The sequence below is a fragment of the Pan troglodytes genome, chromosome 8 (assembly GCF_028858775.2).
Source record: "Pan troglodytes isolate AG18354 chromosome 8, NHGRI_mPanTro3-v2.0_pri, whole genome shotgun sequence".
In the NCBI taxonomy this organism is placed as follows: Eukaryota; Metazoa; Chordata; class Mammalia; order Primates; family Hominidae; genus Pan; species Pan troglodytes.
Window position 1 is genome coordinate 61,303,164 of NC_072406.2, and position 144,179 is coordinate 61,447,342.

The 144,179-nt window shown below is 45.2% G+C and overlaps 2 protein-coding genes and 1 long non-coding RNA gene across 10 annotated transcripts; all 3 read right to left on the reverse strand.

Moving 5' to 3' along the window:
- Positions 1-4,587: 4,587 nt before the first annotated feature.
- VSTM4 (V-set and transmembrane domain containing 4) lies at positions 4,588-116,978 on the reverse strand. Of its 8 annotated transcripts, none has more exons than XM_054659551.2 (9): positions 116,886-116,978; positions 109,049-109,450; positions 86,208-86,276; positions 77,476-77,583; positions 65,015-65,048; positions 48,782-48,888; positions 47,294-47,355; positions 5,680-5,783; positions 5,147-5,394 (listed from the first exon to the last, which is right to left on the reverse strand). In XM_054659551.2, exons 1-8 carry the CDS (start codon positions 116,938-116,940, stop codon positions 5,721-5,723), a joined length of 900 nt encoding a protein of 299 aa, XP_054515526.1. In that variant the 5' UTR covers positions 116,941-116,978; the 3' UTR covers positions 5,147-5,394; positions 5,680-5,720. The 8 variants fall into 8 exon arrangements, 7 of the variants coding, with proteins under 7 accessions (XP_054515525.1, XP_054515526.1, XP_016773742.1 ...); XR_008537385.2 differs by lacking the exons at positions 5,147-5,394; positions 5,680-5,783 and adding exons at positions 14,618-18,294; positions 19,004-20,085; XM_016918253.4 differs by lacking the exons at positions 5,147-5,394; positions 5,680-5,783 and adding exons at positions 14,618-20,085; positions 36,452-36,596.
- Positions 116,979-121,573: 4,595 nt separating this feature from the next.
- On the reverse strand, positions 121,574-123,661 carry LOC134807166 (uncharacterized). The gene is made up of 2 exons (XR_010146872.1): positions 122,647-123,661; positions 121,574-122,552 (listed from the first exon to the last, which is right to left on the reverse strand). It is a non-coding gene; the product is annotated as an uncharacterized LOC134807166 (long non-coding RNA).
- An 8,934-nt stretch (positions 123,662-132,595) lies between these two features.
- FAM170B (family with sequence similarity 170 member B) lies at positions 132,596-135,838 on the reverse strand. Its single transcript, XM_016918250.3, has 2 exons — positions 135,324-135,838; positions 132,596-133,871 (listed from the first exon to the last, which is right to left on the reverse strand). The coding sequence occupies exons 1-2, from the start codon at positions 135,583-135,585 to the stop codon at positions 133,060-133,062; spliced, it is 1,074 nt and encodes a 357-aa protein (XP_016773739.1). The 5' UTR covers positions 135,586-135,838; the 3' UTR covers positions 132,596-133,059.
- Between the last annotated feature and the right edge of the window lie 8,341 nt (positions 135,839-144,179).

Below are 144,179 nucleotides of genomic sequence, written 5' to 3' on the forward strand. Positions count from 1 at the left end.
AGCTAGTGCCCCGTGAAATGGGACATGTGGGACACACCAGGAAGGCGGTGAGGGGTGCCTGTCAGAGGACTGGGAGCTGCAGGGCAGAAGGGCATAGATGCATGCTATCTCATCTCATCTTCATGCATTGCAGCCAGTGAAACTGATGCTCAGAGATGCTGAGTGCCAAGTCCAAGCTGAGAGGGCCTGGATTCAGGGAGTCTATCTCCCCAGCTGACACCATATTGCCGCAAAGAGCTCCAAGTCCTGGTCAGGAATTCCAACAGTGCTGAGCCTCCAGGTGGGACTCTTAGCTCCAGGGTCCTTTCCTTGGCTCTGAGACATGACCCTCCCTCTTCCCTCCCTGTCCCTCTCTCACCTGTGCTCCCACTGCCCTCACACAGGCCACCTGAATAAGACATGGCCTAGTGGGGGGTGAGGAGTGGGGTGGTACTTTGTGTTTGCTTCCCCGTGGACAGTCCGATCACCAACATGGGGGACCCTGCCTGAATCCTGCTGCAGTGCCAGTGCCAGGCCCAGCCCACTGCAGTGGCAGAGGGGCCATGGACCAGTAGAGGGGCCCAGTTCCCTCAGTAGGGTCCTGGGTATGGGGAGGTGGCATCCTCTCCACATGGGGCATAAGAACTTGCCCCGCCTCTTCCCATAAGCTGCCCAAGGAAGGCTCCTCATCCCACCTGAGTGGCGGGGGAAGAGGATTCAGGGAGAGGAGGTTCTGCACCACGGCATTAACCGACCATGTCTGTACGCTCTCTGACTCCCCAATGCATCTGTGAGAGCCTCAAGATCAGAAATCACGTCCTGTTTATGTCTCCCTGCCTGTTCTGCCTAGTGAGGCTTGGCCCCATGGGGGTGCTCCATAAGGCAGATCGAATGAATGAATGAAGAATGAATGAATGACAAACTGAAAGGAGGCCTCCACATCACTACAAAGCACCTTGCCAAGGGCAGGCTAATGGTCATTGCAGGCAGCGCTGCTGTGGCTGATCTCAGCAGGGGCGTCTCCAGCCCTGTGCCGTGCCACATGCCAGGGGACAGCAGGCATGAGAGCTGGGCAAGGGTGAGCAAGCAGAGAAGGACAGAGATGCCAAGAGACAGAGTGGGTAGTGTGCTGGGAGCAGGGGGCTGCTGCCTGGTCCCCCTGGGGAGGGGGGGCCCTTTTGAGACAGGGCCTGGGCAGGGCACACGAGGCCTGGAAGTCAGCAGGCCCAGTGGAGGCCTTGCCAAGATGGGCAGACTCATAGCAGCCACACCAGCCAGGAGCACCCAGCATGGCTAAGGTGCAGCTTTTGCGTATCTCTAGCTGAGGAACTCGTGGAACCCTGTGTGACCTCTCCAAGCCTCAGTTTCTGTGTCTGTAAAATGTCAATGAGCATACCCAATCCCGTTGGAAGATGAAAATGTGTAGAGTGCAATGCGTGCATTCCCCTAGCTGGGTGCCTGGCCCAGCCAGTAAGTGGTGAAGATGGCCTTGCAGAGCATGCTTGTCACCCAGCCACCCACCATGGCCAGGCTGGAGCCCTGGGTTGCCCACCCCCTTCACAGATATCACAACCTGGAGTGGTGGCCTCTTTCCTTCCCTCCCTCCCTTAACACATACACCATATACTCAACATGTATTCATTAAGTGGTTACTATGCCTTGGCACTGGAGATACAGAAGTGAATAATAAGCAAAAGCCCCAGCCTGCAATCTGCTTGCATTCTTCTTAGAGAGACAGACAAAAAATACGGAAGCATCAAACCGCGTATGTGAGGCACCACTCTAAGGAAGAAAAACAAAATGCTAAACTAGCAGGCAAGGGCGAGGCAGCACTGGGGAGAGAAAATGTGATAAGGTGGTCAGGGACGGCCTCCCCAACAGGTGGCATCTGGGAGCTGGAGAAATGAGGGTGTGGCCATGTGGGAGTCCTGGGAGAAGATTCCAGGCGCCGGAGTAAGCAGTGCCATTCCTGGGGCAGGGGCCATTCTGAGAAGCAGCAGGGAGGCGCTTGCAATTCGGGGCAGTGATGGAGAGTGGCAGGAACTGGGTTGGTCTCTGGTGCAGACATGGAGAAGGGCAGGCAGAAGTGGGAAGCGGGAGCAGAAGATGCTGCCGGCCACACCAGGTGATCCTGGCCTCGCTCCATCTCACATCCTGGGAAGGTGGCTCCTGGCTTTGCCCAACAAGGCAGAAGTGCCCCCACCCACCCCATCTCAGCTTACCCTGGCCCCCTCCCTGGCCATTCCTCCAGTCCCAGGGGCCCTCGCACACCACACAAGTGAGAGCCATCCCGAGTCAGGGCACAGTGCTGTTGACATTCACTGAACTGGGAGGGCCTCTTTTAACCTCCTCTCCCCTTGTAGCTGGAGGTCATGCCCCTGGCAGAGCCCCAACCATGCCTCTTCCCAGAGCAGCAGCACTCTCGGCCGGGGAGAAATTCTCCTGGCCGACTCCAGGCAGAGCCCAGGGCCATGCGTGGGGATCACTGTGAAAAATAACACAGATGGTGAGCTTCACCATTTCCTGTACAACACATAATTAGGTTAGATAAGAAACTAGCTGTGTCTAAGTGCTATAAATGTCTATATTAAGCTATTTTGAAAGTGCCGAGCACTTTGACATTTGAGAGTTCAGAGTAATTGAGGTATTGAAATAAAATTGCTTCTGTTATTTAAAAGGTCATTATCGTCTTCAGCTAGATATATGAGGACTATTTTCCACTCTAGTGAGCCGTTCTTTCAGGCACAATTAGCATCGCTTGAGCAGAGGTCTGCTGGGGAGGCTCCCACCCGGCAGCCCCCGCCAGAGGCCCCAGGCAGCCATTAAGACCCACGGAGCACAGGGAAGCAGAGGAAAGCCTCCGACACCCAGAATCCCGGCTGCCTAGGGAGAGCCACCACTGCCCAGCCCACACCGGCTGTGGACCGGTCCCTGAGCAGGGGCTTACTGTGCGGTTCTGCCTCATCCTCAGAAAAGTCTTCAAGGATGCCATCATTGTCAGAGCATTGTGGGTGAGGAACTGAGGCCCCAGGTTGGCCACATGCAGTGAAGCAGCAGGGGGTGCGGCCAGCAGGCCCAGGAAGGGAGATCTGCACTGAAGGCCATGCACTGAGTACGGAGCAGGCCCAGACAGGGGCCTGACATGTGCTGGTCACTTTCACCAGACCCCTGAGCCCTTCCCCGCTCAGGGCTCACATAGCATTGCTTCAAGGATCCAAATCAGGTACAAACCTCAAACACCTACTAGGATGTTCTACTATAAAAACCAAATATTGCAGCTTTTCTCATTCAAGCCACTTCAATCCCACCTTATCATTGAGTTAGATAAATAGAATGGTCTTAATTACAAATTAGATACCTAATTTAGTGATTAATTTAGTAACTAAATTTCATCCTTGGTTATCATTAATTTAATATATCACAATTTCTAAATGTCCCTCAAAGAGAACATTGACTTCCAAAGACATCTTCATTGCCACAGTGTGGGACCTCGTGCTCCTGAAAGGCGAGGAATGGCAATGACAGCAGCCCGGGCACATGAGGGGTTTTCACAAAGCTCGTGGAAAATGCTTATGATGAAAAAACTATGATGCATTTCAAATTTTTTGCATCATAATAAAGTCATAATAACTCATTATAACATTTTTGAACAGCATCTAGTTTGAGACACTAAGAAGGATCAGACATCAGTTTGAAAACCACTGCTCAATGAAATAAAAGAGGATATAAACAAATGGAAGAACATTCCATGCTCATGGTTAGGAAGAATCAATATTGTGAAAATGGCCACACTGCCCAAGGTAATTTATAGATTCAATGCCATCCCCATCAAGCTACCAATGACTTTCTTCACAGAATTGGAAAAAACTACTTTTAAGTTCATATGGCACCAAAAAAGAGCCCGCATTGCCAAGTCAATCCTAAGCCAAAAGAACAAAGCTGGAGGCATCACACTACCTAACTTCAAATTATACTACAAGGCTACAGTAACCAAAACAGCATGGTACTGGTACCAAAACAGAGATATAGATCAATGGAACAGAACAGAGCCCTCAGAAATAACGCCACATATCTACAACTATCTGATCTTTGACAAACCTGAGAAAAACAAGCAATGGGAAAAGGATTCCCTATTTAATAAATGGTGCTGGGAAAACTGGTTAGCCATATGCAGAAAGCTGAAACTGGATCCCTTCCTTACACCTTATGCAAAAATTAATTCAAGATGGATTAAAGACTTAAACGTTAGATCTAAAACCATAAAAACCCTAGAAGAAAACCTAGGCATTACCATTCAGGACATAGGCATGGGCAAGGACTTCATGTCTAAAACACCAAAGCAATGGCAACAAAAGCCAAAATTGACAAATGGGATCTAATTAAACTAAAGAGCTTCTGCACAGCAAAAGAAACTACCATCAGAGTGAACAGGCAACCTACAAAATGGGAGAAAATTTTTGCAACCTACTCATCTGACAAAGGGCTAATATCCAGAATCTACAATGAACTCAAACAAATTTACAAGAAAAAAACAAACAATCCCATCAAAAAGTGGGCAAAGGACATGAACAGACACTTCTCAAAAGAAGACATTTATGCAGTCAAAAAACACATGAAAAAATGCTCACCATCACTGGCCATCAGAGAAATGCAAATCAAAACCACAATGAGATACCATCTCACACCAATTAGAATGGCAATCATTAAAAAGTCAGGAAACAACAGGTGCTGGAGAGGATGTGGAGAAATTGGAACACTTTTACACTGTTGGTGGGACTGTAAACTAGTTCAACCATTGTGGAAGTCAGTGTGGCGATTCCTCAGGGATCTAGAACTAGAAATACCATTTGACCCAGCCATCCCATTACTGGGTATATACCCAAAGGACTATATAAATCATGCTGCTATAAAGACACATGCACACGTATGTTTATTGCGGCACTATTCACAATAGCAAAGACTTGGAACCAACCCAAATGTCCAACAATGATAGACTGGATTAATAAAATGTGGCACATATACACCATGGAATACTATGCAGCCATAAAAAATGATGTTTTTCTGTATGTTCTTTGATTGCTCCTTTGTGTGACAACAATTTTATTATACAACCTCAAATAGAAAGATAATTCAGTCTTTAAAAAAGAAAAAGAAAAAATCCCTTTGAGAACAATATGAATTTTGCTAAAATTGAAGTAAGAACAAACATCAAATTTATTGTGAAGTTTGGGTAAAAGAATGGTGATATTATCAATGCTTTAACAAAAGTTTATGAGGACAGTGTCCCAAGGAAATCAGCAGTTAACAAATGAATAACTCGTGTTGAGAAGGGATGAAACGATGTTGAGGATGAAGCCTGCAGCAGGAGACCATCCGCGTCAGTTTGTGAGGAAAAAAATTCATCTCGTTTGGGCCCTTGTTGAAGAGGACCAATGATTAGCAGCAGAAACAAGAGCCAACATCATAGACATCTCCACTGGCTCAGCTAATACAACTCTGAGAAAAATTAAAATTGAGCATACTCCACTCCATGGTGTCAAAACCATTGTGATCAGCAGACAAGAACAGAGTTTTCAATGAACATTTTAAACAAGTGCAATCAAGACCCTGAAGCATTTCTTTGAAGAATCGTAACAGGAGATGAAACATGACCTTACCAGTATGATCCTGAAGACAAAGCATGATCAAAACAACACCTACCAAGGGGTGGAAGTGGACCAGTCACAGCAACAGTGGAGGGGTCAAGAGGAAAGGTCATGGCAACAGTTCTGCGGGTTGCTCAAGGCATTTTGCTTGTTGACTTTCTAGAGGGCCAAAGAACAATAACATCTGCTGATTATGAGAGTGTTGAGAAAGTTAGACAAAACTTTGGCAGAAAAACACCCGGGAAAGCTTCCCAGAGAGTCCTTTGCCACCATGGCAGGGCTCCTGCTCATTCCTCTCATCAAACAAGAGCAATTTTGTGACAGCTTTGATGGAAATCATTAGGCATCCACCTTACAGCCACGATTGGGCTCCTTCTGACTACTTTTTCTTTCCTAATCTTAAAACATATGTAAAGAGCATCCATTTTTCTTCATTTAATAAGGTAAAAGACTGCACTGACATGGTTAAGCTCTTGGGATCTTCAGTCCTTTAGGCTGACTAAATGGCTGGTATCACCATTTACAAAAGTGTCTTGATGTTGATGGAGTTTATGTTGAAAAATAAAGTGTGTGTGTGTATATATATATATATATATATATATATATATATATATATATATATATATAAATTCAATTTTCTCATAAACTTATTGAAGTCCCCTTGCATTTATAGGGCACTGGGTCTATGAGAGGCCATGTGCTGTTTATGATGAAATGACTCTTAGGAAACATGCACCCTTTGAAAGCAGGGACTCAAACAGGTCCTTACACACCCATGTTCATAACCTCACTATTCACAACAGCCAAAAGCAGAAACAACCCAAATGTCCATCCACAAATAAATGGATGCACAAAATGTGGTTATACATCCAATGGAATATTATTCAGCCTTATACAGGAAGGAAATTCTGACACATGCTACAACATGGATGAACCTGGAGGACATTATCCTAAGTGAAATAATAAGCCAGGCACAAAAAGATAAATCCCATATTGATTTCGCTACAATGAGGCACTTAGAATAGGCAAATGTATAGAAATAAAACCATTCTATTATAAAGATACATACACGTGTATGTTCATTGCAGCACTATTCACAATAGCAAAGACATGGAATCAACCCAAATGCCTGTCAATGATAAACTGGATAAAGAAAATGTGGCACATATACACCATGGAATACTATGCAGCCATAAAAAGGAATGAGACCATGTCTTTTGCAGGGATATGGATGAAGCTGGAAGCCATTATCCTCAGCAAACTAACACAGGAACAGAAAACCAAACATCACATGTTCTCACTCATAAGTGGGAGTTGAACAATGAGAACACATGGACACAGGGAAGAGAACACATAACGAGGCCTATCAGTGGGGCACGGGAGGGAGAGCATCAGGATAAATAGCTAATGCATGCGGGGCCTAATACCTAGGTGACGGGTTGATAGGTGCAGCAAAGCACCATGGCACATGTTTACCTGTATAACGAACCTGCACATCCTGCACATGTATCCCAGAACTTAAAATAAAATATTTTTTTAAAAAAAGAAACAGAAAGCAGAGTGGTGGTTCCTAGAAGCTGGTGAGTAGAGGGGGATGAGGAGTTATTAATGGGGACAGTTTCAGTTTGGGATGATGGAGAAATTCTGGGATGGATGGCAGAGGTGGTTGAACAGCAATGTGATGCATTTAATGCCACTGAACTGTACACTTGAAAACAGTTAAAATGGTAAATGTTATGTAAGTTTTACCACAATCAAACAAACAAAAAATAAAAATAGGGAAACATGTATCCTAGTGGGGGCAACCCGGCAGGGGCACATGCAGTGTACTGGAGCGCTCAGAGGGTGGATGCAAGGTCATCCGTTCTGCATGGGTCTGACTTGGCCTTGTGCATGTTTAAAAGCTCCACTTCTCTCTGTTTCGAGATGTCAGTGTGTGAGCTGCAGAGTCACACAGTTACTCAGAAGAAAACACGGAGCCTGTCTGAACATCACAGATTGCAGGGCAGACAGTGATGTGGTGTCACTGGAGGATGAAAGGCAACTTGATATGGATGAAGAGCATGAGGGGGTAAGCCTGTCTGGGTATAAGGAGGCAGCAGGAGACGCCCCTGCCTTCGTTAAATAGCTAGGAAGTCCTAGAATGGGCTGAAATTAGACCAACTCCTGGTCCTTCCTCGGAGAGAGTACTTAAAATATGTATGTGTTGAATTCAGGGGAAAAATACAATATACCAGGAACACACTTTGCAAACTGTAAGCAGCTTACAAACATAAGTGACTCTCACAACCTTGCTCCAGAGCTGGGATGAAATAAAATTTTGTCTTTTGCTTTTTAAAAATCAGTTCAAGCCTGTACACAGTAGCCTGAAACTATCTAGATACTGAGGCCAGGCTTCTTCTTAGGAAGTTGAGGACATTTCCTCCAGACCCAAGATCTTAGCTGTGGTTTTCTGACTGTGGTGCCTCTATTTATTTATTCTTTTTTTTTTCTTTTCCTGAAACAGGGTGTCACTCTGTTGCCCAGGCTGGAGTGCAGTGGCGTGATCTTGGCCCACTGCAACCTCCGCCTCCTGGGTTCAAGCAATTCTCCTGCCTCAACCTCCCGAGTAGCTGGGACTACAGGAGGATGCCACCATGCCCGGCTAATTTTTGTATTTTTAGTAGAGATGGGGTTTCACCATATTGGTCAGGCTGGTCTTGAACTCCTGACCTCAGGTGATCCACCCACCTCGGCCTCCCAAAGTGCTGACATTACAGGCATGAGGCACCACGCCTGGCCTGGGGTGCCTTTAGATGCTGCTGGGGAAAGCTGAACTGAGTGTGTGGGACTAGCCCTGAGCTGGCTCCCTGGTCCACACTGGTCCAGTGTTTCTCTGTACAAATGTGCCAGCTCTTTCTTGTTTTACAGAGAAGGAGCCTCTGCAGGGCCCCAAGGTGTGAACACTCAGAATTCCCATCAAGGCCACCCTGGCCCCACCACAGCAGAGGGTGCCGCCAGCCACCTCAGCCATGTCCCCACCCCCAGACAAGCGTGTTATTTCAGGCTGGTCTTTGATGGAAACTGGCAGAGGGGGCTGCCAACAGGATAAACATAGCAGTGCTTTTTTTTTTTTTTTTTTTTTCCTGAGTTGTGGAAGCTCTGGACAATGTTGTGGTTTGGGGTAGAGAATTTGGATGCCTTTAGTTAGAAACAAAATCTATAGGAAAAAAAAGGAAATCCCTGCCTTGCGGGTTGTGGTTTTTGTTTTGTTTTTGTTTCTGTTTTTGTTTTTTAATTTTCAAAGCACCTTCCCAGTCCTTCTCCGCAGTTGGTTGTATTTCTAAGTATTGAGAAGCAGTGTGAGGTAGTAGCTCTGTGACAGGCAGCAGGGATAGTGTGGTGACCCAGCTGACAGGGCCTGCCCTCACTGTCCCCAGGAGAGAAGAAAGCCATCCTTTAATGACCTTGTTCCCCAAGGAAGAACAGTCTAAGGAAGGAAGACCCTGCCAGACAAGCCCTGCTAGAAGCTGGGGACTGATCGCCAGTGTCAGGGAAGGTCCCCAGCAATGACGGGAGCTGAAGCTTGTGGAACGGCCTCTGTGCCAGGCACAGTGCTCCATGTGTTCACACAGGTCATATGACATTAGCCGAGGGTTTTATCTCCAGGCCACACCGAGAGCAAGCTGATGAGGGAGCCAGCCCTGGGCTCTCTACCTCCCAGCACGACTATTCCCAGCTCCAGGACTGTGGGACAGCTTGGCCTTGGGGCACAGCCCCCCATGTCCCTGCAGCATCCTCACCCGCCCCTGCCCTCTGCCCTGGAGATGAATTTGTTCCAGATAGGAAGGTGACTGTTTAAGTCCTGTTGGCCCTAGCCACTTTGCAAATGAGGACGCTGCAGGTCAGAGAGCTCAAGTGGCTTCTCAAAGACACAGAGTCATGGAAAAGGACATTCGAGTTTTGGACCAGAGCTTCTGACCCTAAAGCCAATGCTCACCCTACAGTGAGAAGAGCCATAGCTGAAGCAAGAGAAAGCAAATGGCGTGGCGTGTGAGGAGAAACAACTCCAGACACCAAGCCCCTGCTGGGAAATCCAGTCCTGAGTCTGGTGCCAAAGCTAGACAGCACAGCTTGGAACGCTCTGTTAGTTTACAGCCTGCATGTGACACATATTATCGTTTTACTTGCAAATAGAATAACGAGACAGGGAGAGAGGGAGGGGCAGAGAATGAAATAAAAACAGAGAGAGATTTGGAGCAAGGTTGGATTAGGAAGAGAATGTGCAAGAATGCAGAGGAGATGAAAACAAAACAAAATAAAACAAAACTAAACAAAAAATAGCAACAACAACAAAAAACCCAGCTGAGCTATGATGGAGCTATGATGGAGGGCAGGTGCACGTGAAGGACAGGTGGAAGCCAAGGCTCTCTGCAGGTTTTCAGGAATTGCCCCCAGATGGTGGTGTCAGCCTCAAGTAGCGTGGTTGCTGTCCAGATTGAGATAAGACAGGAGAAGCCTCCAGGGTTGAGGGGTCAAGAAAACAGTGTCTCTGCATACCCATGTCTGTTAACTCAAGAAGTTCCAAACCCTGGGTGAATAACCTCACTCACATCTCTTCTAGCCAGTCACGTTCTGTCAATGGTCAGGTGGAAATAAACAGGTGATTGTACATTAGCAACTGTCTCCATCTTTACTGAGCTATCTGGAATCAACCATGGGGACAATAATTTTCATATAGATTCCCAATCTGTCCAAGAAAAACAAATAGAAGCTAGAAGTAACTGGGCCTTCCAGACCCCTTCACTGGGGATGAGAGTGTGAAGAATGCCTGGATTTAGAGAAGCCTTAAGGCACAGAACCTTTCTCTGCAATGAATCTTTTTGTTCTTTTGGCTACACCGTAGGCATACCAGAGTATCCTTTTCACTGTAGCATGTATTCTAACTTCTAAATGGCCTCAGTTTCCTCATCCTGGAACAAGACTATCTTGTGAGATGGTTTGGAGAGACAGTGTGAAGCCACCAGAGCCCACTTCACTTGTTCACTACTTGAAATCCCTTCAGCCCATCTCAGTTCCCAGGTAGCTTCTGGGTCCACTGTTTATTACAGTCCCCGAGGTGGGCTGGCCACCAAGGGGCCAAATGCTCCTGCTCTCTGGGACCTGGCAGAGAGCAATTCCCCAGAAGAGGCCCGCTTCCCCAGAAGAGTCCCACTCCCTGACCAGGGCTGGCCCTACTGGCTGGTCTTTATGGTCCAGGAAGGTCCCCGCCCTCTGCCTCCTGGCAGATTCTTGCCCCTCCTCCAGGGCTCAACTCAGACAGACACTTCCTCCAGAGAGTCTATCCTAACTCTTTCCTCCTTTTAGTTTCCTGGACACCTTGGGATTACTTCTCATTAGGTTCTTATACCAGAACGTCTTTTGGTTCTGATATAACTCATACTTCCTATGACATAATAGGAAGAGCACAGGATTGGTACTGGGAAACTCTGAGTTTGAATCCAGCTCTGCAACTAATAGTGTGGCCTTTGGCAAGTCTCTTATGATGACCCTGAACCTCATTTCTCAGAGCCATCCAGTAGCAATGATGCCACCTGCCTTTCAGGGCTGCCATGCAGTCCCTGGCACCATGTCTGGCAAGCAGAAGATACTCTGGCAACAGTAACCATCATAGGATGTTTTGCCTATTGGTGTGCTTCTATGTGAACACATGAATACCGTGTGAATTCAGTGTCTGACATAGTAGGAGCTCAGCAAAGATTTATGGAACTGACGCTGACCTCTGAAATGTCCCTTGAGCAAGCTAAGCTTATCTAGGGGAAGTTCCCACTCCCAGAATGGCTGACTGTGCTTCTTTCAGCGGGAGGTGCCCAGCTGCCACCTTCCAATGAATCCTCCCATCCAGCCCTGCTGGAGAAGGCTGGGCCTCAGCCGTCCTCCAGGGTTGGGCAGGGAGGCCACAGACAAGAGCCAGGGCATGAGGAGCTATGGAAGGGGCAGAGAAAGCCTGAGTCCAGATCCTGATGCCCACCCTGAATCTCTGTTACCTAAACTCTCCTTTAAATCGTGGTCTTTTGTATAAATGGTGGGGAACGAAAGGGGAGTTTAAGTAGACAACCTCTAGTATCTCTTTTAGTGAGGATATCCTATAGAGAGGTCATGTTCCTGGAAACCAAGTCACCATCTTCTGGCACCTGGGAAGGCCTGCACTGCTACCTGGGGGCGGAGATAAAATCTGCCACTGCACAGCGAGGGCCTCCTGAGTCCCACTCCCCGGCCAGGGCCTTTCTTTGATTGTCCTTCCATTAACGTGCCAAAGAACACCCAGAAGGCATCTTCCTAGGTATCCCTGGGGTCAGTCCTTATTATGCTCACCTGCTGCTTGCCTCCTGAGGGCTGAGGCACTTCCCATTGAACTTGCCAGCTCTGTGCTGCCACAGGGGCTGCCATCACAGCCAGCAGCCGTGTCAGTGGTGATCGGGGTTGGGAGAGCATGGGACCCCACCTGGGCTTCCTGCTCCTCCGGTTCCAGATGCTGCTGAAGACAGGGCTGGGTGGCTGGCTGCCTGTGGGGATCTCACCAGTCCCAAGGCCTGCCTGCAGCGCACCACGGGCTCTGATCATGGCCACTGCTGCCACTGCCATGGGACACGCCCATGCCCAGCACAGGCCTGCTCTTGCAACCGTGAAGCTCCAAACCATGCTGGGCTGGGCTTCCAAGGTGGCAGCTCACAGCCACCGAGGCCTGGGTCAACAGCACAGAGGGGAAACTGCAGAAAGGTAGGCGGGAGCCAGGTATGAAGGGCCTTGCTACTCCTCGAGGTGCTGGGCATCCTGAGGGCAGTCGGGGCAGGATGTCGGGCAGGGGTAACTCGGCCAGTCTGCATGTCGGAGCGTGGATTAAATGGCAGGGAACAGGTCAGGGGTCAGAGTGGCGGTCCATGACAGAGGTGATCAGAGCTGATGGGAAGCAGGAGCTATGTGAATGAAGACAATGGGGGAGGTGCCGGCATGCAGGGGAGATGGACAGGAGAGAGGAGGGCTCCAGCTCTGCCACCCTGGGCCAGCTAGCTGAGGTCTGCTTCTTCATCTGCAAATTGGCATAGAGTAGCACTGGCTTAATGAGATAAGACAGAAAACATACTTACCACAGTGCCAGGCACCTGGTATTTTCAATAAGTCAGCAGTGATTCCGCTGCTGCTGCCGGTGGCCCATATCTCCAATGCTAGATTTGCAGCTTTAGCCATGGGGTGAGCGGTGGAGCCCTAACCAGGATGGCTGGGTATCAAGGGATGCAGGGTGCTCTGATGCATTCAGTATTGGGTGTGTACTTCCAAGAGTCATGAGGGAGCTGCAAAGGGGGAGCTCGTGGGTGGACATGGAGCTCAGGAGAGGGCTCCACGGGGGCTGTGGAGGTGGGGTCCTTGGGATACAGCTGAACAGTGGTTGAAAATAAGACATTCTCTGCCAGAGAACACATGCTCAGCAGCGAACCCCAGAGGGCTTGGGCAGAGCTGAGTTCAGGGGAGGGGGAGCAAAGGCAGCCAGCAGAGGGTGAGAGACAGACAGCAGGGAGCAGGCAGTGTAGACTCCAGGCTGCAGAGAGAAGGAACCAGAGGAAAATAGTGGCTTGGGAGGGGTCTGTGCAGGTTGAGAAACACTTGTCATTTTGGAGATAGAAGGAGAAGTTGAATGTGCAAAAAAGATGAGGGGTTACATGGTGAAGGAGAACCCCAAGGAAACTAGAAATGAATCCTGATGAGGTGGAAGAATGAGGAAGCAGGAACAAGACATTGTAAGAATGAAAGAGCAAAAGAACTAACACAACTAACTCCATTTTCAATTAAGGGAGCCCTTATCCATTCCTGCACGTAGGCTAGGATAATTTTAGGGCACTGAGATAAAATGCAAAAACAGCAATCATGTAGTTTTTGAAACTAACTCTGGGATTAAAGGAGAAGTATGTAAACAACTATGTTTCATTGAAGGTTTATAGGAGCTTTGTGATCTGACCAAGGACAAAGGAGTTTCCAACTTCCTGGATCCTCGCTGGGGCCCAGATGTTAGCAGTTGTTGGTCATGTCTTTAACATAAAAAGAGCCTAGAATTTGTACTGACTTGAGATGGTCTCTGCAACACTAGTCTGCCATATCCTCAGGCTGCCAGCTCTTGAATAAGCCTGCTTTTCCTTCCACCAAATCTTGTCTCTCAAGTTTGGCTTCCAAGCAGTGAGCAGGAGAACCTGATTTCAGTTACAACATTTTAAGGAATTCCAAACTGACTATGAAATGGGCTGGGGTGCAGTCACAGGGCACTCAGAACTGGGGTACTGTGATAACCTGGGAACCCACACATGGGCTGAGGGAGAAAAGAGATGGAGGAGACCCCACAAAGGGGAGGATTGGGTAGCCCCAATCCTTAGCTGAGCCAAAGATCAGCCCTGCAAGAGGTCAGGGTTCCTCCAGCCAGCAGGAGTGAGGGTGGGAGCAGAGAGGCTTCCTGGAGTCAGAGCTTAGTGCAAGGGGCAGTTTTAGGTTTAGAATGCCTGGGAGGTCGCCAGGCTGGCAGGTACCTTTCCATCTCCTTAGTTTGCCCAGCTTCCTCATGATGTTCTCTGGGTCCATTGTGGCCAGGACACTGGCTTAGGACCCTCTCTAAAGTCTCCATCTTTTGTGGACCACAGACCCCTTTTAGAAAACTGAAGAGAACATCAGACCCTCACACACACAACACAAACGTCTGCATAAAAATTCCTGGGTGTTGTTGGCTTCCCTGAGATCCATCCGTAGACCCAGGAGTCTGAGGTACTAAGTGTACACATAAACAGGAAGTAATCACCCTGGCCACCCCCAGCATGTAGAAAGCTGTCATAAAGGAAAACAGAAGGCTGACTCCTTCAGCACAGCCAAGAACCCCATACAGACCACCTACTAATGAGCTTTCTCCTCGTTGTTGATGGAGGACGCTTGTAATAAAGTTTAATGTGGAAGAACAAGTTGCATTTAACCAAAGCTGTAAACATCTCTAATTATATTTAAAACTGTAGAGTGCAGTACATTAACATTTAACAATCAGACACTAAATTGGAGTGACACTAATAGCATTGTGTTTATTAGAAATTGGGCACCAAGTCGTCTTTCACCAGTGACAACAGAAGGAACAGAAAACCTCCATGGCCACTCTTCCCCACCACGCTGCATGTTCAGGAAGAGTCTTGTCCAAATCCCCACCCCCTGAGAAGATGAGGATTGCTCTGGGGAAAATACACTCAGCAGACCAGACACAGCTCAGCGCCCACGTCTGTTAGCCTTATGCACTGGGGAATTTTTTTTTCCCAGAGAAAGAAAGCACTTCTAAAAAGCAGTAATCAATTAATTCAGAATGAGCAAAGGCTCAACCTCTATTCTCCCTGCCCTCTGCAGAGTTCACACTGCAGAGCCCTTCTTCCTTTGAGACAACCCTAGGAGCAGCTTTCTCCTGGCTCTCCCCTGCTGCTGTGACTGTCACTGTCCTCTGATCTCCACCTGGATCTCCTCGCCTGCTGCATACCTGCCAGCATGGATGCTCCCCACTGCTCAGGCCCAGCCCTTCCCCTCCTCAATGTGCAGGCAGCCTCTCCCTGGGAATCTTGCCCACTGTCAGGGCTTTGGCTGTGACCTATGCCCTGAGGACACCCCCTTTCCCACAATGAGCACCAGATCCATGTTTCCAACAGTTTACATCCTTGCCACTCAAAGTGTGGTTCAGGGACCAGAAGCATGGACATCCCTGGGAGCTTGTTAGAAATTCAGAATCGCAGGTCCTATCCCAGACCTCCTGAGCCAGGACCTACATTTTTTTTTTTTTGAGACGGAATCTCACTCTGTTGCCCAGGCTGGAGTGCAGTGGCACGATCTCGGCTCACTGCAAGCTCCGCCTCCCGGGTTCATGCCATTCTCCTGCCTCAGCCTCCCAAGTAGCTGGGACTACAGGCACCCACCACCATGCCTGGCTAATTTTTTATATTTTTAGTAGAGACAGGGTTTCACCGTGTTAGCCAGGATGGTCTCGATCTCCTGACCTCATGATCTGCCCGCCTCAGCCTCCCAAAGTGCTGGGATTACAGGCGTGAGCCACCGTGCCCACCCAGGATCTACATTTTAACAAGATCCCGATGATTTGTGCATACATTAAAGGTTGAGAAAGCACTAGTCTACGTGCCCATCTATCTGGACACCCCACAGCCACTCCAGCCCAGCATGGCCATGCTGAATGCAGACCCCTCCCCTAGACCACGAATTTCTGTTTGGTTTTCCTTCCTGATGAACAGTTTCTATCCTATGTATGGAGATGGGAGTGTGGTCTGGAGTGGGGTCAATGTCCCCGCCATGTGGCTGCCTCACTTTTTAATGGGCTCCAAATGACACAGAGCTGGGTCACCTGGGTCTCACTGCAGTTTCCTGGATCAGGGATACTGGAAAGATGTCATGTTCCACATGGACACCAGCCTAAGCTTTAGGCTGACACAAAAAGACTCCCTCCAGCATGCAAGTGGCATGGCTCTTTTTTGTTACCACGCTGTTCCCTTCCACTTGTTGGTGCCAGTGCCCCTCAGTCCTCCTCTGGTCCTGTTGGTGTCCCTCTCCAAATCTGAGGCCTCCCTTCCTTAGGGAGAGCATCAGTCCTGGAGCCCTCCATCGGGAGCTCTCCATTAAGAAGGGCATCTTCAGAACCCAGGATGGGGCCCACTCAGGCAGCAGGACACACAGTGCAGCAGGAGCTCAGGGGCTGCAATGCAGCCACTGGGTGTGACCTAATTGGGCACCCTGGGTACTGATATCAGTATTTTGTTTGTTTGTTTGTTTGTTTGTTTTGCTTCCTGTTCTGGGAAGCAACTTTGATGCATACTGTATTCATATTCTTTATGCAACCTGACTGGCTTGACCAAAACCAGGATTTAAACAGCAGAGTAATTAGAGAGTTTATGGAAGAGAAGAGTCTGGGGATGTTAGGGACTTGGGTAGAGTCCTGCCCTTCCAGGACATTCTCCTCCCTGCTGCTTGCTCAGTGTCTGTTGCCTTCCAAGGCTTCTCCACTAGGCAGGAGATGTGGCAACAGATAGATATGTGCCATTCCAGCTTCACTGCCCAAGGCAAAGATGATTTCTTTCTCCCCAGGATTTTGATATTCCAGGGGGCCATGTGCATGCTTGGGACCATTTCTGGCATGAGCTCCATTCTTGGCTCAGCCTAGGTTACAGTCATGCATATCAGAGGCTGTGATGAGCAGGGCCATGAATAATCCCCAAAGCGAGGGGGTCTTTGGGCTCATTGCTGTGTGGGCCAGCCCACATTATCATACACTAAAAATGTATGTTCTAAATGCCCCATGTTGTCTTCACTCTCACAAGAGTCAGGAGGTGGGAGGCCTGGCTTTTCCTTATTTTCGCTGTGAGCTAACAGAGTGGCGGTACATTCGTAAAAAGGTGACTCTAAGGAATCCCAGGCCTCTCCTCCACTACAGCTGCTTCAGGGCAGGCCTCGGGGCTTTGGCTTGGCAAGACAGTTTCACCCAGGTGGATGCCCCTTCATACCTCCCGGCTTCCTGTGCTGACTCCATGCCAACCATGCCAAGGCCAAAACTCACCACCAAATCTGAGAGCATCTGCTGTCTGCCTGAAAGAAGCCACTGCACTCTAACCAATGGGTTCATACTTGTTTTAGCTTCATTTAAACATTTAAGCAATGGTCCATTTTGAAAATTACTCATATGTAGTTTCTGCCATTGATGTCTTATAGTGAAAACAAATTGACAAACTTTCCTTAATTTCTATTTCAATGATATGTGATATGTTTCCCCTTATCTTTGGAAATGACAATGCATGATTAGTGGTCCATGGACAAACAATGAATGAGTGGGCACATTTTTTTAAGCTTACTGTGGCAATAATGTCAATATATCCTCTCAGACAAGCACCTGATACAAGTCATCCATTGCTTCCAGTTCTGAGCACAGCTTGGGCATTTGCTTCTGGAGATAACAGTGGGACCAGCTCTGCCTGGATGCTGTCCATAGTTTCCAAGATTCCCCTGGGCAGCATTTTCAGTAGGAGGAGATAATCTGCAGGTTCCCATTCACACACCTTAGTGTGGATTCATGCAGTGATGACCACAGTTTGGGAGAAAGAGGCTGGATTCGATCTATAATATAACAATGACTGGTTTGACTCTAACTGGGAGCTACCAGCTCTTAAGAGCATGTGTTCTTGGTAGAATGTGTTCCTGTCCATGCATAATAACCCTAAGCTCTCTTTGGATTTAAGTGGGTGGGTTTGGGGGTGAATGAAGTTCATTTCCGTTCTGTAGAGGCCTAAGGGGCCTGGGAAGATATTACCCCCTGGCCTGTTGCCCTCTTCCCGCCATTTCCTTTTCATGTGCCCCCTCTCCTTCCCATTTGGCACCCCCAGAGCCCCACAAACCCATAAGGCTCCTTGGGCAAATTAGGAGATCATCCTCTGCCCTAAAAACACTATACATCTGTCAGAACACTGCCATGATAAAATTAAAAATCCCTGTGATAATTATTATATAAATGGTGTGCTAACCATATATCCTCCCCTCCCAAAGAGATGCTCAAAGAAGTTCTAGTGAGTTCTTCCAAATGGGTCTTTCTTCCTCAAAAGCTGCATGGTTTATTCAGTGCCTTCGAGATCTGGCAGAGAGGGAGGAATGAGACACAGGTGTTATCCAGAGAGGGTGAACTTCCACTTTGTAAAGGCAGACCGGTTTGCTCCCAGAAAATCAATATCTGCTTCCAATTTGGACCCTTTCCAATAAACCATAAACTCTCATGAGTCTTTGGGAACATTACTCTAGGGCTAAGTTGGTGGACAAATATTTGGTTTTTAAAGTTATTGCAATGAATGACTTAAATAGTGAAGAAATTTTCATTTTGAAAATGCAGACTGGCTTTAGCATGAATGTCAACACAGAGCATTTGTGTAGCAATTTACAGTTTCTAGAACTGGCAAGATTCATTATCCCATTTTACCCTCAAGATTTCTATGGGAAGTTAAGTCGTCTTTACACAAACATGGAGTCTGAGGTCATTAGGGGATAAGAAATTCAGCCAAGTTCACACAGCTATATAGAGGGCACAACTCATACCCCAGCTGTGTTTAAAATAGATAATTTATCATATATACATGGTCCACTACATAGTCAAACAATTTCTATAGTGGGCAGTAAATAGCCACCCAGACTATACTCACATCAAGAAATGTCCTCAACAACACAGTTGACAGGATGGTGCTTTCAGAATGGATCCCCTGCCAGTAAGTCCAAGATTCCTGTGTCCCAAAGGTCCACAGAGCAACTTCCCCATGCACCCTGAACCCCCCTTCAAACCCATTAGAACTCACACACAAGGTTGCAATGGGCAAGGCACTTGGCAAGAGGAGGGTCTTCAGAACACACTTTCCAGCTTGGCGTGTACTTCCCACTCTCCTACCCTGAGGGCATCTGGCAGCAGACACCCTCAGGGGCTGAATCAGAGGTGACTGAGCTTGGCACACAGTGAAGAGGCCCATGTGCTCCAGTGTGTCTTCTGATGGCCAACACCTGTGCTCCTTTGGAAAAGGGTGAGTAAGCACTTCTTAGAGAGTGTGTTTCTCTATCAGTACAGGTCCACCTTGTGAAAGGGCTGGAAGCCCTCTAGAATGGTGTTCTTCTTGTCCTGTGGCCTCAGGGTCTCATAGGTGGGCACCATGGCCTTCAGAGACAGACCTTATACTTCTAGTCAGTCTGCCCCTCTGGCCTTAATCTTCAGGGTTACTGCATCTATTTAAAACAAGAGATGCCATCTCAGGTGGTGCTGGCAATCAGCAGTTGGCTGTGGCCCTGGCAATGCCATCTGATCCTTGGAAAACCAACATATGTGCCATCTTACAGTTGGGTCCATAATGGCATTTCCTCTAGCTATATACTGTGAGCTTGTATCGTGGATACAGGAAGAGTAGAGAGTAAAATTAAGATTTAAAAACGATTTTAAAGAAAACCTGGGGAAAGAGGAGAAAAATGTGAAGGGGTTTGGCTCAGCAGAAAATCACCTTGGCTGCTCTCAGGATCAGAATCCTTACGCTCAGGGCTCAAACCCAGGCGCATCTTGTCCCGGGAGATCTGTCAAGAGCTGTGGCCCCGATTCTTTTGGGGAGAGCAGGCTTGTACCTCTTCAAAGGCACCCAGAATGCTGCTGAAAAGGGGCTCCCCACCACTCAGAAGGCATGAGTGAAAATACAGACATAAGGGCTTTGTCTCCAAGGCTTCATAAATCACTGGGTGGCAGGTATTAAATAGAACCTTGGAGGTGGACGCTGTACTACAGCTTGTTCTCCTCGAAGAGGATCTGGGCATAGACAGTGCTGGTGGGGGCGCCTTTGGCAGCCCGGTGGGGTTTGATCAGCTCCAGCTCGGCGTAGGTTAAGTTTTCCTCAGCAATCTTTGGCTATAAAAGAAAAAACAAAACAAAACACAATTCTAGCTGACCACAGGAGTTCTACATCACACATTCATTCATCAAGTATGCATGTTCATAGCATTTTGGGATTCAGAGAGGGATAAGTGGACAAGAAATTTAAGAGACTACATAATATCCAATAACATAATTAATAAGATAGATCTCATTGTCTTCTATAGAGCACTACGCCCTGCAGTGAGATCCTGTGATTTGCTTTCAAGTTGACATGAAACACTCACAAAAAAATGACTAAACACAAGGCTAAAATGAAACTTTAATGCTGAAGAGTAAAAATAATGTAACTAATGGTCTCTGATCAAAAGGGAAATATAAAAGTGGAGATGGAAACAAAAAAATTCTAAAAATTAATAACAACACTAGAACGCCACCACTTAGAAATTTTTGTAAATGACTTAGTATAAAACTATAATTTCAAAATATCTTGAAAATAATGCTAAGGAAAATATTCCTTGCCAAAACCTAAAGCCTATGTTTGAAGCAGTGCTGGGAGAAAACCATGGCCTGAAATACTTATGCTAAATAGCATGAATTAAGTAAGTCAGGCCTCCAACTCAAGCAGTTAGAAAAAGAGGAATAAAATAAAGAATAGCAGAAGGAAGAACTTCATAGAAATAAACCCAGACTGCATAAATCACCAGTAAAACAGATAAACTGAAAAATAAATTAATCAAGATAAAAAGGGAAAAAGCATAAGTGAATAAAATAAAAAATAAGATAAGAGACATAAACGAAATGAAGGAAGTTTAAAAATGCTTAAACAAGACAGTTTGCTGAATATACTGAAAAAACTTTTAAATACAGGATAAAATGCATTATGTTCCAGAAAAATAGAAATTATAAACATTAACTCCAGGAAATCTGAATGTACCATCAAAAAGAAGGAAGGAAAGAAGGAGGGAAGAAGGAAGGAAGGAAAGAAGAAGGAAGGAAGGAAGGAAGGAAGGGAGGGAGGGAGGGAGGGAGGGAGGGAGGCAGGGAGGGAGAGAGGGAGGGAGGGAGGAAGGGAGGATATCATTTATTAATACAAATTTTAAGTTAAATTTACTCAGAGAGAATGAAGTACATTAAAAGATAGATAATCATATTCAAGTTTATTCTATTCCAGAAATGCAAAGATGGTTTGATATTAAAAAGTCTATTAATATAATTCATAATAGTAATAGATCAAAAGAGAAAAGTCATATGATTATAGATGCTAGAAAGGTACTTAATACAATTAAAAACACATTTTTGTTTAAAACAATTTTTGAATGAAGTAGGTGTAGACATATATTTTCTTAATATGATTAAGGAATATTATTAAAATAAAGAATAATTGCTTATTCAAATCTAGTGATATTAACAATTAAACCTAAAAGTTATTTTTCAATAAATGCTGTTGGAATACTTGGACAGCCATTTGAGAAAAAAAAATCACATCCTTATATCATTCTTCACCCCAGGTTAATTCCAAATGAATTAAAAATTTTAATGTGGAAAATAAACCTATAAAAGTACTACAAAATAGGTGGGGAGTTTTTTAAAAATAGCCTCCAAGTATGGAAATAATTTTAACATATGACACAAAACCCAGGAGCAAAGGAAAAAAAGATGTGTGTACATTTTCATGCTACACATGGCAAAACAGTCTCTAAATAAAATTAAAAAAAACTGAAAAAATGAGGAAGATATTTATAGCTCATATTAAAGGGCTTTGCAATTCAACAAAGATAATAATCAAGTTTCCACTAGCAAATCCAGCAAAGGACAACAGACAGGACCAGCAGTTCATGGGAAAGAAAAATGCAAGCATCTCGGACACAGATGAAATGATACTCACCCTCTCATAATCAGAAAACCGACACTTAAAGTCACACTTAGACATCATTTATTTGTCTTTCAAGTTGCCAAACATTAAAAAAAAAAGGTTGACAAAACATAGAGGTCCTCTCCTATACTATGGGTGGGAGTCTTTCTTGGTACAAGCAAATAACTGTAAACACTTAAATAGGTATCAGTAGGAGATGGGGGCATTCGTATAACACAATATACGGTGCAGTCTTTAAGAATGAGGGAGGAGCTATATGTGTACTTTATATTTCACTATCATATCCTGTGTAAATATGCGTGTATGCGTGTATGTAAGTAAATATGTGGGTACATATTTTACATACTTAGAAAATCCTGGGAACTCTCGGCACTCGTTCAGAAAATGGAGAGCACATTAACCATGGCTCTTTCTAGGGAAGTAACCTGAACAGCTGCAGGGAGACTCAGCCTTCACTGTGTACATTTGTTGTTACCTTTTGGATTTTGTAGTAGGCACACATATTTAAACAATGCATTAATTAATTTTAACCCATAATTAAAAAAATAAAAGTTGGTCATGAATTTATAGTCACACAGTCATTTTCATTTAAGCACCTCTGCTCTTTATAAGGATGTCAGACTTACGGTTTTTTGGTTTTGGCTTTGGTTTTGTTGTTGTTTGATTGACTTTTTAAAAAAAGTTTGTATGCCTATTTCCTGGTTATCTGGTGGAAATTCCAAACAACTAAACCACCTTCATTCAATTTAAGTTTCTTAAAAAGAATTCCAAAAGCAAAACACTTCTTTTCTTTTGAGATGATGCACCCCAAAAAGGCACGGGAAGTAATGGACAAGGAGAGTTTCAAAGAATTCTTTAAGCCAGCACCTCTGCTGGGGGTGACTGCCAAGTGACCTAGACGAATTGTCTAGCAATTTTTCAATTTCAAAGTTAAGATCATTTATAGGGATGGGAGCCTTCTGCTTGCCTTTTGACACCAAAAGTCTTTACATTTCTTCTTAGTCATCCATATCTTACAGCAACAAAAACCCTGTTTACATTCTCGCTTTTCAGTTTAATTACATTTCCCATTATAATGATTCCATTTAGAAATGCCATGTGTCCTCAAATAAGCACACAAAACCCAACTCATGTAAATTTTAGCACCAAGATTTATGAAATCATATTGTCCAGGTGTGTTATTACATTACCTTGAAATTGCATTGTTTTCTAGTGTAGATTATCTGTTTATTCTTAAGTTATTCCATTACATTTGGATATGAAAAATAACACTAGCTCTTTCAATACAGGTCACCAGGCTGGCTTGGCTGATGTGTTGTTTTCATACATTTTTATGATGTTCCTATAGTAAACATAACTTAATAAAGCCAAAGCACACTAAATAAATAATTGCATCTAGAAAAGCAATAAAAACAAATAAAATTAGTACTTTCATAAGTGGAAAGGGTACTTCAATTACCGCTACAAGCAACAACCCACCATAAAATGTGTAGAATCATTTCCCTTATGCATATTTCTGGAATATAATAATTTGATTGAAGATACGAGGCAGCTCACAGGAGGCTCAGAACTGTGAAGTGTATAGTTTCCAAGATAAGATGCATAATATCAGTCCTTGGCATCTTTAAAGAACCTATTGTTTTTCTGGCATGCACACTTGGCTATCACGATCAGCCATGTGCCTAATTACATTTCCCAGCTTGTTTAACTGGAAATAAATTCCTAATGGCCAATGAAAGGGGCAAATGTATATTCCTCACTGGTTTTCACCAAACTACGTTTCTTTGCACTAATGTTTCAGTGGAAGGTTCAAGGTGTATTTGAGGAGAAGCTTAGAGAAAATTTTTGGCACATCACTAAGACTAGGTAAACTAAAAAACTGGTGGTAAAACCAAGAGCCAGGAGCTGAAAGCAGTGGTTAAAGCAGGTGGTTGCAATGGGGCACAGCCTGACGAGGAGCCTGTTGCAAAGCCTCACCTTTACTTCAGATGATACAAGTTTACTGCTATCTTCAGTAGACAAGCCCAAACTGGATTTAAGCTAGGGAATCACTCCCAGCATGTCTAAAAATGAATGAGGAAGCACTTCTGTTAATTTCCTGATAGACGCTGGCTTCAAAATGACTCTCTTCAAGCCCCCACCCTACTCTGGGGGATGCAGGAAGTACAGAAGGCTGCGGAGTGTTAGTACAAATTGTGGAACTCAGGATAGAAGCTTCAACAGTGTTGAACTGTCTATTCACAAACACTCTTAACGACTGTAAATTCCATTGAAAGCCTCAAGGAAACTGCTTGAAGGAGGAGTTCCAGGCCTCAGACCCGGACCGAGTTTTACATTTATATCCAGATGTTGCAATCACTGGAAAACAGGCAGCAAGAGTGAACCAACTGCTGCTGGGAAGTCCTGGCAGAATCCTTTAGAAAAAGCCCTAGAACTTTCTAAATATGTGAGAAGCAACTCGGCCATTTCCTCTCTCCCAGGGCTGTTTGGTTTTACTTTATTTTCCGTTTCACCTAACCTGCGGTGACTCCTGGTCAGATTCTCTTTCTATTCCTCAAATAAAGGCCTGGCATTTGTTGTATTCAGCTGCTTGGTATTTTGTGTGTCTCAAAACCCTTGTTTCATGGACCCTTAGTCTCACTTTTCATATTAGAAAACTACCAGCCAGGGAGAAAACTACCAGCCAGTGAGAATCCACAAGTAATTCTGGAGGAGGATTCTATGAGCAAGGGGGGATGGAGGGTCAGATACAGGCACGTATTGATGCGTCAAAGGAAGGCTGCAATAAAGGGAAATTCTTCTAACTCTCAGATCAATGAAAGTGTTCATGGAGAAGAGGTGAGGAGAGTGGCTGAGGCTATCGTCCTGGAGCTGACAGCAGATCATGGGTGCAGGAGGAATTTGGATCTTAGTTTAAAGGTCAGCTGTGTGACCTTGGGCCAGTTCCATCACTGGAGCTCAGAGATAATACCTACCTTGTTGGACTATTATGAGGATTGAAATGAGGTCTATGTAATGTTTTGGCCCAGCAGCTGCCCCATAAAAGGTGCTGAACATGTGTGTGCTGAACAAATCAGTGTTTCAGTGGCATCACCTCCTCTCTAGGGTCAGCTAAAATAGCACGCATATGTGCACGTTCTGAATGCTTCATAAGTTAACAAGAACTTTGTGAACTAAGTAGCCCTGGGTATCTTTTGACAGGTAAGGAACAGATTCTAGGAAATTAGTTGTTATGGACTGAATCTTGTTCCCCAAATTTCCTGTGTTGAAGCCCTAACTCCTAAGACCTCAGAATGTGACTCTATTTGCAGATGGGTTTTTTTTAAAGAGGTAATTAAGTTAAAATGAGGCCATTAGTGTGGGCTCTGATCCAATTTGACTGGTGTTCTTCTAAGAAGATGAGGACACAGACACACACAGAGTCAAGACCACATGAAGACACAAGGAGAAGGTGGCATCTGCAAGCCAAGTTGAGAGAGAGAGGCCTTGGGAGAAACCAACCCTGCCAGCACCTTGAGCTCAGACTTCTGGCCTCCACAACTGTGAGAGAATAAAGTCTGTTGTTTTAAGCTGCCCTGACTATGTGACTGTGGTGTTTTGTTATGGCAGCCCTAGCAAATGAATACATAAGTCAAGGTGAGGACAGAAGAGAATGGAAGAAAAGAAAATAGCCTTCCTGAAGGGGAGATGAGAAGAACTACCTGATAGGGTGGGAGAATATACGAGATTAAGGCATTTATGTCAGCAGCAGAGCACCCTCCCCGAGACAAGGCAGGGGACAAAGGTCTGATACATTTACCCCGGGTTCAGTGAGGAGCAGGGCTGGAGGAGAAAGGCTCTAGGACTTCCTCACATGGCACCCTGCCCCCCCACACACCTCCCATCCCCAGCTGCCTGGCCCGCCATGGCCAGGCCTCGGCCTTGACCCTGGGCTGCAACAGATCTAGCTGGGTTGCTGGCAGCCCACACAAACCTCCAGCTTTCTGGAAAGGGGGCAATGGTGACTGCCATGCTGACTGGTATGAAGGGCACCTGGCTCCAGCAGGGGAGGGAAGCTAACAGAGGAAAGCCACCCAGGTGTGGCTGCCTCCATCTGAGCAATGCACCTGGCTGCCAGGTGACCGGCACACGGGCTAGCTGCAGGACATTCCTGCCCTCTGAACTGCACCCGAGGCCGAGACAGATCCTGCAGTCAGCTGAGCACACAGAGGCTGTGAGTGCCAAGGGTCAGGTTGTTTCTGCCCCCAAACCCTGTGTTCCATCTGCCATTCTGCAGCTCTCTCTGAAGCCACTTTTCTTTTGTTGCCACATTTCATGCTGGGGATGTAAGGAGAAACAAAATGACATGCAGAAGCAGCCCCACCTGAGGAAGAGACTGGGCTGAGGTTTCAAGGTAGAAGACAGAAAAATCCTACAGGAAAGGGCTCCTTGCCCAGGGAAGCTATCATACTAGGTCTGCGTGCTCGGACTTCCCTGGGCACAGCCTCACTTCTTCCAGGGAAAAACAAACTAGATCTTAAGACAGAGAGGCAACATGAATGAAAACCAAGGCCAACCTGCTCAAGATGGTAGAGAAAACAGACTGAGGAGCCTAGTGTCTGCCGCCTCAATGAACCACTGGACTGGCCCTGGGTCTACCCAGGGTCTCCAGGTTTAAGTGACTGAGAGTTGAAATTCACCCCATGCTCAGCTCTCCCAAGACATTCTGTGGGGCAAGAGTTGTTCCCACCATGATGGAGAGCTCTTCTATAATATGTCTATTAAGATAGGTGCCTTTTTGTAATCTACCTAAAGGTGCCATATAGATGGGCAGTGGCCCTGGACTATGCCCAGATATCTTGTCCTAAAACACAAATAAAAACCAATCTGTTTCAAGATAAAGTGAAATACATAAAATAAACCAAGGCTTTGGGAAGTCACACTCCCAGGGCTAAGCAGAAGTGACCAGATGTTGGGAGGTGGTGGCGTTTCATCTCTGGGTGCCACCCTGCCATGGTGGCAGCCTGCTGCCTGCTGCCCTCCGTGTGGAAAAAGAGGGCCCAGCTCATGGTGGGAGAGGATGGTGGGGCTCAGAAGGTGGGTGTTGACAGGGGCAGGGCTGGGCCAGAAGATTTATTCCCTCACAGCAGAGGAACCCGCTGCTACCTGACTCAGGGATGTTTCTGACCTGGGTTCTCTAGCAATGAATGCCACAGGTTGCAAAACCCTGAGGGAAGGTGTTTCTTTACATTGCACATCCTGTGACTGCTGAAAGTACCAAGCCTTACACTACGGATGCAAAAGAGCCATGTGATCCGCTCAGTCCTCCTTCCAGGCTCCTCCCTGAAACTTCTCTAACAGGGAAGTAGAGTACAGGTTTCTGTTTAAGTTGATCTCCTCCGCATGAAACTCTTGCCTGTCACACACAAGGTGGACCCCTACTCCTTCAAAACCCACCAGGCCCTCTGAATGCCCTGACACTGATGCCATTGGCGGCCACACTCTCCTGCACTCACTGCACCTGTGATGTCCTCTGACCCTGCACAGCGAGCTACTGGGATTCTGCCTCGCCCTCTCTAATGACCATGATCACCATCACAGAACTGCTCCCTGGCCAGTGAAGGAAGGCATTTTACAACAAACTAATGACCAACTCATTCATTTATACAAGTAACATCTAAGAATGCTCTAAGCATGCATGTTTCTGAGCTATGTTCTCAAATGTGTGCCAGGCCCCCCACGCTGCAGGCATGTTCACCAACATGTGTCCACAGACTCAGCCCTAGGATTACAGTTCCACTCACGCCTCCTGCTGTGTCTCCGATGACATAATGGAGGTTTCTCAAAATTTTATTTTATTTGTTTTAAATGACATGGGGTAAAATTGAGTTTTGAGGTGCCCAGTTCTAAGAATTGTAACACAGGTATAGATGTCTGTAACCACTGCCACAGTCAGGTCTCAGGACAGTTCCATCACCCCTGCATGCCACCCCTCTGCAGTCCCACCTTCCCTCCAGCCCGACCCCTGGCAACCACAGATCTGTCTTCTGCCACTATGTTTTGTCTCTTAGACAAGGTGACGTACAAAGAATCATACAGTGTGTAACCTTCTGGGATTGGCTTTTCTTACTGAGCATAATTCCCTGAAGATTTATCCCAGTTGTTGCAAGCAACGATTGTCTGCTCCTCTCTGTTGGTAAAGAGTATTCCACATGCTGTAGCTAGCCATCCACTCACCTGCTGGATGACTTGTGGGTTGTTCCAAGTTTTTAGTGGTTATAGAGTTGTTATAAACGTTCAAATATAGGTTTTTATGTGATGTTTTCATGCCTCTAGAGTAAATACCCAGGAGTGGGTTTGCTAGGCCACATGGCAAGTTATGTTTAACTTAGTAAGAAACTGCCTATTTGTCCAGGGTGGACCATTTTGCCCTCCCACCTGCAAAGCATGAGCGTTTCAATTGCTCCACATCCTTGTCAGCACTTTTTTTTCTTTTAGCCATTGTTCTAGGTGTCAGTGGCACAGTAATTACCTTTCCCTTATGCTTAAGGAACTTTCCCATCCTAGACTTGAACTCAAGTGCTCCTGGATAGCTGCTGAGCCAGATTAAATTCTTACATAGCACAGTTTCCTCTCAGAAGCATTAGGAAAGGATGATCACACAGACCAGGTTTAAAATGCAGTGATGAACCTTCCTGGACTCTGGGCATCACAAAGTGAGTCTGCAAGTTTCAGAGCTTGCAATGGCCTGCCTAGCCTTCTGTTCTGCCAACAATGAGGTACTATAACAGCAGGTAGCAGCCTCTGGGCTGAATCTCCCACCTCTAATGCAAGCCCCTTTTCCCCCAGTTTGAGGGTGATAATCATGGAAAGTATATCCATGGGGAAGAACTATTTGATTTGGCTACTGAGAGAAAAGTCAACCTCAAGGAATTCCGAGGTTGTGCACCTTTCTGGAAGATAACACACTTTAAGCTCTTAATGGGTAGTTTCTGAGTATATCATTTTGTAGGTGTCTTTCCATGATTCAAGCTGGAAGTTAACATTCTTACTAAGAGAGGTTTAGCATTCTCTTATGCAGACTCCTGCAAAACAACACTTTTTCACAGAGATCACAGTTAGATGTGTAACTTGAATTAAGTCACGGTAATAAAAGAAAAATGCAATTGCAGCCTCTGCAAGTTCTCTCAACATCAACAGTTCAATTGGGTAATACCATTATCACAGCAACAGATCAATAACTGGGACGTGGAATGCTTATGTTAACGTCATCTTAGAGTTTAAAAATGTGACTGCAGCTCCACAGAGCTGCACTATCAGGAATCTATTTACCCATGAGAGAATTACAAATTATCAGGGGCAGACTTCCTCTTCTACCTGCAAGATAAGTGCTCATTTTTTATTCAACGGAGTAACTGGTAAAATAAACTCTCCCCTAACAACAGCCACTGCACATACAACTATGGCCACCAAGGAGCTTGAGGCTGTGCATTCAGAAAGCTCTATTTGACAGAGGGTCTCCTCAATGGGTCTCCATAGTACCCAACTCAGGAGAGTAAAGTATGCTGTGAAGCCTATCAGTCCTACTATCATCGACATGCCTTGGATATGAACTTGACTTAATCTCAAGTACCATGGGTGCTGATTGGCAAATTTATTTAAACCTATTATGAAAAGAGAATATAGAGTTCTATGGTGTACATGTTAAATAAAAATAAAGAAACAAAAGAAATGCCTTTCCAAAACAAAAGACATAATCCAGAAGTGGCTTTGGGAGGTAGCAGAGTGTGGTGGCTGAGAAGCGGTCCTTCTGAGAACAGAACTCAGAAAACACTAATTTTCACCATCTCGCTCCATCCTCATGCCAGCCCTGTGAGGCAGGGCCAGTGATTATGGAGTCTGGATTACAGGTGGTGTCTGGATTCAGAGCCAGTCAGTCCTTCCCAGATGCTCGTGGGCAGTCCCAGGCATCGCAAATGCATGCTCAGAGGCAGTGTCTATGCTCTGATGTGAATGCCTTGTATCCAGGTGAGCAGACAGGCAGACAGCAGTCCCTTCCCAAGAAGTAGGCCTGGGATGCCAACAGGGAAAATAGTGAAAAGCCCTTGGCATGAATTGTTTGAGGTTTTGGAACAATCCCACACCACTCAGTAGGCAGTATGAGCTCCAACTAAAGGGGAAGTTGGGGGAGAAGGGAACTGGCCCCATCCTCATCAGAGGCAGGAGCCCTGGCTTGGTGTGGAGAAACAGAAGACTTGAGGCCACAGAACCCAAGACTTCCCAAAGATAGAAACATGGAGCTGTCCCTGGTGGGAGAGGGTGATGGAGGGGAAAGAAAGAATCTCACTGGAACACCTCCAGGGGGCCCCACACCCCTCTCCACAGCCTCACCCCCAGGTTCCCAGTGTACCTCTGGGTGGCATGGGATGCAGCCACAAGGCTGCAAGGCTCTGCTTGGGCCAGGCTGTGTGTGGGGTGGCAGCAGACCCCTGAGCGGAGCTGTCTGCTGGATAGGTGAAAATATGCGGCTGAGTATCCAATGGCTACTGAAGACGTCCAGGGGCATTTTCAGAGGTAACCGTTAGAGCCACCACCAGGTTTACTCTCACCATCTCCTTGCAGCAGAGGCCACTGGTCCACTTGGACCTCTGGCTCTAGCAGCCTAACTCATAGTAGGTCTTCACTCAGATGTGAGGGCTGGAATCCAGTTGCACTCCCAAATCCAGCATTCTGCTGTGACTGCTGACTTAGGTGTGCCTTGACCCAGGGTCCAGAGACACATGGGGCCTAGGCACTCTCGGAGGCACCAAACGCCCCACCTACTCTGCAGCTTCAGGTATAAATGAGCCTTGAGATCATATCTGGCCAGATTCCCCCTCCACCCCACCTCTGCATGGTCACCCAGGGACTGAGGGCCAGTCACCCAGCGTGCTCTAGGACAGTGGGAGGATTGGAAAAGTCTGGAGCTCAGGAGAGAAGTCTTGGATGGATATGAAGACGTGCACTTTGGGTGGGACGAACTCACTCAGAAATCATGAGCAGAGCAAATTCGCCTCAGGTCCTTGAGTCCAAAAAGTACACAGGATGTTCAGCAAAGTGCGTCCTCAGAATGGATTTGACATGACAGAAAGTCACCACCTGACTGCTTCGAGGACAGGCAGAGGTGACCCCTTCGGGAGCCTGCTAAATCTGGCATAGAAAGACCCAAGGCCAAATATTATTGGTTCAAGTTTCTACAAGTTATCAGACAGATAGATGCCTGTCAATTTCACCAACATATGTTTTGGAAGCTAAAATGTGATTATAGACAGTGTTCTTGGGGAGAGTCCTGATACCTGGAACTTTCAAAGTCTCACAGCAACTGCTCCATGGTCTAACATGGTCATTGATTTCCTCTCCCCTGTGGTCCATAGATGTTTGAATTCCCAGCTGCCTTTCAAAGGACTGTTACTGGCAGTACTATTCAAGAGGATGCTTTTGCTTAGAAAAAAGGGAGCCTTTGGTTATCTACTTCAACATAGATGTTCATGCTGAGAATTTGCAGACTTGAACACTCTCAATATTCTGATCAACTGCAATCTTTAACACTCTCCTAGACCCATCTAATTGTGCAAGGGCCTGCTTAGGAACATGTGCTCTCAGAGACAGGAGGACTGCCATTTACTAGCTGTGTGACCTCGGATGAGGTACTTCACCTCTTTATTCCTCCATTTCCTTATCTACAAAGTGGGACTCATAATAGTAACTATCCAATAGAGTTATTTTGAGGATTAAATGCATTAAAACATGTAATGTGCTTGGAAAAATACCTGGTAGGCATATAATAAATGCTATACAAGTGTTTGATTATTACTATTGCTACTATTTACATTATAGATGATAAACAAGTATTGTTTAAACAGTCCGTTGCTTTGAAATATTTACAGGTAGAAAGAAGAAAACACTTTGAGACATTTTGGAAAGTATATGTGCTAAACGCTAATGAACACCACTGTGTCTCAGGCCAGGGCCAAACACATCTGGCTATTTTATTTTATTTTTTGGTAGGAAAGACAATCCTTCTAAATAATAAGTCAAACCATGCCACTCACTGCCCTGCACACAGTTCTCCAGTGGTTTCTCATCACATTCTGAATCCAGAGTTCTTATCAGGATATCAGCATGGATAAGGGTCTTGATCCTTCATTACCTCATCCTGTGCCTGCCTCTGACCTCGGCTTGCTCCACACGTCCCTCTTGCTGACCAGGGCTCCAGCCACATGGATCTCCATGTGTTTCCTGGACACACCCCATATGGCACTGTTCATTCAGGGTCTACTTCAGGACCTTTGCCCAGGCTGTGCTCTCAGCCCAGCCTGAGATGTTCTCCCCACAGAGCCATGTGTCTCATTCCCTCACTCTCAGGTCTCTGCTCAACTGTGACGTCCTCCCCATTGAATACAGCCCCCCACCCCCAGCTCCCCTTGCCCTGTTCTACTGCTCTCAGAGCACATATCACTCCTTGGTATTATAAGGTATCATCCATTTGGTAGCCTTCTGTCTTCCTCCACTAAAGAATGTGACAATAGCACCTAATATTTACTTAGTACAACAACTAGTCTATGTGGAAGTTACCCTTATTATAGTCCTCATTCGACATGTGCAGAGATGAAGGTGGAGAAGTGGTGAGCATGCAGCCAGTAGCTAGTGAGCAGCAGGGCTGGTGTAGAGCCGGCCTCTGACCACATCACTGGGCTCCCCAAAGGCAGTGACTCCGTAGCTTATTTACTGCTGCATCCAGGGCCATGTGGATAAATGTTGACAACAGGCTTGACAGGAAAGAAAGCTCTGATGTGAGCAGTACTTTCTGATTTTCATGTGTGACTACCCTTACCACAGCTAATTTCAAGGTGCCAATGTATGTGCCCCCTTTAGTGGATGAGAGAGGCTCGAGGATGCTGCTGGCTGCAACTTCAGCTCCTAGAAAGACATCTGACTCAGGCAGCCATTTTTGAATGAATGAATGAAAAAGACAAAATGAAAGAAAACCAGTCTGATACTGTCTTTTAGCACCCCCAGCCCCATCTGCCTGGCCTCAGAAATGTAGACAGAGACACTCTCCTCTTTCCAGTGAAACTCTTTCTTTCTTTTAGCTTCTCTAGGGGTTCCACGACAACACTCTACCAAGAACACCTGGGTTCTGCTGCTTGGAGTCATCTAAAATCTCCACATGGCTTTTAACTTACTAGTTTAAAATATAGGTAGAAGATAGATCAATAGAGAGAGAGAGAGAAAGACAGAGAGAGAGAGAGAGGATATCTTCCATTGGTGAGGGTATGAGAAAGTGGTCACTCTGATTCTTTTTTTTTTGGTGGTAGAATAAAATAGGAAAATACTTTAGGAAGTTAATTGGGCAGACTCTATCAAAATTAAAAATGAGGCTATACTTTCACATAACGATCCCACTTCTAAAAATCTCTCCTACAGAAATACTCACATAAAGTTATATGTGAAAGGATGTTTACCAAAGCATCCATTCTAAGAGTGAAAAATTAGAACAACCTAAATGGCCAAGAGTTGCATACTGGTTAAAGAAATGATGATACTGTAACACCTTGCAGTCATTAAAGAATGAGGTAGATCTATATGTACTGATGTAAAAAGATGTGCCTGAGATATTGTTAATGAGAAAACAATTCAACCTGTGAACACTGTGTAAAGAATCATTCCCATTTTTAGGGAACTTGGCACACAGAAATGGATTTGTCAGAATCTGTAGCCATGACCCACACTAAATGTGGGTGGACTGTATATACATATTGGGAATATATAATAAATACGGATCTACACTTGTATATACAAAAACAATTTAGAAGAATATATGCCAAACTCCTGACAGAGACCACTTAGAGGAATAATTTCACTTTCTATTTTAACAAATGGAGATTCTGATTGCCGGCCTACTTCTCTATCACTGTCCAATGAGGTCAAGACATTAAACACCCTGAAAACCCAAAGACTCAGACTTTACCAAGTACTTTTGACAAAAGGCATCAGAGCTCAGAGTGCAGTGGGGAAGAACAGGGATCTGTGGCCAAGTGCCTGGTTGGAGCAGCTCTGCCATGTCCTAGTGGGAGACCTTGTATTAGTATTTACCTTCCTGTGCCTCCTCTAACTCATCTGCGAAATGGAGACAATAAGAGTTGTCTCAAAGTTAAAGGAGTGCTTCTCCTGGTAAGCACTGGAACAGTGTCTGCATGTGGGAAGTGCCATGGAAGGGTGAGCATTATCATTATCATCATTATTACCACCGCCATCACCACCATCATCATCACCATCCTCTTCATCATCACTACCATCATTATCACCATCACCATTACCATTATCACCACCATAATCACCATCATCATCACCATCATCACCATTACCATCATCATTATCACCATTATTACCAACACCATCATCATCACTATCATCATCAATATTACCATTATTATTACCATCACTGTCATCACCATCATTACCATTATCATCACCATTATTACCATCACTACCACCATCATCATCAGCATCATCACCATTACCATCACCATGATGATCATCACTACCATTATCACCACCATCATCACCATCATCACCATCACTATCACCATCATCATTATCACCACTATCATCACCATCATCAGTACCATCATCAATACTATCATCATCATCACAGTAGTGTTAGGTCATAGACATGATGTACAGGGCACAAACCAAGCATTAAAACCAAATCTAAAATAGCAGTAGGTATGCCTGATTATTTGTTAAATTCATGTCGCATGCAATGTGGGCAATGGGCACATATGACTGAATTAACAATTTTTATTCTTCATCTTTCTATGAACACTCTCACGATAAATTTATGAGGCTATGTCTTATTGTCTTTTGGTGATCACATGTGCTCGTTGGAAATTCATAAATTTAATTTTAAGAAGTTATAATAATAAATTAGAATTGATTCTGGCTAGGAAAAAAAATCTCCTTAAATGCACCATGAGTTTATTGCAAACTCAGAATTTTACATAGAAATTTTCTTCTTGATATTTTGGGTGCCTAGCTTGATGTTACAGATATGTTGATGATGTTTTTCTTTTCTTTTCTTTATTATTTTTTTTTTTGAGACAGTGATGTTTTTCTTTCTTTCCAAAATGGCACTTTATTTCTAGTATTCTCCATGTAGGATTGAAAAAGTCTTTTAATAACTCTGAGGTACTCTGTGCTCAAAACTGAAGTTTTAAATGAAATAGGCTTTAAAAATGTGAGCAGAAATGATATTGTTTCATGAGATTTCAAAAATAAAATGCAGAGAAAAAGTTTTTAAAAATATTTCCCAGCAGTGCAATGATCTCAGAAATGAAGTGCCCAATAACAGCAGCAAATCGGCCACGCTGAGATGGAAAACAAGCTACTGCTCTGCAGGGAGGGACAGTCTCTGCAGGCACGTGGGGACAGCGTGCCCCAGAGTGGAGCCGCACCATGACACCTGGGACCAGGGTGGACTGCACAACCAGGAAAGGCCACCCATGGGCTGGCCTGCTGGATGTGCAGGCCTGCCTCCTGCCTAGGCCATCCTCCAGCCCAGCACATCTCCCTGCACCTGCTCACCTTGGTCAGGTGACTCCCAGGCTCATGCTCCCGCCTCTCTGGCACCTTGCCCCCTGCCTATCAGCGCTCAACAATTATTGGGGAATGAATAAATAGAAGACTGGGAAAGCAATGTGAATGAATCAGTGATGCATTAAACAGGAGAAGCACATAGTCCTGAGGGGGCCAATTCCAAAGTCAAGTTCCTTCTCAAAGCACAAAGCCACATTACCCTTCTAGAACAAAGTGGGGACAACTCTGTTGGTAGCAATCTGCAGTAGGATTCCCTTTGTCTCCCAAAAGGGAGGCCTAAGGAGAGCTTAAGGAGCTCCCCAGTCTTAAAACATTTCTTGAGGCCAGGTGCAGTGGCCCACACCTGTAATCCTAGCACTTTGGGAGGCCAAAGTGAGAGGACTGCTTGAGGCCAGGAGTTTGAGACCAGCCTGGGCACATAGCGAGACCCCAGCTCTACAAAAAAAAAAAAAAAAAGTTAGATGTGGTGGCACATGCCTGTGGTCCCAGCTACTTGGGAGGCTGAGGCAGGAGGATCAGTTGAGCCCAGGAGTTTGCGGCTATAGTGAGCTACGGTTGCCACTGCACTCCAGCCTGGGCAATAGAGCAAGACTCTATCTCAAAAAAAATAATAAATAAATAAAGACTCCTTGGAAGTAACTGTGTCACTTAGCCCACCTTCAACAAAATTGGAGCTCCAGTGAATTTCTATTGGTCTCTGACACGGCTGAGAAGCACGTGACCTGGTTCTTGCTAGGCAAGTGTTGGCAGGGGCAGGCAGTAGAGGGGCCTTGGCACTAACTGTGTGGCCTGCAGGGAAAAGATAGCCCTGTGTCAAGGTTAACAGACTTCCTGATACAGGATATTCTCACTTCCAGTGTGGGAGAGGTATGATCTTGATCACATCCAGCTTACCAAACGCCGAGATACCTGCTCTCTCTAGACTGGAGGAAGCCATGAAAGCAAATGGCTTCTGTTTTCCGCACGCCCATCCCTTCTGAAGCCTCAGCATCCGTTCTTCCCTCCAGCTGACATACGTAACTCCCCGCAACAATAATGGGCTGTGCATGTGTACCTAGGGGAGCATAGAAATTTTATCTCTGCAAAAATGGTACTAGCGTGGTACAAGCAAAGTTTGTATTTTTTTCCCAAGGCTTTTACTTGGGGCAATATATTGTACATGTGGTTGTGGCTTTTTTTCTTCTTTTTAATTTTAAATCGAGATTATGAACATATTTTATGCAGGTTAATATATCCTTTTCATGTAAAATTTAACTGAAACCAGTTCTAGCACATTAACGACAACAAGAGAAATTCTCTGGCTTATTATAAACATCCTTCAAGAAACCTGAAATGTATGTCCTCTGGAAATAATTTTGCTGGGATTTGGGTTATTATTAAAATCCTCTCAGAATTCTATCACTGCTTTCTAATGTGCTTCAAAGTCCTTTTCTGCTACTGATAAGAGACAGATTCTTTTTTGGCCCTGGCAGTACATTCTCAATGGTGAAAACTAGGGCCGGGGGAAGAAACTTCTTCCCAACACCCAGCAGATGTGGAACAAGGCAGGGCATCTCAGCCCTGGGCTGGCCACACTGTGGTTTTCAACAGCGCTATGGAGGAGGCAGGTTCCTACGGCAGGGTCCCTCTGAACAAGGATGAATGAACTACTTCCTTTCTGTCCATTTTCAGCATTCTAATCTTTGGGTTTCTGTGAGAAGAGGGAGGCTTACTGTGGACTGTAAGCTTGAGGGAATCACAGGCAAGTAAGTCTTGGTCACCTGGCCAAGTGCTACACTAGGAGATCATGGGGCAAGGCTACATATACCTGGTTGACATACGGATGAGCTGTTCTGGAAAGGTTTGCAGGAATTAGGGAGAGTCACAAGGACTTTTAGAATTCTCATATTTAGTTTTCTCCTTGTTGACAGATAAAACAACTCCCTTTCTCCCCAGGGGGCTGACCTGTCTTACTAAAGTGAAAGCAGAGTCCTCTCTGGAGGTGGGTGGCAGTGGCTCTGGATCCTGACAGCGTCGACCCCACCAGAGGTGCCTACTTAGTCTGAAAAGTTAGTCAGAGCCACACTTCTCAAACTTTACTGTTTATCATATTCATCTGGGACCTCGTTAATTGCAGGTTCCACTTCAGTAGGTCTGAGTCAGGGCCGGAGATTCTACTTTTCCAACAAGCTCCCAGGCAGTGCCTGGCCTTCTGGCCCACAATTGGAGCAGGGAGGACTCAGACTAAGTTCCAACCACAGATCCTCCCACGCAAACATTATTCATCATTCACTCCACATACATTGGCCAAAGGGGCGCTCTAGTGACTCCAGGTTCCCTGCTGAGGATATCATTAGGGGTAAGACCAGTTCTCCCTGACTTTAAAACCAGTTCCCATGTAAATTTAAAGCTTCTGGGCATCAAGGGACACAATTAACAGAATGAAAAAGTCACTACAGGACAGGTGAAAATTTTGGCAAATTATGTAACTGATGTGGAATTAAAATTCACAATATATAAAGAACTCCTACAATTCAGCAACAACAAAAAATCAAACAATCTCTTTTTTAAAAAATGGTCAATGGACTTGAATAGCCATTTCTCCAAAGATAGACAAATGGCTGACAAGAACATAAAAAGATGCTCAACATCACTCATCAGGGAAATGCAAATCAAAACCACAATGAGATACCACCTCACACCCATTAGGATAGCTACTATCAAAAAAAAAAAAAAAAAAAGGAAACTAACAAGTGTTGGTGAGGATATGAAGAAATTGAAACCCTGTGTGCTCTTTGTAGGAATGTAAAATGGTGCAGCTGATTTGGAAAACAGTGTAGCAGTTTCTCAAAAAACTAAAAATGCCATTACCATCTGATCCAGCAATCCCCCTTCTGGGTATATAACCAAAATAATTAAAAGCAAGAACTCAAACAGATATTTGTACACCATGGTCACATCAGCATTAGTCACAACAGCCAAAAGATGGAAGCAACTCTGTTGTCCAGCAAGGGATAAATGGATACAAAAAAATGTGGTATATACTTACAATAGAATATTATTAGGCCTTAAGAAGAATGAAAATTCTCACACACACAGCAACGTGGATGAATAAGGACATTATGCTAAGCAAAATAAGCCAGTCACAAAAGGACAAATACTGCATGATTCCACTTCTATGAGGTTGCTAAAGCAGTCAAATTCATTGATACAGAAAGTAGAATGGTGGAAGCTAGGGGCTGGCTGGGTGGGAGTTGGGGGTGTTTCTTGAGTACAGAGTTTCAGTTTTGCAAGATGAAAAGTGCATTGGAGATTGGCCACACCACAGTGGGAGTGTTTCACATGACTGAATTGTACACTTAAAAATGATGAAGATAGTACGTTTGCTGTTATGTGTATTTTACCACGATTTAGCTTCTGGATGGGAATGCCATGGGCTAAGGCGGGATATCCCATGCACACTGAGGTGTGGGGCAGGCCATGAGCTCCGTGTGTGCTTATGTCATGGCGGATTTGAGGTGCCCGCGGGCCCTCCAGGGGAGTGTCTGGTTAACAGTCAGAAGGGTTGTTCTGAAATTGGCTTGAGGACCCCCGTTAGGGGACCAATGGGCTGCACAGATGGCTGCTGTGCCTGCGAATGTGTTCAAGGAGAAGACAGCCCAAGAGAAGCCAACATTCTAGGACAGTGGAGGAGGGGGAGGCAGCCTGACCACCTGTGGAGGAGCAACAGCCAGGGGTAAAAGCAGTCAACCAGGGGGCCCAGGCCTCTCAGGACCACCTGCAAGTACAAAGGTGGGCGGACCATGAGGGGGCATCCAGGACAGAGGAACCGAAAAGTGCCCCAAGAGCTGTCTACAAGCAGGTGACTGACGTGAACAGGCACAACTTACTCAGATGCCTAGGCCAACCTAGATTCCAGAGAAGTGGGGGGCAGAGGGGAGGAGGCCTCAGAAAGAAGGTGGTGAGTGAGCCACATCTTAGAGCTGAGCAGCAGCTCTGCGGGAGGATGAGGCAGGGGTAGGTGAGGACAGAGGACCTAGACCGCTTGGGGTCTCAGCAGGACGAGGGTCCTGGGTGGGGTGGGCCTGAGGGAGCGCAGGCAGATTATGACAAGAGCCACCCACTACTCACAGGAAGCCGCCTCATCCTGGAGGCGAGAGGGAGCCATTTACGCAGGGAAATGACACAGATGAAGCTGTGTTTTAGACAAATCCCCCGGCAGCCACGCAGAGGATGGATTGGAGTGGGAAGACAGGATGCAAGCACTCCCCTGGGAAACGTGCAGTGATTAAGCCTGTGGTGCTCCTGGTTTTCTATGTCTTTCGTCTGAGGCTGGCTCACAGAGATCATTTTCTCCCTAGAGAACAGGGGTGGCCTGACCCCCTCAGCTACCCTAGGGCTTAATTATGGAGAAGGAGGACTTGCAGATGAGGTGTGGGTGGCCCATTGTGGAGGAGGGCATGGTTGATGACGAGGCATGGAAAAGCCTATCCAAGTTCATTCAACTCCAAGGTTGACACTTGCCACCTTCCAGTTAATGTTGAGATGCTGACTGCCCTCCTTCCCCATTCAGGTAACAGTCCTGTGTCCTGAGGCTGTTTTTCCTTTAACTCTGAGGTTTTCCTTCCGCATCACAGAAAAGTTCCGCTACTTGGCCTCTGAATCAATAACTGACAGAAAGCAATAAAAATAAATCAAATGTACTTCTGGCTTTCTCAGTGTCTTCTGAAACAAGGAAGTAATGACAGCTTTTCCTGGAAGTGTGTGAATCAGCTGCAAGGCTTCCGAAGCTTTGCTGCAGGGCATTTAGCTCCTACGGCCCCAGGAGGCTTCAAGGGATGCTTGGGCCAATGCCTCACCCCAAGGGGATAAGGGAGCACTGATATATGGGAATTGTAAATGTTTATTAGACAAACTGGTCACAGTGTCAGACAGAAAGCGCCTGTGTGATCCATGTGGCCTCATTATCTGATTAGCAGAACTTTGAAAGCAGGTTGTTGTGTTTGGTTGTTTTGTTTTAAAAAAAGGAAAAGCAGTTTTGATACCTTGATTTTAAAATGTCTAAAATGCTTTTCTCACTTTCTTCTTTTTTTGGAGACAGAGTCTCACTCTGTCACCTAGGCTGTAGTGCAGTGGTGCGATCTCGGCTCATTGCAACCTCCATTTCCCGGGTTCAAGCGATTCTCCTGCCTCAGCCTCCTAAATAGCTGGGATTACAGGCATGTGCCACCATGCCCGGCTAATTTTTTTTGTAATTTTTGAGGAGACGAGGTTTCACGATATTGGCCAGGCGAGTCTCAGACTCCTGACTTCAGGTGATCAGCCTGCCTCGGCCTCCCAAATTGCTGGGATTACAGGCATGAGCCACCATGCCTGGCCTCACCCTTTCCTTCTTTTGTCCTACCATTTTTTAAAAACTTCTGACTACTGTTAATGTCTAGTGTACACACTTCTTGCAAAACGCAATGTTGTCTTGGAAACCTAAGAAAAGATTCCCACTTGTTAACGGCTTGGGGATTGCAGACATAAAGATACGTGCTTTTCACCCAGAGCCTGTAAATCACCTAATGCGGCAGCTGGCACACAATAGGCACCCGATAAATGGAGGCTTTCCCTGTGAGCCTTCCCACTTCTTGTCAATGAGTCAGTGGAGGTTGTCAGATTGGTTTCTAGACAGAGGGGCTGGGGAGCTCTGTGGCCTAGGATCACAGCAGGAAGCACTGTGTTACAGAGATTGGGGCAACATGGAACCATTACAAAATTAGAAACCTAAATTGGTACCAGGTCCCCCAAATTAAGATGTCTCCAAATTATTCTCTAAATTATCCACTAACTTTGTGTGAGTCAACAGGTGGCTATCGACTTTTGTTTGAGCTACCATCAAGACCTATTGATCTAAGAGATAAATATCGACCAAACTGAGACTGAGGTCAATGCTGGCCTCCTGGGAAAATAAATCTTGATATTCACCAAAAACTGCAGATGCTAGGCCTGATATTTTTGTCTCTAAACTAATGGTCAGATAGAGGCCCTACTGAGGTCAGCTCTTGTCTTTATTGTGAATTGTTATAGGTGTAAACTAGCTTCCAAATTGACCTTGCTTCTGGAAAATTTGGTATAAAAGCTTCCAATTTCTTCGTATTTTAAATGATCAAGGGAAAACCTGTTATTTAAAGAACTATTATTGAGAATACTTCCATAAAATAAAGAATCCTTCTGAAATGCATATAACTGCCCCAATCAATTATCTGTAAAAATCGAGAATTTCCTATGATGAGTCCCCACCCAGAGAAGCACATCAGCTCAGACACACAAACAAGTCAACAACAAAAAACTTGTAGTCAGGACCACAGCTATATTTGAAAACTCTATTGAATCTGATATTTTTTTAGTTGTAAAAAATTGCTTAAGATAGCATTTTGCACCCAAGAGGTGCACAAAAGATTTTCATGTTTAATGGATAAATGAGAGGTGGGTCCGCCCAGGCTATGCACTAGGGGAAGTTGTTTCCTGAAGACTGATGACACTACACCTTATGGATATGGATCATGTTTCTTAAATAGTGTTGTTTGTTCTCACATGCAAAGCTTGTAGGGGGCAATGGGAAAATCTTATTGTGAGAATTAAATACGATGACATGCCAAAAGCACTTTTTTGATCTATCCCTGGGACATATCAATAAAACTTCAATATATAGTTGTTTCTGTTATTAGCAGGGGTAAGAGACTGGATTAGAAACAATACGTCCTGAGTAACTTAGAGAGAACATAAGGTGGGGAAATTAAGTGTAGTCACTCTGTAGTCACTCTTGAGGTAGTTGTTAAATATCAGAATTAGAAAGAAAAGATCTAAAAGAGCCACATAAACACGCACACCCAGATGTGCAGTGCTGCACACAGTCTAGAGGACAGTGAACTCAGCCTGTCTATCTGCAGGAGACTGAATGTCACAGGTGAGAAATGGGATGCTCCAAGGCCAAGGGAAATTGATTGTTTTCGCCTTTATGCTCCACAGTTTCCAAAAGCCCACTGAGTGCCAATGGCCTATTAAAATAAGCCAAAAGGCCTGCTGCTGCCTTTAAGAACCATATGGTATAGTCAACAGAGTAGAATTGATGAGGATTTTTTGATAACATGAACCAAATGGAACCCACTATATGAAAAGCCTGCTAGAACCCACAGTTCACTGCAGGCAAAAGAAGACTCCTTAAAAAACAGGTGAAGCACAGAGCAGCAAGGACAGGAGCAAGGCTGAGCCACACAGGCATTCAGGATCACATATAGAGAGCAGCTAGGCCCAGACTCCACACTGAGGCAAAGCTTCCAATGTGCTGGTGAAAACCTTAGATTTTGGATTAAGCCCTGACTGCAACCCACAAGCTGTGTGACCTTGGGTACATCACCCATCTCTCACTTTACTGACTCTCAGAGGCTCATGTACCCAATTATGGATGTAGAATTACAGAACCTACTCAACAGGGCGGGGGTGCAGAATCATAAACAAATATCCATTGCGCTAAACACATTTCTAAACATGAAGAATACAGCAGGAATCACAGCAGACAAGCTCCCTGCCTTTATGGATCTTGTAGCCTGGTAGAAGAGATGGATGATTCATAGATATAAACACAAAATATGTCAGGGTGGGTGGTGTTTTATATAGGCTATCAGGACAGCTCCTTTATTACATGATGTTTGATCAGAGACCACAGGGGGTGAGTAATAAGCCATGGACAGATTCTGGGGAGGACATTCCAGGAAGAGGGGAGAGTGGGTACATGGGCCCTGACACAGGAACATGCTTGGTATATTTAAGGATTAGCAAGGAGGCCAGTGTGGCTGAAGGGAAACGAGAGAGAGGGATGGTCATAAAAATCATGTCAAAGAAGCAATGGGGGGCTAGATCATTCTGGGATGCACTGTCCAATGTGGTAGCCACTAGTCAAATGTGTTTACTAAGCACTGGAACTGTGGCTGTGAATTAAGATGTGCAGTAAGCATCAAATAGACACTGGATTCTAAAGACTTATCACAATAAAAGTAATAGAAAATATTTAATTAATAATTGCTATATTGATTACATGATTAAATGATAATATTTTTGATAGTTAAGTTAAATAAACTATATCATTAAAATCGGTTTCATCTGTTACTTTTCACACCTTAAATGTGGCTACTAGAAAGTTTAAATTACCTATGTGGCTCAAATAATATGGGGAATTATAGGTGACAGTCATGAGGTTGGCATTTATGTTCAGCAATACAGGAAGTTCAGAGAAATGCATTATGAAGTGCTTATCCTATTTCTCTGCACCTAGTGGAAAAAGTTTATGAATCTAGAATTCCATTCACAGACAAATTGCTCAAATGGAAAGGCAAGTAAAGGTAATGAAGGGAAAGACACTGGACTCAAAAAAAAGGAATAAATAACAAAACAAAAATTAAGTTCAAATAATTGTTTAGAATATGGTGATGAAATTAGCAAATAATGATTGTTGAAATAGAAGGCATAAGGTAAAATAAAAAAGAGTCTGACAAACAGATAAAATTAGATCAATTTCTAAACTCAAAATGGATCAGAGAAATACAGGCAAAAAAGAAACTGCACAAGTACTTCATTTTAATTATCCTGGTGGAGGTGAACTGGCTTTATGCTTTTAAATTGCACTGCCATGATGCCTATTAGGTTAAGGACTTTTTATGAGTTTACTGGCTATTTGTATATCTTCTTTTGTCAAGTGCACATTTAAACCTTCTGCCCATTTTTTGGTAGTGCTGTCTTTTTACTTCTTATTGATTGGCAGGTGTTCATATGTTCTAGATAAGAAACCTTTGTCAGGTCAGCCAGGTGCAGTGGCTCATGCCTGTAATCCCAACACTTTTAGACGCCGAGGTGGAAGGAACACTTGAGGCCATGAGCTCGAAACCAACCTGGACAGCATGGTGAAACCCCAACTCTACTAAAAATACAAAAACTAACCTAGCATAGTGGCATGCACCTGTAATCCCAGCTACTTGAGAGGCTGAGGCACAAGAATAACTTGAACCAGGGAGGTGGAGGCTGCAGTGAGCCGAGGTAGTACCACCGCATTCCAGCTTGGGTGACAGAACAAGACTCTGCCTCAGAAAAGAAAGAAGAAAGAAAAGAAAAGAAAATTAATGACAAGAAAAGAAGGAAGGAAGGAGAGAGAGAGAAAGAAAAAGAAAGAGAGAAAGAAAGAAAGAGAAAGAAAACAAGGAAGGAAGGAGAGAAAGAAAGAAAGAAAAAGAAAGAAAGAAGAGAAAAAATTAAAGAAAAGAAGGAAGGAAGGAGAAAAAGAAAGAAAGAAAGGAAGAAAGAAAGGAAGGAAGGAAGGAAAAATTAAAGAAAAGAAAAGAAAGGAGGGAGAGAGGGAGGGAAACCTTTGGCAGATATATGCATAGAGATATGTCCTCCCAGTCTGCAGCCTGCCTTTTCATTATTTTAACTGTATCTTTAAACAGAATAGAAGTTCTAAATGTTAATACAACCCAGATTTCTTTATCCATTCCTTTATGTTGGTGCTTTATGTGTCTCGTTTAAAAACATCTTTGTCTACTCTGAAATTAGGAAGAAATGCTATCTTCGGGAAGCTTTACTTTGTACCTTTCATACTTATGTCTATGATCCATCTCCTGTTAACTTTTGTGTGTGGTGTAGAGTAGGGGCTATAGATCTTTTTTTCATATGGATATCCAACAAACCTGTCACCAAACATTGAAAAGATAATCTCTTTTTCACTGCACTGCAATGTCACTGTTGTCATAAATCAAATGACAATCCTATGCAGTTGTGTTTGGGGCTCTTTATTCTGTTCCTTTGTCTACTTGTCTGCCCTTGTATTAATACCCCATTATATTACTTACATTTGCTTTAATGTAGATGTCGAGAATTGGCATATAAATCCTCCACCTTGCACTCTGCCCTCAAAATTGTCTTGGCATACACACCTTAGAATAGCTTTGACAGTCTTTCTTTCTCTCTCTCTCTCTCTCTCATGCACACACACACAACTAACTGCTGAATAATATTAACAACAAAATAAATAATAATGTAGTTAAAAACTAAAAAATAAATATCCACGCATCCATACTGATATCAAGGAATTAGTGAACAATAAACAAATGAAAAAAGGGGGCCATTCTTCCTTATAGAAGAATTCCAAATAATACATCTAGAAAGACTAAGGGAAATAGAAAATCACCCTTAGTGCACCATAGTAAAATCTGCTTCAAGCAAAATCTACTGATGAATGCAAGATTAGTGGGCAAAAGTTCAAGGAAAAACAAGATATTTGCAAGCCTTAACATATCTCCCCTAAGATTTTTATTAATTACTGTGGTGGGTTTAACATATCCATAAATTCATGACATGCCTCCCTTCTGGAGGTGGAGCTTAACTCTCCTCACCTTGAATGTGAATTGGACTCAGGGACTGGCCTCTAACAAACAGTCTGGAAAGGAGAAAATAGTAACTTCATAGTAAAGAAACCTGGCAGACACCACCTTAACCAAGTGATTGAGATGAGCATCACCATTAACAAGATATATTGTCGTCATGTGCCCTGATACCATGCAATGAGAAGGGAGCTCCACCTCTGTGCTCTTTGTCCCCAAAATCCGTAACCCCATGATATGGTTTGGCTCTGTGTCTCCACCCAAACCTTATCTCAAATTGTAAACCCCAGGTGTCAAGGGAGGGAAGTGACTGGGTTAGGGGGTGGTTTCCTCCCCGCTGTTCTCATGACAAGCGAGTGAGTTCTCATGAAATCTGATGGTTTTATAAATGGTAGTTTTTCCTGTGCTCACACACACCCTCTCTCGCCTGCCTCCATGTAAGATGTGCCTGCTTCCCCTTCCACCATGACTGTAAGTTTCCTGAGGACTCCCCAACCATGAGGAACTGTGAGTCAATTAAACCTCTTTATAAACCTGTTTACAAATTACCCAGTCTTGGGTAGTATCTTTATAGCAGTGTGAGAACTGACTAATACACCCCATTTCTAATGCTCAGAAAACCTCAGAGAGTACCAAATTGAGGGACATTCTAAAAAATCACTGGCCACTACTCTTCAAAAGTGTCAAGGCCAAGAAAGAAAAAGAAAGCCTGCAAATCTGTCTTGGATTGTTGGAAAGCAAGGGGATATAACAACTAAATGCAATGTGAGATCCTGGATTTGGATCCTGCACCAGAAAAGGAACATTAGCAGGTAGACCAAAATCTGGTTAAGCCCAAAGTGTAGTTAATAGCAATGAACCGATGTTAATTTCTTAGTTTGACACATGTACCATGACTATGTAAGAAACCAACACTAAGAGAAGGTGGATGAAGGTACATGGGACCGCTCTGTGCCAGCTTTACAACTTTTCTGTGAATCTAAAATTGTTTAAAATCAAAAGCTATGACATATTTTCTGGAAAACATGTGCAGCAGTATCTTTGGAGTAATTATCAGGTAAATGTATGCAAGCAGGTCCACTTTCTATTTTATACATTTCTGAATATGGCTTTTCTCCCGCTTGAAACAGAGCATTTATAATATAAACTATTTAGATTTTTAAAGAGTTACTCTGGGAACTAAGTATGGAGAAAGGCTGACTCAAAAGCTGGCATCTGAGAATAGAGAATGTTTTTGTTTGGGGACAAAAGTTTCTAAAACTTTCTGTATGTTTTGAGTTAATAAAGGCACTGTTTTGGAATCTGAGTTGTGTCTGAGGCTTAAGGTATGATAGGAATACAGAAGACGGTTACTCACCAGCGTGACTTTTCTCTGTGGTTTCAGCAGCTTCGGTTTATGGAACGTGGGGGCTATCGGAGCTGTGGAAGTAGGTCAAGGGTTTAGCTTGCAGTTCCTCCCAGAACACTTAGTGGCCACACATTATGAGCATCAGGGACATATTCTGAGAGGTCTCATACCCCTTCCTGGTCCCATGGAAGAACTTTCTGATCTAGGTGTCAGCAAGTGCCCCTCGGCGGGGGTGATCCTACCCTAGTCTTTGAACGTTTTGTCATCTCCCCCAGCAAGGTCAACAAAACAACTCTGCATAAAACTCTGCCAGCTACATGGATGTCAGGTGTGCAGGTGTGAACCAGATGCACCCAGTGAAGGCTGAAGCTGGGACCTTCCCTGGGAGACTCCGTCCTACCCACACACTAGCGCTGATCACAATGACTCTTGATCCTCACAGCAGCCCTGTGAAGGGAGGGTCTTATTGTCCCCACTTAACAGAAAAAGAAAGTGAGGCCCTTCCCACGGTGTCATGTCACTAGTCTTGAACCATTTAGGATTTGAACTTGGCATTGAAAGTCAGGCTCTACCACGTACCTAAGTCTCACTTTCAACTTTAGTAAGGGTGGGTAATATCTACTGTGGAATGAACGACATCGAGTAGTATGATGCCTGGCCCAGGCAGGCGTTCTCTACTCCCTTCCCTCCCAGGTCCATGCTTTTCATCCCCCTGCAGTACAACCACACCCTCCAGCCCTCTTTCCACTCCATGTGTGCTCAGCCTCACCAACAGGCTTCCCCACAGGGCTTGATGTGTCCCTAGGGGAAGCATGCAAAGCCCACAGTTGAGGAATAGAATTGTTCATTTGGGCAACCCTTGTATTCCCCCAACTATATTTCAAATTTGCTGAGGTATGAATATCTCCTAAATTGACCAGTTATTTTAGGAACTATCTATAGTCAGTCTTGGTTCTCCTAATACTCTCGCAGTTCTTTCCTCCAGAAACACCTATCTTCCTCACTTACATTGCTCTAAATCATAACTGGAATCACAGGATAGCCGTCATTTTATACCCAGAGCAACTGTGAAATAAATTTCACACCTGGTTGACATCTTTAAAAATTCAGAGAGCTTTTCTTCCCTTGAATGAACCAAGAAGACTTCCTCATCCCAACCCACCACCCCACCTCATGTGTGGCATGTTTTAATAGTACAAAGTGAAACACAATCTGGAATCATCTGTGGATGTTGATCTTCCCCCTGCTAAAGCTATGCTAGGCCCTTGCTTCCTCCTCCAACTCCACCCCCAACCCAAGTACTGGGCTAACGGCTGAGGTGGTTGAGCACCAGTTATGCCCAGAATCTAGGTGGGGGTCCAGACTATATAATCATTAAATGTCATGTCATATTCCCCATCTGCCTATGCTCCCTGTCATAATCCAACATGGAACCCCAGACCCACAGGGATCAATAATGATAGTTTCCAGGTAAGAAACTGCAGGCCAGCTCCTTACCTTTGGCAGGGACTGCAGGAGGAATGTCAGGCTTCTCCTTCTGCCTCTTGCCCTTCTTGGGCTGTAGTGGGGCCAAGCTGGTCACGCTAGTGACAGTCTCCCCTGAGCTGTAGAAGAAAAAGTTTCCAGTGAAACCAAAGGCAGATTTGTTGCAAAAGAGAAAGGAAAAAAAAAACCCACAATAGCTTCCAATAGTTTCTGAGTGCTCCCTGTGTACCTGTGTAAGGGAAGGTTATCATATGGGTAGACTGGAAACACTCTGTGCTCATCTCCAGGGAGGTCTGGAAGTCTGGTACTGATCTTTGGCCAAGATAAGAAGGATGAGTTGAGCCAGTTGGTGATTTATAATGAATGTGCTGTTTACAGTCCCAAATTCCTTGGAGGGACTCAGGGTTAGCTTGTGTACATTGCCTAGGGATGCATGGGTTGATGGTTGACACCTGGTTTAACTGATTACACATTTTGGCTTGGCTACATCACCAGTGGGGTATTATTTATGCCACTAGAAGTTTCTGCTTGAGCTCCCTAAAACCAAGGTTCCTTGCACACACCTCTGTGGTTCATAATCCAAAGGCAAACATCTCCCCAGCAACTGGGAAAGGGTTCTGGGGAGCTGCACCTGGATGTGTCTGGGGTCCCCTGTGACTGCCGGAGCTTTCTTCTCCTGCTGCACCTTTACCTTTAGGACAGGTGAAGGGAGCTCACCTTGAGGAGCGCTGGGAGTGTTTCCAACTACCTTGACCCTGTGTAATTACTGCAGTATCAGCTTCTTAATATGTGTTAGCCATAAGCCAAAGGGACGGGAAGATAAGCCTTTTACATTACAGGTAAGAAGGCCAAGGCTTAAAGAGGCTACATGATTGCTCTAAGTGACATTGTTGGTAAGCAGCAAATAGGAAAGCTGCAAACATACACTGCTCCGATATGAAACTTGTTCTCGGTGCTACTCATGGGCTGGAGTTCGCAAACTTTCTTGAATGACCACTCATCTTCTTGCAAATGCTTCCTATTCGCTCCAGTAATCCAGAGGGAAGTACCTTTTATAATCTCTTGTCCGCAGGCACATGTCCCAGCTAGGTAAGTCCAGGTCTCAAGAGAGGCTATCTCGCTAATACATACAGAATTTCTAGAAATCCATAAAAATATGACCCAATCATCAAAATAAAAGAAGGTTGGAAACAGGCAGTTTTTACACATAAGGAAAGACTCATTTACACATGAAAACATGCTAAAGCTCCCTCAGGACAGAGGAATTCCGTTAAAGTATACTGACTTCTTTTTTTTTTTTTTCCAAATCAAAATGGCTGCAGTCAAATGTGAGGCAAAGCACTATTGGTAGGGGTGCAGGGAATCTGGCACTCAAAAGTATTGCTGGCAGCAGCGTGATCTTTCTTGATGGAGAATGATTTCGTAACATCTATCAAAATTACAGGCGCTTAGACTCTTTGACCTGGCAATTTCATTTCCAGGAATTCGTTCTATGGATATCCTTGCACATGTAGGAAATGTTGTGTGCATAAGATCAGTCATTACAGCACTGTTTATAATAGCAATGAATTAGAGACAGCTCATCTTCCATCAGCAGGGGACTAGTTGAGTAGATTATGGTGAATCCGTGCATAGGGTCATCTGTATAAAGACGAAGAAGCTACGTGTGTCCTGATAAGGAAAGATGCATTGCTAAGTGGAAAAGCTAGGTGTTGGACAATGTATAAAATGTGCCACTTTTACATAAAAATAAGGGGAAATAAGAATATATATTAGCATTTGCTTACACATACATAAAGAAGCTCCAGAAATATTCACAAGAATTTAAAACTAGTGGTTCCCTAGAATGGGGGTGCTAAGGAACTAAACAGATGTGAGACAGGACAGGGAGAATCATTACTGGATATGTTTATAATTAAGTGCAAATAAATATACACATGGGTAATAAGAGGCTATTCTAATAATAGTCCTAGATATATAAAAATAAATAAAAACTGAATCACACGTTGTGGGATAAATTCCAAGAATACAGTTCCCACTGAGATTCCCCAAAGATGCCTTATTTTTATTGGGAACGGAGATTCTAACTGGTCATAGCTTTAGAGTACAGGGTCAATTGTGTAAATTCACAAATAGCCAAAAAGAATGTGAATTTACAAAACTGTGACCAACAATAGCAAACAAGGGATCCTAAATTCTCAGAATTGTTTACATATACAACCACATGTTCAGCTTCATTCTGTAGTTTTATAAACTCTTGAAATGCCTATTTCTTATTTCCAATATAAAATAATGCATGCTCGTGTTTAAAAAGGGTAATTACAGGCATGGAAACCAAAGAAAATAACACTGTCATAACCAAAACACAACCTTCATAAATATTTTCACTCTTTTTCCTCTTCCTTGTTTTTGCTTTTAAACAGACTTTATTTTTTAGAGAAGTTTTACATTCACAGAAACATTGAGTGGAAGATACATTTCCCATATAGCCCCCACCCCCACACATGCACAGCCTCCCCCATGATCAACATCCTGCACTAGAGTAGGGCATTTGCTACAACTGAGGAACCTACATTAGACATCAGTATCCCTCAAAAGTCCACAGGTCACCTTAGGGTTCACTCTTGATGTACAGTATATTCTATGGGTTTGGACAAATTTATACTGGCATGAACCCAGCATCATAGCATCATACAGAGTAGTTTCACTCCCAAGTATCCTCTGTGCTCTGCCTATTCATCCCTCCCTCTACCCTAACCCTTGGCAACCAGCGATCTTTTAACGTCTCCACAGTTTTGTCTTTTCCAGGATGTCACAGAGTTGGAATGATACAATATATAGCCTTTTCAGATTGGCCTCTTTCACTTAGCAATATGCAATTGCCCTTCCTCCATGACTTGTCATGGCTTGACAGCTCATTTCTTTTTTTTTTTTTCTTTTTTTTTTCTTTTTTGAGACAGTCTCTCTTTGTCACCCAGGCTGGAGTGCAATGGCACGATGTCAGCTCACTGCAACCTCCGCCTCCCGGGTTCAAGCGATTCTCCTGCCTCAGCCTCCCGAGTACCGGGGATTACAGGTGCCTGCCACCATGCCCAGCTAATTTTTGTATTTTTAGTAGAGATGGGGTTTCACCATGTTGGTCAGGCTAGTCTTGAACTCCTGACCTCAGGTGATCCACCCGCCTTGGCCTCCCAAAGTGCTGGGATTACAGGCATGAGCCACTGCTCCCAGCCTGATAGCTCATTTCTTTTGGGCACTGAGTAATATTCTGTCATCTGGATGTACCACAGTTTATGCATTCACCTGCTGAAAGGCATCTCAGCTGCTTCTAATTTTTAGCAATTATGAAAAAAGCTGCTATAAACATCCATGTGCAGTTTTTTTGTGTGTAGATACAAATTTTCAACCCTTCCTTGTTCATATATAGTGTTTTTTAAATCATATTATATTATAATTTTGTATTCTTATTTTTACTTAATCTAAATTTTTCATATTGTTATATTCTCATACTATTCCAGTGAGGAAATAAGCCGATGTTTACTTAGCCATTTCCCTAACATCTAAAGATCTCATTTCTTTCTCAGTTTAATATAGAAATGACACTGCTAAAAATGTATTTGTGCATAATGGTTTTTTATTCTTAGACTTTCATTTTGGGGTTGAATTTCTAAAGCTGGAATTACCAGGTCATGGAAAAGGACCATTTTCAAGGCTATTTAATACTTACTGTCAAAATGATTTTTGACAAGTTAGTACTACACCACAGCTATGCCACTCAACAAATGAGAATACCTACGTCACCCTCCTTAACACCATTTGTCAATTTTTTTAAAAATGACTCATTTAATGAAGAAAAAGCTGATTCCTTTTTTATTTGCATTTCTCTGATTTCTAGTGATAATGGACACTTCCCATGTTTGTCTAAGGAGTTTTCTCATTTATGATGGAAGGATAGCTCCTTCTCTTGATTTAGGATTTTTTTTTTTTTTTTTTTTTGGATCTTGATTTAGGATTTTCTTGATCTCTGCTCTTGATTTGGGATCTTGAGCTTTTCTTACAGGTTTGCAAGCAACTTTTACACCATTTGGACATATTTATTGAAAATATTTTTCCCAATTCCCTCTGAATTCTGGCTTTTTGTTCCATGCACAGTTTTTTAATTTGTTTTTGCTAAAATCTTTTGACATTTTCCTTTCTTCTTTTGCCTCAAAACTTGGGTAGTCTCCCCAATTGCACCTCGCACGGTGTAGAATCAAATAATATTTCCACTTCCTATTCTCTTTTTGGATTTTTTTTAACTGTTTAATATAAAATGGAAGTTTCTGGAACATCATTTTTGTGCACTTATAACATTATGTTCAGGGATTTCCTTAAGGTGGAAAACACCTGCTTTGTCATCATAATTTTCCTTCAAAACAGTAAAACTGCACTAAATTTAATTTTAATTCATATTTCGACAATTTGATCTCATTTAGACAATGAATCACCACATTGACATAGGATAGACACTCTCTCAGAATCTTGTTTCTCCCCTTGAGCCAGCAGGACTGGTCGGAATATTTGGCTAAGAAAGTCCACCTTATGATTAACTTACAAGAAAAGTTATTCGACATCTCGGATTGGAACAGGGCTATATTTTGTCTCTGACACAACAGAGCAAGCCTTGTTGGAGTGAGTCAAACCAAGAAAGACAGAAAACAGGCCCGCCCGGAAACTCCCTCTAAATTAGAGAGCTGTTTGATTAGAGAGAAGTGCTATTTGTGGGAGCTCATTGTGGAGCAAGGCTATTTTTCTGCCTCCAACAAGGGCAGGCAGGATGTCGCACGTGCAGAGGCCTTGCTGTAAGATGTACCAGGTTCCGGCCTGGCCACCTGCCAGAAGGAGCTTGTGTCCCACAAAGGCTTGGCAGTTCTGCTCCATGACACACAGCGGCTGGATTGAGTGAACAGGTTCTGAACAGGGGTCAAAAGGCCACTAAAGCTGATTCTACTTTGACCAGAGAGGTGACCCTGGGCAAGTCACTTACTTCCCCGGGCTTCCACCCACCAATCTGTAAAAGGGGAGGTGTATGTTGGCTATCTCTCTTGCAAAGTTATGAGGGTCAGATAAGAGAGCATAGCCTAAATTAGATGGGGTGTGAAACAGCTAAATAGCAACTGACCCTAGTCTCCATTGTACAGGTGCAGTGTAGACGTTTCATGGTACTACCCAGGGAGGATGATGTTGCCACTTGGGTATTTCATGGTGCCCTTGTTTCAGCCCAGTGAGTAGGGCTGCAAGTTTCAACTTAGACATTGATCAGAAAGTCTTCCTGCCCAGGATATTACAGCATGACATCCCCTTGACAGCTGCCCTCCCACTGATAGAGCGGTGCTGGAAAGCACCACTGCAGGACAGACCAGGCAGGTCATGAGAGAGGCTGCATTCCTGAGCGATGGGCAGCCACTCCAGAACACCAGGCAAAGCAGCCAACCTAGATTTTGCAAGGTATTGAACAAATTCTGAGCAACCATATTTTTCAGAAACTAAAGTTAACAACAGTAACAGCTATGTTTGTGTCCATCCTATGCAAGGCACTGTGGAAAGAGCTTGGTATCCGTAACCTCTGGCCCTCCTTGTTGCAAAAACGGGGCCTCAGAGAGATCAGGCCCTTCTCAAAAGTCACCAGCTGAGAAGGGGACATGGGACTTGATCCATGTTGGCCTGCTTCCTCTGGCCCTGAAGCAAGGACCCAGGACCCAGCCCAGATAACAGATAACAAGAACACTGGAACAGGAACAAGGTCAATAGAGCCAGAGCCACAGTGGCTACTCCCAGTTTAAACCATCTCCCTGAAGAGAAGTACCAGAAGGAGACATTAACATTCCACTGCATTTCAAGTCTGATTTAGATTCAGCGTGGGGAACCCACAGCACTGTCACAGCTGCTCAAACTCCTGCCCCAAAGGGAGGAGGAGAGGCCAACCCAGGTAGTGGGGTCTTGGGGACTGAGGGTGTGGCTGGTGCCTAAGACCCAGGGCCATCCTGAGAAGAAAGCGCAGAGGAGTAAGGGGGCATGTGCCTGGAAATCGCCTGGAAGAAGTGATGTCAGCTGCCAAAATGCAGGTGGGCATGGTGGGCTAGCCAGCTGGGAATTTTGTGCCTCTAACACTAAGAGTATTTGGGAGCAGAAGGCGGGGAGCAGTTTATGCAGGAGGAACAGCATAAACTGAGCTGATTCCACCAAAAAACATAATTATAACTAAGAAGCATGCACCCAGCCACACTCTGCTTTCAAAACTAAATGTGAGGTCAAAGCAACTTGTGCTGAACCACAGTGCATGTGGCATCAGGAGTCCTCACCCCTGCCTTTAATGTCCCTGGGCCATCAAATGGTCCTTCTAATATAGTCTCTCTCTGGGATGTGTGGGAGGTGCAGCGAACTGTGTGAGCCAAGGGACTTTCACAAATCCAGCCATCCCAAAGATGCTGGGTGCTTCCTCTGGCCCAGGGCGATCTTTGCACCCGGACATACGAATTACAAATCAAAACACTTCTTTGAGGTCTGTTCAATCTTTTTCCTTCTTGAATGAGTAGATGCCCCTCCTCCTGGGCACAAAGCTGTCTGTCACACTCCAAAGGGATGTATTGTGGTCTGAACTGGGACACCTAGGGATGTCAAATGCTTTCGTCAAGCCAAAGATCCCCATTCAGAAACCCTTAGTGCGTGGAGCTAATGGAGCTGTGTTGGCTCCAGTCCTCCCAACATCCTTCCAGGCCCCCTGAGCTCTTCTTGCTCCACACATCTTTGAAAGGTGTCGCTTCAGCTGATTATTTTACTTCCAGAAACGTCCATGTATTTCCTGTCTTCTTGCCTATCTTGGTTCTGACAAGAAAGATGTCTGACACAGATGGAGGGAGGGATCCATCCGTTCCTTTCCAAGCAGCTCTATGGCCTCCTTCCAAGATTTCACACAGCACACTCGCCACCCCATAACCCCATGCCCAGAACATTATGTGCAGAATCTTGAAGGAGGGGCATTGGTCTCCACAACTATGGTGGCAATTCGTTGCCATCTTTTAAAGTAAAATGAATAATAGTAACAACTGTAGATACCCCTTCTCCCCAAGGTCAGCTGCCATTGATAAAGGCCAAGAACTCATGCAAACAGGGGGAGTTTCCTAATGTCTTGCCTTAGGCTTTTTGAACTTGCTCCAGCAGCTTTCCCTGCCACTGAAACACACAAAGTCAATTGGTTCCATATGCCAGGAGCTGCTTAAAAGTTGCAGAACTTCACTTTCAAGATGGATGAATGGTGCCACCCACTCACAGGGACCCTTTGAAATGATCCTTTTCCATTAAGTGGGTGACATGTGCCAACCACATAGAATTGTGTCTAGTGCACAGTAAGTGCCTACAGGGAGTCACCTATCATGACCTTACTGGCAGTATTATCCATCATTATTACCACAGAAACTGCTCTCCGAGTCCTTGAATCGGAAGCAGGACAAGGCAGTATTCTCTACAACCCAAGTGAGTGCCTATGCACCCAGAAAGGATGCCAGACCCTTGTGGGTTGCAAAGCCGTGCTCTCTGCTGCATCTGCTCCATGACATTTCTGCATGCATCCTCTGCACAGCATTAGAATAAATGCTACTCCTTTGTGAGGTATTTGCCAAGCCATCTCCCTGTCCACAGTGCCCTCATGACCTTTACAATAAATGGTTTACATCACCCAAGAAGCTCATCCTTAGAGCCACAAGAAGCTCCTGCAGCCGCGAGGGAAGCTCTTCCTTTGCATTTCCCTGCTGGCTTCACGAAGTCCACAGCAGAGACTTTGCCAGGCTGGCGTTTTTGTTTGTGCTAACATTTTTTTACACTAGCTGGTGAGATCAGGAGATACTTTAGTGGTGCTCCACAGGGTCGCAGGCTTGGCTCCTAGTAATAATGGCAGGGAGAGCTGACTCCTCAGCATCTGCCCAGCCAGGGGTAAGGCTGTGTTTGGGTGGGAGACCCCACTCCCTGTTCAGCTTCAGTCCATGCTGGAGGCTGCTCCACTAACTGCCGGGTTGTGCCTGCTGGTTAGGAAGAGAGATGACTCATTCACAAAGGCCATGGATGGATGCATGTGGGCTGACCCCTGCTGGTACCTGTCCCTGCCCAGGGGAGCCTGCCTGGCCTGGGTTCTCATCACCACCTAGACACAGCACTTCCCAGAGAAGGGCAGGGGCTGGAAGCCACCACCCTGATGACCCTGTGTCCCTCTGGCTAGAGCTGCCCTCAGACCTGCCCACTGTAGCATCCCTAGTTAGGTGAGCTGCAAGATTCCTTCCTGGACAAGACATTCTGAGCCGGCTTTTCTGTCACCTGGTATATTAGTTCATTTGTGTTGCTATAAAGGAATATCTGAGACTGGGTAATTTATTAAGAAAAGAGGTTTATATTGGCTCACGGTTCTGCAAGCTGTGCAGGAAGCACGGTGCTGGCATCTGCTTCTGGGCCTCTGGTGAGGGCCTCAGAAGCTTCCAGTCATGGCGGAAGGTAAAGGAGGGGCCCGCATATCATCCGGCGAGAGGGGAGCAAGAGAAAGACGGAGGAGGGGCCAGGCTCTTTTAAACAACTAGATCTTCGTGTGAATTCATCAGGTGAGAGAACTCATTCATTACAAGGACAGACCAAGCCATTCATGAGGGATCTGCCCCCATGACCCAAACACGTCCCACCAAGCCTACCTCCAACACTGGAAACTACATTTCCACATCAGATTTGAAGGGAACAAATATCCAAGCCATAACCTGGTTTGTAAATGACAGACGGCTAGTCATTGGTCTAATCATTGGCAGTTTCATCCATGCTCTTAGTCTGAGGAAACCAACTGTGCCTTGCAGAGTTTTTCTGAGAATAAGACATAAATCCAGTAAAGAGCTGGGCTGCACCAGTCTACGACCACTGTTCTCTCATTGAATTCCTATGGAAACCCTTAGCGACAGGGACAACAGGCAAGTCTGTGCCTGCTGTGGAGGATGAAACATTCCCAGAAAGGCTGAGTAAGTGGCCCAAGTTCACAAAGCTGTCAAGTGGCACAACTCTACCTGACACTGAAGCTGTCGGAATCCAGGTGCATATTCTTTATGCCAGGAACCACCCCCATCTCACAGGCCTGCCCTCCCCACTTCCACCCCTGCCTGGAGGGCTGTGGAAGAAGGACACTGGGCCTGAGTGCTTGGATGCGGTGGGGACATGACAAGGTAGTAATGACCGTGGGGGCATGGGAGGGAGGTGGCCAGGGAGACCCCGTCCCTGAGTCTACTGCCCCCATCCTCACCACCTTGCTTGCTCAGGTGGACGTGGGCAGAGGGAGGGCACAAGCATGCATGTGGGTTAAAATCCAAGCAAGCAACAGTGAGAAATGGCTGGGGCACAGCATAAGTCTGTTTAGAGTTCTGGTGTTCTTTGAGACTGAGGGTTCACTCAGGAGGAGAATGACCTGACTCTGACACGTGTCCCAGAAAAGCCCCTGAAAGAACTGATTAATCTGACCCTACAACTGATCACAGTAAAGCCTGTTCATTTTGGTGAGGTTTGCTTTTGCAAATAGATGCCTCTAATGAGAGGCCATTGGACCTCTCGAAGTCAGGGGCTGCAATGTTTCTGCAGCCATCCTCAGCTTCCATATCTATACCCTGCCGCTTCTCCTTCCATTGCCTTGACTTTCTGTACCATTCATTGCTGCATTATAACTTCCCTCATTGGCAAGTACTTTATTGTCTCAATCCCATAAGTAGAGATGAAGCAAAAGGCCAGGAGACATCCTGGCTGGGAATTAGCTTTGTGGTGCCCCTTCAGTCCTCCTCACAACTTTCCTTGCCCTGCAGGAAAGAAGGCATCTGGATCCATTGGAGAGTCATTGCAGAATGGACTGCATCACAGCTCTGTGCAACTGGGGTGATTTCGTTTTCACTCCGGGTTTCCAGGAATTTTGGAGCAATTTTATATCCTCCAGCTGAGCTGCTCTCAGGGCTGTCCTCCCTGGGAAGGGCACATTGAACCTCACAGATCCCTGAGACGCTGACTCAGGCCCTGCTCTCTGCTCTGCATCCTCAGAGCATTCTGCCCTGGGAAAGGAAAAGTCTCCCACTCCTGAAGGTCAGGGCCACCCCTCCAAGAGACAGCAATTTACAACCTCAGGGACAATAAACATTCAAGATGAGATTTATTTTCCTTCCGTTTGAACTTTTCTTAGCAAGTCATGGAATTCCCTTGAGTCTCCAGGTTCTGGCCCAGTTACTTGGCAAGGCCCCTCATTCAGCGACCGCAGCCTCAGAGCCAGCACATGGTCTCTTCCGGAGGCCCTTCCCCTCCCCTGCCTGAGGGTTTCCAACCCAGGCATCTTCTCCTGACCCTGTGCTTTTTTTCTATTCCCCCTTAGGATGAAATGGTCAGAAGCCAGAGAAGGGCATTCTTCTTGATCACAGCTTAAGACTCCAGGGCCCCATTTGCCCATGGCAGCAGCACAGAGCAGGCAGACAGATGAGGGTGCTGGGACCTGGGAGCTACTGGCACAACAGGGACGGGAGGAACTGCCTGGGCTACAGAGGCAGAGCACAATTCAGGCCAAAGCCAGGCATAAAGGCAAGAATTGACAAATTCACTAGCACTGGCGGCCAGTCTGGGCTGCACTAAGTCAAACAGGCATGAGGTTCTAATCAGGAAAATGAATGCAAATTTGGCCAGGAGCTGACTACCAGGTTGGGTCAAGGCCTGGCCCTAGCAGGGTCCTGGGATGGAGGTAGAGTAAATGCAGGCTTTCTAGAGGCAAATCTGTGGGTTGACCCAACAGGAGACTGCTCATAGGGAGAACTGCCACTCAGACACCCAACCAACCTGACAGTGCCCAGCATGGCTGGCAGAGAAGGAGGCAGCCTTTCAACAAGATTCTGCAGTCATCTTGACCTCATTTATCCCAGGGCTTTGGGGAGATCAAACTCTAATGTCCACCAGGCTGGGATGACATCCTTGCTGTACTTCCAGCCTCAGTCAGCCCCATTTCAGAATGAGGAAACTGTAAGGGAAAAAAGAGGGGCCCCAGTCGCCAGAGGCTGCTTGCTAGACACAAAAGGCCAGACAAAAACATCACAGAAAGCAAATCCTGAGCATGTTGGCGGGCTGATCATCTACAGCTCTGACAATCTCCAGCCATTATCCAAGTCTGAAATGCCAGAATCACCCTAGTCTTGGGGGCCTTATTGGGACATATGCTTGAAAAAAGAAACAAATGGTTTTATTGAAGCATAGTTGACGTACCATAAAATGTACTCATCACAGGTGTACAATTCAATAGCTTTTAGATTCATGCATCACTACAATACAGTTTTAAAACATTTCTATCACCCCCAAAGGTTCCATCTTGTATTTTTATAGTTAATCCCCACTCCCACCCTCAGCTGTAGGAAACCACTAATCCCCTTTCTGTCTCCATAAATGTACCTTTTCTAGGCATTTTATCCAAATGGAATCATATGATATGTAATTTTTTGTATCTGGCTTTTTCCACTTATTATTGTTGGGGCTCATCCATGCTTTGGTCCATACCCAGTGTGTTCCTTTTTATTACTAAGTGGTACCTCACTGGGTGGATATATTCATTTTGTTTTCCAATTCACAAGTTGATGGATATATCTAGATTGTCTCTGGTTTCTGGTTATCATGAACACAGCAGCTATGAACAACTGCATATATGTTTTCATGAGATATATGCTTTCAGTTCTCTTGGATAGGTTCCTATGAGCGGAATTGCTGGGTCATAGGGTAACTTAAAGGTTTTAAGAAACCACCAAGCTGTTTTCCCAAGTGGTGGCACAATTTTATATTCCCACCAGCAATGTACAAAGATCCAATTTCTCCACATCTTTGCCTGAAATTGCTATTGTCTGTCTTTTGAGTTATAGCCATTGTAGTGGGGGTATAGTGATATCACCTGTGGTTTTAATTTGCACTTCCCTAGCAGGTAATGACACTGAACATCTTTCATGTACTTGCTCACCATTTGGATATCTTCTTTAGGAAAATATCTGCTCAAATCTTTTGTGCCCATTTTTAATTGTGTTATCTGTCACCTCATTATTGAGTTGTGAGAGGTCTTTATATATTTTAGGAACAAGTTCTTTATCGGTTATCTGATTTGCAAATATGGGGCTTACTTATCTTTTCATTTTCTTAATGGTGTCTTTGGAAATGCAAAGGTTTTTAATTACATCAATTCTTTCATTTATGGATCCTGTGTTTAGTATCACTTTGCCCAACCCAAGGTCACAAAGATTTTCTCCTGTTCTCTTCTAGAAATGTTGTAATTTTAGCTTTTATGTTTAGGTCTAAGATCTATTTTTAGTTAATTTTGGAGGCAATGTGAGACAAGGGTCTCAATTTATGTTTCTGTATATGGATACCCATGTGTCCCAGCACTGTCTGTCAAAAGGACAAAGCTTTCTCTTTAGAACTGCCCTGCCATCTCTATCAAAAGTCAGTTGGCCATAAATATAAGGATTTATTTCTGGACTCTCAATTATGCTACATTGATCTATATACTTTATATCAATACTTCAGTGTCTCCATTACTCTAGCATTAGAATAAGTTTTGGACAGAAGAACTGTAAGTCCTCCGACTTTGTTATTTTTTAAAATGTACATATATAATCTAGAATCTGTGTGTCACTTTCAACAAAAAACTGTTTCCGCATTTAGAGATTTTCCTGCAGTCGTTTTGTTATTAATTTCTAGTTTGATTTCACTGTGCTCAGAGAACACATTCTCTATTATTTCAATTATTTCAAATTTGTTGAGGCTTGTTTTTCAGCCCAGGATATGGTCTATTTTGATGAATGTCCCATGGAGCCTTGAAAAAATAATTGTTTTTTACTGTTGGTTAGAGTGTTTGATCTGTCTCAATTGGGCACCACTGGTTGATTGTGTTGTTTAGATCTTCAATAACCATGCTAATTGTTTATCTACAGCAGGTCAATCAGTAGATGAGGGGGAGGAATTGAAGGATCTAACTAAAACTATAGATTTAGCTATTTCTTCTCTCTGTTCTTTCAGTTTTTGATGTTTAAATTTTGTGGTTCTATTGTTTGACTTGTACTCATGTGGAAACTTGTCTTTCTGATGGATTGAGCCTTTATCATTTAATGTCCATCTTCGCCTCTAGTAAGGTTTTTTGCCCTGAAGTCCATCTTATCAGCTACAGTACATCCACGCCTGATTTATTTTATTGTTTGTGTGTTATATCTTTTTCCATCCTTTTACTTTCAATCTACTTATGTCACTGTGTATAAAGTGAATTTCCTATAAAAAGCATACCAGTTGGGTCATTTTTCTAATCCACTCTGTGAGTCTCTGAAATTTGATTGATGTATTTAGACCATTTACATTTAAAATAAATAATATTTCAGCAATTAAGGCTACCATATTATTGTTTGTTTTCTGGTTATTTCTTGTAATTCTGTAATTCTCATTCCTCTGTTTCTTTGTGTTACTTGCATAAATTTTAAGATCTACCTATAGGAATTCTGAGTGTATTGTTTTTGCAAAGTTATTTTAGTGATTGCTTTGGTCATTACAATACACATATGTGACTTTACACGGTCTACTGGCACCAACATTCCATTGCTTTGACAGGACTTTTGACTTCTATTTAGGTCATTTTGCCTCACTCACTTTTAAACAGTGTTGTCTTGAGCATCAGACAATTCTATAATTTTTATTTAAATCCTCAAATGTGATTTTTAAAACTCACGACTATTCATGGAAAGAACACTCTACCATATGTACTCCTATTTCTGCTCTTTCCATTATTCCTTCTTCCTTCCTAAGGCTCCAACATTTTTTTCTGTTTCAAGATTATATTTTAGTCATTAAAGTAGGTCTGGCAGTGACAACCTCTTTTAGCTTTCCTTCTTCTGAGAATGTCTTTATTTCCCTTTCATGCCTGGAGGACAGTTTTGCTGGATATAAAATTTGGGGTTGGCAGTTCTTTTATTTTGGTATTTAAAAATGTGCCATTTCCTTCTGCCCTTCATGGATTCAGAGCAGAAATGCACTGTCATTCAACTTTGTTTTCTGTTCAATTATCATGTGTTTTCAAGTGGATTTTATTGAGATTATTATGCCTGGCATTCACTCAGTTTCTTAAACCTATAGGGCTTTGTCTTTTGCCAAATTTGGGGAGTTTTCAGCATTATTTCTTCTAATACTGTTTTAGATTTACTCTGTTTATCCTCTCCTTCTGGAACTCTGATGATAGAATGTTGGATCTTTTGTCCTGTAGGTCCCTGATGTCTGTTCATTTTTTGTTTGTTTTTAGTCTATTTTCTCTCTGTTGTTCAGATTAGATAAATTCTATTGCTCTGTCGTCCACTTCACAAACTATCCACTGACATCTCCACTCTCCTATTGAGCCCAAACAGTGAGTTTTTCATTTCTGTTTTTGTACTTTTTAGTTCTATAATTTCCATATGTTTGTTTTTTTCTTTATTGGCTGAGATTTTTTTATTTTGTCAACTGTTTTAAGATAATTTGAATTGATGATTGAATCTTTTTTTTTTTTTAATAAAAACTGCTTTAAGGCTGCAGGTGGTCCCTCATGCCTGCAATCCCAGCACTTTTGGAGGATGAGGTGGGTTGATCACCTGAGGTCACGAGTTTGAGACCAACCTAGACAACATGGTGAAACCCCGTCTCTACTAAACATGCAAAAAAATAGCTGGGCATGGTGGTGGGTGCCTGTAATCCCAGCTACTTGAGAGGCTGAGGCAGGAGAATCATTTGAATCTAGGAGGGTTGCAGTGAGCCAAGATCATGCTATTGCACTCCAGCCTGGGCAACAAGAGTGAAACTCCATCTCATAAAAAGAAAAAAACTGCTTCAAAATTTTTGTCAGATAATTTCAACACCTGATTCATCTCAGTGTTGATCTGATCTATTATCTCTTCTCATTCAAGTTGTGATTTTTGTGGCTTTTAAAATGATGGGTGGTTTTTTTATAGTAGCTTGTCAGAAGGTCCCAGGTCCTATATAAATCTCTTATTTTTGTAGGCAGTCACCCAGGTTTATCACGTAATCTTGGTCTGCTTCTATGGGCTATAGTTCCAATGGCATTTTCATTTTCAGAGCCTTTACAGTATTATTTTGGTCTGTTTGGTTTATATGGTGCCACTGGGCCCTGCTGGTGCTGCCAGAGGGGACAGAGAGAGTTTCCTCAGATTTGGAAGCTGGATGTTTTTCAGTAGGGGAGAGAAGCCTCACACCCATGGAGATGAAGAAGCTTCCTTGCTGGGCCACTTTTGTGTCTAGGTGCCTCTTGCTGGCTCTTCCCTGAAGGCTTGGTGTCACCTGGTTGAGGAAGGGAGTCTGAGCCTGGAAGAAAAAGTGAGCTCTTCCTCTGGTGCTCATTGTGGGAGGAGCCCCTGATCCATCCTCTCTGTAGCTGATGCTGGGCTCACTTGAGATTTTCAGGGGAACTCCCCTTTGATCCAGGGGAGGAATGAGCTTACCTGAATGTTTTCTGTTGCTAGACTGGAGTAGGAAAAAAGCAAGTCTGGGTGACCTTCTGCTGTTGGATGGGAAAACATAAGATGTCTAGCAGTTGTGTTACTCCTCCAGTCCTGGGATTCCAAACCAGTTTACCTTCTTTTCACCACCTTTCAAAGTCTTCATTTGGTTGTCTCTTATGTTATTTCCAAGGTTTAAAGCTTTACTCAGCAGGAAAGAGAAGGAAGAAATTGACCTATGCCATCTTGTCTGGATCAGAAGTCCCAAATTTTTAAACACTTTGAATTAGCAATATCTCTTATAACTATTATGTTACCTATAAAGTGTGCCTCACCAGCTAAAAACAGGGCATACAGTAAGTCAGCATTGGTGAAGAGAATTGGGGGTGTTTGTGGTCAAAATGTATCAAAGTGGTTCAGAGCAGGTGTGAGCCCCTTCCTAAACTGGGGAGCAGCTCTGCAGGACCATACACCAAGCCTCCTCCAGCAAGCCTGCTGGGCCAGCAAAAGCTGCATGCTCTCTGGATCCCTGGGGGTGAAAACCAGACTGTAGACCTTGGAAACATGCAAATGCATGCAGGATACACATTTGCAGCCATATTTGTGGACAAATATGCAGACCTTTAGGTAAAACTACAAATTTAATCAATTTATTGGTAATATCAAAAGAAAGTTAAATGGCAAAGAGTTTCATCTGAAAAAAGGAAGAAAATATTCTTACCTGTTCTGAGGGCATTTCACCAAATAATGTCTCACTGTGAAAGGAAAAATAATAGAAGATGGTAAACCAATGCTACTTCAGATATATATGCTCCAGGAATTACAAGGAAATGCCGGGAGCCAGGTGTTGTTCAGGTATTGGTGCTATACCACCCAACTCTCAAGACTTGCATTCTTCTGTTTGGAAGAGCACAGCAGAGCCATCACATGGACACAACAGTGACTGGATATGTCCCAGCCAGGGATCTAGCCAGGCATTAAGCCATACACCCCAGACTTCCTGGGTATTCATTTTGGGCCAAGGCAGGTTAAGTTGGGATCCTGGATAACAGAGTCACCCAACCTCTAAGCTCTGCCTGAGTCATAAGAAAGCCCTCTTGAGGCCAGATGGAATAACCTGCCCATTTAGAAGCTCCTCATTGAAAAATGAGTTTGAATTCTCTGATTAATGCTCTTCCAGGACTAAAAAGAGGCCCTCGGGAAAACAGTCTTGGACCAAAACCTCCTTCTACAGGAAAACCAAATGATTCTGGCTGCAGAGGATAAGTAAGAATACCTAGGCACATAATCCAGCAAGTGTCCACTCTGAGGTTCACAGCTGAATTTACTTCAAATAGAGGTAAAGCTGAAACAACCAGGGGGACCCTTGAATTGTGTGGTAGATTGTTACATCAGTGGACTCAGTGAATCACACCTCCTTGTATGTGTCCACACCCATGTGTACCCTCTCCCAAACTGACTCTGGGCTTGGCCATATGAACTTGCTTTGGTCAAGAGAACATTAGCCAATGTGTCACAAGCAGAGGTGTAAAAGACACCTGTGCTATGGGGTTTGCCCTCTCTTGTTGCAGGGAATTCTTCTGTCACCACATGAGGAAGCCTGGCTAGCCTACTGGAAGATGAGACTACATGGAGCAGACACCAGCTGTCCCAGCCAAGGCCCCGAACAACCAGGTCCCAGGTAATGCATCAAGAGACTGCAGCTGCATGAATGACTCCAGCTGAGACCAGCAGAAGAAATGGTCAGCTAAGCCCAGCCCAAAATGGCAACCTGTGGAATTGAGAGCAAATAATAGTTGCTTTAAGCTGTTACATATGGGGTGATCTGTTCCGCAGCTTCCAAAGTAAGATGAGAGAATCTCAGCTTCAAATGGAACTGTACAGGTTTATCTCGTTCAGCCTCCTATTAATACCTAAACTCTTTCTCTATTCCATTTACCGAGCATCTACTGTATACTAGATAATCTATAGATGCAACAATAATAACAACCATAGTTAGTATTTATCGAACATTTCATGTGTCCCTGGCACTATTCTAAGCTTATTAGATGGATCAGTGGTCTTCAGTCTAGGGTCTGGATACCCCTGGGTACTCTTTGGAAAAACAGTTTTAAGGAATCACCTTAACAACCTCACCTCCCATGGTATTCTTTCCTAAGAATGCATTCTCTTAGAACATTCCTGAGGTCTGGCCATATTCATTTCCCTTCCCCGCTTTTAACATCACCCTTTTCTATTCATAAAATCAAAGCACACCATCCTGGAGACCTGTCCCAGATTGAAACGTAAATGGGGCATCAAACAAGAATTAATGTAAAATATTAATATCTGTGTCAATAAAGCAAATTATTAACTAGGCAACTAAATCTTTCGCAAGGGGGGGGGATGTTTCTAATACTTTGCTTTCAACAAGGATTGAATAATGACCTAATCCAATTGTCATCTGGTAGAGTATTAAAAATCATTTTGGATGATAAATCATGATGTGACTTTTGACATATACCTTGGAAGTAGTTCTAAAAATTGAGGAGTATAAGAAAATTTCATTCATTCATTCATACTCTCTTTATATTGAAGTATTTCAGAGCTAATATCTATTAACAAAATTGATGATAAATTTTATCCCTAAAAAATTCATACCAGGGCATATGAAGTAAAAATAAAAATCAATTTCAATAAAAATGCATTCCCAATAAATTTTGCTTTTTATGGCTATTATGTATCTAAATGTATGATATGTTTATGTCATCTTGATTAATCTTATGCTAATTTTCCAAAGTTTACTAATTGTGCAATACTAATAAGTCAATCTAAAAAATATTTTAACAGACACTTATGAAATGAGGAAATTAAAAAATTATTAATTTAAATTTGTACACATATATTATCTTACAGATAAGTAAAATAGGGTAATCAATAAAGAACCTTCAAAACAAAAGATGTATTACAGTAGGATGAAATTTTGTGGGGAAGTGTACTGAAGATAAAAATTCAAGGAGAAGAAGGAACAATACAAAATTTCTTTTTTTTTTCTTTTTTTTGGTCAATTTATTTATTTATTTATTTATTTTTTAAATTTATTTTTTAATTATACTTTAAGTTTTAGGGTACATGTGCACATTGTGCAGGTTAGTTACATATGTATACATGTGCCATGCTGGTGCGCTGCACCCACTAACTCGTCATCTAGCATTAGGTATATCTCCCAATGCTATCCCCCCCCCACCCCACAACAGTCCCCAGAGTGTGATATTCCGCTTCCTGTGTCCAGTTAAAGCTTGTTTGGGTAGGTACTTTTTTTCTCATGATGGCTTTAAATAAATGAAGACAGTCATTAAATTCAAGACATTTAGATGTGAAAGAAAGATGGATCTAATCATTTCATTTTTAAGATTTCAAAGATGGAAATTACATCTTTCACAACAATTTACATGTATGATGAAAAAGTTTAGATGTCAACAAAAAAATGATTGAGTGCATAGTTTTTGAAATTATTTTAGGAACTATGCAAGCAAAAAAGTTTGAAGACCACAACTTTGCATTCTAACTTAATCTTCACAGTAGCCTTGTCATTACTTTTATCTTACAGCGGAGGACACTGAAACACAGAGAAGTTAATAAACTTGCCCAAAGTCACTCAGGTGATGTTACGGGCTGAATTATGTCTCCTCCACTGAGCCTAACTGAAGCCTAATCCTCAGTACTTCAGAATGTGACTGTATTTGGAGATAGGGTCTTTAAAGAGGTAATTAAGTTAAAATGAGGCCATTAGGCTGGGCCCTTATCTAATCTGACTAGTGTCCTTAAAAGTGAAGGAGATTGCAACAAAGACAGGCACAGAGGGAAGACCATGTGAAGACACAGGGAGAGCAGCGGTCTCTAAAGCCCAGGAGAGAGGCTTCAGGGGAAATGAATCCCGCTGACACCTTGATCTCAAGACTTCTGGCCTTTAAAAGTGTGAGATAATAAATTTCTGTTGTTAAAGCCATGCAGTATGTGGTACTTTGCTGTGGCGGCCTCAGCAACCTAATACACCTGGGAAGTGCCAAAGTTGGGCAGCTTGGCTCCAGAGCCCTCTTGTAACTACAGTCATCCCTCATATCTTTGGGGCATTGATTCCAGAACCTCCCAAGGATACCGAAATCCGAAGATGCTCAAGACCCTTATATAAAATGGAGTAGTATTTCCATATAACCTACGCACATCCTCCTGTATACTTTTAATCATCTCTAGATTACTTGTAATACATAATACAAGGTAAATGCTATGTAAACCATTGTTATGTTTTTTATCAGTATGATTTGTATTATTGTATTGTTATTTTTAATTGTTTTTTAATCAAATATTTTTTATCCGAGTTTAGTTGAATCCTCAGTGCAGAACCTGTGGATAGGGAGGACCAACTGTACTCTGCACCATTCTCAGAGACACTGGGCAGCTGGCGTCAGGGGTCCTGCAGGTGGGGAAATAGAGTCTCACAGAAGAAATGGCCAGACCACTGTGCCACAGCTGGAGCCAAGCAGAGATGGCACTGGGACCCAAGATAATCCCATGAGCTGACCGGTGTGTTGGTAAGTCCAGTGCTCGGGGTAGCAAGATGAGCAGCCTGGAGATCAGGAATGCAGGGAACAGTAGAGCAGCTGCAGTGTTCCCCGGAGGCAGGGAGCTGACTAAGAAGGGCCAGGAGCCCGATGAGGCCAGACAGTGCCAGGGTACAGGAGACGCACCCCTGCCAGCGCTTGCTGAGGCACCGTTCTGAGATGTCGGCAGCATGTATGTGGGGTTGATGGTCCCATTAAGAGGGACTGCCAACAGGACCAAAAGTGATTTTGGACATCAAAGATGAGGTTTACAGGCACCTGAGAAATAGACTTCACTGAGAGTCACCCTTAAATATGCATAGCATAATTAGTGCTATTAATACTTACCGAAGTGTGCCAACCCAGATTAGCCTCCCCAAGAAGCAGAAATCCTAAGAAAAAGATTCAAGTGTCAAGAGTTTATGTGGGAGGCGATCCTAGGAAACCCACTGGAAAGTGTGGGAGACCAAGAAGAGAATCAGCCAATAAAGGGTGCATAATGGAGCCAATACACCCAGTGGGCTGTGGCCTGGCACCAGGCACTTGACCTAGAAGCAACCGTCCTGCACAGAGGTGAACATTCAGGACGTGTTCTCAAATGGTGATTTTAGGATCCTTAGGACTTTGAAGACTCTGAAAGGAAGGCTTATTTTTGCAACTCTCCTGATAAGAAGAAGCAGGCCCTGGGCCACTCCCTACCACCCCCACCCTTTCTTCTTCTTTTCAGCTGAAACCATGCTGCTCACACTCTCGCCCCATGGCCAACCTCCCAGATGGCATGTCCAGCCTGAAGCCTCTGTCTTCCCCATCTAGACCTGTCCCTATCACCACTGCCACCCCAAGCTGGGTGATTTGAGGTGGAGGCAGCCTTACTCCCATCTTATCAGGCCCCGTAGCAGTGTTGGGACCTCCAAGGCATGGTTGATATCTACCCACCTTACCCCTATGCCCTGGCCACGTCTTCTGACCTCCAGGTTTTGCACAGGCCCCGCAATAGGACCCATGGATGTTTCTGCTGTATCCATCAAGTGTCTGCACTCGAGGCAAGGACTGTGGCAACCCTGGCGTTGCAAGGGGTCACAGTACTTCATGCACAGTAAGCACCCAGGAGCATTTTCAGAGTGAAGGACCACAGTACTCTCCCCATCTCCTGCAGCCCAGCACAGGCTGGGAGCCCTGCAGCCTGAGAAAGCACCTCCCTCATTCAGGGCTCAACCCGCAGCCCCTGCCTGCATTTACCTAGTGGGAGAGAAAGGACCAGGGTGCACCCCTTACTACACACAGCCCTGTTTCCACCATGTCAGGCCCCAGAGCCCAGCCCCCTCCAGGAATCAGTCCTGCCTGGACAACCTTCCAGGCCTACAGTTATAAGGACAGGACCACCTCTATCACCAAGTGGGAAGCTGAGGAGAAGCAAGTCCTCCACCTCCTGCCCGTTTGGCACAAAAAGCCACTTAGAGGCCACATTTCTCACATGCAAAGGACCAGCATGTACAGCTGTCTGTCCAGGGTCCCATAGTCCCACATGGCAGCCATGAGCCCCAGGTGGCTATCAAGTCCCAAAATGTGATGAATCCAAAATGAGATGTGCTGGAGTGTGAGATCACACCAGATGATAAAGCCACACCTTAGCATAAATAAAGAAATATCACATATCTCATTCATCATCTTTATTTGTTGATACTGTTGGAATGATATTCCAGATACAGTGGGTTAAGTAAAAATATTAAAATTAATTTTACCTGTTTCTTTTTACCTTTCTGAATGTGACTACTAAAAAAAAAAAAAAATGGTCAGATCACCTGTATGGCTGACATATTTCTAGGGGGCAACATGAAAAGGGCCTTCACTTGTCTGAGCAGCTGGGCTGCCAGTGGTGAAGGGGCACCCCAGGAAGGATGAGCCCTGCACATGAGAAGGTGCCCCTGCAGCTGCCCATGCCAGGAACGGCAGTCACTCAGCACAGTGAAAGTACCTCCCACAGCCCCAAGTGGTAAGAGGAACCTTCATTCCAATGTTAGAGAAGAGTCAGGAGTTCAGAAGACCCACTTTATAAATAAGGGAGCTTGAATCTAGGCAACAAGTCCTGTGCTCTGGGGAGGCTAACCAACCCCCACAAAGGAAAGATGGGTGCTCAGGGGGCCTGACCAGAGAGCCAGCTGAGCCTCCCGGCACCCACTGAAGAACCAGAGAGATCTCGCTCCAGCTGTCCAGGTATTTGACTCCAGATGAATGAGTCCTTCCTCCTCTCAAAGGCCCCAGGCCATCCTCTGCTCCTCATCCACAGCCACCCCATTCTGTGCTTGGAGGCCTCCTCCCCACCCGAGTCTGGCTGTGGGTGGGATGCAACCTCCAGCTCCCTTTTCTTGCATCTCTGGAAGGAACAGCCACAGGCCCTTAGCTTCATCCTCATGGAGAAGCAGAGTGCCTGGGACAGGGGAGTCATGGGTGTTTAACCAGCCTTGGGAGGTTCTGTTTCCAGTTCTAGCACAATCTGTGCAAACCAAACAGTATCACAGCTCACACTGATGAGTACAGAGAAAGAAGCCAGGCCACTCCTCTTTCCTATCTAGTTCGAGTTTGTGCCTTAAAAACTGCACATTTAAAAGCTCAGACACAGAAGGTTGGATTGTTGGAGCCACTCCAAGGCAGCAGGTCAGGACTAATTCGCGAACAAGCAAAAGCCTTTGGAAACAAGTATGATTGAGGAACCAGAAGAATAATTCCAGGCTGGGCCCTGGGCCACCAGGATTGGTGTTTTCCAGGATGACTCAGTGCTGTCAAGGCCCTGGGATGAGGTGCCTGGCACTGCGGGCACAACAAAGAGCAAGGACAGAGACTTGAGGCTCAGGAGGGAAGGGGAAACATGTTTGTGCTTGGCAAGCAACATATGTGTGCAATCAGCTCCAGCTCACTGAATGTTGAGCGCCCTTAGAGGCAAAGCAGTGCCAGGCTTGGGGTGAGGGCAGAGAAGCAGCAAGGCTGAGAGTGAAGAGGGGCTGGCCTGTGGCCTCCTGGCTCCTGGGATGGGCTGTGTTTATCTCAAGGTCCCACTGGGGGTTGCATCCGGAGTGGGACCAGCTACTCTGATGTCCTCTTTCCAGGCAGATGTTGCTGCAGGTGCTGGAGAGCAGGTGCCGGGCTCAGCTCTCCTGTCCACACATGTGTAAGCAGCCTGCATACCTTGATGCCCTCAGCTCCCACACATGCAGGAGGGGTTGGGTCTCCTGAATGTGGTCAGGATGAGGGAAGCCCAACAAACATACAACTGCATAGAGAGACTGGAAACCATGAACAGAACAAGGGCCTGTATCTTCCTCAAACCAAGCACTGTTCTCAGTAGTGTATAGATGTACTACTAATTTTAATCGAGGTGATGCAAAGTTTGTTATAGTGCAGTGCATTAAATGACAGAATATGTTATATTTGAAAGTTAAGAGTGTTGCAGGTTTTAGTGATGTCATTTCTGAGGATCAGTGGGATCTTTGGACACACATGGCTTGGTCTACAAATGCTTGATTGCTTCCAATGAGAGCCATGGCCACCTTCAGCTAATCCATAAAAGGAGGAGCATCTTGCGGTGCAGCCTGACATGGGGGGATGTGCCCTGTGCCTGCTGTAGCGCTGGTACCTGCCAGAGCCTAAGACTTTGGAATCACTGTCAGCCCCATGGCCCAAACCCCTTCTAAACCTGCTTGGATGCAAATAGGGCATGCTCCTCAGGAACCAGCTGGTTGCTGGGGTAACAGCTCAGCACCACCAATCCTCAGGCCCCACAGGTGGTCGCTGTTATGCCCCAGCCACCAGGAATGATTGGGCAGTATCCCTTAATCCTCCTCAAACTTGCTCCTTGCTTGCTTGGCCTCCCTTGCTTCCCACTGGGCCTGGCAGTGAGAAGAGACAGCAATAAAGTCTCCTTTGAGTGTTGATTTAAAGATAACCACACATTCCTCATCACTCTTCCTCTTCCCTAAGTCTGGCCCGTCCTCACAACTTGCTGTAATTGATAGAATGTGGTAGAGTGACACAGTGCCAGCGTCCAGTCTAGGCATGTCCTTGGAGCCTGGAGCAAGTTGGGGGGTATGGCTACCTTGCTGGTGACACCACAGGGAGAGAAATATCACCAGCCCTGCTGTCCTATTTGTCTCAGAGGCAGGCCCCAGGGCTGAGAGTGGCACTACCTTGGATCTCCAGTCCTGGTCAACTTCAGGTGGCTGAAGACACACAGATGACTCCAGGTGACACTGCCAGAAGAACCACCCAGTTGAGCCCAGCCCAGTGCAGAATCTTGACCAAATAAATGTTGTGTTAAGCCACTACTTCCTGGGTGATTTGTTACTCAGCAAGAGATAACTTGAACATTTTGGGATTACCAGTGTGTGTTGACAGGAAAGGCAACTATTCTTAGTTATACCTTCAAAGCCAGGAAAGAAGTCTTGACCACCTTAAAACAAGGCCATATTTATCATATCCTTTCTGTCCTATCACATCATTTTTGTTATTAAATTTCATAGAGAAAAAAAGTTAGGAACAGTCCAGGCCTCATGGATCTACAGATCCATGCAGATCTACCAGCAAATCTACCTGCCAATCTGCTTCTGGAACACCACCTGAGCCTGAGAAACCTTCTTGGGCACCATCTAGGGGAGGGAACACCCTCAAAACCCCTTGCAGTGGTGCCAGGGCTCTGGGAGGATGGCTTCTGCTATGGCCCTGCAGTGGAAGGCACAGGGCTTAGATTCAGAGGAAGTGGGATATGGGTCCTGAGCAATATCTGGGCAATTTGCCACTGCTCTGCATATCCCCACCTTCTCAGCTAGGACACAGGGGCTTGATGTGACCACTTACACCCCAGACAGAGCATGGCAGAAGCAGAATCACTCACAGACAGTGTCCCATTTGCACCATGACTCCCTTGCTGAGCCTGTCTCAGGGGGTCCCAGAGGCCTTGTTTCCTCCAATTCAATGGACCTGGGAATAATCAGCTCAAAGCCCATGGTTTCCAGGGGGAACAATCCTGCCCTTCCCCCAACCACAGGACAACTTGGAATGCTCAGGGGATGTTCTGATTATAGCACTGATTGGGGACAATCCTTGACCATTGATAGGCCACGGCAGGGAAGCTTGACATCTGTGATATATAGGAAAGTCCACAAATGAAGATTTCTCCTATAGACTTTGAGTAACCCTCTTGACATTCATGCAGAAAAGAGGAAACCCGTTCATGAGAGCCTGGAAGCTAAGTCCAATTTATGTGGAAACACAAGGTGTGTATTTTCTCCATGCTAATGCACAATGAATGTTTAAAGGGTGTGCAAATTGACTGAAGAGTGTTTTCTTTCATTAAAAACCCTACCAACAGTTGGGATGTTAGGAATCCCATCACCATGGGCAGTGCCTCTCCTGGATATTACAGCCCATCTGTGTCTGTCTATGCTAATCCTTGTCCCCTGCATGTTGAGTCTTCGCATATACAAACAGGTGCTTATCTAGCGTTTATTTCAAGCGTCAAATATAAAGGATTATTATCTTCTCTGAAATTCACACTGATTCAAAGAAGAGGTGTAATACTAGAATTTGTCTCAGTGTGCTATAAATTACTTTCCTCTGATTTTTCCTTTAATTATAAAGCATTAAGTTGATTTGAGGGGGTACAGATAGTATAGCTCATCTATGAATTTCATTTTAAAATAGTAGAGAACATTCCAAAATACTTGTTGTAAAAGCAGGATGCTTGATGGGATAGAGGTAAGAAGAACAGCTCTAAGGCCTTGCTACTCCAAGCATGGCCTCACACCAGCAGCAGAGCTGGCTGGAAATGTAGGATTGCAGGCCTGCCCCAGACATCCTGAATCAGAATCTGCATTTGAGCAGGTTCCCACGTGAACGGTCTGCTCCTGAAGTTTTGGGGAGGGCTGTTCTAAGACTCCTGGGCCCAGCTGAAGGAGACTACCTAGGCCCATCATGCACGGTCCTCCATCCTTGGCCCCACAGTGAGTTGAAAGATGCCTGGCTCCTGGAGGTGCATGGGGCAAGACCTGCCCTGCCAATGCGAGTTGCACTCAACCAAAACCAAACTACTAGGAGATGCAGGTACTGGCTAGAGCTGTCTTGGAAGAGCCTCAGCAACAACTGCCATGGAGGGCTAAAGAAAAATTCCCTTGGCAAGGTCAGCCCCCGATAGCCAAGGTTTTCTTGAATAGAAACATGAGAGGCTTGGGAACCCAGCTTGGAAACTGCCTATGTTGCTTCCACACTCCAGCAGTTGAGAGGCTGGGGCTCAACTTCACTCTACCGCTCCCTGGTTTCAGGGCCTTCTCAAGCTCCTCAGCTGTGCTGTCAGGTAAGAGCATTGTCGCTCTCATCCAGGGTCACATAAGCACATGGAGGGGCCATATGAGGTGCCTGGCCCACAGCGGGTGCTCAGACAATGCTCTGGACAGCTGGGGTTTGGGGAGGGCTTTCAAGCACCGTGCACAGGTGCAAATGGGACCGTCTGAGGCCCACTCCAGTGGGGATGAGGCAGCTGGGATCCCCATTCTCTGAAGCGTCTCTGTGAGGCCTGGAGGAGGATGCCAGTTGCTCCCACATGTCCCAGTCTGCCCTTCTTGGCCCTGCTTTGTTTCCTTGATCCTGTCTAGGGCCTAGCAGGGCCTGCAGCCAGTGCAGACTCTCGATCATGTCCCTGAGCCCAGGCAAAAGTGCCTTCAGAGCATACCCAGCTTGGAAACTGCCTATGTGGCTTCCACACTCCAACAGTTGGGTGTAAGGCAGGTGGGAAATAAACCCATTTGTCCACCATGTGCTGAGCATCTGTCCTGAGCCACATTCCAAGGAGAATGAATTGAATGTGTGGTCCCTGCCTCTCACACTGTCCTCTTGAAGGAAGGCCCATGCCAAGGCACAAGTGCAATGTGCCACAAGCTCACAAGAGTATTCAGGGGTTGAGAACAGGAAAAAGCTGCATTGCCACTGATGAGGGAGGTGGGTTTTGCAGGGGAAGGCCCTGGAGCTGGCTTTGAAGGACAGCATAGAGACACAGGCAGAGGCTGGTGGGAGAGCACAGGCTCCAGAGGAAAGACACCCATGCTACAGCCTCCGCCCCATTGCCGATTGTGGAGCATGCTGGAGTTCTCCACTGCCCTCTGGATCCCCGTCCACCTTTGTCCAGCCTGCTCAGCCCTGGAGGCACCTTCCTGTTCCTGACTCCCTGGCTTCTGGTGGGTGGCACCAAGGGCAATAGCAGCAGGAGATCCAAAGTCGGGAGGGGAGAGGGCCTGAGGAGTGTACCATCCTGGCTCCCTCCCAGCTGCCTCCTGGTTTGTCAGGAGCTGAGTCCCTCTCTGCAGACCCCTGATGGTGACACCTCTCCCAAAGCTGCAGCTAACGCATGGTGCATTCCAGGAACCTCCCCTCTCCTTGTCCCTTAAGGTCTAGGATGGAAACAGCATCCCATGGGTACTTGTCATTGGATGTGTCACCTCCCTCATTGTCCCTTAGGCTTGCCCACGCCCCTGCATTAATGCTGCACAGAGTCACTGTTGGAGTGGCCCCTCAAACTGTGACCACTGAATCTAATATTTCCAAGCTCTATGACCTTGAGCTAATAGTGACAATTATTGTGTATAATTAGAGCCATATGTCAACATAAAAGCAGGACATTCGCTGGAGCCTGTGTTACAGGTTTTAGCATCTTTCTTTTGGTAACTTAGTCCTCACCATGAGCCTGAGACTGGTGCACTCCTGCCTCCTCCATGTCGCAGATGAGGAAAGCAGGCACAGAAGGAGGTTGTCAGCCTGTAAGTAAGGGAGCCACTGGAACCGGAGTCGGTCCATTTCCAGAGCTCGGCTCTTACCCTGGTCATCTCTGGGAGCCACAGTGTCCCCAAGCTGTTTTGGAGATTCTGAAGCAGGATGCAGGGAGAGGCTCTCAAAGGAGACCTCCAACAGGAGCTGCTGGGCAAGTGAAATCGGGGCTCGGGGAGCAGCAGAGACTCTCGAGAAATCAGGCAGTGTTCATAGAGATATGAGTCATGAGAACTACACTTTCCTGAGAGGAAGGCAGGAAGGGGCTGAAGGCAGAGTGCAGAGAAACAGGGACACCAAAGTGAAAGGAGACGGAAGGGAACTCTCAGACTGGTCAGGGAAAGAATTGGGGAGACTTCCCAAGTGCCACCTGCCTGCCAGTGAACGCTCATAAGAACATTCCACTGAGGGAAGAGGGTGTGAATCTCCTTTCATAAATGAGGAAACCCATGTTCAGAATGGCTCGGGAACTTGCCCAAAACCTCAGCCTCAAACCGCAGAGTCAAAATCCAACCCTAGGCTCATCTGATGCCACAGACTCTTCAGGGAGATTGACAGCAGGATGGGGCCTCAGAAACCGAGAAAGGGGAAATTCAGTGATGTCAATGATGGCCACAGTGTATTTTAGCAGAGTCCAAGGGAAACACAGCTTGCTCACTTTGCCCACAGTCACAGGTAAATAATCCCTGACTCACAATGCACTTTTCCACCAAGGTGGTACTTTGTCTAGCATCTTCCGCCCGTCTGTGGTCGGGGTGTGCTCCCATCCCAGACATGACCTTATCTGTTTTCTTACCTCTGGATTTCCGCTTGTTAAACACAGACTGCCAGACGATGACCAGCATGAAGAGCAGAATGCTGAGGATCCCCACGCAGCACACGAGGACAGCATACACATAGAGATCTGAAAGGCAAGGACAGACACGTGAGTCAGCCTTCTGGGGGCCGCAGCAGGAGAAGTGCGCTGGCAAGAGAACAATCAGAATTGGAATATTTGAAATCCCAGTGCTACAGTCAACAAGGCAGTGTGGTATTGGTGCAAGGACAGACACAGATCAATGAAACAGAACAGAGAGCCCAGAAATAGACCCACACAGGCATGCTCAGTTGATTTTTGACAAAAGTGCAAAAGTAATTCAACAGCGGAAGGACAGTTTCTTCAATCAATGGTGCTGGTTCAATGGGACTTCCACTGGCAGAAAATAAAACTAAAATAAACCTCACCTTTTACTCAAAAATTAACTCAAAATGAACCACAAACCTAAATGTAAAATGTAAGCTAGAAGACTTTAGAAAAAACCCACAAGAAAAATCTTTGGGATCTAAGAATAGACAGAGTTCTTAGACTTGACACAAGAGGCACCGTCTATATTAGTAAAACTTGACATACTATACTTGACTTTACCAAAATTAAAAACTGATGTTCTGTAAACAAACATATGAAGAGGATAAAAAGTCAAACAGACTGGGAGAAAATATTTGTAAACCACATATCCAACAAAGGACTACTATCCAGACTCTAAAGAACTCTAAAAACTCAACAGCAAAAACACAATCCTGTTGGAGAAATGAAAAAAAAAAATACAGACATTTCACTAAAGAGAATGTACAGGTGGCAAACAATCCCATGAGAAAATGTTTGACTTCTATCGCTGTTAGAGAAATGCAAAATGCAACTACAGTAAAACATCCCTCGTGCCTTTCAGGGTGGCTAAAATAAAAAATAGTGACATCCCCAAATGCTGGCAAGGATACAGATAAACTGGGTCACTCAGACGTGGCTGGTGGGAATGTAAAGAGGCTCAGCCACTCTAGAATAGAGCTTGACAGTTTCTCAAAGGAGACGCCTGTAACAACCATTCAGCCCAGAAATTGCATTCCTTGCATTTGTCCCAGAAAAATGACAGCTTAAGTTCACATGGAAAACTGTACATGTATGTTGGGTAGCCAAAAACTGGAAACAGGCCGGATATCCTTCAGCAAGTGAATAGTTAAACAAAGTGTGGTACATCCACACCACAGCATCCTCAGAAATAAAAAGAACAAACTATCAACACACACACCAACCTGGATGAATCTCCAGAGAAGTACGCTGAGTGAAAAAAAAAAAATCCCAAAAGGTTACATTCTTGATATGACATTCTTCATCAATGTAACATTCTTGATATGACAAAATTATAGAAATAGAGAACAGATGAGTGGTTGCCAGAAGTTAAGAAGGGGGTGGTGGTGAGAAGAAAATGGGTTTGGCTACAAGGGCCACTTATAATGACAGAAATATTCTGTATCTTGACTGTATGGATGTTAATATCCTGTTTGTGATATTGTTTTATGGTTTTGCAAAATGCTATCATTGGGAGACATTAGGTAAAGGAAACAAACTGGTACAAGGGATCTCTGTGTATGATTTTTTAGAAATTGATTTTTTCTTTCTTGCCCTGTGGCCCAGGCTGGAGCGCAGTGGCATAATCTTGGCTCACTGCAACTTTCTCCTCTCAGGTTCAAGCATTTCTCCAAACTCAGCCTCCTGAGTAGCTGGGGCTACAGGTCCATGCCGCCACACCCAGCTAATTTTTGTATTTTTGGTAGAGACAGGGTTTCACCATGTTGGCCAGGTTGGTCTTGAACTCCTGACCTCAGGTGATCCCCCCACCTCCACCTCCCAAAGTGCTGGGATTACAGGCATGAGCCACTGAACCTGGCCAGAAATGGATGTTAATCTACAATAATTTCAAAATAAAAAGTTGTCTAAGTTGAACAGTTAAACCATGTTCACGTACATACATCTCTTTTAGAGATAAGGTCTCACTCCGTCACCCAGGCTGGAGTGCAGTGATAAAATCACAGCTCACTGCAGCCTTGAACTCCTGGGCTCAGGAGACCTTTCCGCCTCAGCCTCCTGAGTAGCTAAAATTACAGGCATGAGACTCAGTGCCCAGCTACATATACTTACATTTCTTAAACTCTAATAATCAATGTTATCATTAGTCTGATCAATACAATGCCAAGCTGCTCAGAAAGTGAAAAGGGAAGCCAAAAGCATTATTCTAACCATCTTTGAAGAAAAATGCCACAGGCATTTATTTGAACTTAGCAAAAATGTTTCTCTGTTGACTTAAATTTCTACAACCAACAGACATTTACTATCAGCCATGGTCAGTACTTTCCTGAGTCCAAGAAAGATAAAAATGCACACACAAAGGCTTTCTCTTCAAGAAATAGAGGACCACTTAGTAACTGTAACAATAAGAACGTGTGTCCAATACCAGGAACACTCAGAGGCACCCAGCCCAGCCTGGGGAGGCTGAGAGAAGCTTCCAAGAGGACTAGAGTTCTGCACCGAGTTGTATTTAAAATAACAAAAAATACAAAAATGTATAGAAAAAAAGCCATCGGCCATCCTGTCACCCTGAGATAACTACTATTAATAAATATTTGGTATACTTTATGATGAATATGCATATATTTTTAAATTGAGATCATATACTTTCACATCTTTTTTTCAATTTCTCTCATTTTCTCAATAAATTCTTTTCAAAAATGATTCAGAATCATTTTGAAAAATATGATAAAAGTTTATCATATTAATATATCAGCAATGATTTAACAATCTCTTACTATTGGCTACTCAAAGTGTTTCTACCTGTTCCCCATCATAAATAATTCTGTGGTGAGCATTCATGAACTTAAACCTTAGTACAACTCTCACAATATGTTCTCAAGATTAAGTTCCTAGAAGTGGAATAGCTGAGTCAACAGGAAAAGAACATTTGTAAAGCCCTTGGGGCGTGGAGAAGCAGTTAGTTAAGTGCTTAAGCTGAAAAAGCAAGCCTACTGGGAGTAGCAGGTGGCTGGCTCCCAGGGAGAGCCTGGAGAAGCAGGTCAGGCTTATGGTTAATGAGAAGAAAGGGGGCATGAAATGGAATCAGACATTCAGGTTCCTTTTGACTCTCCCCTCCCTGGCCTAGGCCCCAGGGAAGCCCAGCAGAACCTCTGCCCCTGGAGTCCATGAGATCTTCCTGTGTTCTTAAGGCAGTCAGCATTTTTGCCTAAGCTAGTTTGAATAGATTTCTGCTCTTGGCAATTTAGATGTCTGGACTGAAAATAAAATAAGTAGAAAGTGCCTTAGGGCAAGGTAGCAGGTGAAGGGTGCATCTGCACTAACATTTAAGGAGAGAGGGGCAGGTGTGTGGAAGGGAGTCTCCTACAAAGGATCAGAGCTAGTCATGGATGCAGAGGAGGGCTGGGGCGAGAGTTCTGGAAGCCCAGAAGAAAGCACTGTAAGAAGGATGCCTTAATAGCATCAACTGCTGGAAAACATCCACTCTGTTTTGCTCCTAGGAAGCCACTGGGAAAGTCTTGGAGGAAAGCCCTGTCAGTAGGCTGGTGGGGGCAGAGTCAGGTTAGAGAGGTCCAGAAGCTGATGGGATGTGAGGAGCTTGAGAAAGTTCTCACATATCTAAAAATCAAAACTGCCTTTCTAGTAAATGCCTGTGTCTCTGATGTGTGGGCTCTGTAGATTAACAGGGTGGAGAACTCTGTGAGGGGTCAGAGTTAGGAGAGAGGCTGCAGCATCCATTTAAACAGTGTGAAACTCAGCAACAGGACTCTTGGATTCTGGACAAGACACTTCATGACGAACTCAGGGACAGAGCAAAGTTCACAGACCAGGATTTGTGGCAGGATCCCAGGGCACAGGATGGCCACAACCCAGCAAACCCACGGCCAGTCCTGCCTTTCCATATTGGTCAGCAAACTACTCCAGAACAGGATGGCAGAGCCCTTGCTGGCAGGAGAAGATGGTGAACAACACAGTCAGGCTGCCAGGCCGACAGAACCTCAGGCAGGTGAACACAGCACCTGCCTGGAAGGGACTATGCAAATGTGGTCCCCAGACCAAAAGGCAGAGAAACTTGCCTTTAGTCTTATTCATGGAGTGGAGAGAAAAATTGTCTTACAAAAGCTTCCATGCCCATGGAGCACAGCAGCTGATCCACAAGCTCACCTCTTCATCTGAGCTCTTTCCTTCGCTTCAGAACAGCAGGAACCCAGGAGGGACAAGGTTGCAGGTAAGAACCGCAGTAGGCATCTCTCCCCAAGTGTCCCTAGCAGCAAGCTGCAGACATTTGGGACACACTCTGCCCAGGCAGGAGGTGAGGGGCTTCAAAAGGCCCAAGCTACAGTTTCAGATCACAGCTTCCTCAACATGGCTCAAAGGGGGCTTCCCACAGGCAGCCAGGGCTACAGAATCAGAAAACATCTGGCGACTCCGGAAGGCTCAGCTGGCCGCCAAACACACAGGCCTCCAGTTATGGACACCAGCCAGCGGGCACCTCCTGCCTGCGTGTGGCTCCCCACACACAAAAGACTGGTCATGGCCACTCTCTGTTTTGTTCTTGAAGCTACAGATCTGTAAAAAGTGCTGCCTTGCAGGAGAAGAAAAGCTCAGAAAGACCACCTGAGTTCCCCTTGATTGAGCAGCAACCAGTATGCCTATGTTCCGAATTTTTTTTCCTTCTGTTACAAGCATTCCTTTTGTTGCATAAAGACAACCACCCTGCTGTGTCTACTCAAAACATGAAAACCCCCCTCCCTGGGTGTTCTCTGCAAACAACAGTTAAACTCTGAGCCATTGAAGCCAGGGTCACAAATTCCTACGACTGCAGAGTCACCTTCCTGTCATGTCAGCTAATGCAAAGCCCTGCCGCACTCAGTTCCAGGGCACTGCTCTCAGGCTGGAATGCCCGCCCAGTGGTGCCAGATCTTCCAATTCATCCTTTACCTTTTTATGTAAAAATCTCTCTATAAAATGTTGGCTCAAAAGTTTTAAAACTCAGACTAGGCCAAATAATGCTGGTTGAAAGGTTGAAGCCAGACCTTTCAACAAAGGCTTGAGTTTAACAAAATATCTGCAATTAATCAAATCTGGAGTTCACTTTTAAAATACCACATATGGTCAGGCATGGTGGCTCATGCCTGTAATCCTAACACTGTGGGAGGCCGAGGCAGGCCAATCACCTGAGGTCGGGAGTTCGAAACCAGCCTGGTCAACATGGTGAAACAAATTAGTACAAATTTTTGTACTAAAAATACAAAAATTAGCCAGGTGTGGTGGCACACGCCTGTAATCCCAGCTACTTGGGAGGCTGAGGCAGGAGAACTGCTTGAACCCAGGAGGCGGAGGTTGCAATGAGCCAAAATCACGCCATTGCACTCCATCCTGGACAACAAGAGCAAAACTCCATCAAAAACAAAAGGAAAAGAAAAAAAAACACATATAGCTGCACACCCACAATAATTCTAAAAATCATGTTACATTCCCTTTCTCTTAAATCATTTACAGTTTTGTCTTTTGCCATTGAACTTCCAAAGGCATCACTGCCATTTTTAGACTTAACTGCAAGCTGCCATGTAGAAAATGCCCAGGCCTCCCTGAAGCAGATGGCAGGGCTGGCAGGCTGGAGCAGCTGCCCATGCAGAGACAGGCCAAGACTGGGGTGCATAATGTCAGCATGCCAGATCCCGCCCTCCCAAACAGCCCCACCAAGCCAGGGCCAGGCAGATGGTACCTGTTGCCCAGCAACCCTGATCCCAGCAGGGGTATATTCAGTGCTCCTTTGAAAAAGAGTGACCCCAGTGCCCCTCAGCAGAGTCCAGGAACCCCGCTCTCCCCTGCTTTCTGAATCAAGAAAGTAAGCTTCAGTCTTGTACATTTCCAGTGCAAATGGAAAAGTCAGGAGATAGCAGTTTGAGACATAAGGCTGTGTATTTCTATTTTTTAATTCAGCCTGTAATACCATCTTGCTCAGGGTGAAATACCTGAGTGATAGCCCCAAAGGATTTTAACTCACTCCAGCATCTCACAAAGAGGCCTGACAATCAATGCCTCTTTTGTGCAGTGGGCTCACAGCCAGGACGAACTAAGCCCCAGGAGGATGGATATCCATCCACAACCCCTACTGTAGCTCTCTCGTCCAGGAACAAAAGGGCAAAAGGCCTGGGATCGTGTGCCAGGGAGTTTCAACTGTACCTCTAACCTCGCCAAAGCTACGGCTGGGTTAAAAAAGCAAAGCACGGAGACGCTGCTGCTGCCGAAATCATAGGAAAAGATTGGTCTGTAAACAGCTGCTCTGAGGCAGGCACTACACATAGCGAGAATGCCAGTTCTGCTTTTGGATGAGGCCTGATTCTCTCTGTTGAGAAGAAAGCACATACTGGGCTACAGATTTCATGTAGAGAGTTAGGTCGGGAGTAACCCTGACATTCTATAGCTGCACATGAATTATGAGATACTGTTAATTGCACAAAGGGTTTCAGAAATGCTGATTATGCTGTGGGGTATGTTGGGTCTAAATGCCACAATCTTTCCAAATATATGGTCTTGTTTTTGCACCATGGTATTTTCAAAGTATGGTCCTCAGACCACTTGCATAGGAATCACCTGTGGCCCTGAAAGTTCTCTGATCCCTTCCTAATGTTATAACCAGAACCTCAGGGGCTGGAGCCTGAAGTCTCCCTGGAAGATTCTGATGCATCTGATGATACATAAGGCTCCAGCTGTCACATCCCTAGTGATCTACCCTTGCCACAGCCAGGCCCTCTCCATATCCCAACCCATCACAGTGCCTGGTCACAGGGCAGCTCCAGAGACATGGGGCAAACATCAATGGGGTTGCCTCAATTTTACTAAATAGTAATGAGAAAGGTAAACCTTGCCCTTACTACTGCTTCACTCTATGAGAAGTAAAGTCATTTTCATTTCTTTGCCAATGCCAATGAGTAGGCATTCTCTTAATGAGAGGCTGAGTGGGAGAAATGGGGATTATTTTACTAGGAGGCAGTCATCAAATAAAGAAAAAGGCAACTACAAAAATGCAGAGAAACATCAGGAAATACAAAGAATCACTGTTGGATTCTCATGAGTGCAATCTCATAAACAAAATATTTATGACTACAAAACAAAACAATTAATCCTAGAGGCCTATGTGGGTGACACCTTATGGTCTGCAAACGATGTTCACAATAAAAGTTACATTTTCCTAAGACAGAATGTGTTTCAGTCTACTGCTTTATAACTAGGTATTGGAAGGGGTGAGCTTGAAAGCAAGTACTTGCTCCCTAAGGATGGCCCTCCTTCTGCCAGATCATACAATGGGTTAACAAAGGGTGACAGTAAGGCCTCAAGACATGTGCCTCTCCTTAGAGACTTTTGGCTAGATCATTCCTCATCAATAAATGTTGTACCATCACCAGACATAATCTTTACAAAGTTCCTGACCACCTTTGAACATTAATCAGCCTTTCACTGATACAAAGCTCTGCCAGAGAACTCACAAAGTGCATTCTTTAATTGCTTATGATCATAATCCTCACCCACTTTATGATAATAATTTCTCCGAACTTTCCTTACTCCAAGACAGGGTTTTCCAACCTCAGCACTCTGGATATTTGGAGCCAAAATTCTTTGTCATGGGGACTATCCTGTGTATTGTAGGATTGGCATCATCCTTGGCCCCTGTCACTAGATGCCAGGAGTACCCCCAAAAGCTGTGACAACCAAATATACATGCAGACATTGGCAACTGTCCCCTGGAGTAGCAAAAGTCACCCACTGTTGAGAACCCCTGCCCTAAGGCCCAAACCTGAATGTGCATCAGAATTGCCTGGATGTCTTGTTAAACCCCGGATTTCTTGGGCACCATCCCTAGAATTTCTGATTCTATAAGCTAGGGCAGGGCACAGCCATGTGCATTTGGAACAAGCTCCCAGGTGATGCATATGCTGCTGGTCTGCAATCACACTTTGGGAACCACTGTTCCAAGGCCATGGTTCTCAGCCTGGCTGCATGCTGCAATCATCTGGGGAGCTTTTAACAACTTCCAATTAAATCAGAATCTCTAGAGATGTGGTCCAGGCATTCATGTTCTTAACATTCCATGAGTGATTCTAGCATGGGTTGAAAATTACTTGGTTAAGGATTGCAAACTGTTTCTAGAACCCCAAACTCCTTAAGCAACCTGAAATAAAATGTAGTCACAGTAGAGGTACTTATCATTTTTATATCACTTGAAGATTCGTCCCTAATATCACCTGGGAGTAGGAATTCTGGAGCAAAAACAAAACAAACAAAAATTATGTGGACTGGTGCTTTAACTTCCACTCTTTCAAAACTGTGGGCTGATACTGTCAGGGATTTCCATCTTACTTTGAGTAAGTTTAGACCAAGAAAACAACTTAAAAACTAAGAAGTTAGGGTCCTTTCTTTATATTCTATTTCCTTCCTATTGTCTAAAAGTGAGGCTGCATCTTATCATGGGGTGGGGGAAAGGGGGAGGGATGGCATTAGGAGATATACCTAATGTAAATGACGAGTTAATGGGTGCAGCACACCAATGTGGCACATGCATATATATGTAACAAACCTGCACGTTGTGCACATGTACCCTAGAACTTAAAGTATAATTTAAAAAAAAAAGAAAAAGAAAAAGCACCTATAGAGCAATAAAAAAAGAAATATACAAGCTTTACCTTCAAAAAATGCCCAAGTCTCTTTTGTTTTCTCAAAGGATGACTCTTCAGAAGCTTTGAGGGAAATGACTGAAAGACAAAAAAGAAACAGCACAGTATGAAAAAATAATGCCACATGGTACACATGGCACTTACATTTACAAAGCAATTTCTACATTTGCAAAACCACATTTAGTTGTCAAAACTCACATGTTAGGGAGGGGTGCAAGGACTTTACCTAACAGTTGGGAAACAAGGGGCACAGGAGAGGTGAAGTTAAGTTGTCCATGTTTAAAAGCCAGTAAATGGCAAGCTCAGGATGCGGTTCAGTAAAAGCCCCACTTGCCCCATAGACTTGAAAAATAAGAAGTTCCCAGTGGCAAACCCAATAATTAATACATGATTTATTTTACCATTTTAGTGGGAATCTTTCTAAAATGTAGTGTACTTGTCCCAGTATTCCTGGATAGAGGAACCTGAAGTCATCAGATGACTCAAGGTTAGTGCTCTGAGCACCATTCTCCATGCAAGAGAGACCCACAGAGCCACAGGCATCTAATTGTGAGAACATTTTGTCTTCTTTCAGGTAATGGTAGATCACTGAATTCATTTTGCCTGCTTTCAACAGGCAGGGAAACAGAATTGAGTTACACTGTGTGAAACTTTGAACATCACATTAAAGGAGTCTGGACCCATGGAAAGTTTCCATGTACAGGGGTAACATCATCATAGGTAAAGATCTAGAAAATAGACTGATGAAAAATGTAAAATATCACGGAATGAGATTATTGTTCAATAGAACCTTCTGAAGTTATTGAAATGTTCTATATCTGCACTGTCCAATACAGCAGCCACTGGACACATGTGGCTACTGAATACTTTAAATGCAGCCAGTCTTACCAAATAACTGAATTTTTACTTTTATTTAAGTTTAATTAATTTACCCAGCTACACGTGCTCAGGGGTTACCACAACGAAGAGCTCTAGACAAGAGAATCTAGGACCAGAATTGAATGGAGATAGAATCAATACAAGAGACAAGAAATACGGCAAAGATGGCCTAGAACTTAAATTCGATTTACTGCCTCTCCCACAGACTTTTGTATTATTATTGTCATGATCTCAATTCTGAATTTTCCTTCCTTTTGTCTCTCTGGGCCTTGCACTGGATATTTCCTATTGACATATCTTCCAAATCATTAATTTTCTCTTCATCTGTGTTTAACCTTCTGTACAACCCTTCTATTAAGTTCTTAATTGCATTTATTCTTTTTATTCAGTTCTATATTATTTGTTTAATTCTTTTGTAGATATCTCAGTTCTCTAATGAATTTCTCTAGATTGTCATCTAATTCTGCGACCATATCAATCATATTATTTTAATGTCTATGCCTGATAAACTTTCATATTTGCACTTCCCGTAGACTCCTTTCTGTTATCTGTTTTTGCTTTAGATCTTGTCTGTTGGAATGCCTGATAACTTTTTTCTAATTGAATGCCAGACATTGTATATAGAAAATCCTGGTGACTCTAGATAAAATTTTGGTTCCCTGATAGGAAGTTAGAGTAGGGGGATGGTCACTTTAATCCAATCAGGGTTTGAACTGTTGAGAGGCTTTCTGTTTTTATAGAATCTGCTCTATTTCTGGTTTGCCATTACTCAGGGTTCATTCGGTCCTTCAGGGTTCCCCAGCAAAAATCCTGGGGTATTTACCACAACCTCCCAATTTTTATCTCACTGTTAGAACTGCCAAAAACTAACTCACCTCCTAAACATACTGGTTGTCACTTTCTCCATAGCTTCTCTCAACTAGCACTGCTTAAGTATGAGTGAGTTTCTTAGAGTTAAACGTCTCCAGCAATTGGGCTCACTTTGCTGCTTTTCTCTGTGATCTAACTACCTATCTAGTCCTTCAGATAACAAGATAGTTGGATATATATGCACATATATATAATTATATATATAATTATATGTAATATATATGTATACACATATGTAATATATATGTGTATATATACATATGTAATATATATGTATATATACACATGTAATATATGTATATATACATATATATGTAATTATATAATACAAATATATTTATGAAATGTAGATATGTGAATCAGAAAGCAGAAGTGCTGACAGACTTTATTTTCAGTTTTCCTAATTGTTCTCAGGAGGAGGGCTTTGCTCTGCTGAGAGGTTGCCTTGATCACAGAACTCCTTTGCCATTAGAACTTAAATTATTTAAAAAGTAGTGGCTATATCTTCTACCTCTGTATTCCTATCACTGGGCACATTGCCTGGCAGCTGATAGGTGCTTGGTAAAATATATGAATTATATATTTCTTTCTGACTTCCTCCCAAAGGAAGCAACCTGGACCTCCAGGAAGGAGCTCTTAGTGAATATCTTACCTTGCATGTGATCTAAGATACATCAGACAATTTGTCCATCACACCCAACCTCCTTGACCTGCTCAATACCCATAGCCCCTGTAATCTACTGACTGCCAGATTCCCCCTTCAAACACTTAAAATAAGAAACAGAGTGCATGTGGTTATTGTGAGCCCTGAGATTGAAAGAGCCAGTGGATTTTGTGGGTGGCCATGTTGGAAAACAAGTGAGCAGAATGGAGCAGAGCCTAGAACCTGCATAGCAGAGGGAAGATGAGAGGCCAAAGCTTGATGGCACTCTGGGCCCCACAAGGCCTGGCATGTTGTATTTACTCTCTTTGCATTCCAAGAGCTTTGCACCCTTAGACTGTGCCCACTTCTCTCCTGAAAAAGCTTGGCTGGGTTTCCATGGCTTCAGCTAATCAAGCCTAGATAAGGATAAGAAGGTCCTGATGAAGACAACACGGAGATGAACAATACACATATATCTTCAAGGAGCTTGGTTTCCAGGAGGCCAAGGATGCCCATCATGGTGTGGACCCTTACCACCCCACATGTGGTCCACGGGCCAGCAATGTCAGTGTCACCCGAGAGCTCCTCAGAAATGCAGAATGGCAGGCCCCATGCCGGATCTACTGAATCAGAATCTGCTTTCAAGCTCAGATCCCCTGGGTGAAATGTATGCCTTTTAAAATTTGGCAAACACATGCTCACAGGGTTGAAAGACTCAATTGCCACGTGCTAGTTTTATGTCTTTGGATAAGTCACTTAATTTTCCTGTGCCTTATTTTACCCATTTGTAAAATGGGGATGATGAGAAATGCCCATGTCAGAGTAGATGCAGGGGTTAAAGGGGTTCATGTGTGTGAAGTGCTCAGAACAGTGCCTGAGACCTACTGAGCCCATATCCACACTAGCTGTCTAAGTACAGGGACTTTCACGTGTTTTATTCACTGCTCTAACCTCCACCCCCGCCAACCTCAGAATGGCCCTTTGTTGTCAGTCCTTTGCCTCAGGGGGTGACTCTTCAATCTCTACACCTTGAATGAGCTGCTGCCATTCTAACCAACAGGTGCCTTCGGGTCATTTTTAATGCAACTTTCAGGGTCAGAAATTGTGGGTCCTTGATTTAATCCAATTACAGTTCCCTTTCCCTTATTTAGGATAGAAAGCAACAAGCTCTCCCTAATCTATTTATGGACACATGTGTTGAAAGAGCTAACAAACTGGGATTCTAAACTAACCCTATGCAAGGAATCACTGGAAGCTCCTCACTCCCCCGCAGTGCAGATATTTCACAGGACGGTGCAGCAACTTTGGCATCTGATTATTAGAAACACCAGTCCTAATCTTACTTGTTCCTACAAGAAAGAAAAATTTTTACATGGACCCTGCCAGATCTTCGGGAATTTTCCCAAGGTTCTCCCATAAGTATCTTGTTGCAGCTGCTAATCCTGTGCTATCTCAAAGTGAATTTGATATATTGTCAAGCCAGGGGTCTGAGTCCACAGACTATGAGGAAACAGAGCTGTGGGATGCAGCCAGTCCAACAGCAAGGGCTGTGTAGTGGACAATCAGCAGGTCTCCTGACTCCAAAAATACTCTGCCCTCCTCAGCACAGCTGTGAGCAGCTAATATAAATTCACCTTGGTCAACCTTCAAGTGTGGAGTGGAAGAGGCCCCAGCAGGGTAGATGGGCTTGAAGAGGATGGAATGCTTTGAGAAAAAATTTGGCAAGACTAAGGAACAAGTGGCAAATGTTCCAACCACAGATTACTAATGTTGCTCAAAGACTTGTGGAAATAAAATGCAAATCTCCTGATGGAAGAGCATTTTTGTAACAGTTTCCAATGAGTTCAGCAATCAGAAGGCTGGAGCCTTAAGCAAGAGTCAATCAATCTATCCCATTCTGCCGTACTGGGCTCACCTTGGGATCCAGCTGGACTTCCAGACAATTGGAAAGAAGATGACAACAGCCTCTTGTACCAATTTGCTGACTCTTCCTATGCACCAGCTCAAAGGAATGGAGGTCCTGCCCTCCTGACAGCTGCTCATGATTAAAGGAGTGCCCAGCCCAATCCCCCAAAGAGGAAAGCAAGCGCATGACAGTCAGCTGGTGAGCCAGACAGTGGTCCTATAGGGTCCTGATGGTGGACTCTGCTGCTCTGTGCTCAGGTTTTCATGATAGGGAGGAGAAATGAGACTTCCATCCCTTCCCAGGAAGGTGCAGGACTGGAATGATGCTGCCCCTCTCTGCCCTCTCATCTGCATTCACCACCTCCCTCACCCCTGGTGGACAAGGAAAAGCTCCTGATCCAGGTGAGCTTCTGACCACAGCCCCCCTCTGGGTGATAGGAATGTGGTAAAGAACTTTTTCCAAGTAGACTCTGTCCTGCCCTGTGCTCTGAGACTGGTCTCCCAGCAAATAGCTGGCATGGGGGCAAATGCTGTGGGGCCCCTTGGGACAGTCTCATCACCCCAGCTGCTGGGAGTGACACCAGCCCTGCCTCTCACGGAGCCCCGCCTGTGACCACTCCTGCACACACTCCTCTACCATCCGTCCTGTGTCCAGGGAGACCATGACAAGGGCAGTGCAAGGAACCTGACCTCCTGCTCCCACAGTGCACAGGCCTGTAGTCCCCATGCTGGGGTGGGGGGTGGGGAAAGGGGAACAGGCAGGACAACCGTTCAGGGAAGTAGAAGGAAGCCCAATTTGATCTCAGTGCCAAGCCACCTATCTCAGTACAGCTGTTATCGGAACTAAAGTGGGTTTTTATATCTGATGGGTCAGGTCTCACAGTGGAGAGAGGGGTGATGAGTGCTCAGAAGCTAAATTGTCAGCTGACCTACTGACTGCTTTGTCATTGCCTTGGGACCCTAGCACCCAATGGGCAGAGCCCATGAGAGTTTCCGGGGAGGCAGTGGCCCAGATGACAGAGCTACAGGCCACTCTGGGGCCTCCCCAGGAGCACAGAATAGGATGAAATCTAATAAGGAACAAGTTGTGAAATCCATCACGTCACTGCCCCTCTGTTGAAGAAAGTGGCCACAGGATCAAACAGTCAGGAAGAATGCAGCCCAGAGGTACTGAGACAAACCGATTCTATCAACTGCATGTCTAGAGGAAGCAGGCTGGAAAGAAAGAGCCTCAGTCAAGTCCCTTTTGATGGAACCTGGGGGGAAACCATCACTCAGAGAGGTGTGAAAACCGAGAGCCCTAATTCCTGCCTTGGAAAGAACGCCCTGCCAACTTCCCTGGGGAGGGCATGTTTCACAGGTGAGTTCACACCAAGACCCTGTGACAATGCCCTCTGGGTGCCAAGGGGCCTCTGGTTCTTTCGGGGTCCCCCATTCACCAAGGACGCTGACATGCTTTGTCTAGACTGACCTCACTCACCCATGGAAGTGATGGCCAAAAATTCCAAGAGGTCCTGGGAAGGCTCCATTTTTCCTGAAATTCTCTCCCACTGGCGCCCCTAATTCCTTTAACAAAGAATCTTACAATTAACAAAGCTTAAATTGCAACTCTAGGCTATATCCAAAGTCAGGTGCACATTTCTGACACAGAAAGCCTTCCAGAACGCAGGATTCGATGGAGAGGAAAGTGGTGGGGCCCTGGCGGGCCAAGAGGAAGAAGGAGGCAGGAGGGAGCAGGAGCCAGGATGCAGGGAAGGCAGGCAGCTGGGCTCAGGAGACATGCCTTCCCTTTCCGTGCCTACCCTGGCCAGGGTAGCTGAAGCCTTCTCCCAGACTCTACAGATCTTGTCCTTAGCAAGTGCTGCCTTCATTAGTGCTCTAAAGCCATATTTTTAAACTTTACTGTGCAGAAGAATCAACTGGGCTCTTATTAAAATGAAGACTCCCAGGCATTGCCCCTGAGTTTCTGAGAGGGTTTGGGACTCTGCCTGACGAGGGAGTTCACCTCTCAGGAAATTCTGAGGCTCCAGGCCCGAGGACCCTACTTGGAGAGTCTCTGTCATGTGCGCTCCTAGAAGAAAGATTGAGTACAAGGAGATGTGGGAGAGGAGAGTCCTGCTGTGGGAAACCAGGCCCTGGGCCTCAGTGTCCTGTCCAATCCAGGAGAGGGTTTAGAACTCAAAACTAAACCAATGCCTCTTCTATTTAATCCAGGGAAAACAAGACTAATAAGGATAAGGAGGGATCCTGCCACAGAAGTGTTATCTACAAAGTGATACGGGAGTGCTGGGAAGAGAAGAGTATGGTCCCTTTGAACAATATGGAAAGGGGAAGGGGCGTGCTGGGTAGAGGAGGGCGTGGTCCCTGGCTAGGGCTCCACCTCCACGGACCTAGGTGAGGACAGGCATTTCCTGCCCAAATATTGCATTTCCCAAGACCACTCTGGCCTGCCACGCCCCCATCCTGGGCCTATAAAAAGTTGAGAACCTAGCAAGGCAGAGACAGACGCAGTCAGACATCGGGAGGAGCACGTCACCGGAAGAAGACGCAAGCGGCTTGGTAGTCCAGAGAACATGGAGCAGATTATGCCAGCAGAAGAGCACACAGACAGGCACTGGTATGTAGGCAGGACATCGACCAGTGGGACCAGGCACCAGGCAGAGTTTGGCCGAGGCAGTCAGAAGAGAGCTGGGGCCACAGAGCAGCCCAACTCCAGGGGAAAACCGTCTCCCTTCTACCTCCCCCATTGACTGGGAGCTACTTGCACTCAATAAAACTTGGAGAATAAGATATTCTCCAAGCGCACAAGTGATCTGATTCTTCCAGTACACCAAGGCACGAACCCGGGATACAGAAAGCCCTCTGTCCTTGAGACTAGGTGGAGGGTCTTAATTGGGCTACAAGCAACCTATAGTCGGCAAAATAAGAGAGCACCCCATAACACATGCCCACTGGGGCTTCAGGAGTTATAAACATTCACCCCTGGACACTGCCGTGGGGTCGGAGCCCCACAGCTCCTGCCCATCTGTATGCTTCCCTAAAGGTTTGAGCAGCAGGGCACCAAAGAAGCCAGCCACACCCCTATCGCATGCACTGGTAGGGGGACAAGGGAACTTTTCCCGTTTCAAAAGGACCCTGAAAGAGCACCTTTTAATAGCATGTCTCAATGTAGAAAATGATGTGCAGAACACAGCTTTCAAGAAACAATGATTTTTAAAAGAGCAGAACATGTGTAAGGATGGACGTGTCTTCCCAAGGAGTCAACTGCCTGTCTTGGAAACTGGAGACAATTTGAATTGAAGCCTTCCTCCAGTGGTGATCTAATGTTTCACACCCTTCCTCTCTCTATGGAATGTGTGGCTTTAAAATCCATCACTGTGCACCAGACCATGCCTTATTCTACCTTGTTCATTATCTGTGTCTGTTTTCTTCACTTTCTAGAATCCTTCTTGGCCCATAGTTCAAGTCATAGTTACTCTTTTTTTTTTTTTTTTTTTTTTTTTTGAGATGGAGTCTTGCTTCGTCGCCCAGGCTGGAGTGCAGTGGCAAGATCTAGGTTCGCTGCAAGCTCCTCTTCCCGGGTTCACGCCGTCCTCCTGCCTCAGCCTCCCAAGTAGCTGGGACTACAGGTGCCTGCCATAACGCCCAGCTAATTTTTTGTATTTTTAGTAGAGACGGGGTTTCACCATGTTAGCCAGGATAGTCTTGATCTCCTGACCTCGCGATCCGCCCACCTCGGCCTCCCAAAGTGCTGGGATTACAGGCATGAGCCACGGTGCCCGGCCGTCATAGTTACTCTTAATGAATGAATGAAATGAACGTGATACAGTGGGGTAAGTACACCTTACCAGGACTATGACATCGTTACTTTCCGGAAAGCTAGGAGAGGGGCCAGGGTCAGGGGGTCCCACCCTGCCCAGCAACAGTCCTTCCCCTGGAGCCTCAGAAGCAGTGGGGATGCGCCAGCACACCTGGCTGCAGAGGCTAACTTCTCCACAAAATTCTGGCCTTGGAGTTGCAGGCTTTGTGTCTGTCATGATTTATTTTATGGCCTCTGGGAGTTTAGTTTCCTACAGAATGGAAGCAGAAAGTCCAAAGATGATTCCTAACCAGAAGGTGATTCTTCTTAAACAGAAGATGATTCTTAAGTTCCCTCAAGCTGAAAGGAAGCGGAAGAAGTTAAGGAGCCTGATCCCTGGCAAGTAGGCCTTGCTAATTTGCACCAGGAGAGAGCAAGTACCACCCTGCTCCAGGTCCCTCAGGCAGCATCTTACACAGGTTTTAATAGGAGAGGAAAATGTAAAGGGGCTGGAAGAGGATGGTGATGTGAAGTATGCAGAAGAAAAGATCCTTAAGTAAAACAAAGATGAGCCAACACCTTTGTCCCAAATTCAAATTCAATGTATTCAGTTCACTCTCCCTTCATATTCAACAATGGATGAGATGGTTCCCAAGGAAACAGCTCTTAAAATGTAGCTGTGTCCTTGCTGTTTATAACTGGATCAACATTCTCAGGGGCAGGGGGTGGGGGGGCGTGCAACTGCAGCCCCAGGGAGACACAGAGACCTTCTCTGTTTCTGCTCTCAGGCGCTGGCCTATTGCTTCCTTTCTCCCTTGCCTCTCCAAGACTTAGGTCAAAGGCAGTCTCCCCTGGGGCTCAAATAAAGCCATATATGTCAGTAGGACCTCTGAGTGACCTGCAGGCAGCAGCCGATGAGAAACAATGAAACTCCAGCTTTGTCTAGCTTATGCCGCCCTTTCCTACCACATTCAGTCCGAGACAAATTCCAGCAAACCAAGCAAAAGGGCAAACAAAAAAAATGAAATAGACTTCCCATGGCAAGGTGGTCAGAAAAGAAGTCCACATTCTGAAAGTGAAGGAGCTACAGAGCACAAAGGCTATCTTTATGTCCCCAATGAGAAGCTAGGAAATACTGAAACCTAGGGCTTGGTCACTGGTCCTTTACACACACAAGTCCAGGATAGGGCTATATATCCACTTGCTACTACCTTCCACTCCTAGTTGCCATTTTCTCTGCCACGTCTCCAGAGAAAAAGAGCTTGGATCACTCATTCACTCCTCCATCTAAAAAGTCATCATTGGGCCCCTTCTGTGTACATGCACCACATAACATGTGAGGGTGCATTTCGGAAGGCCCCGGCAGGGTCCTTGGTACCAAGGTCCCCAGCTGGGTCCATCTTTCCAACCATTCCTCTTGTTGCTGCCCACCCCTGTCCCCCAACAATTGCAAACATGCATCTAAGTCCATTGAGTTACTTTTGCATGCCTCTCTGGCCTCTTGCAACACTTTTGAGCAGGCTGTCGTCTCTACTGAAACAGCACAGCCCAGGGCTGTCTGCTGAAGCTCTCCTGTGCCCCAAGCGAAGTCCCACATCCTCCATGTGATCTTCTCCCATGGTCCAGCAATGTGTCCTCATCTCCCTTACTCCCATGTCAGCCTCACCCCCTCGTCTGGCCCTTTCACACTCTTTCTGTTTGCTACCTCCATAACGTCTATTAAATCTATAACCACATCTACACCATGGCTTCTCCCCTATGTTATGAGGCTGGGGCCCCAGGAGGGCAGGCATCAAACATCTCCATCTGTACCTCTCTTTGGGAAAGGCACAGTGATGACAGGCTCATAAACTGGGGCTTCATGCATGTTTGTGAGATTAAGTTTTTAATCTAAACTCTTCCAAGACCATGGCAGTTGGAATGAGGGTAGGTACGATGAAGAATTGTTTAAAGTGGTGTTTAAATTACACTCTGGTTGTCAATTTGATTCCTTTGAGTGTCTGGACCTGTTGACACTTTAAACACCATGATGTGTGTTTGCTTAATTAAGCAGAAGCCCTAAATGTTTAGTAAATCTCATTCCTAATTATCTGTTCCATGTCTCCCGAGAAAAAGGAATTATTTCGTTAATTTCTTCCACTAAAACTTGCAGTATCAGTTCCCTGTGGTAGTAACTTCAGATCTAATCATTAAATTTCCTCTCACACTTTGGGGTTAAACAGTCAGATGAGAAACCATATTATAATTTCATCTTTGCCCCCACATACTTTTAGGGTGACAAACAGTTTTTTCCATTTGCTTTGTCCAGTCTCCACATTAAACCTTACTTACATAATGTTAAGTCAAATAACAATTTGGCTTGTTAAAATACACTATGTGGGTTTAGAGTGAATTACGATTAAACTGCAGGAGACATCCCTTGCAAATTGCTTCTATTATTAGCATTTTCACTGCTGATAAAGACCACTCCATCTAAAAGCAGGAAGATTTATTTTGGCTCAGAAGGTTAGACTGCTTCTGAATCTGTGGGTTGTAGGATTGGGTTGAAAAGCCATTGAAGACCGTGTGTGTGTGTGTGTGTGTGTGTGTGTGTGTGTGTGTGTGTGTGTGTTTTGAGACGGAGTTTTGCTCTTGTTGCCCAAGCTGGAGTACAATGACACGATCTCAGCTCACTGCAACTTCTGCCTCCCAGGTCCAAGTGATTCTCCTGCCTCAGCCTGCCGAGTAGCTGGGATTACAGTCTCCCGCCACCATGCCCGGCTAATTTTTATATTTTTAGTAGACACGGGGTTTCACTATGTTAGCCAGGCTGGTCTTGAACTCCTGACCTCGTGATCCACCCACCTCAACCTCCCAAAGTTCTGGGATTACAGGCATGAGCCACCGTGCCCAGACGAAGATCATGTTTTTTGAGGTCTTGGGGATCAAAGCTGTGGCCTCCCTAAGAGCAGGAGCCTCTTAGGGAGGCTAATGACTACATCACTCCTGTGAACACCAGCAGCACACGCTCCCTGGGGTGAATGCCCAGGAAGTGCACTCAGGCTATGGCCCTGCAAACCTGTCTCAACGCTTTCCACAGGAACCTTAGGACACGTGGCACTCAGGGCTACAGCTGGGGCCCATCTTTCACCAGGAGCCCCTTGGACACTTATGCTTCATCTTGGAATCTCTCCAGGCAGCACCTGAAGAAGCAAGCAAGCTTAAGGGTTCGCCCTGCCCCATGCCCACCGGGGGCCTCCTCCTGCTGAGCAAGTCTACAGAATCTGTGCTTCCAGAGGCACCAAGCCAGATCCGTCCCCTAGGGAGAAAAGCCTAGAGGTGATGGGATGTCAAGCACAATGGAGGAGGCACAAAGGTGGAGAGACTCCCAAAGCTGAGGGAGCAAAGGAAGGTAAAAAAAAAAGGACAGAACACAAACCACAATGTCTTAGACTTGGGGACAAAGGGTCAAGGGTGCGTAGAGGGGCAATCAGGCCCTAGACATGCGAGAAACAGGAAGACAGCAGCTGAAGTTATCAAGGGCAGGTCTGAGGCTCAGCACATGGCCCAGCAGCACTGAGCATGCAGGACAGACATGGGTGGACACAGTCTGTGCAACACAGGGCAAAGCAAAGTGCTTTTCTTCAGGAAGTATCATTATTTGAAAAGATATTTACCATAACTAGCTATATATTATTTTTCACTTACATGAGACATTTTGGCCCCCTAAAATATGAAATTGTCATCTCATTTCAAAGGTGACCTTGGAGTTTACCCTGAAGAGGACAAGAACAAGTTGTCTGCATCTCAATACTTACCTAAAATTGTGACTCAACTACTTCAGCAAAACTATTAACTGGTCTTTGTTTGTTTGCATGTGTTCTTGTTTTTGTTTTTTTCTCTGGCCTAAGGGCATCGAGAACCAAGAGCATTTGGGAATCCCAACACTAGGCTATGATGCCTGCCAGGTATGAAACAAGTTCCAATTCAGTATGCCCTGGACACTCTCAATGTAAATAAGCCACCCCTTGGAGAGAGGGAGACATGGCTGAGCAGTGCACCTCCCTGTTGAAATCATCCCAACCCCCCTGCTTATGCTCCCTCAATTCTCATCCCGTTTTCCTTGTGCCACCCTCTTCAGCCTTGCTATGCCCCCACAGTGCTGGGCACACAGCCCTCAGGCCTCAGCCTTCCTCACCAGCCTTGGGGCTGGGCAGGGCATTATTGTGCACTCCACTTCATCACGTCTCACCTGCAGTGAGGCTACACCTGCATCTGGCCTGCTCGTGATGAATGAGTGAAAAGCTGCTACACATATTTACAGAGTTAGACCCCTGGGTGTCATCCCAAAGCTCTCTCCATCATTCACATCCAGTCCATCAGTAAAGACTTCACATCTGACCTCTTAATGTCTCCCCATTCCTACTGCCAAAGTTAGTCCTCCATCATTTCAAGCTGGTGCAACTACAAAAGACCCCACTTCCTCCTCCTCTAATCTGATTCCCCCCAGATCCATGCTCCAGGGAGCCAACATTCAAAAGGCTTAGAATGCTTTGTAAGCTTCCAGGCCTAATGCAGAGTCCCCAAAGCCCTGGCATGAGCTGCAGTGCCTGTCCCTCTGGACATCCATGCCGCCCCCACATAAACCACCAAGGTCATCTCCAACATTGCCCTCTCCCTCAGCTCTTAAGGGACCCTTCGGTGTGTTCCCACAGTGCCCTGTGTGCATCCTGTCCCCTGCACTCACACTGCAAAACCCCATGTGTTTGTGTGTCTGCCACCCCTATAGGCAGATCCACCCATGTGTTTCTGGGTCTCCATTATTGCAACAGCCTGGCACGCAGTAGGTGTTTGATAACATGCACACTGAGTGAAGGGATAAATGAATTCACCTAGCGCTGATGGACATCATCACTACTATTTTCTGGTGCTATTTCTTCACTGAGCCGAGCAAACCTTCCTCAATAGAATGGATCCTGTCTCTGAAGGCGGTTGCTCATTTCCTCATCACATTTGCCTCTCTTCTCTAGCTTAAATCTGTCTGTCTGGAAATGAGGTTCCCAAAGCTGACTGTGTAGTCCCAGTTAGGGTCTCACCAGTGTAGTACCTATGACACAATCACCTCCTTCTCAGGGGCTCCAGGTCGATTTGTATGTGGATGGAAACAACACCAGCTGTTGAGATGCAGTCTCACGTTGCAAATGCACGGCTGATTCGCTGCTATTATCACTCCGAATCCTTTCGCAGAGAGAGCCTCCCAGCAGCATCCAGCAATGCTTAAGATTTGTTTTCCCCACATGTATTGCTGTGCTGTTTTTCAAATTGAATTTCATTTTGTTATTTCCTGCCTATATTTCTTACCACTCTGGAATCATTTTTATTATGTGTGATTTCTCGCTGATGTTAAGAACATTTCCCAATTTTGCATTTTCTAGAAAGTTCATTAGGGTGATGTGGGCTTCTTTTTCAATGTTATTGATAAAACAATCAAAGGAAATCAAACCTAACATTGACCCTCATGATTTCCACTAGAAACCTCTCCAGGGGTTTCTGATGCCATGTGTCACTTAGGACTTTTCAATCCATTTTCTCTCTAAGCAGGATTTCTCACCCAGTGAAATCATCACATGGCACAGGCAATTGGAGAAACTGCGTCTTTTTCTTTGCCTTTCCTTTTACCATTGGGTAATAAAAACGACATCAACAAGTTCATCTGGCATGAGATTCTGTGAATAAGCCAGGCATGGCTCCACTGTTCTCCAGAGATTCTGTCCCTTTCATTCTTCATTTCTGTTGTATCATTTTGTGCCCCATGACAACGACAACAACCCTTGGTGCACCCGGGAGCACCACCCTCAGATCTTCCACATACCTGGTTTGCAGATAAACCCCAATTTAATACTTCCTGATGCTTCAAAATCCCCAATTCTCTACTATATTTTAACAATTTGCATAACAAAACATAAAGGTAGCTTATGCCCTGCTCAAAATTAATACAGTGTGTACATCTTAGCCAAACTCTTTCAGAAGTCCCTGCAGGAGTTCATTTATTCGTGTATATTTTTTCAAACAATTTGTACTTATTTTTTTATCACCATACATGAATACTCGAGGACATACCCAGATTTTGGGTAAAATGAAAAATACATACAGCAAAGTAAAGCAGAGACCACTGCAAATATTAGGGTGGGCTGGTTATTTGGATTGGCCTTGGGATTTTTCCTTCTGATTTTTTATTTTTATGACATTCATAAAGCATTTTGCAAGCACGTGACTCACGGGCTGGACTTCGTCAGGGGCAACCATCTTAGGGGTCCAGCGTGAATGCCACAGGCTGCAGGTTGTAGGCAATCCCCCAGCACCCCGTGCCTCCACCCCTTTCTTTCCCACTCAGAGAAGTAAGTCAAAGTCTAAGTGATATGGACTAATGTTGTGATCACAGACTTGACTCCACTGTAATATGGATAAACAATTTCAATCCCCAAGCTGGGAGATTTTAATCAGCATTCATGACAGTATGGCTGTAGCACCCCAGTAATATCCACAGGTTTACACTATTCAATATCCCGACAGGTGAGTATTCCCAGTAATGACCTTCTGCAGACAGTGGGTTCCCTCATGACATTCCCATCCCTTCCCTCCTCACAGAAGAACCCCCTCACCTTTCTTAAGTGATGACCATTCACAGGTCAGAAAAAACTCCAGTTAAGGAAAAGCAAGAAAACCTGGAAAATAGAAAAGGAGTCACATGGCTAGAGGCATGCAAGTGTTTTGCTCAAAAAAAAAAAAAAAAAAAAAAAAGAGAGAGACAAATAAGTTATAAAAACTATAAGTTAGTGGACTTTTCATCTATCTCTGACAGGTTTCTGAAATGGATATTTAAATGAGGGTTTTAAGAAATTAAAAAAGAAGGCCAGGCACGGTGGCTCATGCCTGTAATCCCAACACTTTGGGAGGCCGAGGCAGGCGGACCATCTGAGGTCAGGAGTTCGAGACCAACCTTGCCAACATGGCAAAACCGTGTCTCTACTAAAAATACAAAAATTAGCTGGGTGGTGGCTGGTGCCTGTAATCGCAGCTACTTGAGAGGCTGAGGCAGGAGAATCGCTTGAACCCAGGAGGAGGCAGTTGCAGTGAGCCAAGATCGTGCCACTGCACTCCAGTCTGGGAGACAGAGCCAGACTCCGTGAAAAAGAAAAAGAAAAAGAAAAAGGAAGGAAAAGGAAAAAGAAAAGGAAAGATGCCTAAGAGATATTATCAGGGCAATCCCAGTTGTTTTTGTGATAGGTTAACCAGTAAGGATCATGAAAAAGCCATGGTTGCCTCAAAGCTGGCTTTTAATAAGGCAACTGACAGTCTCTAAGAGTAGCTGTATGGGCTAGATGGAAGATGTGGTCAAGATAAAAACTGAAATAGCAGGTTAAAACTCACAGTAGTGTCATACAGAAAGGGTACAGGTAGTACTGGCCAATGCAATATGGTTAGAAAAATAATGAGATACTAATTCATAGATACTATTGAAATGCAACTGAGAAACACCACATCTGAAATAATAAGTTAACTCATTATGTTGCCAAATATAACTCAACAAAAGTCAAACTTTCTATATACCAGCAATACTGATTTAAAATCTTCACATACATGTGTCTGCATAGCAGGAGATGGTATATCCTAATTACAATTATAAAATACCTAGAAGTAAATATAATAAAAATGTTCGAGAGTCATGTGAAAAAAAATTGTACTGGAAGACATTTTAAAAAAAACCCCTGACTACATGAAGGAATACAACAAGTTCCTGGATAGGAACATTTAAAATCATAAAGATGTCTAAGATGAATATGCCCATAACAAAGTAACCTAAGAAGCCAATGAAATCCCAATCATACCCCAATGTAATTTTTACAAAACTGGGTAAGTGGATCCTCAAGACCATCTTAAAGAAAAACTAAATGTATAAGAATAGCTAAGACAATTTAAAAAATAATGAGGATATTTGCCCTATTCTATAATAATTAGAATAGTGCTATATTGGTGAAGTGTACAAAGTTTTCATTTAAATATAGGGATTTAGCTTATGAAAAATGTGACATTTCAAGCTAGAAAAATACCTCTTCAACAGACAGTGTAGGGATAACATTTTAGCCTTTTGTAAAGAAAAAATAAATTAGCTACTATATACCTTATATAAAAAAACAGATTCCAAAGAGATAAAGGAGTAAAGCTTTCTTTTAATCATCTAAAAATATTAAAGAAAAATATGGAAAACACTTTTATAAGCTTGGGGCAGGGAATCCTTTCCAAGATTCGATACAAAACCAAGGTACCATGTACAATGTATTGAATGTAAATTACATTTCAATAAAAAATTCCACTAGAAAAGAATGCCACAAAGGAAAAAATATCAAATTTGACTACATAAATATCCAGAAATGTGAAATATCTATACGGTAAAAGAAAACATAAACAACGTGGAAAGAAAAGTAACAAACAGGAATAAAATTTTGTACCATATGTAATAGCTAAAAAATTAATGATCAGATCTACACACACACGTACACATATATAAAAAAGACAGCAACCCATTTATTAAGGTTATGGCCAGGAAATTCACAGAATAAATAAATGAACCATGAATAACCATGTTCAACCTTGCTAATAATTGAATACAAAAACAGAAATTAAATTGCACTGTATTGTATTGAATATAATAATCGAAATTAAAACAATGAAATATTTTTCCAATTGTGATAAATAATGGAAAAGATTAATAATATTGATTGTTAAAGAGGCTTCAGGGAAATATGCAATGATGGTCAGAGTATAAATTTGTAAAGTCTTTTCAGTGATAGCATTTTGGCATTGTCTACAAAAATTTTAAATATGTTTAGCCTTAGGCCTAGCAATTCCCTTTCCAGGAATCTAACTAACGGATACACTTGGAAAGATGTACAAGGATTTCACTGAAGCACTGTTTATGTTGGTGAAACACTGGAAGATTCCTAAGTGTCTATCACTGCGGGAATGATTGGATACAGTTTGGTATTATCTCACTATATAATACCAGTTACAAAAGAATACATGTAATATCACCAACAACTTATAAAGCAATACATGCACTATTGTTAAAATACATGTGTGTCTGCGTGTGTGTGTGTGTGTTTGTGTGTGTGTATGAATGTCAATAGGAAAGAGATTTGAAAGATCTAAACCAAATTATTGACAATGATTATCTCTGGGGATGGGAGTGGAACTGGGGATATTAGGTAGTGGGTAGGAGAAAGATATTTGCACATTTTAGTTTTTGCATTGTTTGACTCTTTTTTTTTTTTTTTTTTTTTTTTGTGAGATGGAGTCTCGCTCTGTCACCCAGGCTGGAGTGCAATGGCACGATCTCAGCTCACTGCAACCTCTGCCTCCTGGGTTTAAGCAATTCTTCATCTCAGCCTCCCGAGTAGCTGGGATTACAGGTGCACACCACCACACCTGGCTAATTTTTGTATTTTTGTAGAGATGGGGTTTCACCATGTTGGCCAGGCTGGTCTTGAACTCTTGACTTCGTGATCCACCCACCTCGGCCTCCCAAAGTGCTGGGATTACAGGCGTAAGCCACCATGCCTGGCCAACTCTTTTATGTATAATATTTTTGACATCATCACTGTGCCACAGCAGCTTGAAAAACAACGGCATGACCACATAATGTTGTGTCTACAGTGCTAAAAACAGAAGCTACAAGATGTTGCCAGTGGGAGAGCACTCCATGGGCTGGCATGCCCAAAGAAGGCATTGATGGAAGATGAAAGCTGGATGTGGAGCCCCAAAAAATATGTATGATTGAAATAGGTCAAGGGAAAGAGAGGTAAGGCATCCCAGAGAGGGTGACTACATCCACCAAGTCACGCCTACTTCAAAGTCATCCACAGCAACAGGTGCTAATGACACTTGACAAAGAACATTTTATTCATTCATCAAGTATCTATTGAGGATCAACTGTGTACCAGGCACTGTTGCAGGCATTCATTGTTATCATCATCATCCTCAAAAAGTATATGATTGTGTTAGTCTGGGATCCCAGAGAAATAGAACGAACACACCCAGAAATAATGTTTTACCTGCTATCTGGGCATCGTTTAGCCTAGTCAAGTCAACACATAAAATTAACCAACACTCTTATGTAGACCAATCCATGTGGAAAAGGCATTTTCAATGCTGGTGGTAATATAAATTTGTAAACTATTTTAGAGGTCAATTCACTTCTTGAAATTGTGTCCATTTTTAATTTGGGTAGATCTTTGGACCCAGCAATCTTATTTCCAGGATTTTATGCTAAGGTCAGGGATATTCATGGAGATTTATTGACAAAGATTTACAGCAGCTTCAAATGTCCAGTAACAATAAGCAGGAAGCTAAATTGAGGTCCATCTGCATGATGGAACATTATTCCATCATTAACATTATGTTTTGGAGGCATATTTAACAAGGGAAAATGTGCACACTATTTAGTAATATCAGAAAAGCCAGTCACAGAACACTCTTTACAGTAAGATTGAAATTAGGTTTTAAATTTTAATTTGCATAAAATGACAGGAAGGATTTGCACTGAAATGTTAAGTTGAGTAGAGATATGGTAAGTCATTTTTATTTTCTTCTTTAAACCCTTTCAGTATTTTTCCATGTTTTCTATAATTGAACTATATTACACTATATTACTTTTGCAATAGAAAACAACCAACATATGGAAATCAGGACAGATAATAAGAGCCAACACTCCTATGGCTCTTCTCAGAACTGGGAGTTATTTTTTAAATATATCATCGCAGGTCACCCTCCATGTGCTGGGCGAGGTGTTCATGACAGGGAAATGAGGAGAGACCAGGCACCAGCCTTTCTTTCTGGGAGTTTCCAGTGAAAGACAAGCAATTTTATCTCACATCAAGAACTCTGCAGGAAGGAGGCCATGGTTAAGTCTGTGGTGAAGGGCAAAGAGTGAGGTAGTATTACAAGGGAAATCCCAAGAAAAGCTCCCCTCTCCACTGGATGGCTGGAGACTCCTGTTGAAAGGAGGGAGGTGACATGAGCAGGTTAGACAAGAGAGACCACGGGCCTGGGGTCGGGGGCACTCAAACCCCCAAGAGCTCCTGTTTGATATTCTAACCCAAAGGTACGGACCACAGAACTTCTCATCCTTGTTGTTCTGTGTTTTTGTTTTCCATTTAAGGTGGCTCACACCTGTAATCTCAGCACTTTGGGAGGCCGAGGTGGGTGGATCACCTGAGGTCACAAGTTCAAGACCAGCCTGGCCAACATGGAGAAACCCTACCTTTACTAAAAATACAAAAATGAGCTGGGTGTGGTGGCGCATAGCTGTAATCCCAGCTACTCAGGAGACTGAGACAGGAAAATTGCTTGAACCCAGGAGGCAAAGGCTGCAGTGAGCCAAGATCACACCACTGCACTCCAGCCTGGGTGACAGAGCAAGGAGACTCTGTCTCAACAACAACAACAACTATGAACATGAGGTGGAAATTTAGGAAAATAAGGCCGTTGGAGAGGAGCAAGGCCCAGGACACCGGGAAAGGTGCTCTGGGAGGCTGCAGCCATGCGCCTCTCCTGGCCCTGCCCAGGAAGAACAGGCAGCCAAGGCTCTGCACAGCCCCAGCCTGGGGCGGACAAGCTCCAACCCAAACAGCCTGCCTGGTTTCAGGCCATTTGCTTGGGGTTGCTTTTCCTTAACTGCCTTGGAACAGTCCCCTGGAAGCCTAAATAGAATGTTCTAGAAGATATGGTCACTGCTTCCTAACGTTTTGAATCTTTCCATCAGCAAATCATGGCCCTGCCCAGGAGCTGAGATGGAGCAGACATGGCAAGGGAGGCTGAGCTCCGCTGAGAGGGTAGAACCACTTCTGGGTGAGAGGTCAGAGGGGAGTGGGCGAGAGAAGTGGAGAGACATAGAGAGATAGAGAGATACAGAGAGAGAGACACACACAGAGAGATAGAGAGATACAGAGAGAGAGAGATACAGAGAGAGAGAGGGACAGAGACACACACGGAGAGAGAAAGAGACAGAGATACAAAGAGAGAGAGACACAGAGAGAGAGAGAAGGAAAGACAGAGAAACAGTGAGAGAAAGACACAGAGGGAGAGAGACAGAGAGACACAGAGGGAGACAGAGACACAGAGAGACAGAGAGAGACAGAGAGATACAGAGGGAGAGAGACACAGAGAGAGGGAGACAGAGAGAGAGAGAGAGACAGAGATACAGAGAGAGACAGACACAGAGGGAGAGAGAGACAGAGAGAGATGGAAAGACAGAGAGAGACAGAGAGAGACCAAAAGACAAAGAGAAAGACAGAAGGAGAAAGAGACAGAGAGAGAGAGGGAGAGACAGAGAGACAGAGAGAGAGAGAGAGAGAGACAGAGAGGGAAAGAGATAGAAAGACAGACAGAAACAGAGAGACAGAGAGAGACAAAGAGACACAGAGGGAGGAAGAGACAGAGAAAGAGAGAGAGACGGGGGGAGAGACAGAGAGAGATATACCAAGAGACAGAGAGAGAGAGAGACAGAAAGAGAGAGAAAGAGGGAGAGGCAGAGAGAGAAAGAGTGACAGACAGAGAGGAAAGACGAAGAAGAAAAGAGGCGGGGAGTGAAGGGAAGGGGAGCTGAGGAGGGGAAGGAAGAGAAACCAGAGGACCAGGGCAGGAAAGTGGGGGAGCAAGAGAAGAAGTGGGGAAAGATTCTTATTTCCAGTGAAGTGTTAAAAACTACCTCATGTTTTTGGAGCAAGTTCCCAAACAAATGTTCTAGACTGAACCCAGCTTCACTCACTGCAATGAGATTCACGTTAACCAACAAGCTAGATGACTCTGCTTACTTGAAGGTAGCAAAGCTTTTATATGTTTTATTTGGCAGAATGTCATCACTGCCAAGATATTTCGTCTGTGACTCCAGAATACACTGTGACACAAAGACCAAAAACAACACAATTCACACATACACACGTATCATATGTGTGTGTGTGTATATATATATATCTTGTGTGTATATATATGTGTGTATATATATATGTATGTATATATCTTGTATATATAAAAGATCTTGTGTTTCACAGCCAAGTGGTATTTGCAGTGGGTTCTTGGCCCAGCCCTTGATGATCTGATGTCTTGTTTTCTATGTGAAAATAATAAGCCAATAGTCATTGGTTTTCTTGAATTAATTTGCTTAAGGAGAAAAATTGCACATTCTATTTAATACCTCATTCTGTACTTATAAACATTACAACAAGCAAACTCCAAAGACAAGTAAAATTGAACTACTGTAAAGACTCTGTATATAAATTATTTTACTCTATGTCCCTTATTCATATAGGACATTAAAAATACTTTCCACAACTAAGTTTTGTCCTTTAAAAAGGCTTGTCAAAACAACATCACTAAGGACTTGAGTATTTTGTTATATGTGTACAATAAAATTAGACCCTTTTTTGTATTTGAGACTATCAGCTGTACTTTGTGATCCTCTTGATCTTGTGCCAAACTAAATTCAATTTCAAAGCAATCAAAGGCAAAATTTAGTGCACAATAGGAAGTCTTACTAAAATTGTGAGAGGTGTCTTCCTGAATAGAAACATTGGTGATAAAAAAATGACAACCCCAAAATATGGCACTTGGTAGCTGAGATGTTGCAGAAATGCTGTCCATCCCTCCTATCTGTCTTCAGGAAGGGAGGGCTACCCCTGGTCCTCTGCCCACTTCCTCATGAATTTCTTGGCGAGCTGTTGCCTAAGTTTGGATCAGTTCCACTGGGCAACCAGCCTGCCCTGCTCCCAGGCCTGACGACTCACAGCAAGACCTCCCAACGTGTGCCTCCTCCATGGGTGCCCGGCACCCCCCAGCCAAAGCCATCAAGCCTGCACAGACCTGGGTGGGAGGCTGAGCACTGACAAACATGCTCTCCTTAGCCAAACTCCAGCCGGGCTCCTCAGAGCCCCTTCTCGACTAAGCCTCAGTCTTGGCCTAAAGACTCCAACAAACACTAACATAGTTTCTAATGGCTCAAGGCCACATGCCTATGCCTACGATGACCTCCTGAAAGTGCCTGCCTGAGAAAACTCAAGGCTGCCAAAAGCATTTACTGCTTGTTCCAGCCAACACCTGGAACCCCCATCTCCCCATCTCTGTGGGAAGGTAGAAACCAAACTTCAAACTTCGATAAGCATGTTAGCAAACCCAGATGGCTCCACATAAGCCAAACCTCTCCCTACTGCTTTTTGCAATTTTCACACTTCTTTGACTCTACTGAGTCCCCACTCACCCCCACTCACTCATTCTCCTTTTAAAACAACCAGTCATGTCTGCACAAATCAGAGTTGAGTCCAGTTCATGCCAGGCTCTCTTCTCTACTGCAATAGCTACTGCTGAATAAAATCTGCCCTGACCCCTTTGATCAGGGTCCAGCTTTGTTTACCTTTGACAGCACACAGCAGTCCAACTTCAGACACATAAGAGGCTTTGCCCAGAGGTTGGGCTGGGCCATGTTGGGGCAGGCACTTGGTCCTTTCTGTTCTCACTTCTGTGTCTACACAGCACATTAGCCAGTGTCCAGGTAAAGATCTACCCTCACCCCATGGCATGACTCATGTCTGTGACCAACAGAGGCCCACAAGATATGTTCTAGTGCAACACAGCCAACCCGGGAGCCCCTGGGTGGTGGCTGCAAAGGGGGGCCTACTGGCCTGCCCCACCACCACCTCTACCCAGGGAGACCAAGACCCTCACCTCTCATTTCCGTGGCTGAGGAGCCATTGGACCAGGCCGTCCACTTGTTCCTGTGCCTGCTGATTTCCTGGACTCTGCAGATGTAATGCCCTTGGTCGGAGGGCTGCAGTGTCAAGACGGAGAGCCTGTAGAGCGCCCCCCGCTGCTCCTCCAGCAGGCGCAGCCTCCGCCGTTTGGCACTGCGGCTGAAATTCCCATAGTACTGCACCACCCGGAGCTTGGTCATCTTCACCATCAAGGCCTCCTGGGAGTCGGAGGAGTGTGCAAAGAACCAGCGCACGGCCAGCAAGCTGTCCTTCCGCCTTTTCTGGGAGACGTGGCAGAGGAGAGTGGCATTCTCCCCCTCCAGGTAGTCAACCACAGGCCCCGGGGACACAGTGACATTGAGGGCCGCACAGACCTCTGCAGAGAAAAAGGGGAGAAGAGAGGATGAGGAGGGCCCCAAGTCCCCCTGTGGGCAGTCCACAGTCTAGGAGCCAGGAAATGCCTCCACGCACTGGGCATCCTGGTGCTCTGCCTGGCCAGAGAAGCAGGCGGCCCCTCACCTCTCCAGAGGAGGTGTTCTTCTGGGGGTGAGCCTCTGTGGGCCCCCACTGTCTCATCTATGGGACCACCCTGTCCATGTGGGATGCTAAACAATGACCTCCTGACCCAGAAGTATTTTTCAAAATTTTGTAATTAGTTGCTGACGTTTAAAATTCAAATTTCATGTAAAAGATTTAGATTTTTGGAATTTCTTAAAAATGTCTAGCCCACATCCAACCCCCCACCACTCCCCACACCTTACCACCCGGCCCCTGCCCCTCCCCAAGGCCTACTTTTATCAGTTTTGTCCCTGGCCTGATGTCAGCTGTGCTGTGGGTGGGGAGCCGCCCTGAAGCAGGGCAGGGTAGGGCCCTCTCTCTGGTGGCCTGTCCACCAGGAAGCTGGGCCCCTTTCCCTGACTCCGCTATTTCAACTGTACCCAGGGCAGATGAGTAGTAAGGTCGGATGTGAGCTGGGACAACAGGGGTTGCTTGGTTTCCTATTTGTAGGATCCATCGTCTCAGAGTTGAAGAGCAAGAATAAAGAATGATTAAACCCCAGGAAGAGGAGGGATGAGAGACTCTCCCAACAACCCAAAAGACACTTTGGAATTCCAGGCCCCATCCACAACTTCCTGTCCTTTGGTTCCTTAGTTAAAACCAGCCCGAGGGCTGCCCACTCCCAGCCACTGTTCTGCCCCTGAGCTGACCTGTGATGGAGCCACCCCAGCGCCCACTCCACCACCCAGACCAGTAGACCTCAGAGAGGCCGACTGCTGAAGTCTTCTCCCAGGAGCCACGATTCATGGTGCACCCTGGGCTGCCCAGTGCGACCAGGCTGCCCGGTGCTCACAGCACAGCCCTCTGGCAGGCAGGGCCCGAGAAAAGATGCTTTGCACAGGATGCCTGGAACCTCTTTCTGCCAAGTCAGGGCTGTCTTCTCACCAGGTTCCATGTCCCCACCCCTGTACTGCCCCATGTATCACTCCAGGAAGCCATTCGCCTCCACCCCCCCACACAAGCAGGTGTCCCCGTGGTCATCCCAAAGCACAGCTTTCAGTCCCAAAATGCCACCATCTGGTAACAGAAGAGGGCTTGGGCCCCAGATGTCACAGCCACCAAAACCTTTGACCCCTGGGCAGTGCTGCAGGGAAGCAAGGAGGAAAGTGGAAAAACAGATCAAGCAAGATCTGAACATTTGACAAGGAGGCTGTGGAGCAGCAAGCAGGTGGCCCTGCGGTGGGCTGGGGGAGGGATGGTAGATACAAACTATTCTTCATTGTAAAAATCCAGGCAACAGGTCTTCCTCCTATACAGTTTCCACTATTGATTTAATAACTGAACACCTCAAGACAGATGATTTCAGGATCATTTTTCCTTAATTTTCTTTCTCATCTCTCAGAAGACAAGCACTAGCCCACAGGATATTCAAGGGTAATTCCATGAGCCTTGACTTCATCACACCCATAAAGTCCCTTTTGTCATACAACGTTCCATTCACAGGTCCCCAGGGATTAAAACACCAAAGTCTTTGATATATACGGAAGTGAGCTCAGAAGAAAAAGGGTTAAGGCTCAGCTGGACTCTCCGCTGGATGGGTATGAGGTCTTCTATGTCTACAGTGATGCGGGAGATACTTAGGGCTGCAGACTAATGTGTAGCCAAAGGAGGGACCCACTCTGGTAGCAATCCCGCTGTCATCAGAAGCCCCTCCTGCAAGGCAAATGAAGAGGAATTGGCCCCACAATTCCCCCTGCATCTCGCCCACCTGGCAGGCACCTGGCCCATGGGCCATGTTAAATTAGTCAGAAGACATTTCTTCCTCACTGCTGAAGCCCTGTGTGAAGTCCACACAGCTCCCACGGCAGGAGCTCCCTGGTGAGGAATGCAGCAGCTGGGGGACACTGGCTGACCCAGCTCCAACAGCTGCCGGGGTTGGGCAGCCAGAGAGAGCAGCAACGATGCAGCAGCTGGCTTCCAGAACTGAAGTCCAGCCCCACCCCGCCCTCAAGAGCTTCCCAGTGGAGGCCAGGAGAGCTGAGGAAGGCAGGAAATTGAAACAAGATGGGTGGGATGAGAGTGCAGCCGGGACCCCACGCCCCAGGCTCCTCCTATTAATGCTACATGGAAGAGGGATTATTTATAGTGACTGAAACCAGAAGGATGTGCCAAGTGCTCCAGTCCCCATGGGAGGCCAGATTTCTTCCTGGAGGCAAGCTAGTAACCCTTCCACTTCTGTGGCTCAGGACGGGGTCAGGGGATCCCAGGAAAGGGAAAGGACTATTCTCTAGCCTTCCAGGATGAACCCTCTTTTTCTATAGGCGCACCTCCCTGCCTTCATTTTGCCCCATATTCTCTTACAAATGGCACGAACTTCTGTTTCTTCTACCAAAGTGCAAAGACCTTTGTTATGGGTTGAATTGTGTCCTCCCAAAATTCATATGTTGAAGCCTTAGCCCCAGGACCTAAGAATGGGACTGTATTTGCAGATAGGGTCTTTAAAGGAGTAATTAAATTAAAATAAAGTCATTAAGCTGGGCCCTAATCTAGTATCAATGGTCTTTATAAGAAGAGGAGATAAGAACACAAACACCACAGAGGGAAGACCCTGTGAAGACACAGGGAGAAGGCGGCATCTCCAAGCCAAGAAGAGAGGCCTCAGGAGAAACCAACCCTGCCAGCACCTTGATTGGATTTCCAGACTCCAAAATGTGACGTTTCTGTTGTGTAAGTACCCCAGCCTATGGTACTCTGTTATGACAGCGTAAGCACACTAATCCAGCCCTGTTCACAGCAAGCTTCATTCCAGCCCTCTACCTGCACCTTCAGCACCAGGAGGTGGGTGGTGTGGTTAGAACTCTGATGGCCACAGGCCCCCACCAAGTCTGAAAGCTTTGCTGGAGGACACAAGCTATTCAGGTTGTGGGGTCCCTGTGCCTGTGACAAGCCTTCTCAGCAAAGCTGGGTGCCTTGAGTAACATTCTTCTCTTCCCCAGCCCTGCCTTAAACCCAACAAAGGTGGCACATGTATCCAGGCAACTGTGAGATGGGGCAAAGCAGGAGGGAGGAGAGGGAATGCAGTTAGGGCACCCAGGGGCTGGCAAATGTGAGCCAGTTGGGTGTTTATTTCAATACTAAGAGAGAGGTAGTCCGTTATCTTCCCCCGCAGTCATCAGGACCATAGGGCTCAGCAGAGGGAACACCAATGGCAATCAGAGGACAGGACAAGGGGAAGCAGGTGCAGCAGTGTCCAGAGGCAGGAGACAGGGTACAGGGCCCCCGGGAGCCCAGGCTCTTCCCTCTGGATCTCAGTCTGAATGACAGTCCATGCATGCCCAGCTTGTCAGAGGGGCAGGACCTGATGGTGTCACTCGCCCCCTCCTCCACCAGGTAGATGATGGAGCAGCCAGGCAGGGCAGATCCTCCCTCTCCTGGCCTAGGAAGGACTGCCAAAGTCACTCAGGCCCGAAGAAGAAATTAATTTCTTGTTTTGTGACCCTGTGTTGCGGAGAATTGAGGTGGGAGGGAGACCCATCGTCCCCCTCCCTGTTGTACCTCTCCACTCACAGTTCCTGCTTCCTCCAGCTTAAGCCTCATGCAGCAGGCATGTTGTGAAGAAGAAAACAACATTCCTGACCTTGTGCAGTGGACAGTCCAGTGGGTAAGGCAGCCACTCATTGGGGAAAAGACGGGAGAATATAACTACAGTGTCACATGCCACAGAGAAAAGTGCAGGGTTTAAGAAAATCATGGCAAGATCCTGATCTAGACTTCGGGGTCAGGGGAAGGGACTCTGGGGATGTGAGCTTGAGCTAAAGACTCACTTGCAGCTAATGAAATAAAGTTCAAGGCAGCAACAAGGAATGATTTCCAAGGAGGGAGCCCCACCTCTGCAAATGTTGTGAGGCAAGAGGGACCCTGTACAGGCTGGAAATGGAAAGGTCAGTTCATCCTGGTGAACTGTACTCCACTGTGGCCCAACAGCCACCCTTGCCAACACATGATCCTCAGAAGGCATTCCCTACCCCAGTCAGGTTCCCCAAGGCCACTTTTTGAAGGAAGAATATAACAAAACTGATAGGGAAGAGACTGATACAAACAGAGGGACAGGATTCCTGCTGCAGCAAATCCCATGTCTCCAACAAGCACATGCTCTGGGACTTGGTAGTCCTGGGCACCACATGGGCTAAGCACTGGATGTTTATGGTCCCAGGCCTTCTCTGGTAGTTGCAGAGAAACGATGAGACACAGAAGCAGTGGCTTGGTGGGGCTGGGTAGAGAGCCAGGGGCTGGCATCTGACAGAACCAGGCCGGAAACCTGATTCTGTTAGGTGTGAGCCTCCTGGAGTTTCAGCTTCCTCATCCGAAAAATGGGAAAAGGATGCCTTTCACAGTAAGCATAGGCTCCAATGCAAAAGCACCTTTAAAATACAGATAGAGTTTGCATGCCCTGAGACTGAGGAGGTGGGAGCAATAGAAAGTGACATGCACACTGTCCTGTGAGTACAGTGGGCTTCGTGGGCCCACGACCTGCAGGCACACAGGACCCCATGGTTGGAAGGCCTCACACCCCAACATGGTTTAATCTCTGCTGTTGCTATCTTGAAATTTTAATACATTTTAACAAGGAGGCCCACATTTTCATTTGACACTGGATCCCACAAGCGATGTAGCTGGTTACGTTTGTAGACGAATCTCAAATTCCTGTGGATAAAAGTTAAGGTGTCTAACCCCCTTGCTTATATTTGAATAATGTCATGAAAAGGACTAACACCACTCTGAAAACAGCCTAGGACACCGTTGTAGCTGAATAGAACAACCTACTCACTGTGAAGTGGGAGATGGCCACTTCCAGGTGAGGGAGTAAGGACAACTAACAGAACAAGGCAGCAGCCTCATCTGGGATGCAGAGGTGGGCACAGTCCCTCGGTTCTGAGCAGGCCACGGATGTGCTCGTAGCTCTGTGCCTCCCACTTCCTCTCTGCCTGAAGAAACTGCACCTGCTCACTTCAGGGAGACCAGAGCCTCTAAGTTTATAAGGAATGCAAACTGTCAGTACTGATCAGCAGCAGTGAGCTTTCTTATTAAAAGGATAGTCTGAATTCATACAGCTAAATCTCTGAAAGAAATACAGTTATATTACTTAACAGTCTTTGGCACCAGGAGCCAGTATTTACTGAGCACTAAGCAGAGGTGATGCCAGACCTAGCCCATGGACTGATTCACTCACATTAGCCTATCACCTGAAAATAGCTCCATCCAGGATAAAAATATCACCTTGCCCAATGATAGAGGCTAATACCTGCCGGGTACAAACTCTATGCCCTTTAGATGTATTTTCTCAATTTATCCTGATACTCTGTTTGTTCCCATTTTATAGACAAGAGGACTGAGGTACAGAGAGGCTAAGCCCTTGTTCAAGCTCACATAGTAAGTGGCAGAGCTGGAATTCGAACCTAGGCCATCTTGCTTCAAAGACAGCTCAGCCACCTCTCAAGCCTACAGATTTGCTATCGTAAATATATTGTCTGTCAGTTTTCTTTCCTGTAAAATGAGACATGGGACCAGGTGACCACTAGGGTCCTGCTCAGTCCCAAAATGGAGAGGCAGAAAAGTACAGCAGTTAAGAAGCTGTACTTATGTATAAAATGGGTCTGCCAGCCCCTCCCAGCAGGATCGTGGTGAGGAGTCATGAATGAAGCACTTAGAAAAGTGGGTGGCACACAGTGAGTGTCCCACAAGCAGGAGATCTTATCATTCTCCAGGGCTGACCATGGGCACAGCCAGGGCAGACTCTAAAGGCTCCTGAATTCCAGCTCTCAAGGCTCCCGAGGGCTCTGGAAATGTGAGAATGCCCTTGATCCCCAGCAAAAGACAATCTCTGGGACACCCACTCTGACAGCTCCTGCAATTAGAAGGTGGTCATGGAGCCTGGGAGAGGAAGGACCACTGGCTGCTGGCTACTCCACAGAGACCACGAGAACTGGCCCTGCCCACCAGTCCAAGGCAAACTTCTCATCATTTTTCCAGCCGAGACAGTGACAACTGGGAAAAGGTACATTTCCCGCAGCAAGGATTTCAGGTTCACTGGGAGCCTGGCTGCACTCATAGCTGGGGGACAGTGGATGGATTTCTTCCCACTGTTATCCAAGTGCCTCCTCCTCAGACTGGGATCTATGGATTAATGCTGGCTCAAATGCCAGCTCTACACTTGGTAGCCAGATCACTCTTGGAAAATGACTTCTGAGCATCAGTTTCCTAATTTTCAAAACAATGGCAACACAGTTTAGTGGTTATTGACAGAGCCCAGAGCCAGGCTTCCTGGGTTCAAATCCCAGCTCCACCACTTACAAGCCTACTGAATTAAGGCAAGTCCGTTCATGGGCCTGAGCCTCAGTTTCCTCATCTATAAAATAGGGATAATAATAGCACCTCCTTCAGAGGTTATTGGTGAGATTAACCAAGTTCATGTTTTTTTTTAATACTTGGATATATAAACGTGTTGTAGTCATTATTACTTGGAAGTGTTGTAATTAAATGAGATAGGCCCAGATAGGCACCCAGGGAAAGTGACCATCGATACCTGTGTTATTACTATTATTCCAGCCAGTACGGCCCCTGCTGCCCTGAGGCAGCCAGACAGCGTTCTGGGGAATAAAGAGGGAAAATTCTTAAGACACTTACAAGTGGGAGCAGTAAAACCCGAATGAAAGCCATTAGTGTGGACCAAGAAGTTGTCCTCAAAGCAGGGTGCTGGTGGAGAGGCATCGCTGCATCCAGCCGTGGATGCCCCTCTCACCAGGCCTGGTCACCTCAAAAGGCCCACGATCAAGTCCCCGTTCCCCACCTCCTGGCCAAGGCAGATCCAGCCGCTCCTGACTTGTCTTCGGAGTAACTCTCCGAAGAGAGTGAAAGGGAAGTTGCTGCTCCGAGGAACCTGCCAAGAGTTGTGTGTCCTGACTGCCGTGGAAAAAAGGAAAGCGAACCACCAACTTGGGCTGCGCTCCTGCTGCATCTCCCCTCGGGGCCTGCCGCTGGGAAGATCTCGGCTGCTGCGAGAGTACCCAGCCCCAGGCGAGGTCGGGACGGGGACCGCGCTCACGGGAGGCGTCCTCTGAACCTTGGGGAGGCGCCGCTGCGCCCGCCAGACCCTCGGCGAGCCCACCGGAGCGCGCTGGCGACAGTGACAGCGCCGCCCCCCGCCCGCGCCCGGAGGTGGCGGGGCCTCCCCACCAGGCCCGGAGCCCCGGCCTCCCCGGCGCGGCCGCCCGGCCCCCACCCTTCCCGCTCCCGCCTGGCCCCGCCGCGCTTACCCGGGGCCGGAGCCCGCGCCAGCAGCGCGGCCGCCGCCAGTGCCAGCAGCCGCATCTCCCCGCCGCCGCCCGGCGCTGTGACGCGGGAGAGCGCCGCCGCCTGGCCCGGCCGCCGCCAGCCCGCCCCGCGCCCGCGCCCGCGCCCGCCCCCGGCCCGCCCCTTGGGCCGCCTGCCACGCAGGGCCGGGGCTGCTGGGTCCCGAGGCCAGCACCGGGCGCGGGAGCCGCCGCGCGATCGGTTCGCTCCAGGATCTGTGGCGTCTCCTTTCAACAGCCCCATTTCCCAGATGAGAAAACTGAGTTTCTGCAAGGTGATCGCTGGTGACTCACAGAACACACAGCTGCAGTGCGACCGGCGGTCCTCTGCCCACAGATGCACTTATTCCTAAGGGAAGGCGGGATCTGGGAGCCAGGGGGTAGGGGCGCGTCCAGGGAACCTCTGGCCTGAGACTCACCTGCTGGTCGTGGGCCTCCTGCGCTCACTCCACAGGACCCTCGGGAGCCAACAAGCAGCTGAGGGGGGAGAAGCCCCTTCTGCTGCCCTGAAATGGAGGGCGGGGTCCGAGGTGCTAACCCTTGGAAAACTGAGAGGGTCCACACAGACCAGCCCAGAATATGTGGAAACTATTAACAAAACTGCCCATTTACAGTGCCTCAGCCAGGCCTGGGCTAAAGTGATTTTCCAGATGCTACTGAACCCCGCCGCGGTCAGGCCCTGGGACAGTTCTGTAATCTCCATGTGCCTCAGTTTCCTGCACCTGTAAAATGGGGAAATGGGCCCACCCCTTCTGGGGTGTTTAGGAAGACCAAGTTACACCATTCCCATTAACGCATTGCCCCAGCACCCGATTCACGGGTGTCAGTGAACACTACTATTATTATTATACATAAGGAAGCAGAAGCAGCCACATGAAAGAGACCCATGTCACACAACCACGGAGCCCTGTCACTCTGAGCCAATGCCTGGTCTCTTTGCCACTGTTCTAAACTTAGGGTCTGAGCCTAACCCATCTCCAAGCAAGAAAAGCACATGTTAGGTCTATTCTGTGTGTGTCTATCAGGAGAGGTCTTTGTGGAGTTCCAGTGAGGGGTAGCAGCAGCTAGCAGGTGGGCCCTGGTTGGGAGTGGGTCCCTGTAGGAGGAGGAGGAGACAGGGCCCTCATCTCCTTCCCTCTAAGGGAGTGAGGAGGTGTGGGTGGCATGGAAAGAGTGTGCAGCCCACTAGTGTGAGCCCCAGGGCATTCCCCAGAGGGACAATCCTCTTCAGGCACCCCAGGCCAGTGGGTGCAAAGGCTCTGTGACATCTCTGAACCCCAGGCACTTCCAGAGGTCTCTGGACCCCATGGGATCCTCCAGCTAGGAGACTCATCTGTGGGCCAGGGCCCTAGAGGGACTGGACTGACCATCAAGGCAGTCAGGCTGGAGAAAGCAGCCCCATCTATAATTTGGGTTGGTGGAAGGGCCTGAGGACCCGATAGTGAGTTGGCAACAAAGGTACTTGGCTATGATGCCAAGGACAAGAAGTGAGGACTAGAACTGGGGTCAGACGGACTCCTACAGCCCAGGAATGCAAACTAGAAGCAAGTGAGGCTTCCAGACCAGAGTTTGGAAACCAATTTTATACATGAGAAAACGAGCCTCATGTCCCATCCACATAATGTCCTAGGCCTCATTTTACAAATTAGTAAATTCAGGCTCAAAGAAGACCAGGGACCCGTACAAGGTTCTGTGGGGCACCAAATGTCTGAACTGGGAACTTGGACTCTGACTGCAGACTGTTGACTCAGCCCTGGAGCCTGGGGCAGTGTTTGGCAGACTGAGGGAGGATGTCTGAAGAGGAGCACTGGTTCTGAAAGTGGATCTGTGACCCGCTCTGGCTGGGCAACAACCTTGGGTCCTGGAGCAGCACAACCTCTCTGAATTTCATTTGTCAAGTGAAGGTGACACATGTAAAATGGCGTCTTGACATGGCTGTACTAAGAGCAGCTAGAGATGTGGCAGGGCCATTTGGTATCCTTGGTAACCTCCCACCTCAACCTGCTGGTCTCAATTTACTCTCCCACTTGGTGAAAAGCAGAAGGGACCCCTTAGATGTGTTAGCCACCCTTGGAGGAGGCAACTCCTGCTTTGGTCATTGTATATTGCTAAATATCCAACTCCCATTGCAAAACAGAGCAGAAATTCAACCTGCCACCCTTGACTTGCTTCGTCTTTACCAAACTGGGGTTGTGCCAAAGATTTGAGGCTAGAAAGTGCTTTTCTTGCACTTTTCTGCTACAGGTAACATTGTGCTGATTTTACAGCTGTGTGCGCTGCTGGTACTTTTCAGCTTCCCATATAATCTAACTGATCATCCTGGTAAAACCTTTGCTGCATGAACACAGGAACAAGGGAATATACTCAGCCCTCATGGGAGACAGAGCCAGTGATCCGGATAAGACTTGGCCTTTCAGCTCTTCTGGACTACATTGGCAAAGGCCTTCCAAATGGTTTTCTTAGCTCTGCTGCCTGCTCACTCATTCACAAGCTTAGGACCATTTGAAAATCCTTCACAGGCTTCTTTGTCCATACCTTGGCTCTATCAGGTCTTACTTTGTACCAAATTGGAAGAATAATACAATCCAATTCTATTTTTTGTTTACCCCATAAAAAGAGGGTGTTCAAACCATTCTAAAGTTGATCCAGATTCCTGTGGACACTAAGCTATATGGAGAGCCTACTCAACTAATCCTGGATTCTACCAGTTGCCACTGAAAGAATCTTAGAAATCCAGATTTTCTCCAACAAGGGCATTCTGCTATCACCTGGCAGGCCGGGGCTTTTCCTCTTTCATTATCCAATTGTTTGTTAGAACCTGGGTCAGAGATGGAAGAGTACAGCATGGTTTTGTAATGGACCTTGCACACAGCAAATATATCCCTAAACTAAGACCATCAAGCAAAACGAAACACCCCTCTTCTAAGGTGTTTAGCAGATTTCCAAGTGTTACTTTTTCAGTCTAGGTTTCTAAAAGTAATTTTGAATATTTGCTCCTCCCTATTGTTCACAGGCATTTTACAGCTAAAAGCAGTCAGCTACATGCTTGAATTGCCACTAAAAGAGAGTTCACTCTAGAGAAAAGCAGTTATCAGCTGTGACTGAGAGAGCAGGGAAAGGATAAGAAAGAGGAGAGATCGTGGTTACAGACAATGCAGCCATCCAATCAGAAAGATATGCCTAAGGCCCCTGGGGCAGAGTTTACATGAAACCTGCAGCACCGTCTTCTCCCTGCACAACTGGGGAAGGAGTACGGACTGCACTGTTTTTCCCGAAATGTACAGAAATGTGAAGCTATAGGCCTGACAGGATGTCTAGATAGAAATAGCTTCTAACCAACCTCATTGGTGACCCCAATAGAGGGGCGTGATTGTGAGCTGATGCCAAGGGCTCTGCAGGCCGGCTGGATGCAGCAACCTGGACCAGCTCCCAGGAAATGGAAAGACATGGCCCCAGATTCCTAGAAGGCTCCAGATGGAGGTGATTGAAATGAGGGAGGGACTAGGAACCAAACAGATGTCTATAAAACTGACCACAAAGAAAACATCTTAGAACTGACCACTGATGTATAAGACTAAAAATCTCAGTCCATGCCTTCTACTTTTATTGAACATTCAGTGAGCAAAAGACAGACTGAAGAACTGTTCAGAGTAAAAGAGGTTAAAAAGACTTATCAACTAAGTGAAACGTATGATCCTAGATCCTTGATGTGGGATCAGGAAAAAAATGCTAAAAAGGACATTATTGGTATGACTGGCAAATGGACTATATTGTATACTACATACATTTCCTGAGCATGATTATGAAAGAGAATGCCTTTACACTTGTTCTTAGGCGATCCACACTGAAGTATCTGGTGTTAATAGAATGACTGTAAATTACTCTTAAATGGTTCAGCAAAAATAACAAGTTTATCTATAATATGTATTGTATAATATATATATGGAAAGAGAGACAGAGACACAGGGAGAGAGAGGCAAATGGGAAAGTCAGTAGATCTAGATAAAGAGCATATGGAATTCATTGTACTATTCTTGCAACTTCTGTAAGTTTTCATTTTTTTCGAAGTAAAACTTAAAACTAAAACTTGTTTATTACTTTTATGATATCTCAGTGTTTTTATATATATGCTGCTCATAGGCATCATGTAATTATTGATCAGTATCATACATATTACATTATTTCATCTATTGTAAGGTACTATTAATTATAAATTGCTTCCTCCCCATGTCAAAGATGTTACAGTAAATGCAGTTCTGATGTTTTGTGAATCCAAGCAGAAGACTTAGGCTTCAGGGAAATTCCCATTCTGTATTCTTAATAACTTAGAAATAAGGGAATAAGACCTCTGTAAGTCCTCTACAGAGACACAAAGACTCCCAGCTTGGAGCAAGTCTAGACTAAAAGTGTTAGAGAAGCATTGGATTGTAACCAAAGTCTAGGATGAGCTAGTCTGACACACGTGGCAGTTTGACTCCTATGGAGGTAAAGGCATCAAGCTCTATCAGCATGCGACTCCTGTAAGGCTCTGACTCACTTCCCAGCCCTTGGCATGAGAGCCCATCACCCATCAGGAGAATCTGAATGGCATTCAGTTCCATACTCACAGAAGAGGCAAATCGGTTTCACAAACACCCATAGTCACATTAAACTAATGTTGTTAGTTTGAGTTTTATTGCTGTTTGCAATTGTGTTTAATTTACACATTTGGTTTTTGTTTTGCACTTGTAAAGCAACTATAAGCTTAGCTGCTTGTGTTTGTGCTGCTTTTTTTCCACAGCAATAACTGAAGTCAAGGCAGGCTCCATAGGAATGTTTCTTGGCCTTTGAAAAGAATAGTAGTCAAGTTTGCCAAACATTGCTTTAGGGAATTCTCTCTCTCTTTTCCCAAGACTGATGGCACCCCAGCTCAGTAGTCCTTGAGGGTGTGCTTGGAGGGACTGCAGTAAGTCCAGCAGCAGATGGTACATAAATCCTCAGGAGTCAGGAGTCATTTGTGAGCCTCTTCACAGGGTCCTTGTGCTTGGCCCAAGCTAGGTGTTAGCATGGCCCAGTGCAGAGCAGCAGGTAACACACACACACACACACACACACACAAATGTATGCACACACGTGCACACATGAGCTCTGGCTTCTGGTACCCAGGCTGTGGGCTGTAGACCTGACATTTTCATGAATCTCTTTACTCTGTCTTTTCTACAGCTCAGCACATCCTCTTTGTCCCTGTGCCCAGCTCATTTTTCTGTGGGACCTTCTGGTCACAGGGAGGGAAGCATTTGAGGCTGAAAGTAGCACCACATCCCCACACGCCTGACTCTTTCTGCAAAACCTTCTGACATGTGCCCACATCACCCTCTGTGCTCAGGCCAGAGACCACCCTGTGTTCACCAAAAGTGAGTTGCTTGCTCCCAAATGTATTTCTGCTATTACCAGCATTTACATCAACAAATGCGGACAGAGTGCTCACCACGTGCTTGTGCCCCTAAGGACCCCACCTGGGAAGCCTCCCTACCTGAAATGTGGACCTCCCTGAGCCTTTGTGGCTGCTGTCTTCCTGTCTCTGTCTCCTGCTCTTCAGAATCTATATTCATTTTTTCAGGTTGCCGTAATCCACAGGCCAGGTGTCTTAAACTATAAAAAATGTATTGTCTCACAGTTCTGTGACACAGTCGGAGATCAAGGTGTCACTGGGTTGGTTTCTTCTGAGCTTCTTTTTTCCACTCACAGATGCCATCTTCTCCTTGTGTCTTCATGCAGTCTTCCCTCTGTGTGTGCCTGGGTCCTAATCTCCTCTTCTTGTAAAGACTCTGGTCATATTGGATTAGGCACTCCCATATGAATTTACCTCTTTAAAAGCCTTAACTCCAAATACAGTCACATTTTGAGGTGCTAGGGATTAGGATTCAACATATGATTTTTTGAGACAGAGTTTCGCTCTGTCACCCAAGCAGGAGTGCAGTGGCATGATCTCAGCTCACTGCAACCTCCGCCTCCCAGGTTCAAGTGATTCTCCCACCTCAGCCTCCCAAGTAGCTGGGACTACAGGCACCCATCACCATGCCCAGCTAATTTTTGTATTTTTAGTAGAGATGGGGTTTCGCCATGTTGGCCAGGCTAGTCTCGAACTCCTGACCTCAAGTGATCCGCCCACCTCGGCCTCCCAGAGTGCTGGGATTACAGGTGTGAGCCACCATGCCCAGCCCTCAACATACGAATTTTGGGAGGACACAATTTAACCCATTACTGAGCACCACAGAAACTCTCATGAAAGGTCTGTCAGGACTCCACCATCTTTGACATGACCCTCGTTTTCCCCCACAATCCCCCTTCCAGGACCCCATTGTGATGTCACATTTCAGGTCAAAGCATTACATGTTATTCTTAACACCTGCCACTTCTCTCTTCCCACCTCTATCTGCCTTATTGAACTTCATCTTTCCTTCATTCTCTTCAACTTCCACTTCTTCTTGTATGGTCCTGTTGATGCCATCTTGTTTCCGTCCCCAGACTCATCATCTTTACCCTCTGTCAACTGAGTTCCCACCCTGGTTCTCTCTCAAGATCTTCCTCTCATAGCTTTCACCCTTGGTAAACAATGAGGACACATCTCAAAAAGAATGATGTAATTTAATTGCCTTGAGTTGGCTGGGCCATCATCTATTATAAAGTGCTCTTAAAATTAAAGCTAATTTAATTCTGAAGAACGAAGGATTAAGAAGTTAAGATCTGGGGTTCTTACAATATGGCTTGCAGACTGCAAGTGTGAACTGAGGAGGTCCCCAAAGTCACTTCTTACTAAGGTAATATTTTGTTTGTTTTTTTTAGAGAGAGGGTCTTGCTCTGTCACCCAGGCTGGAGTGCAGTGTGGCAATCATAGCTCACTGCAGCCTCTACCTCTTTGGTACTAGCCATCCTCCCACCTCAGCCTCCCCAGTAGCTAAGAGTATAGGTGCACACAAAGTAATGCTTGATTAAATGTTTTATTGCCTTTTTATTCTAAAAGCTATACTTGATCAATATAGAAAATATAAAATAATAAAAACTACAGAAGAAATAAAATTTATCAACAATTACTAACTAAAAATAATCACTTAGACATTTCATCACTCTTGCAATATTTCTGTTAATAGCTACTTATCTAGTGGATGGAATATTTTCCATGTTATTTCCTAATTAGTCATGTCTAATATAAAAGGAAGTTCTTGAAATCCATCTTATATATTGATCCTTTGATTATTTTTTCCATGATTTTAATTAATTCATTTGCACTTTCAAAGTATATTATCTTTTTCTGAAAATGATTTTCTGTCTATTGTATACAACATTTCTGTTTCACGTCTTATGCATTGGTTGTAACTTCTAGAACAATGTCAAATAAAAATTGTAATACATGACATTTTTTATCTGATTTTAATGGAAGTACATGTAGATATTTTGCTCTTTTGTTTGAGATATTCTATGTTATCTGAAAAAAATCTTATTCTTAGTTTCTAAGGAACTTATTACAGGAATGGTTGTTGTACTTATTATAAGTCTTTTAAATTGAGATACAATTCACATACTACAATTCAGTGGTTTATGGCATATTCACAAAGTTGTGTAACCATTGCCACTAATTCCAGAACGTTTTCATCACCCTAAGAAGAAATCCCATACCTGTTAGCAGTCTGTCCCGTTCCTCCCCTTCCCCTGAATCCCTGGCAACCACTAATCTGCTTTCTGTCTCTATAAATTTGCCTATTTGAATATTTCATTGACATGAAATTATACGTTATGTTGCCTTTTGTGTCTGGCTTCTTTCGCTTCACAGGTTTTCAAGGTTCATCCGTATATAACATGGGATCAGTTCTTCATTTTATGGCTGAACTATATTCCATTGTATGGATATGCTATATTTTGTTTATTCTTTCATCATCTGATAAACATGTAGGTTGTTTTTACTTTCTGTATTAGGTGAATTATGTGTATTATGAATAATGTTGCTGTGAATATTCATGTACAAGTTTTTATGTGGACATATGTTTTCAATTCTCAGAATTTACATCTATGTTTTCTCTAAGAGTTTTATAGTTTTGACTACTACAGTTAAGTCTTTGATTTTTAGGGTTTTTTTTTAATATATATTGTGAGGTAGGGATCCAATGTCACCTTTTTGCATACAGATATCCAGTTGTCCCAGCACAATTTGCTGAAAAGATTATTCTTTCCCCCATTAAATTATCTTGGCACTCTTGAAAAATCTACTGACCATAAGTGCATTGGTTTATTTCTGATTGTTTTTGATATCTACTGAGAAAATCATAAGAATTTTCTTTCAATACAAAGCACTGTTAGAATTAATAATTTTTAACTATCTTTAGTCAAGAGATGACCCAAATTGAGTTATGATGAAATACTCTTTATTTTTGAGACAGTCTCACTCTGTTGCCTAGGCTATAGGAGTGCAGTGGCACAATCATGGCTCACTGCAGCCTCAGTCTCCGAGGCTCAAGTCATCTTCCACCTCAGTCTCCTAAGTAGCTGGGACTACAGATGCGCACCACCATGCCTAGCTAATTTTTGTATTTTTTGTTTTTTGTAGAGATGGGGTTTTGCCATTTTGCCCAGGCTTGTCTCAAACTGCTAGGCTCAAGCGACCCACCTGCCCTTGGCCTCCCAAAGCGTTGGGATTACAGGCGTGAGTCCACCATGCCAGGCCAGTCATGGTGAATTATTGTTTTTGTAGTCTGTTAAACTAGATTAACTATTATTTTGTGTTAATAAGTGAGATCGACATATTGCCTACTTTTTTAGTGCCATCTTTTTCAGGCTTTGTTATGAGGTTTATGTAGGTTTTATAACATAAGCTCCATCTTCTATAGTTTGGGAAAATAAAGGGTTTAAAGTGGTTCACAATTTAAAATGTTTGAGGTCCCCTGACACCTCTGGAAGGATTTCCCTTACTCCTGTCTGTGAGGTCCCAGGTATCTGCAAAATTATGTCTAAACCACAAATGAATGTTTAACTCAGTTGAGTTTCAGTTATAGTTAAAGAACAAGTCACAACCTTAAGAATAATGTTATTCTCTTCTTCTCCATCCGTGTCAGCTGAAGTTATCCTTTACATTAATAGTTTGCTTACCCGAGGTTGCTGTCATCTTTCATTTTTCCTGAACACTCATCATGTTTCTCTTCATCTGCAGCTGCTGCTACTTAATCTAAAGAAAATGCAGCCTGTGCAGTTGACATATTTGCTTTCCTAAATACCTTGCATCTGTCTTTACACTGAAGTTTGCATCTCTGTGTGACAATTAGAACATAGGCTTGGAGCCAAGCTGGTGTACACCAGCCATATGACCTTTGTAGGGTCTTTGCTTACTCACCAACAGAACATGGACAATAGTAGGATCCACCTCATTGGATTGTGGAGAGCACTGAATGATTTACTATTCATAAAGTGTTTAAAATGATGCTTTGCCCTTAGAATACAGAATTTAGCACTTAAAAACACTTGTCTCTTACAGGCTGAAATTTCAGAGCTTAGATATTATGCCTTATTTCAATTCTCTCCCATACTGATTTTTTAAAAATAAAACTTTCTGTGTCCGTGTGTTCTCATTGTTCAATTCCCACCTATGAGTGAGAATATACGGTGTTTGGTTTTTTGTTCTTGCGATAGTTTACTGAGAATTATGATTTCCAATTTCATCCATGTCCCCACAAAGGACATGAACTCATCATTTTTTATGGCTGCATAGTATTCCATGGTGTATATGTGCCACATTTTCTTAATCCAGTCTATCATTGTTGGACATTTGGGTTGGTTCCAAGTCTTTGCTATTGTGAATAGTGCCACAATAAACATACGTGTTCATGTGTCTTTATAGCAGCATGATTTATAGTCCTTTGGGTATATACCCAGTAATGGGATGGCTGGGTCAAATGGTATTTCTAGTTCTCGATCCCTGAGGAATCGCCACACTGACTTCCACAATGGTTCAACTAGTTTACAGTCCCACCAACAGTGTAAAAGCGTTCCAATTTCTCCACATCCTCTCCAGCACCTGTTGTTTCCTGACTTTTTAATGATTGCCATTCTAACTGGTGTGAGATGGTATCTCATTGTGGTTTTGATTTGCATTTCTCTGATAGCCAGTGATGGTGAGCATTTTTTCATGTGTTTTTTGGCTGCATAAATGTCTTCTTTTGAGAAGTGTCTGTTCATGTCCTTTGCCCACTTTTTGATGGGGTTGTTTGTTTTTTTCTTGTAAATTTGTTTGAGTTCATTGTAGATTCTGGATATTAGCCCTTTGTCACATGAGTAGGTTGTGAAAATTTTCTCCCATTTTGTGGGTTGCCTGTTCAGTCTGATGGTAGTTTCTTTTGCTGTGCAGAAGCTCTTTAGTTTAATTAGATCCCATTTGTCAATTTTGGCTTTTGCTGCCATTGCTTTGGTGTTTTAGACATGAAGTCCTTGCCCATGCCTATGTCCTGAATGGTAATGCCTAGGTTTTCTTCTAGGGTTTGTATGGTTTTAGGTCTAACATGTAAGTCTTTAATCCATCTTGAATTAATTTTTGCATAAGGTGTAAGGAAGGGATCCAGTTTCAGCTTTCTACATATGGCTAGCCAGTTTTCCCAGCACCATTTATTAAATAGGGAATCCTTTCCCCATTGCTTGTCTTTCTCAGGTTTGTCAAAGATCAGATAGTTGTAGATACGTGGCGTTATTTCTGAGGGCTCTGTTCTGTTCCATTGATCTATATCTCTGTTTTGGTACCAGTACCATGCTGTTTTGGTTACTGTAGCCTTGTAGTATAGTTTGAAGTCAGGTAGTGTGATGCCTCCAGCTTTGTTCTTTTGGCTTAGGATAGACTTGGCAATGCAGGCTCTTTTTTGGTTCCATATGAACTTTAAAGTAGTTTTTTCCAATTCTGTGAAGAAAGTCATTGGTAGCTTGATGGGGATGGCATTGAATCTATAAATTACCTTGGGCAGTATGGCCATTTTCACAATATTGATTCTTCCTACCCATGAGCATGGAATGTTCTTCCATTTGTTTGTATCCTCTTTTATTTCCTTGAGCAGTGGTTTGTAGTTCTCCTTGAAGAGGTCCTTCACGTCCCTTGTAAGTTGGATTCCTAGGTATTTTATTCTCTTTGAAGCAATTGTGAATGGGAGTTCACTCATGATTTGGCTCTCCGTCTGTCTGTTATTGGTGTATAAGAATGCTTGTGATTTTTGTACATTGATTTTGTATCCTGAGACTTTGCTGAAGTTGCTTATCAGCTTAAGGAGATTTTGGGCTGAGACGATGGGGTTTTCTAGATATACAATCATGTCATCTGCAAATAAAGACAATTTGACTCCCTCTCTTCCTAATTGAATACCCTTTATTTCCTTCTCCTGCCTAATTGCCCTGGCCAGAACTTCCAACACTATGTTAAATAGGCGTGGTGAGAGAAGGCATCCCTGTCTTGTGCCAGTTTTCAAAGGGAATGCTTCCAGTTTTTGCCCATTCAGTATGATATTGGCTGTGGGTTTGTCATAGATAGCTCTTATTATTTTGAGATAAGTCCCATCAATACCTAATTTATTGAGAGTTTTTAGCATGAAGAGTTGTTGAATTTTGTCAAAGGCCTTTTCTGCATCTATTGAGATAATCACGTGGTTTTTGTCTTTGGTTCTGTTTATATGCTTGATTACATTTATTGATTTGCGTATATTGAACCAGCCTTGCATCCCAGGGATGAAGCCCACTTGATCATGATGGATAAGCTTTTTGATGTGCTGCTGGATTCGGTTTGCCAGTATTTTACTGAGGACTTTTGCATCAATGTTCATCAAGGATATTGGTCTAAAATTCTCTTTTTTGGTTGTGTCTCTGCCCGGCTTTGGTATCAGGGTGATGCTGGCCTCATAAAATGAGTTAGGGAGGATTCCCTCTTTTTCTATTGATTGGAATAGTTTCAGAAGGAATGGTACCAGTTCCTCCTTGTACCTCTGGTAGAATTCGGCTGTGAATCCATCTGGTCCTGGACTCTTTTTGGTTGGTAAGCTATTGATTATTGCCACAATTTCAGAGCCTGTTATTGGTCTATTCAGAGATTCAACTTCTTCCTGGTTTAGTCTTGGGAGGGTGTATTTGTCGAGGAATTTATCCATTTCTTCTAGATTTTCTAGTTTATTTGCGTAGAGGTGTTTGTAGTATTCTCTGATGGTAGTTTGTATTTCTGTGGGATCGGTGGTGATATTCCCTTTGTTGTGGGGTTGGGGGAGGGGGGAGGGATAGCTTTAGGAGATATACCTGATGCTAAATGACGAGTTAATGGGTGCAGCACACCAGCATGGCACATGTATACATATGTAACTAACCTGCACATTGTGCACATGTACCCTAAAACTTAAAGTATAATAATAATAAAATTAAAAAATAAATAAATAAATAAAAATAAAAATAAAACTATTCTCCTCATTAGTACTCACTATTTCTGGCTCAGGAGACTCTCCTTCCCTTACAGTGTCCCTTGGACTTTACCTGCCTATGAAGCCCCCACAAACACCAGATAGCTCTTCCGAGAAGAGTTTCATAAAACTGGGGCTGTTTTTACTTCCTGCTGATCCTCAAGCTCCTTTCACACCAAATTCAAAAGGTTTGTGGCCTCTGCTGCACCTTTAGAAGGCTGTTAAGATATCATCCCCACCTCTGATGCCCTTTCTAAGATGACCTCATGGCTTCCTGCTGCACTTGCACCAGCAGAAGGAATGCATCCCACATGAAGCCCATGGAAAGCACCATGGCCACAGCTCACCACATACAGGCAGATGATCACTCTTCTGAGCTCCACACCCTTACGAGTAGCCCCCTTCTGAATGTTTCTGTCTCAAGCTCAGCTTGTTCAAAGGTGGGTTTATCAGCATCCCAAGCAAACCTTCTCCTTCTCTATTGTCTGCAAATGGCTCCGACATTTTGCCACCCAGAAAAAAGCCCTAGCAGTCATTCTGGATTCCTTACTCTCACCATCCTCATCACACACTAGCCACACTTTATGGTTCAATCTTCTAAATTTCCCCTGAATTCACCCTGCCACCCACACTTTAGCTGAACCCCTTGTCACCAACGATGCTGGCTGTCATCCACTCTTGACCCTTTTCGCCAGAGTGATCTTCACAAATGCAAATCTGACTTCAGATTTCTCCAGAGCTCCTTGTAGTTTTCAGGATGGATGGTCAAGTTCCCTAATTTTGACCCCAAAGCCCTGTGTGACTAACTGCCCATCTGCATGCAACAAGGAGCTCGGAGCCGCCCTTTTCAAGGCCGGTTTCTCCATGTCAGCTCAGCCTCCTCTCTCCTGCTTGGCTCCTCTCCTTAGATTTCCCCATTTTTCCACCTTTTCTGTCTCTTCCTTTCTATTGGATCATTTCCATTGGCATAAACTTGGTCTCTCTGCCATCTTTGTCCAGCTACAACCATTGTTACTTTCCTTTCTAATCAGACTTGCCTGCAGAGATGTCCAATGCTTACCTCCAGCAGTTTGTTTCATGTCTGCTGCTGAACATTGCCCATCTGACCTCTGCCCTTCTCAGCTGCTGAGACTGCTCTCCTCAGAACTGTCAGCAACCTCGTGCATCAAATGAAATGCGCTGTGTCCTCAGCTCACTCCAACTCTCTTTAGCATTTGACACTGCTCACCACTCCTGAAAATTATCTTTTCTTATTTTTGTTGACTTTGAAGAAAATTCCTAAGAAATGCTCCTCACTCCATTCCTCCCTACTTCACAAGGCTCACCCTAACTCTACCCCAGCACCCTAGTTAGTGTCATCCATCCACTGTTGTGGTTTTTCAATATGGTACCATTTATTTGCAGTTAACTTTCTCATTTACATTTCCAATCTAGACTTATCTTCTAAATAACATGAACTTCCCACTCAACATCTCTGCTCAAATGTGCCATTGGCATTTAGAACTGACCATGTCTCAACTCACCTCTGTCACCTGCCTCCCAGCACTTATGCCTGTATGTCTACGTGCAGACACATGCTGATATGCATGTCCAACACAGACATGCATGCTCACACACAAACACTGGCACACACACACTCATACGGAAATCACCCTCCAAATTTCCCCATATCAGTTAATGCACAGCCACCCACATTTGCTCCTCCTAGGAACTTGGGAATCCACCATGACAAACCCCTTTCTTCTACCCCCACCTGCACCCTTCCCCAAGGCCTTTGGATTCTATTCCCCAAATAAGTCTTGAAGGCATCCATTCTTCTCCTTCTTGGCTTGGGATAGCCTGGTCCAAGTCACCACCATTCCTGGCCTGGACTTCCTCAACAGCCTCCTAATTGATCTCTCCACTTCTCATTTTCTTCTTTTGCTGCTATCCCAATCCATATCCCACACACTGTGGAGTGAGCTTTTTAAAATATAAATCTGATCATGTCACTTCTTAAAACCATCCACACTTAGAATAAGGCATATGCTAAGGCAGCGTGATTGGGAAAGGACCCTCTGAAAAAGAGATATTTAAGCTGCAACCTCAAAGATGAGCAAGGGGACAGCCAGAAGAGACACAGACAAGGGTGCGTTCTACTTGGGGAAGACAGCAAGGGCAAAGGCCCTGAAGCACAAACACTTGAATCCTTTAAGGAAAGAAAGGGGCCCATGTCGTTGGAGCACGGTGAGTGAGGCACAGAATGCTAAGACATGGTGTGGAGAAAGTAGCAAAGGCCCGGCCACACAGGACCCTTTAGGTCATGAAATGGGAACTTTCATAATTATTTTACATGCATGCCCTCAGGCTATAAGCTCCACAGAGCAGCATCCATGTTTGCCTTTTTCCCTTTGTTCACTTATTCCCCATGTCCACTTCAATGTCTGGCACATCTTTATAAATTATATGAGAGACAAATACCCCCAGCATTCCAGCCAGATCAAGTAGCTAGCAATTCCCCAAATGTATCATGTCTGTTTCTTCTCCTCACAGCCTTGTTCCTGTCTAGCTCAGTGATTCTCAACCGGGGTGATTTTGTCCCTAGGGAACATCTGTTAATTTCTGAAGACATTTGTGATTTTCACAACTGTGGGGCAGGGGATGCTGCTGGAATCGGATGGGTAGAGGCCAGGGATGCCAGTAAACATCTTGCAGCAGACAGGACAGCCCCCGCAGCAAATAATTAGCATGCAGGGTCAACAGTGCTGGTTGAGGAACCCTGGTCTAGCCTTTCCTTTAAGCCCCTGGGAGCATCATCTTTTTTGGAAAGTTCTTTATCCTGATCAAACAGCTTGAACTTGGGGCCCCTCATCTAGGCTCCCCAAACCTCCTTGATGTCATTCATCCCCTTGCCTTGCAATTGCCCATTCTAACTGTCTCTCACTGGAAGCAACAGAGGCTGGACTATGTCTTCCATCAGCATGTCAAACACACAGTGGTCCACAATTAATTTTTCTTGAATGAACACAGCCCCCTGAGACAGGGAGAAGGATGAAGATGAATTTCATGGCACCACTTAAAAATGTACAGTTGACATAGATGAACTCATAGGTCAGAAGGACATCCCCAGCCTCCTGCTCTACCTTGAGAAGCTGCCTGTCTCCAGGTGTTTCTGCTAGTTTGTAACCTATGGAAATGGCAACTTCCCATGTGTCCAATATGACAGCATGGTTCACTCAGTTAGTCACTGCATTCAATTTTGTGTTATTCAAGTTTAATCCCAATAACATAAGACATAGAACTAGGGCATATGACAGATTTTCAATAGTGAAAAAAATAGGGCTGAAGAGTAATTTGCAGTTGGCTGTCCTGTGACCCACATATACTTAGCAAGTGTGGACCTGCCTGATCCACCGGCAAAAATGGAAATCCCTCTGGCCATGCATTTGTGGGTTTCAGATGTTGTGCCTGCCATCAGAAACACTCAAAGCCCTCTCGTTTGGGTTTTGAAATGGACTCTGGTGGAGATGCTGTGCCTAGGGCAGGAAGGGGGTTCCTTCCAGTCTCCCGGCCCTCGCTGCTCTACACTCCATGCCTTTCCTTCCCCCTGACCCTGGTCCTCTCTCCCTGCCCTAGTGGCTCTGATACTGCTGGCTGGGGAAGGAGCAGTCCCAGGCCCTGGAGGTGAGGGCAGGGTTGGGTATCTCCCCTCTGGCTCACTGCTTCTCCTGCTGCTGTGCTGAGAGCACCTCACCCTGGGGCCGGGAACATTCGCTGTTGTCTGAAGGACTCTGCTCCTCCTGCTGCTGTGCTGAGAGCACCTCACCCTGGGGCCGGGAACATTCGCTGTTGTCTGAAGGACTCTGCTCCTCCTCCAGCTGTTGGTCATGTGCTTGGCCCTGAGCCCGCCTTCTCTCCAGCATCTCCTCAAAAAAGATCTGACAGCTGAAGCCCTCCCGGATGCCATGCTGGGCGTGCTCCAGCAGAGTGTCCAGGGAGGGGAAGACCCTGCAGCAGGCCACGCAGCGCACCCCGTAGTTGGTGGTGACCAGCCAGTCCGGCGGCTCCCGCAGCTCCTGCAGGCAGCACTCCAGCAGGTCTATGTCCTCGGGCTCGGGGCTGCAGTTGCTCTTGCAGGCTTCCAGGTCCCAGCGCATATCGGTGTTGGAAGCCATTTCGAAGGAGGAGCCGTTCCACCTCTGCCTCTTGATGAACTGGGCTTCATGGATGCGGGGCTTCCTGCTGACCGGCTCGAAGCCGGCCTCGGTCTCCCAGGCCACAGCCACACCCCGCACAGTCTGCACGTGCGTGTAGAAGGCACACACACTCTGAGGAGCAGCATTGTCCTCATCGCACATGCAGGAGCAGCATGACTGGTACTGGGAGTAGGACTGGTACTCGGAGGACTCTGAGGATGGGGAGCTGCTCCAGTCCAGCATCCCCCGGGCCCTGGCAGCGAAGTAGAGGCCCTCCTCCCGGGGAATGGCAGGCCCCGGCCGTGGGGACGACCCTTCTCTCTGTATAGTCCCTGAGAAGCAGAAGGACATTGTCATCAGTGCCCCTTAAGGGGTCAATGCCACATCTACCTTCAGGAGCCGCAGACTCTGAAAGGGTACAGGCTCTGGGAGCTCTTGAGCAAACACCGCCCCCTCTGCCCATTTCCTGAAAAAATGAAGATGGTGATAATGCCTGCTTCATAGGGTGTGGTAATGATTGAATAATGTATGAATGCAATCACCAAATCCTTGACTCAACTGAGAAAGACCATTAAATGGTGAATAACAGAGTTATATACACATTAGGGATATGATGATAAGGATCAAATAATGTATTAGAGTAATCACCAAGCAAAAGACCATCAACTGGGGAATAGGTAAGCAGACTGAGGTGTATCCATATGATGCAACCTGTTAAATCCATGAACCACTGAGACGTGCAACCATACGGATGAATCCTGAATGCATTATGCTAAATAAAAGAAGCCAATTAAAAAGGCCATGTAGTCATAAGAGAATGTGAACAAAAAAAAAAGAGTCCATGTCGTATATGATTTTATTCAGATGACATTCTAGAAAAGGCAAATTTTTAGCAACAGAGAACAGCTCAGTGGTTGCCCAGAGCTGGGGACGGGGTGAGAGGAGACTGGTCATAATAAGGCACAAGGGGACTTTTAGGGGTTTTGAAAAATCTTCTTTATCATGACTGTGTTGGTGGTTCCACAAATGTACATGTGTCAAACTTCTTTAAATTGTGCATTTAAAATTGCTGAAGTCTGTGTGCATAAAAGACACCTCAGTAAAGCCCATTTAAAAAACAACACATGCAAAGTGCCTTGGCCAAGCCACCCAGACCCACTATCCTCTTCAACATTTGTGACCTGTCTTCACCTTCCCGAGGGGGCATCTCACTATCTCCTTCAACACTTACTGTGTCCCTCTTGCCATGAAAGTGCTTGCCAAGTTTAATATTCAAAACAACCCTAAGAAATTATATTGTTAGGATTCCCATTCAACAGAGTAGGAAAGAGAGGCATGGAGTTTGAATGAGTGGTGGAGCCATTGGGCCCCCAGAGCTGGTGTGACACTTAGGTGCTGCCCACAGACACGTCCCAGCGGTCTTCAAATTGATGTTCTAGATTAACTTTCATCATTTTGTTATAAAGGAATTTTTTATTTCGCTGCTGAAATCACAGGATGGACGTGTTGTTTTCTCAAATACACATTAAAATAAATACATAATTATAAACATTTTACATTTTCATCCTCATATCCCCTGAAAACACCTTATATACTCATAACAGCCTCAGTCACACCAAGTGTCCCATAAATATCAATTTCCTTTCCCTCCACATCTATGTTTATGGTCAACACAACCATTTGGTAACAGTATCAGGAGGCAACCTGGCACTGTCCCTTCCCATCAGGGCTTCCTTCCCAGGGAGCACAGCTGGCTGACCTTCCAGGCCTTTCTTTTCACCTACCTGGCCAGAACACTTCCACACTCTCCTCAGTGGACTCAGGGCTGGTCAAGCTGAGGGTGGTCCCATCGGTTGGTGACTGTTCTCCCCTGTGGTCTGTGAAGTGGCATTTCATGATTTGAAATGAGTGCCCAGGGTGTCGGTGCTCCAGCTGTTCAGTGAGAGTTGGCTGGGGCTGTACTGAAGGCCTCCAGCTGGCCCCAGCCAGAGTGGACACTGAGCTCCCCATGGTCGCTAAGATCCTAGCTCTACTGTGTGACCTCATCGATGGCACTGGTCTGTTCTGTGACCCATGGCGAGGGCAGAGGCTGAGGCTGGATACCAGGACAGGCTTCCCAACATGTTCTCATTTCCCCATGGGAACTCCTTTTCTGTCTTGTGTATTATCATGGACACACACAAACACAAAACACACATACTCTTAACTCCTTAGACACACACAAAAACACAAACACATAAACACAGAGACACTTGTATACATTTAAGCATGCATGGAACCGCTGTCTTAGTCCATCTGTGTGGCTTACAAAGGGATACCTGAGGTTGGGTGATTTATAAAAGAAAGAAGTGCATTGGGCTCATGTTTCTGCAGCCTGTACACAAAGCATAGTGCCAGCATCTGCTTCTGGTGAGGGCCTTAGGAAGCTTCCATTCTCAGCAAATGGGGAAGGGGAGCAGGTGTGTTTAGATCACATGGGTAAGAGAGGAAGGAAGAAAGAGTGGAGGAAGTGACAGGCTCTTTTCAACACTCAGTTCTCACAGAACTAAGAGTGAGAACTCATTACCACGAGGGTGGCACTGAGCCCTTCATGAGGGATTTGTCCCCGTCACCCAAACACCTCCCTCTAGGCCCACCTCTCACATTGGATATCAAATTTCAACATGAGATTTGAAGGGGACACATGTCCATACTATGTCACTCACACACAAAGAAATGCATACATGATCGCTCAGACACACATATACGCTGGAACACATATGGCACACACAGTAACATAAACATATGTACGTGTGTTCACATAGACACATAACATGCTCACACATACAAATTCACACACATATTTACTTAACCACACACACATACATGCACACAAATTCATGCCAGATTAATTAACCATACATAGGCTCACATACATACAGTCAGCAGCCAACATAAAATGACCCTGCTTCCCAATGTGGAAAATCTCTCCTTCTCTCCCCCATCTTAAGTCCCCATGCTGACCCTGTTTAGCTCCTCAACCCTCCACAACCCCACCCCACCCCTCCCCTCCCCTCTCCTCTACTCACTCCCTTGCTCAGTTCCTGTGACTCCAGACACTTCACTGCTCCCGGACATGCCCGGCATCCTCCCCTCACGGGCTCTGGGCTCTCGCACTTGCTCTTCCTTGTGCCTGTTCCAGGCTTTCCCCTAGGTTCCTGTGTGGCTCTCTCTCCTTCTGGTCTCCTCTGAAACATCACCTGGTCAGAGGAGCCTGCCTGGCACCCCCAGGAAAAGAGCTTTCTTTGGCCCTACAACTCTCTGTCACCTTACCCTGCTTTATTTTTCCATGATAGCATTTACCACCCTAGGCTGTATATAATGTCTGTGTGTGTATCTCATGGGTTTACCTGTATCTGTCTTCTCCTCCTTAGATGTAAGCTTAGGCAGGTAGGGACTTCCTTCGTTCCATCCACCTCATTATATCTCTAGTGTCTAGATCAATGTTTTACATATTAACAAGCACTCAGGAAATAATGAGTAAATAGCTGATGAACACGTTGGGCTGAAAAAGGTGTTACTCCCTCTGGGAGCTGCCTCCTCTGTGCTCCCTGGATCTCTGCAGTTCCAGGGTGGTTGGTTCTCTCCCACTAGGACTCTGGGAGTTGCCTCTTCCTTCTCCATTTGCACAAACCACGCTTCAGCCTCAATCAGCCTGATAAAATGTTCACCTGCCATCTCTCTGCTCTGCAACACGCTGGCACTTCACTCATTTCCTCCAACAAGCTTCTTACCACTTCCCTCTGTGGCTAATCTCTTCCCACCCTTGGTCAGTCTCATCAACTCTATTCCTTTGAATCCCAAATACTAAACAGTTCAGATAGGTGATGGATTGAAAATAATCCCAATATTCCACAAGCAACATCAACATCCCCCACACGCCCAGCACCAAGGAATACCCTCCTCTCTAGAATGTGAGGCCACTGTGTGGAGGAAGACACCATGGTGCTCTACTGAGCCATGAAAGTCACGCCTGACCTAAACAGAAGACTCCGTCCCCTGGCTAAAAGAGGAAATAGTGTAAGTGCACCCTTTTTAAACAAATAAATACAAAGACTTGCCTTACAAAAACAAGAGGGGGCAGCCAGCACAGAAAATAAGTAGGTCATTGGGGGATGGAAGGCAGTTCAGAGAGAGATGACATCATGGAGAATTGTTAAGCGGCAAAGTAAACAGCAAGTCTGGGAGGAAAGGAGACTCAGCCAACAAATTATGCTGAAAAATTATATTCGCTATTTTTTTGAATCAACTTTGGTCTCACTTCATGTAAAACAATTAAGAATATTTTCATAATGGTTCAGAGCTTACGCTTTAATGAAAAATGTGTAGAAAGAAAATATGTTAACATTTGTAATTACAAGGTGGTTTTTCTCAACTTAAACAATATTAGTCTTCACAAGCATTGAGAAACTTTGTCATCTTTTCTAATTTCACTGCTTTAAAAAACTCACCGTTTCAATTTGCATTCCTCTGCTTTTCAGTGGAACTGGAAAAAAAAGCAAACGAGCAAGCAGTTTCCAGGGGAAGAAATGCAGAGGGATGATAAATATATGAGAAGATGTTGAGTCCTACTGTAATAAGGGAGCTACAACTTAAAAATGTGTAGTATACAGTATAGCACTTTTCACCCATGAGATAGGTAAGAGTTAAAAAGATGGACAATACCCAGTGCTGATGAGGACGTAAGGAAATGAACACTTTTATTCTCTGTTGGAACAGTGTACCTTACCTTTCTCAAAAAGTTTGGTGGTACCCATAGAATTAAAAGTGGGCAGGCACTTCCTAAGCAGTTTACTATCATCTCTTTCCTAGGGAACAGCCACATTATGTGATATGTGCATAAAATAGCACCTAGAGAAATATTTATTGCAGCATTGTGTATAATAGAAATAAAGACAGGAGACTTTCCTAAGATCCATCAAAATAAAGAAACTACAACATAATCAAACTGTGGAATACTACACCACGATAAAAAGAAAGAGATCTATACATACTGATAAGTGAATTCATGTTAAATGAAAACACAAGGTACAAGGAATAGATAGATGACCCCACCTATGTAAAAATTAAACACACTCCCTCAAAAGCACTGACCAAATTCTATATTGTCTATGTATCAAAAGGCACAGAGGAGATCTGAAAATAATCACACCCAAGAGAAAACAATGTTGACCTCAAGAAAGAGGAAAAAGATTAGGTGGGGCTGTGCGAGACCAAATTTTCCAAAGATGGCCAAACCAATCTATATCACAACCCACATGCTCTTCTGATAGCACGACAGCGTCCTTCTTCTTGAACTGGGGTGGATTTTGTAACTGCCTCAATCAACAGAATGCACAGGAGTGATGTTTTGTGACTGTCAGTGCCAGATCATAAAAGATGTGACTTCCTCCTGGTTCTGTCTCCCTTCTCCTTTGGACTCAGCCACTATGTTGTGAGGAAGCCTAGGCCACATGCAGAGGCCACATAGATGTGTTCCAGGCAGCAGCCCCAGCAAAGGTCTCAATCAACCACCATATGTGTGAGTGAAGGAACCTTCAGATAATTTTGCTTCCCAGACTTCAAGTCTTTCAGCTGGGGTCCAAGACATCACAAGGCAGAGACAAGCCCTCCTGGAATTCCCCACCCACCGTGAGCATAAGAAAACCGTGAGCATAAGAAAAGGTGTTTTACACACTAGTTTCTGGGGCAATTTTTTACAGGGCGTGGTAATTCAATGGACTTTGATTTTCCCTTGTAATATTTAAATATGTTCTAGTGAGCTAGTTCGTTAACCAGCATCTGTGCTCTGTGCTTCTTCCTGGCCCAGTCAGGGAAACCTTGGGGCCAGGTGAGCCCTGTGGTTTTCCCAGGACAACTTGGGAGGATGGTTCCCATTCTTACCCCATAGGAAACAACTTACTAGATTGCAATGTTTATATACGGTTGCTTTTATAAAGACAAAAACTTTACAATTTGGGACCCAAACGATGTTTTCCAAAGTCCCTTGAGTCGGGTCTTTCTTTACCCAGAATCTATATACGTTCTTCCTAATCCTCTCAAAAATTATACGCTGTGAACCCTCCTTAGAGATAGGGAGCTTGGCACTTCAGAGGGGTTTGATGAGCCTTGGGTGGGAAAGCTGGGAGAGAAGTGGCTTCCATCTCAGGCCTGGGGGCAGGGCTGCATGGCCAGGTTGCTCTGATGTTTCCTACGGGCTACTTCCCTGGGGCTAGTTTGGAGTGAAGCCCCTCAGATGGTGAGCGATTGTCCTCCTCACTCACATGGCCTCTGGCTGTTTCCGTCTATGGGAAGAGCCTCTGCCCCAGCCGCTCTGCTTGCTCCATGCAGATGCTCAGCTGAGACCACCCACAAAGGGCTCCCACCCATCCCCCTGCCACTCTCCATTGGGTTTTCCAGCCCTGCCAGGAACCTCTGCGCCTCACTGCTGCAGCCAGCAGGGCTGGTGTGCAAACCCCCAAAAGGACCAACGCAGCACTTTCTTGGAGCTCTGACGCCTGGCCAGCTCATTGCACACATTGCATGCGAGCCCTAAACCTCATCCAAGAGGCCTGGAATATTTTCTAGTCTTAACTTTTCTTCCAAAACCTACTCTTCCCAGCCTCTGTTTTTCCCAGCTGAGGAGGCTAACCGGAAACAAAGCGGCCACAGCCACAGCAGGAAGCAGAGAGGCCATGTCTCTCTTCACTTCTAATTCCAGAGCTTGGCTTGCGCCCCAATCTGGGCTGTGGGGAGAATCACATCATTCATTCTGGGGTCCATGGGAGTCCAGAAATAATCTGTCCATTTGGCCAAGGGGTGGTGCTTCGGTCTTAATCGTGGCATTTCTGTGGCTAGAGCCACTGTGTAAAGGTGTTGCAAACGGGCAATGATCCTGCTCTTCTCTCCACACCGAAAGTGGGGCCCCTCTAAGGGGGCAGGTGCCTTGCCACCCTCCCAAAGTTCTCCTATTATCAGATTTAACACCCGAGGGCAGGGGAGAAGTGGGAAGCTGCCTGGACTCTGCGCAGCAGGTTTGCATGGAGTGGGGTTGGTGGTGTTCAGAGTGGGAATTTTTCCCAGTGAAGGTCAGTCCTCAGGGCTTAGGGATGACCTCATTGTGTGCTTGGGCTGCAGAGAAAGTGCCAAAAGCTATCAGACAAACTGAGAAGTGGGGTAGGGAAGTACTATCTTTTGGGTTCATTTTCTGTTGCTTCTTGTAACTATTTTAAAAGAAGTGAGTCAGTGGACCACAGAAGGCTCAGCTCAGCCACAGGGAACTGTAATCCGGAGGACTCTTCTTCAGCTCCCCCAAGAAAATAGGAAAGGGAGTTTTGCTTTTGTTTTTCTTTAGACATAATAACAGGCTGCTCCTTTGGTGGGTTTGTTTGGCGCTGTCTCGGGTTTTGGCCTTCACCTCAGAGTGCCCACACAAATAGCCAAGGCCTTCCCTCTCATCAGGGAACCAGGAGGGGGCTGGTCCCTGGGGCTGGGTCCTCAGTCGTGGCATGGCTGTGCTCCAGGCCCCAGAGCCCCACCTCGCCTGGAGCCTGCTGCATTTTGCTCAGCTCTGGCCCAGCAGGGCTGTGAATGTTCAACAAGGTTGTGGGATGCAGAAGTGTCTTCTTCCAACACACGCTTCCTTGGAAGGGCAGCTTCAGCTGAGAGGAAAGACTCCTTGCTGGATGCCATGCACGTGACCCAGGATCCCAGGATCCCACAGGATCCCAGCACTGGCCACATCCTGTGTATGTTCTTGGAGAGCCATGGTGGGAGCTCTAGGGAAAGGGGTCTTCTCTCTCTCTATGTCCAAAATGGGCTGGCCACAGGCCACGCTGGACACAGCCCTCAGGAGCCATTCCTGTCTTCTACTGGGCCAACTTTCCTGCAGCATGGCACAGCTCTGACTTGGAGGGTGAGACTCGGGGACTCAGAGGCCGACAGTGAGTCACCTTGATGTCTAAGTGTGTGAGGGTGAGACCCCAGGACCCAGAGGCTGACAGTGAGTCACCTTGACGTCAAAGTGTGCTGTGCTTGATTCCATGTTCCTTTTAGCCCACATCCAAGACTAATGGATGTCTGTGGCTGGAAAGCAGAAAATACGTTCACAGAAAACTCCTGAGCAGAGCTGGGATGATTTATTTTAATCCCCACAATTGGAATAGCTATTTCAAAGGCATGGCTGAAGATGCTTCTTCCCAGCCTGTCCTGCAGAGAGATGATGCAGTTGTTTAATGGATAATCCCAGTGTCCTGAGGAGGCCAGCAACTGTCCCATCTCCCGCACAGCACCCAAAGTCTTGAATGGATCCCTGGCCCTCCTGGAATAAAGTATGCATAGGGTGGAGAACTTCTGGGAAGGTTGGATCAGGCCATGTCAAATTCCCACAGGAAACTTCCCAAGAAAGGCTAAGCCCAGGCCAAGGCTTAGCAGCCAGAGGGGAAGCAGTCCATTCAGTCATGCCCCCTGCAGTGCAGTGAGACTGGCTGGACATTGGCTGGGGCATTGGTTTCCAACACCCCATCTGCCATCCCCACCACACCTCCCCACCCCCAACACACACAAACACACACACACACACACACCACACCCCAGGCCTGTGAGATTTGCTCTAGGTCTGTGAGCTTTGCTCTAATATGGAGGACTGGTTCAAACAATCCTCCACTGCTCCAAGTGCCAGCATGTTCACATGACTATCTCACAGAGGCAATAACTTTAGTGGAGCAGAACTGAGATCTGGCACATCCACAGCACAACAGGGAGTGGCTAGAGATGGCCGAGCAGTGTGGCTCCCACCTGACCAGCAAGCACCATGGCCATCCATGTCCGGGGAAGAAAGGGACCTGCCAGCCATAGTGTGAAACAGGCAGTCAGCTGGGGCTCCCTTCTAAGGGAAAGGCAGCTCTCCTCAGAAGCCGTACCAAATCCACCCTGGCTCTCAGGAATTCAACAAATATGACAAAGATGAGAAGGGAGAAAGTATGAATTATTTTTTGCAAGACAAGACTATCAGCATCTGCATATTTAAATTTTGATTCATGTTTTTGAAACAATTTCCTGTTTTGAAGATAACTCAGCAAATACATTCTTACTTTATTGGAAACAGCATTTATTAAGCTATTTATGTAGCACAAATTCACAGGTCATGATACATTACGGTAAAATATCACCAAACAAGCCAAAAGGTTATTTTTTCCTATTGTTTTCCTGCCTTAGTGAAAGCGGTGTAAATGGCTCTTATCTGAACCACAATGAATTCACATATTCAAGTTGGCTTCTTCGGAAATTTCAGGCCACAAATGGCAGTGATGCGACCAGGAGCAGTAACATGGTAGGTTCCACCACCCAACCCACAGCAAATTAAATCTATCACAATAAAGCCAAACCAAGAAAATTAAAAGGCAGAATAGCAGCAACTGGAAACTGATCTCTCAAGACCTCATTGATGAGCTTCTGGAAACAAAGCCTACTTCCCCCATGTTGCAAGGCCTGTCTCCACAGGAGATGTGTGTTGGAGAGCTTGGCTGCGTGGTGTGAGCACCAGATGTCTTAGCAGGACCCCAAAGTTCAATCCTCGGGAAGCCTGGGACTATTTTAAAATATAAGTGCCAAACATTTGGAATCAAACTAAGTCAGATTACCAATGTGTAGCCCTCAGTCACATGTAAAAAATGAAAGTCAATATAACCAGTGTAACCTTTCCTCCACAAGAATGGCATAGTGACTTGCATTTTTAATGAGTTTATGGCCAAGAGGGGCATCTAGTAGTGTGCTGGGGCCAGCTGGTACTGGCTAATGAGAACCAGTTGTTAAATCTTTCAAGAACTTTGCAAGCCAGTTGTTAAACACAGCCATTATCAACATTAAAAGTAGTATAAACTTATAATTAAATAAATTATATTAAACATGAAAGTAATAAATACTCAAACACTCCACATCCTAATTATTTTACTACATTTTAAGACACAGTGGCAGCTTGTTAGAGGGCTTGGTGGGAGTATTTACACCATGGTAATAAGCAAAGGCTAAAACCAGGGGCCTCCCCCTCCCCGGCCAGGAGCAAGTGGTTGAATATTTACCATCACACTACTGGGGGTTCCCATAGGAGACGACCTGAGCTAACAGTTGTGGCTGTGAATATAAACCCTCAAGCAACCTATTCCCCAATAATGCTAACTTTCTAGAACAGTTCCCATTATATGGGCTGCATTTTAATTGGTCAGGGAAATGCTCAGAACCCTCCCACCTGCACATGAGTCTGTCATCCAAAAGACCACCAGGATCACTAAATAGTGAAAAGGAGATCCTTATTGGTGATAGCAGTTGGTGAACTGTAAAGAGACAGTCTCTGGCAAGTACCAAGATGCTCTGTCTTCGAAGAGGGGAAGGGCAATTTGGGTTTCACGGCTCACAAGGCTGGTATCCTATGTATGCAGCAGGTTTGGGGGAAAAGCTGTACATATTTATGAGGAGAGTCAAGTGCATGCACAGTGGGTAAACATGTATGTCACATACATCCCATGTTCACTTTGGGGCAGGGTTTTAGCATTAAAAGAAGTAGAATTTGGCTTTTTATGACAAAAGGTGAACCATATGACACAAAGACAGTTTGTGCACAGCCT

Excerpts from the sequence above, each read along its gene's own strand:
- VSTM4 (XM_016918252.4), bottom strand. The coding sequence starts at position 116,940 with ATGCGGCTGCTGGCACTGGCGGCGGCCGCGCTGCTGGCGCGGGCTCCG. Across the intron at positions 109,451-116,885 it reads GGCGCGGGCTCCGGCCCCGG|AGGTCTGTGCGGCCCTCAAT; the intron begins GTAAGCGCGGCG and ends TTTTCTCTGCAG. Across the intron at positions 48,889-65,014 it reads GTGAAATGCCCTCAGAACAG|CTCAGGGGAGACTGTCACTA; the intron begins GTAAGAATATTT and ends TTTCTTCTACAG.
- FAM170B (XM_016918250.3), bottom strand. The coding sequence starts at position 135,585 with ATGAGGTCACACAGTAGAGCTAGGATCTTAGCGACCATGGGGAGCTCA. Across the intron at positions 133,872-135,323 it reads TGTGGAAGTGTTCTGGCCAG|GGACTATACAGAGAGAAGGG; the intron begins GTAGGTGAAAAG and ends TCTGCTTCTCAG.